Here is a 144,179-nt window from a genome sequence, read left to right on the forward strand (position 1 = left end):
TATGGTTCATTGAACAAGCATGGGAAACGGTGTATAAACCCTTTACAATGAAGATCTGTTAAGTTATTTGGATTTTTACAAACTTTCTTTGAAAGACAGGGTCCTAAAAAGGGACGCTTCTTTTTTGCTGAGTTTAAAATATCTTCACAAGGAATTTCCCAGGAACTACACAGAATGGTAGTATGCAATGGGTTATTTCTCAAATAAATACTTTGAAGGGCTTAACAGATTGAAATGTCCTCATGTAAAGCCTTCACTTTCACTGTTTATCCAGTCTTGAATATTGTCATAACTTGCCAATGTGTCCTTCAACATCCATCGGCAGACATTCTGAAAGTAGCTTTGTGATACTTGTCAACTCCTCATTGCACTGGTTCAACACCAATATGGCGTCAGTGAAAGTACCTAAGAGTATGTGTCCATGATGGTCACCTGAGGGGCGTGAGAAAACAGTAAAAGGTTGTGCTTGTCAAAAGCAACCAGAGAACCTGGCAGTTTGATTTGGTGTTCAGTGGAATTAAAGTCAGGGCTCTGTGCAGGCCAGTCAAGTTCTTCCACACCGATCTAGACAAACCATTTCTGTATGGACCTCGCTTTGTGCATGGGGGCATTGTCACACTGAAACAAGGGCAGGCCTTCCCCAAACTGTTGCCGCAAAGTTGGAACATAGTCTAGAAAGTAATTTTATGCTGTAGCATTAATATTTCCCTTCACCGGATCTAAGTGGACTAGCCAGAACCATGATAACAGCGCCAGACTATTATTCCTTCACCAAATTCTGCAGGTAGCGTTCTAATGGCATCTGCCAAACGGTGAAACGTGATTCATCACCCTAGAGAACGCATTTCCACTGCTCCAAAGACTAATGACGGCGAGCTTTACACCACTCCAGCTGATGCTTGGTATTGCACATGGTATCTTAAGCTGCTTTCCCACGGAAACTCATTTCATGAAGCTCCCGACAAACAGTTTGAGCAGATGCTGTTTGGAACTGTCGTGAGTGTTGCAACTGAGGACACGCAACAGCATTCTGTGGTCCCGCTCTGTGAGCTTGTGTGGCCTACCCCTTTATGGCTGAGCAGTTGTTGCTCCTAGAGGTTTCCCTTCACACTAACAGCACTTAGTTGACAGAGGCGGCTCTAGCAGGGCAGAAATGTGACACCGACTTGTTGGAAAGTTGGCATCTTCTGACAGTGCCACGTGGAAAGAGCTCTTCAGTACGGCCATTCTACTGCCAGTGTCGGGTCTATGGAGATTGCATGGCTGTGTGCTCAATTCTACACCTGTCAGCAATAGGTGTGGCTGAAATAACCAAAGACACACATTTGAAGGGGTATACACACACACAATGTTGAAAATATATTCACCGAAAATTGTCCAGTAGCCTACACAACGAGATCCATATCTAACAGACAACATAGGTCATCAACCCAAGTCTACTCTTGCAGAGCAGGTTTTGGGATGTGTACACAGTTCAAACAAAAGACAAATTATTTTTAAAGAATTTTATTTCTTATGTTGCAAGTGCTATACAAGAGTGATTATTCTGTTTCCAACTAAACTGATTCAATTTGATCAAGTTACAACTTAAATATTCAAATAAATATTGAAGAAAGCATATGGCACACGCATAGAGGGTACATTTTGGAAAACCATATACATTTATCTTTTAGAAAGAAACCAAACTTCCAAATATTTTTTTAAGTCAATTTGATTTTACGAAAACACATTTTTCCATGACAAAATGTAACCTACACACGTACTAACAAAGTGCAACTTCACAATCCTCCATGATTCAGACACCAATTTCTTTGGAGAAGACCGTTTAAATCATGAAAATGATAAATGACAGCTTACTCTTCCCGAAATGATATTACACATCAATTGATATTTTCATTTTGACTTGAATGTTAGGCAGGTTAGCTGGAGAGTGAGAGCTGACGTATCAATCGCTCAGCCCCATCTACTGGCTGTGTTACATCATAGGACTAACTGGTGTCCATTACACCACATTGTGGTACTATGGTACTGTAGCAGTTAAAACTATGAACTGGATTATAGAGGTTAAAAAATTAAGATAATTTTGGTGACTAGAGAAAATCTGAGTTGCTGGACTGGAGACTAAGAGGAGGAAAGTAGAAAATAAAAAGGAGCAGATAAAGGAAACAGATCGAGACAATGGAATGGTGCAAAAAAAAGTGAGGGAATGAGGGAAGAAAAAAGGAAGGAATAAGAAGAATGGCATTCATGTGTTCTAAGACAACACATTTTGCATACAAGGAGACAATGTATGGGTAGCATAGGTTGCGTTTAGTCAGGTAGGCCAAATCTGATATTTTTTTCCACTAATTGGTCTTTTGACAGATCACAGATCTTTTCACATCAAATATTTTTCAGGGCTGATCTGATTACTCAAAAGACCAATTATTGAAAAAAAAAATCAGAATTGGGCTGTCTAAACGCAGCCATACTGTGGTACGTCTAGGCCGAGGGAATACCTCAGGGTATGCATGCCCACTCGTTTTCATTTTGGTGCTCATTACACATTCTGTACATTAGCCAAAACACAGTCTCTGCTTCAGATGTCCTTGCCTACTACGACGGAGGAGCCAGGTATCCAGTCGCAGATCTAGATGAGACAATGTTTTTGAATGAATACACCTTGGGATTGGTTACGATTAACTATTGTTTTTTTCAATGCATGCATAGAACATCTCTTAAATAAAATAAAAATAGAATGTGCTGTCAATTCTGACACTCACTCCATATTGCTCTTCAGCTGGTGGATGGTACGCTTGTCCAGGTAGCGGCAGAAGAGTGTGAGAAGGTTCGAGGGTAGGAGAAGGGGCTCCACCAGAGCACTCTGGGATAGCTGCGATGCCACCAGGAAGACTGTGTCTGTCCTGGAGATAAAGATGACAAAAATTGTCAATATGAACAACAAGAGGCAAGGACCATGTACAGACACGCTTAACTGTAGCCTAGGAGTATGTCTATTTACAACTTAGGGACAGTGTTGCATGTGGACACAAAGATATTGCTAGGAATGAAGGCAGTTGTACCAGGTTTCAAAGTCACCAATGCTGGGCTCCAGAGGAACATCAGAGGACAGAAGCCTTTCTCCTTGGGACAGCAGAGCGTAGAGTAAGGAGAGCCCAAACTGAAAGGGAAAACAGGAGAATGACGAACAAAACAGGGCAGCGCAACACACAATAGTAAAATATTGGATAGTCAGATATTGTAGCCAAGCATACCATTCTTTGTATGTGAGAAAGTGAAAAGCGTAACAAACCTTGCTTTGGCAGACAAGTGAGAGGCACACGCTGCCATCGCTGGAGTCGGGAAGTGATGCCGTAAAGTCTTTAAGGACCCCAATAAGCTGACTGAAGGTCATGCCTCCGATCACAATTCGAAGAGACGGGTACAAAACTGGAAGAGACTGCAGGGATGTGTGGAACGCCACGGTTGTGTGGAAGTGAGAGTATGGATTATTCTTCAGTCAAGCAAGCAGCATTTCATACACAAACAGTGCCATGTTCATTAGGCAAAACTAAAATAACTGACTTGATTCCTTACTTTACAAGTCAGAGGCATGTTTGTTCTACATAATATACATTTAAACGTTCCACAACACTAAGTCATACACCGGAACATTACTTTTACATTTTTTAACTGACCTCATCTGCATCTCTGCTCATGAGTACAGGCAGGTGAGATGTCACCATGCTTAAGACTTTCAACGCGGCGTCATGGGAAAGGAAGGGGAGGAGTCGAGCCAGTAGCTGCTTTCCTTTGGACACCAGGAGACATGGCAGAAATTCTTCCCCTGCCTCTCTAGGGTGAAATATTTGTCAAATACTTGACAAGTACTGAATCACTGTATAACAATAATTTCTGAGAAAATCTGAAAGTTAAGAATTTCTAAATGGATGCGGGGATTACTTGTTGAATTTGGTGTTTAAAGTAGACCAGTGCCTTCAGAAAGTGTTCATACCCCTGGACTTACTCCACATTTTGTTGTGCTCCAGCATGAATTCAAAAACAGATGAAACAGATGGGTGTGGGAAAAAAAACTCATAATGGCAAAGTTTTCGGAAGGGGGGCGCAACACAATATTAGTAAGGTGTTCTTAAGGTTTTGTACACTGTGTAGACAGGCATTTCTAAATCATGTCCAAACAATTGCCACAGTTGGACTCCCTGCCATCAGAACAGCCTAAATTCATCAGGGTATGGAGTATACAAGGATGCTGGCTCATGTTGACTCAAGTTGGCTGGATGTCCTTTGGGTGGTGAACTACTCTGTTGAAACTGTTGAGCGTGAAAAACCCACCAGCGTTGCAGTTCTTGACACAAACCAGTGCGCCTGGCACTTGCTACCATACCCCGTTCAAAGGCACTTAAATCTTTTGTCTTGCCCATTCACCCTCTGAATGGCACACATACACAAGACAAGTCAAGGCTTAAAATATCCTTCAACTTGTCTCCTCCCCTTCATCTCCACTGATTGAAGTGGATTTAACAAGTGACATCAGTAAGGGATCATACTGTAGCTTTCACCTGGTCATTCTAGGTCATAAAGAGAGCATGTATTCTAAATGTTTTATACAATCAGTGTATAAGGTTACAGTTGACAGTGCATGTCAGAAACATTACCATAACTATATTGCTGTAGATCTCCGAGAATTATGACGAGGCATATACTACCGTTCTAAAACTTTTGAACACCTACTCATTCAAATGGTTATTTTTTACTCTTTTCTACATTGTAAAATAAAAATCAAAACTACGAAATAACACATGGAACCATGTAGTAACCAAAAAAGAAAAATCTTTAAACAAATCAAAATATATTTTATATTTGAGATTTTTCAAAATAGCCACCCTTTACCTTGATGGCAGCTTTGCACATTTGGCACTCTCAACCAGCTTCATGAGGTCACCTGGAATGCATTTCAATTAACAGGGGTGCCTTGTTAAAAAGTTAATTTGTGGAATTTCTTACCTTCTTAAAGCATTTGAACCAATCAGTTGTGAAGTGATAAGATAGGAGTGGTATACTATTATGGGAAGAACAGCTCAAATAAGCAAAGAAACAGTCCATTACTTTAATGCATGAAGGTCAGTCAATCCAGAAAAATAAACTTAGAGTTTGATGGTTTTTGCGACTGCACTTAACTTCAAGAACTATGATGAAACTGGCTGTCATGCATGAGGACCACCACAGAAATGGAAGACAGTTACCGCTGCTCAGAATTTGCATTCCAAATAAATGCTTCAGAGTTCAAGTAACAGACATCAACATCAACCGTTCAGAGGAAACTGCGTGAAATCAGGCCTTCATAGTCAAATTGCCGCAAAGAAACCACTACTAAAAGGACACCAATAAGAAGACTTGCTTGAGCCAAGAAACACCACCAGCGGTGTGGGTAAACAGATGATCTCTGCATGTGTATTTTCCACCATAAATCATGGAGGCGTTATGGTGTGGGGGTGCTTTGCTGGTGACACTGATGTATTTGGATTTCAAGGCACACTTAACCAGCATGGCTATCACAGCATTCTGCAGCAATACGCCAATCCATCTGGTTTGGGTTTGGTGGGACTGATTTGTTTTTCTTCAAGACAGAGACCCAAAACACACCTCAAGGCTGTGTAAGGAGTATTTGATCAAGTGGAGTGCTGCATCAGATGATCTGGCCTCCACAATCACCCGGCCTCAACCAAATTGAGATGGTTTGGGATGAGTCAGACGCAGAGTGAAGGAAAAGCAGGCAACAAGTGCACAGCACATGTGGGAACTCCTTCAAGATTGTTGGAAAAGTATTCCTGGTTAAGCTGGTTGAGAGAATGCCAAGAGTGTGCAAAGCTATAAAGGCAAAGGGTGGCTATTTGAAGAATCTCAAATATATTTTTATTTGTTTAACACACGATTCCATGTGTTATTTCATAGTTTGTCACTATTATTCTACAATGTAGAAAATATAAAAAATAAAGAAAAACCCTTGAATGAGTAGGTGTTCTAAAACTTCTGACCCATAGTGTATATCTGGGGAAGGGTATAAAACAATTTGAGTGTTGAAAGTTTCCAAAAGCACAGTGGTCTCCACCAAAGGAAAATTTAAAGAAAATATATGGAACTACCCAGACTGCCTAGAGCTGGCTGTCCGACCAAACTAAGCAACCAGGCAAGAAGGACCTTGGTCAAGGAGGTGACCAAGGACACTGACAGAACAGAGTTCCTTGGCTGATATCGTAAAACCTGCCAGAAGGGCAGCAGTCTCTACAGCACTTCAATCTGGGCTTTATGGGAGTGTGGCCAGACTGAAGCCACTCCTGAGAAAAAGGCACATGACAATATGCCTGGAGTTCACAAAAGGTGCATGAAAGACAGATCATAAGGCAAACGACTGGTCTGATGAGACAAAATGAACTCTTTGGCCTGAATGCAAAGCGCCATGTCTGGAGAAAACCAGGCACAGCTCATCTCCCATCTAACACCACCCCTACCGTGAAGCATGGTGACTGCAGCATCATGCTATGGGGATGCTTTTGAGCAACAGGGACTGAGAGCCTGGTAAAGATCGAAGGAACAATGAATGGAACCAAATCCTTGATGGAAACCTGCTTCAGAGTGCAAATGACAGACTAGGGTAAAGATTTACAGTCCAACATCAATGACCAAGAATAAAGCCAACTCAACACTGGAATGGCTTTATAACAAGAACATGATAGTCCTTAAGTGGCCCAGCCAAAGACCCGACTTGAATCCCATTGAAAATCTGTGTTAAGACTTGATTGCTGTTCAAAGAATAATGATAAAATACCCAAATCCAGATGAAACAAAGCTGAAAGAAACATACCCAAGACGACTCAAATCTGTACTCGTCCCAGGGGTTTAAATACTTATGTAAATGAGAGAGCAGATTTATTGAAAATTAAATGCTGAAAACATTTCTAAAAACATGGGTTTTTTTCACTGTCATTATGGGGTATTCTGTATAGATGAATGAGAATTATATTTAATCCATAATTCAGGGTGTAACAAAATGTGGAATAAGTCAAGAGGTATGAATACTTTGAAGGAACTTTAGCTCAAGGTGACTTGATACAACCGGCAGAGAGCAGGACTCACAGGTCGGGATGCTGTAGCTGGGAGTAGATGTACTCCACTTTTATCTCAGTTTTCTCCATCAGCCCCTTCTCCTCACCCTCCCCCAGCACCTGTGCCTTCATCCTCTGCCCCTCTTCTACCTCCAGCAGCACCATGAACAACTACAGGAGACAGTGGCATATTGAAATTACATGAGTGGTTCACTTTTTTTTTTTTACATATATGTACATGGATTTTATAGAAGTTATGGAGAAAATTGCACTGTCATAATACTGTAATTGCATCAAAATCAATGTTTCATGCAAAAAGAATAGAGGGTTCTTCACTATGTGCGGACTGAAAGTGGGCCTCGGAGATATAACAAATAAATTTAGAACCTTTTGTTTGATTAAGGGTGAATTCGTGTGAGATATATTATGTATAACCTACCTAAAAAGAGATCACTATGTGCACAGGTAAGATCAGGGATATTGCGTATTGAAACAGGTGGGTGTTGTGGTGAAACGGAAGAGGAAAGACTACGTAATTATGACTTGGAAGAATGAAACTAATTTATCCTCCATTGCTCTTTCTACCACGATATACTCTTGCTCTAGAAAGCACACCAGATATACCCTGGCATTATGTGGCTGAGAGATGAGGAGAAATTGGACAAAAACATTGTGTATTTTCATTTACGCAATATTTAGATAAACAAAACAAAAAAAATGTATTCCAGGCTTTAAGGGCTACCTATATTTTTTTTAAATAATTGCTTCTGTGGTTAATGGTGTGTATATAAAATTGTGTATAGGCTTGTCTACCATATGAATCTCGTGTCAGACTGGGTTCAAGTGACTTTAAAAAAAATGGATGTATATATGCAGTGTGTATGTAAACTCGGCAAAAAAACATCATTTTCCAGGTAATTCGTAAAAATCCAAATAACTTCAAAGATATTCATTGTAAAGGGTTTAAACACCGTTTCCTAGGCTTGTTCAATGAACCATAAACAATTAATGAGCATGCACCTGTGGAACGGTCTCTGGAACTTTGACATAGCAGTCTATGGCTAGATCCGTAATGGTTCATAGCGATAACGGTCTTCATGTGAATGGAGAAGTAGACGACCACGTTTTACACAACTTTTTAATAGATGCCAAGGATCAAATATCAGATTCCTTATGAGAAATTGGCTAAATTTGCCACAGGAAAAAGTATTTTGGCTTGGAGAATCTATGCAAAATGCCAGCGGAATGGATTCTAAAGAGGTAACAAATTAGAATTATTTGGCCAAACACTCCTCGCAAAATCAGAAAACCTTGGGGGGTTTTTAATCGTGAGACATTTTACGTCATTTTATTGTGAAATAGATTTATATAAATGGACGAAAGTGAGGGGTCACGAGGAATTAGCATTGGTTACCAAAACTAAAATTAATTTAACATTTATTCGTTCATGAACATTGAGGTGCAGTGGTTATGGAGAATCATGGGGAAGAGAGACCAGTAGATAATTAAAATTCGGTGACAAGATAGTTGCCATGTCTAAGGGTAGTCCATGCTAAATAAAGGGGTGAATTAAAACAATTATTTAATGAATGGAGTAATCCATTCTCATGGATTGCTGATTAAGATGTAGCATAGTGAATGCTAACAAAATGTACACTTTATTTTCCAGAATAGGTTTCATTATCTCTTTGGAATGTTTCCCAAGACTGGTCTTGGAGAGAGCAGTGGGTGAGATTGAGGCAGTAAACTACCAAATTAAATAAAGTTTGGCCATTTCGGTTTTTACCATAAGGTTTGCAAATACCCACACACACTTGTTATGACTATTTGTTGGAGTTTTAAAATACTGTTTGATTTATTGTGAGTGTTGTGTTTCATTTGGGCTTAGTGGTTTTTCCATTTGTCCTCATGCAAAGTCATCTTAAAAAGGTGCAGACACATCAAATTTTCTGAAGTTGTTTTGTTCCGAGTTACGTGTAAATTCTTTTGTCAAGACGTAGGATACGAAAATGTATGAAATGTTTGACTTTTTAAAATGAATTTGTCTAATATAGTAAGAAACACTTCTTTGAAGTGTTTGTATGACCTCTGACCTGACATTCCAGTGTGGTTTGATCACCCTCACTGGAAAGCCATTTGGATAATGTAGGTCATTTGTAATATTGATAATTATGAATGAAGTTCATAGTTCTTAGCCATATTTGTGATTTGGACCAACAGGAAGAAGGATAGGGTGTTGCCTTTGACTAAGGGTAGGCTGTATTAAGTCTTTTCCTATGACTATATGGGTATAAATATATACAGTTGAAGTCGGAAGTTTACATACACATTAGCCAAATTCATTTAAAACGCATTTTCACAATTCCTGACATTTAATCTTAGTAAACATTCCGTCTTGGGGCAGTTAGGATCACCACTAAAGTCTAAGAATGTGAAATGTCAGAATAATAGTAGAGAGAATGATTTATTTCAGTTTCTCATTCCCAGTGGGTCAGAAGCTCACATACTACCAAATACTAATTGAGTGTATTGCCTTTAAATTGGGTCAAACGTTTCAGGTAGACTTCCACAAGCTTCCCACAATAAGTTGGGTGAATTTTGGCCCATTCCTCCTGACAGCTGGTGTAACCGAGTCAGGTTTGTAGGCCTCCTTGCTCTCACACGCCTTTTCAGTTCTGCCCACAAATTTTCTATAGGATTGAGGTCAGGGTTTTGTGATGGCCACTCCAATACCTTGACTTAGTTGTCCTTAAGCCATTTTGCCACAACTTTGGAAGTATGCTTGGGGCCATTGTCCATTTGGAAGACCCATTTGCAACCAAGCTTTAACTTCCTGACTAATGTCTTCAGATGTAGGTGGCTAAATTGAAGCAACATTTCCATCCTCAGGATGTCATCCATTTTGTAAAGTGACCCTGTCCCCCATGTAGCAAAGCACCCCCACAACATGCTGCCACCCCCGTGCTTCACGGTTGGGATGGTGTTCCTCAGCTGGCAAGCATCCCCCTTTTTCCTCCAAACATAACGATGGTCATTATGGCCAAACAGTTATTTTTGTTTCATCAGACCAGAAGACACTTCTCCAAAAAGTACGATCTTTGTCCCTGTGTGCAGTTGCAAACCGTGGTCTGGCTTTTTTATGGCGATTTTGGAGCAGCGGCTTCTTCCTTGCTGAGCGGCCTCTCAGGTTATGTCGATATAGGACTTGTTTTACTGTGGATACAGATACTTTTGTACCCATTTCCTCCAGCATCTTCAGAAGGTCCTTTGCTGTTGTTCTGGGATTGATTTGCACTTTTCGCACCAAAGTACGTTCATCTCTAGGAGACAGAACACGTGTCCTTCCTGAGCGGTATGACGACTGCGTGGTCCCATGGTGTTTATACTTGCATACTATTGTTTGTACAGATGAATGTGGTACCTTCAGGCATTTGGAAATAGCTCCCAAGGATCAGCTAGACTTGGGGGGGGGGGGGGGTCTCCAATTTTTTTCCTGAGGTCTTATAAACTTCAGACTTACTGGAGATGTGAAAAAGTGAATGATAAGTGAAATAATCTGTCTGTATACAATTGTTGGAAAAAATTACTTGTGTCATGCAAGGTAAATGCCCTAACTGACTTGCCAAAACTATAGTTTGTTAATTAACAAGAAATTTGTGGAGTAGTTGAAAAATGAGTTAATAACTCCAACCTAAGGGGATGTAAACGTCCAACTGCAACCACACACACACTCATGGAATTATTGAGGGTAGTGTTTGTTCTATTTTGACCATTGTTCCATTTTTTTTTACTCAAATTGGGAGTCGTGTCAAAATGGGGGAGGTACAAGTTTTGGATTGAAGTTCTCACACAGAGTGAAATGTAAGGAATGTATTGAATGATGTGAAGGAGTGTACTGTCGTGTTGCTTATTCTGTTTTTATACAAATCCTACCAGATTAGGACTGCTGGATTGTTGGGATTTCTCCCGATGGGTTAGAGGTCTAACTTCCTGATCCTGGGGCTCTGCGATGAAGTTAAGTGTGATGGGGAGGATAAGCCAATTTGAAAAAAATTGTTTCAATAGAATGTGTTATTCTCTTTGACATATGTTTAGACACTGGTATTAAGAATTGGTTAAAGTAATCATTTAAAGTCAACGCTTGTCTGGATTTCCTGAATCGGAAATGAACTGTTATTCTGATCTTTCCTCTCGAGGTCACAGTTGGTGTCTTAATGCATGGAAGGGATAATTTGACCACGAGGACAAAGGCTTTCAATATGGCCCTGTCCACACCACTTCTACCGAGACCCGAGTCAGATCCAGCAACCGCTTACAGCATCCAATCTAAGCTATCAACAGTTCTCTCATGTCTTCTCTCCCTGTGGACTCCTGTCATACTACTGAGAGAGATGTTGTATACTGAGAAACAGGCGCCTCAAATCCTCAACTGGAAGCTTAATTAAATAGTAGCCGCAAAACACCAGTCTCAACGTCAACACTGAAGTGGCTGAAGGCCAGCATCCCGGAGTCGCCTCTTCACAGTTGACTTTGAGACTGGTGTTTTACGGGTACTATGTAATGAAGCTGCCAGTTGAGGACTTGTGAGGCGTTTAGTTTGAGAAACACACACGCTAATGTTCTTGTCCTCTTGCTCAATTGTGCACTGGGGCCTCACACTCTTTCTATTCTGGTTAGAGCCAGTTTGCACAGTTCTGTGAAGGGAATAGTACATAGCATTGTACAAGATCTTCAGTTTCTTGGCAATTTCTCACATGGAATAGCCTTCAATTCTCAGAACAAGAATAGACTGACGAGTTTCAGAAGAAAGTCATTAATTTCTGGTCAGTTTGAGCCTGTAATCGAACCCACAAATGCTGATGCTCCAGATACTCAACTAGTCTGAAGGAGGCCAGTTTTATTGCTTCTTTAACCAGAACAGTTTTCAGCTGTGCAAACATAATTGCAAAAGGGTTTTCTAATGACCAAGAAGCCTTTTAAAAATGATAAACTTGGATAGCTAACTCAATGTGCCATTGGAACACAGACGTGTTGGTTGCTGAAAATGGGCTTCTGTACGCCTATGTAGATATTCCGTTAAAAACAACCTGCCTTTTCCAGCTACAATAGTCAGTTACAACATTAATGTCTACACTGTATTTCAGGTTATTTTAAAATGGATGGGGGAAAAAAATGCTTTTCTTTCAAAAACAAGGACAATTCTAAGTGGCCGCAAACTTTTGAAAGGTTGTGTATACATACATTTTTGGGATGAAAATAAAGTGGAACACTCCTTTAAGATGCCATTTGCTGTACTTTACCTTTTCTATTTTCTTTAGGACATCCAATCGCTGTTGCCTGATGTCTTTCAGTTCCTGCGGGAAGAGACCATTCAGAGAACGCACACTTGCAGTTTAACTGTACTTTCTTCAAAAAAGGTTTCAAAAAGTGTCCAAAGCATGTCCTCACCTCATGTGGACAGTGGGCTGCAACTGCATTGATCGCTCGTCGAGGAGAGAAACACGTCGACACGGCGACCTGGCCTAGGGAACCCTCGATGTGCACCACTGAAAGAGCAACAGCATCACTCCGGTTGAAAAAAACAAACATTCAGCCGTATACAAACAATGCCCACTTCAGCACCATGCACAGATAAGGACAAGTGCATGTGGGGTATATGGAGAAACCTGGGGTGTAAGAGTCCATCTTGGTGACATAGGGGGTGGTGAGTTTGGGTGGCTCCCTCTTGCCCCGCATGCCCAACTCCTCCTCTGCCAGCTTGGCCTCCATTCGCCGATAGTACTCCTACAGGACAATGTGAGAGGAGAGCCATCATGCATCTGGAAATCATTCCAAAAATAAACTGTGGTTATGGTATAAAAGAAAGAACATGCAGAAAGATAGCTGTGGGGGTTTTAGTAGAGAATTGGGTCCCAAGTTATTGGAGGAGAATGTGGAACTAAAATCCTATTTCAGAGGATTGAAGGTTAAAGACAAAGAATGAGAGGAGTGAGAAGTGCCAGCCATCCTACAGTACCTGGTAGTAGTAGTCGTCCAGGTGGGGATTCTCGCTCTGGAGCTGAATCATCTGTAGTCTAATGATCCACTCTTTCTCTTTAGCCGACATGAGGTTACAGTAGGGGTCCCAGCTGTCTGGTTTTCTAGAGGGCGATCAACAAGTCATTGTAAGCTTCAATTATCAAAGCAAAGCACCTTCAAATTCATTTGGGGCAGGTTTATGGGAGACCGAGCAGGGTTTAGGCCAATTATGAATTAAAGTCGCAAATTGCTCTAATTCTGATTCAATTCTTGAATTTACCACACAAGAAGGAGAATTGGAATTAAATTAGATTGAATTAAATTCTATGAAATTCAAACAGGCGAATTTAGTCAATACATCACTAAAAACATTTATTTTGACATTTGGTGACAAATACTATGTAATTTTATTTATAGACATTCTCCATAAACAAGTTAAATCAAGTTAAGTCTGGAAATATTCTAAGACCTCTATAATGATCAATAATAATAACTCACTTAAATGTTAAATACGAAGGAAAGAACAATTCCCAGAATGTATCAAATCTAATACCATGACAAAAATACAAACACTGACATCGAGTTGCAATCAAGCTAATATATTTGAAGCGCTATCTGTATTTTTTGCATTAATAAGGGACAGATGCTTTTGGTAAAATAATTGTCAAAGGAATGAGACTTTCATGAATCATGTCTCAGTTTAAATTACATTCTACATAATTCTAATTAAATTCCACTTCCTGTGGGGTGTGTCCAATTCGAATTTCAATTCATGCATGGAATTTAATTAAGTTCCTAATTGACCGCAACGCTGACAGACTAAAGCCCCATTTGGACAGGACTAGTATTACTAGACAACAGTGGTTACATAATTGTTACCCCAGCATGCGCGTTATTCCAGAGGACGATTCACACAGGACTTGTTTTTCCAAACTTCCCCTTGTAATTTTTAATTTTGACTCAAGACAGAATCCTGGAGGTTCTTATTCTAGCTGGGTTTAGACGATAATGGGCTACACCGATAACTTGTGCTTGGCTGTCAAATGTAAAAGGTGTCCATAATATTTACATTTTGTGATCATAATCATTAGGGCCATTTTAGCGATCCATGGTAGTAGTCCCTCCATCCTGCTGATGTGCAAATTCACTGTTCAGAAGCACATGAGATGCATTTAAGGATGAGAAAGAGAAATTGAAATTTCCAAAATGTTTCTCAGTGGGGAGTCAGGGATGCTCTGCTTTGTCTATATCAAGTCAGGGTTTCATTAAATAGGCATGGGTACAATAATTTATTGCACATTTAGGCCTTAAACTGACAAATTGGCAATGTTGAATTTCAATACATTGGCACAAAATGTATAATCAAAAGTATTCACTGTGCAAGTTGATAATACATGCCATTCATATGAAATATATGTGCAGCACTTTGTTTTAAGAATTCATCAAATCAGTTCTTATTTTCTTGCTCAAACTGGGACAGCTGGGTAGCCTAGTGGTTAGAGCGTTGGAAGGTTGCAAGTTCAAACCCCCGAGCTGTCGTTCTGCCCCTGTTCCTAGGCCGTCATTGAAAATAAGAATTTGTTCTTAACTGACTTGCCTAGTTAAATAAAGGTAAGAAATTACAATTTAAAAAAAAATGCTAGCAGCACCTGTCAAACTCAAATGTTTCAGAAAACAGAGGGATGTTGATGCGCACAGGCCTAGTATTATTAGAGGACTTGAGGTCACCGAAAAACAGTAGGTTATTCTGGCTGGACTTGCTTCTATTCCAACATGTAAAAATGACTGACATGGCAGATACACACAGGATTGAAATCCAAATGTTGTGTTATGCTCATGCACATAATTACCCGACCTCCCCAGTAAAATGAATACCGTCCGAATAAGGCTCACTCAAGTATATCCTGTCCTAAAAAGCTAGTACAATAGAGAAAAGTGCTTTATTCCAGGAATAGGGTCTGGGAAATAGGTTAGTTTTTAAACTAATGCATCCAAGAAGCAACACATTTGCAGAAATATTAAGCACAACCATGCTGAATATGATAAGAGTTTCTTTGATCTCTGGACATAACTTACTCTAGGACTGGTCAAGCAACCACATTTTAGACATAGGGTAATAATATCAAATATTAGGTCCATTTAAAATAAGTAGAATCACGTGCCAAACCTTTGGGATCTCTGTTGCCTTTGACTCAACAGTCGTCTGTGTTGGGGGTGAAGCTGTGTCACTGGACCAGGGAACCTGGTGGGGAGATGCATATGTGATTATAGGTTAAACCCTATTCATCTCAAAGAAAACGCAGTACAATTATAAGCCATTTGATAGAATAGTGAGATAGTCGCTCATCAGATTGTGGTCAGAGACAAAAGAACGAGAGCAGGTGCCCCCCAACTCTTGTCATTGTAGGTTCTTCACTCAGAAAAGTACGGAACAAAATCTAATTACGACACAGACCTGAATCGCTGCACACGATTTGACGAGGGGCTGTAGAAGGGAGAGGGTCTTGGGGAGTTTGCACCAAAGCGAAGCTGCATCATTTTCGGAGTTAAAGGTTGAGGGGTGGAGGGGCAGGGACGTGGCGAGGGGAAGCCCCCCACCTGAGTGAACAGAACATCTCCATTACAACTCACACCAACATAACTAGAGAATAACATCTCCCTACATGCTTCTGGTATTCAGATACATTAACAAATTCATACAAATTGTGAGAAGATCATTTCTAAATGTACACAACAGGGGAACTATTGATGGGAAGGCAGGAACCTGGTTATATGGCTGTTGTGTGGTGAAAGGTCGCCGGGAGACGATGGGAGAGCTGGGCAACATGGTATTAATCTGCAAAGGAAGTTAAACAAAAACATGTAAACAAATACATGTACATTTGCCATCGGCCGTAGACTGGGCAGTGTGTTCCATAGTCTTTCAACAAATATTTACCAAAGATTCAGGTCAACTAACCAGCGATAAACTATCTTTAGCCATCTCTCCCTTGTGCCCTAGTCTTCAGACAACTACTCTACCAGTCAATTACCTGAGATGGGCATCTTTGCCCAAATGGTCTATTTGAGTATGACCCTCTTAGGCCCCCTCTCCTCCCACTTGAGTTGGAGAACGGGTAGTGAGAGTCCAGGTAGTTCGGTCCTCTGCCAGGGGCATGACTGTCCATCACACACACAATGGCCGGGTCCTGTCGAAAGAGAACACCCAAATGTGCTAAACTAACCATTAGGGTCTAATGCTACTAAACGTGGCATAATCCCCTTCATTGTCATTATCAGATTTCTTTGAAAAAGTGGTATTATCCTGTGTTGGTAGTCTTCCACATGTAACACCCACTACCTGCAATACTGATCCAGAGGCGTGTCTGGTTCTCTCATAAGATGATAACATCCACTGTGAGAGAAAAGGAGGAGCAGAGAAGGTCAAATGACAGTAAATATATTTTGTCATCAGAACGGGGTTGTGACAAATGACTCACAGCATCTGGATCTAGATCATCCCAGTAGGAGACGCTCCCAACGTCCACTATAGCGCTGTCTAAGCTCTGAGGAAATAACAAATGGTAATGTGCAAACTAGAGAACATAGAATAAAATGGTTGAATGAGGACATGTTTTGCAAAAGAAAACGTGTTTTGTTGGACAAGTTCAGGTACTACATCCAGTTTCAAAACATTATCTTCCTACTGGATACAACTAACCTCGTAAGCGTAATAGTCACCTGCAAACTTGGTCGCCCCTCCACAGTCCTCACCACAGCTGGGTCTTCAAACATCTGCGCCATGGCCTGACCTCCCCTCTGTCCCCTTCCTCGTCGGCCCGGAGGGCCCTGGACACGGAGTTGTGGCCGGGCCCTGGGAGAGAAGGAGGGGGAGCTAGGGGAGAGGGATGGCAAGGCAGGTGGGGCAGGTGGCTTCTCTCCAAATTGGAACAGAGGGTTAGTGGGATCCCCTTCCGTGTCCCCGACTTCTGTATCCATATCTAGAGGCCCAATTGTAAAACATTTAAATAGAATAATTTACGTCGTAACTGAACCCATTTAGTTTTATTCTTGGCACTTGCGGTCACCGGGGGACGTGGGGGGAGAATAAGGTTTTGAAGAGTCTAACCTACATCTAGGAGACATAAGAAATATATCAGTTTATTTGGCCACATACTTAACCCATTTGTTTGCACAAAACTAGCTACATACTTCCATTCATTTGTATGGGTTACTTTCAGAGGAGTCCCATTGCACTTGTGGGGTCATAGAGCACAGTGTTCGTGAGAGTCTCCCCTTTGGACGCTACAGGCGTTTTTGTGAAAAGACCGATTTTCAAGATGTCTCATGGTCTGACAAACACAACCACCGCACATGCGGAAGGCCGACATAGCGGATGCGGAGGATTGAGACGCAGCCCATGAAAAATAACATGAATATTTCTAGCTTAAATTGACAGCTTTGATGGGGATTTTTTTATGTTACTTATATTGATGCATGGGTGCATCATTAAAATGTAAAAAATAATAAAAAACAAAAACATACCCATTCCAAACGTCTCATTGTTGTAGATATCTATTTCCTCATCCTCCTCTGCCATCTCTGCCAATCCACACTCGTCCATGCCTGCCCCCCCTTCTTCATCGCTCCATTGGCCTCCGTTCTCTGGCCACTGAGGTTGAGAGACTGCGGTTTCAGTCTCCTGAAAGAAAGTACAGAGGGAGGAAAATACGAGGGTGACATCTGCTGTCGATAGTACCGCCATTGACTAACTTGACATACAATTTAGAATGAACTAGACTCGATGGCTACTACAACTTTGACGTATGAACAGTCGAGTGTATTCGACGCATGTGATGTGATGCAGCACGTGTATGTAGGCTGGTTGTTTTGAGAATGATGAGAGGTTTAGCCAAATGTACTTTAAACAACACATGTGTATCTCAGCTTGGCACACGAAGAAGCGCAACAACGGTCAACTTACTGGTTGTTCTGAGTCACTCATTTGAATAGTTTCTGAAAATATTACACTTCTATTCGTCGGTTTACCTTTCTGCTACCTTTATCTTTTTAGACATCTTTGTATGGCCATTAGCGTTTTAAATGACCACACCTGTCGGGGGCGGGGCCTCTGGAACAAAATACATGCGCATTCCCTCTGAATTAGAACATGCCTGTTTGCACGCAAGATCCATAATTATGGTACAGTCTAAAATATTACTGGTAATAAGGATGTTAACAACAGTCAGAACAAAATGACAATCACGTCCATTGCTTGTTTCTACGTGCAAATTAGAATGGCTGTTTATTTCTTGAAACAGAATAAATTCCCTCAACACCAAAGTCAGGGCAGAACAAAATTGTGTTTATTTTACTCTTTGGTATTCTTTATACATAATTGCATAGCACAATGGTGGAAAAAACATTGTAAAATCTTTGGCACTACAATTGCGATACATGGTAGCCTCAAATTTAAAATAGACAATATATCAGTATAGAAATGCAATAGCAGTGATAATTATACTTTGCAATGTAAAGCAAATATATTAAATGGGTTTTTATTAAAGATCCTTCATCAAAATGTTCATAAAAAGGTTCCATTCGATACCATCAAAAATGTCAATTTCAAATAATTCAGTGGTCAATATTCCATTTGATAGGTCATGGATTTACATACACCATGTGATAACAACTTTCTATTATTTTCTCTTTGGAAAACTTCCTCAAAAGTTTAGCTATGGCTTCTGCATTGGTCATCTATGTGTCCTGGAGATCTATGCTCCCTTCTCACTCAAATATTTTTGTTGGCCTCTGTGTACCCTGCGGACAAAACTAGTTGAAATGTTCATTATGACATCATTTCAAACAGTTTTGCCTGCATGGTACCAGTCTAATAGAGAATTGGATTGTCTTAGACTTTTCTCTCTATCCCTGTCTCTTTCTAGTCGCCAATGTTGTCTTATAACCCAGAAAGAGTCCAGCTCTGATCGCTCTCCCATTCTCTGCGACAAAACGGCTGACAGATATTTGTTCAACTTCGCAACTAGAAAAGAGCTGGGTCGTATTCATTAGGCACCAAACGCATTGAAACAGGGACGGACCTGGACTTGTCCAATAAGAAATGCTCATTTACGTTTTCTGTTGCAAAACATTTTAAATTGTTATGTGCCCTAATGAACACAACCTACACCTGGAATGGGAGTTATGGAAGAAGAAAACATAGGATGGGCAGCGTCCTTCTCGATGCTCAGCCGAAGAGTTTGATGAAGCAGGGATGGCAGTAGGGCTTGTTCTCCTGCTCTTTGAAACAGCCCTTGCTGAGGGGCTTGAGGCAGAAGTGGCACACCAGGTGGTGCGGGTGGAATTTGGCACCCATGGCGGTGACGCAGCGGCCCAGGATGGGCTGTTGGCACGCCTGGCACATGCTGCCGCGCGACTGGTGGTAGTGGGCCTCGCACAGCGGCTGGCCCTCGTGCTCGAAGAAGCTGCCATTGACGAAGGGGCAGTAGCACTCCTGCAGATACGACAAAAGACAAAGGGAGTTGAGTTGGAGATGAACATGTGATACAAAAAATGTGTGGTGCGTGGTTTGTGTGGTGTTCAATTCACATTCGTAACAAGTGTTCATGTTAGGCCAATCTTTGTCCTTATTGACATAAAGACACAGACCCCAACCCCGACACACACACACACTTACCCTGCACACAAAGCACTGCGGGTGCCACAGGGAGTTGAGGGCAGAGATGTAGTTCTCCAGGATTGGCTGGGTGCATCCTTGGCAACGGGAGGCGAAGAGGGACAAGAAGCACTGCTGGCAGTACTGCTGACCCTCGCGGTCATGGAAACCTACAGAGAGGGAAGGAGACACAGGCTGTTAAGTATTATGTAAAACAAATCAAGAAACATATAGAAAATGTATTCCAAATACATGGTTGTACATTCACATTCACTCATTGAAATATATGCCAAAATACATGCCAAATTGGAAGTAATGAAGTAATACGTGTGTAAGCTTCAGTAGTCGGGTCATTCCATGAAGAGGGCCTTTGCGTAGTGTAATTTGTGTAATATTTTTTTTATTTCACATAATTTTAACATTTCGTTATAAAAATTGTCAACTTCATAAAAAACACGAACAAATGCTCTAAAATCACCCAAATACATCATTTTAGAAATGGCAACGCTCTCAGTATAGTGATGCAGGTCTTTAGATGTTGTACACATGAAATTGTGTTCTATCCCATCTATCTATGGGTAAATCAAATTTTATTTGTCACATACACATGGTTAGCAGATGTTAATGCGAGTGTAGCGAAATGCTTGTGCTTCTAGTTCCGACAATGCAGTAATAACCAACAAGTAATCTAACTAACAATTCCTAAACTACTGTCTTATACACAGTGTAAGGGGATAAAGAATATGTACATAAGGATATATGAATGAGTGATGGTACAGAGCAGCATAGGCAAGATACAGTAGATGGTATCGAGTACAGTATATACATATGAGATGAGTATGTAAACAAAGTGGCATAGTTAAAGTGACTAGTGATACATGTATTACATAAGGATGCAGTCGATGATATAGAGTACAGTATATACGTATGCATATGAGATGAATAATGTAGGGTAAGTAACATTATATAAGGTAGCATTGTTTAAAGTGGCTAGTGATATATTTACATCATTTCCCATCAATTCCCATTATTAAAGTGGCTGGAGTTGAGTCAGTGTCAGTGTGTTGGCAGCAGCCACTCAATGTTAGTGGTGGCTGTTTAACAGTCTGATGGCCTTGAGATAGAAGCTGTTTTTCAGTCTCTCGGTCCCAGCTTTGATGCACCTGTACTGACCTCGCCTTCTGGATGATAGCGGGGTGAACAGGCAGTGGCTCGGGTGGTTGATGTCCTTGATGATCTTTATGGCCTTCTTGTAACATCGGGTGGTGTAGGTGTCCTGAAGGGCAGGTAGTTTGCCCCCGGTGATGCGTTGTGCTGACCTCACTACCCTCTGGAGAGCCTTACGGTTGAGGGCGGAGCAGTTGCCGTACCAGGCGGTGATACAGCCCGCCAGGATGCTCTCGATTGTGCATCTGTAGAAGTTTGTGAGTGCTTTTGGTGACAAGCCGAATTTCTTCAGCCTCCTGAGGTTGAAGAGGCGCTGCTGCGCCTTCTTCACGATGCTGTCTGTGTGAGTGGACCAATTCAGTTTGTCTGTGATGTGTATGCCGAGGAACTTAAAACTACCCTCTCCACTACTGTTCCATCGATGTGGATAGGGGGGTGTTCCCTCTGCTGTTTCCTGAAGTCCACAATCATCTCCTTAGTTTTGTTGACGTTGAGTGTGAGGTTATTTTCCTGACACCACACTCGAGGGCCCTCACCTCCTCCCTGTAGGCCGTCTCGTCGTTGTTGGTAATCAAGCCTACCACTGTTGTGTCGTCCGCAAACTTGATGATTGAGTTGGAGGCGTGCGTGGCCACGCAGTCATGGGTGAACAGGGAGTACAGGAGAGTGCTCAGAACGCACCCTTGTGGGGCCCCAGTGTTGAGGATCAGCGGGGAGGAGATGTTGTTACCTACCCTCACCACCTGGGGGCGGCCCGTCAGGAAGTCCAGTACCCAGTTGCACAGTGCGGGGTCGAGACCCAGGGTCTCGAGCTTGATGACGAGCTTGGAGGGTACTATGGTGTTGAATGCTGAGCTGTAGTCGATGAACAGCATTCTCACATAGGTATTCCTCTTGTCCAGATGGGTTAGGGCAGTGTGCAGTGTGGTTGAGATTGCATCGTCTGTGGACCTATTTGGGCGGTAAGCAAATTGGAGTGGGTCTAGGGTGTCAGGTAGGGTGGAGGTGATATGGACCTTGACTAGTCTCTCAAAGCACTTCATGATGACGGAAGTGAGTGCTACGGGGCGGTAGTCGTTTAGTTCAGTTACCTTAGCTTTCTTGGGAACAGGAACAATGGTGGCCCTCTTGAAGCATGTGGGAACAGCAGACTGGTATAGGGATTGATTGAATATGTCCGTAAACACACCAGCCAGCTGGTCTGCGCATGCTCTGAGGGCGCGGCTGGGGATGCCGTCTGGGCCTGCAGCCTTGCGAGGGTTAACACGTTTAAATGTTTTACTCACCTCGGCTGCAGTGAAGGAGAGACCGCATGTTTCCGTTGCAGGCCGTGTCAGTGGCACTGTATTGTCCTCAAAGCGGGCAAAAAAGTTATTTAGTCTGCCTGGGAGCAAGACATCCTGGTCCGTGACTGGGCTGGATTTCTTCCTGTAGTCCGTGATTGACTGTAGACCCTGCCACATGCCTCTTGTGTCTGAGCCGTTGAATTGAGATTCTACTTTGTCTCTGTACTGACGCTTAGCTTGTTTGATAGCCTTGCGGAGGGAATAGCTGCACTGTTTGTATTCGGTCATGTTACCAGACACCTTGCCCTGATTAAAAGCAGTGGTTCGCGCTTTCAGTTTCACGCGAATGCTGCCATCAATCCACGGTCTCTGGTTAGGGAATGTTTTAATCGTTGCTATGGGAACGACATCTTCAACGCCCATTCTAATGAACTCGCACACCAAATCAGCGTATTCGTCGATGTTGTTATCTGACGCAATACGAAACATATCCCAGTCCACGTGATGGAAGCAGTCTTGGAGTGTGGAGTCAGCTTGGTCGGACCAGCGTTGGACAGACCTCAGCGTGGGAGCTTCTTGTTTCAGTTTCTGTCTGTAGGCAGGGATCAGCAAAATGGAGTCGTGGTCAGCTTTTCCAAAAGGGGGGCGGGGCAGGGCCTTATATGCGTCACGGAAGTTAGAGTAACAGTGATCCAAGGTTTTTCCACCCCTGGTTGCGCAATCGATATGCTGATAAAATTTAGGGAGTCTTGTTTTCAGATTAGCCTTGTTAAAATCCCCAGCTACAATGAATGCAGCCTTCGGATAAATGGTTTCCAGTTTGCAAAGAGTTAAATAAAGTTCGTTCAGAGCCATCGATGTGTCTGCTTGGGGGGGATATATACGGCTGTGATTATAATCGAAGAGAATTCTCTTGGTAGATAATGCGGTCTACATTTGATTGTGAGGAATTCTAAATCAGGAGGATTTGGTTGTTAATGCTGTCTACATTTGATTGTGAGGAATTCTAAATCAGAAGGATTTGAGTTCCTGTATGTTTCTTTCATCGCACCATGTCTCGTTAGCCATAAGGCATACGCCCCCACCCCTCTTCTTACCAGAAAGGTGTTTGTTTCTGTCGGCGCGATGCGTGGAGAAACCCGTTGGCTGCACCGCTTCGGATAGTGTCTCTCCAGTGAGCCATGTTTCCGTGAAGCACAGAACGTTACAGTCTCTGATGTCCCTCTGGAATGCTACCCTTGCTCGGATTGACATGTTATGCTCAACGCTTTCTACCACAAAACACCAGCAAATGTCCAAAACGAGTAGAACCAGCTCACCTGCTTTTTACACTATGATTTTATTCTTACCTGTTCAATGTTTCTTTTGAATATTTTTTTTAAAGGAATGGTTTCCCTATATTAACACGAGAGTTCAGTTCACAAAACAGGATTGACCTTAAAATGAGGGACAAATGTAAATGAATCACTTATCATATAAAATAAATAATCATCTTAAAAAATGACTTTGTCAAAGCGACAAAAGAACAAGGGCAAAAAGAAGATGAAAACAAAAGAAGATGGTGAATACTTGGGGAAATGTAGGGGTTAAGTGGGTTAAAATCTTCCTTAAGTCAAGAAAAACGGGAAAATATATTTATATTATTAAAAGACACTTCATTTAATATAACAGGCTTTTAAAATTCAATATTGGTGCACAATTTTTTTTTTCAAATATCAAAGGGCTGCAAAAGGCACTCTATTTGTGGAACAACAAAGTAAGTGTGTTTTCTGGTGTTGTATTGCTGAGGACCATGGAACAAAACAACCTATAGTTCATTATTGTCTACATCCCAGTGTGGCCCTTGGCAGGAAGCGTGGGTTTATTACCTTCCTCTCCGAATGCCCGGCTGCACTTGACGCAACAGAAACACTCCGGGTGCCAATTCTTGTCCAGGGCGGTGACCATTTTCTACACAGGCAGCACAGAAAACAGTTTTTTATGGCTTCAGGTGACATACACACTTTGTAAGGGCTGTACAACTAAGGCTAATATCACTGGACATGTTAATGAAACAGTGTGAAGGAGTGTAATGGAGGAAATTAGTTATATACAGTAGGTAAACACAATGTATTAATTTTGACACCATTTTATGTAAGTACATAGACATTTGTGGTGAAGTAGACAGTATACACACACACATGCACGCACACACACACTCCTGCACACACACAAACAAACACACACACAGTGTCAGGTGGAGGTTTTACATTGAGTATGGGCTTGTTGCAGTGTGCGCAGTGGGGAGAGTAGAGGGTAAAGTAGTCCGACTCGCAGTACGGCTGACCATCCTTTTCGAAGAAGTTCCGGCTGCCCAGTTCTGTCTCACACTCCGAGCACACAAAGTGTTCCGGGTGCCATACCCGCCCCAGAGCAGTCACCACCTGGAGGGTCAAAGGTGAATGGTCAGTCATTTAATGGCTATTCGCCAAGCCAAACTGTACTGAGCTGGCCTGGTTACGCATCCACCATAGTTACTGGAACCATGCTGGACAGGACAGTGTTAAAAGAAAACATTCGAGCCAGCACAGTGGAGTTTGGGTTGGCACAAGTGTGAAAACGGTACTGGCTTGCCCATAGATCAAGCACAAAAGTGATGCATTTCATGTGAAACAGAACAAAGTTATGAACTTTCTTAGCAAAAATTGTTATGTTCTACGAGGTACAGGAAGTATCTCCACAATGGGACAGTGTTGAGCGATCGATCACCTGTCCTACAACCGGTTTCTGACAGGCCGAGCAGCTACCCTTGGAGGATGTGGGGACTCCCTGCCTGGTTAAATCCGATTGGAGGAGCCCCAGCATGCTGTCCAATGAGCCGCCGGAAGAGGCTTGTGGCGGGACCGGATGCTGTGGTACTGTGATCACTGGTGTGACAGCTGGAGTTGGCTAATAAGAGAGAAGGAGAGTTAGATAACATACCAATGATCACCTGTGACAAATGTCAATGTGATTAGGATGCATTAGGACCAGAGAGTGCATGGTGATTCTTGTCATGCTTTTGAATTAGTTGAACTGAACGGGCGTTCCGAGTTGTCTATGTTGCAGTCGCACTGCACTGATTATTAGATCTCACAATACCCGGTGAAGTCATCAGGCATTGTGAGATCTGAACCCATATTCACATAGCATCTCAGAGTATGAGCACTGATCTCTGATTAGTTTTGCCTTTTAAATAGAAATGAATAAGAGGGGGGACCTGATCCTAGATCAACACTCCTACTCTGGGAAGCTTTGTGAATACTGCTCTGAGACCAGTAACATCTCAGGGAACTAAATTAATATGATATGGCAATCGTCTGAGTCATTCCGACTCATCGACTGCAATAGAGACGACCTGGAACACAACCGTTGACACTGGCAAGCAGACAGGGAAGGACAGAGACAGACAAGCATATACTTGTAAACAGAGAGTAAAGCTCAATTCAGAGTGCACAGCCGCAGAGACGCGACAGTCCGCGCGGCCCATTTACGAACCTCATTTAACTGGCTGTTATCAAGTCGCGGGCGACGTACGTCACAATAGACCGCATGGCTCTGCGGCTCCGCAGTTTTGAACTCTGTAGCGTTCTTAATGCATAGAGCATGAGTGGATAACGATAGACAAGCAGAGAGAGAAAGAGGACTATATATAAATGCAATGCATCAAGAACATTGTACTGTATACACAGTATTATAAGATGATCTGCAATATTTTCGTGGTGCAAAAGAGCATAGATCTATGAAAAAAATACAGTAAACATTATAATCTGTCAGCGGGATTTCATTTTTTTACTTTTCTACAACAATGTGTATTCGGCAAACTGAGCGGTAGCCTAGTGGTTAGTGTTGGGAAGTAACCGAAAGGTTGCTGGATCGAATCCCCAAGCGAACAAGGTAAAAATCTGTCGTTCTGCCCCTGAGCAAAGCAGTTATAACCCACTGTCCCCCAGGCGCCAAAGATGTGGCTGTCAATTAAGGCAACCCCCTGCACCTCTCTGATTCAGAGTGGTTGGGTTAAATGCAGAAGACACATTTCAGTTGAAAGCATTCAGTTGTAGAACTGACTAGGTACCTCCCTTTCCCCCCAATGCATAAAGAGATGTCCCCTGATCACACACTTTGTTGAAGGAAAGTTTAAAGTTCCATTACACTGCCAGATTATAATGAGGTTTAAAGTATTTTTGCACAAATCTGTTCTCTTTTGCTTCACAAAAATGTTGCCCATAGTGAACTAAACTGTGCAGTAGCGTACAGGCTGTAGTGTTTAATGTGAAGTATACAGGTTGGCAGTGGGGCTCTTACTGTGCTCTGGACTCTGAAGTCAGACAGAGAGGCCATGAGTTTGTCCAGCTCAAGTGTAGCTGAGGTGGCTGACGGCTTCACCGAACTGAATGAATTAATACATTTATTTTATCATTTAAAACACAGGTTAAGCTTTTCCAGTTGGAGAGACAACATTTCAGACATAAAAAATTATAACGGATGAACACAACTAGAGTACAGGATCGTGTTCATTAGTCAAACGGAAAAAAATGACTGAAACAGGGAGAGACTACCTTGACTTAAGAAAATAATAAACATACATTTTTCATAGCAAAACATTTGCAAAAGCACTCCCTTAATGAACACAACTTTGGAAGGAGTTAAAGGGGCAATCTGCAGTTGCTACATCCATATTTGGACTTATACATTAATTATATATACCCATTGATTCTTGAAGAGAATCTAATTTATAAATGCCTCATGAGCTTATTTCAACTGTTGTACCCCATGAGTACCCAAAATATAAGCTTGTGTTACTCCAATGTTTGAAAACATTGTAAATGTAAACAAATACTATAGAGCTTCAAAACATGCTTAAAACTATCATTTTTATATCTTGGATATAGTGATTGCATCCATAGCTCGGTCTAAGAATTTGAGAGTGATTACATTTCTCCAGGCCCATCCTTCAGGTTTTACCAAAACTTTGTTATTGCTTCAACTGCTGATTGGTCGTTTAACTGAACACATAGCACTATACACACTTCAACTATAGTAGGAGCACTAAAAAGACAGTATCCTGGAACAAAATAGAATGCATTCCAAATGGCATGCTGTTCCCTATATAGTGCACTACTTTTTACAAGAGCCCTTGGGTCCCTGGTCAAAAACAATGTACTATAAAGGGAATAGTGTGCCATTTGGGACGCAAGCCAGTATTTACGCCTTCGGGGCAGGGTTCACCAACTGGCGGCCCAAGGGAGATTTTACTTGGTTCCCCAAGTTTTATGAACACTTTTGTATAAATACAGTGGCGTGCGAAAGTATTCACCCCCTCTGCATTTTTCCTATTTTGTTGCCTTACAACCTGGAATTCATTTTTGGGGGGTTTGTATCATTGGATTTACACAACACTTTGAAGATGCAAAATATTTTTGTCTTGTGAGACAAACAAAAAATAAGACAAAAAAAACAGAAAACTTGAGCGTGCATAACTATTCTAACCTCCAAAGTCAATACTTTGTAGAGCCACCTTTTGCAGCAATTACAGCTGCAAGTCTCTTGTGGTACATCTCTATAAGTTGGCACATCTAGACACTGGGATTTTGCCCATTTTTCAAGGCAAAACTGCTCCAGTTGGATGGGTTCCGCTGGTGTACAGCAATCTTTAAGTCATACCACAGATTCTCAATTGGATTGAGGTCTAGGCTTTGGCCAGGTCATTCCAAAACATTTAAATGTTTCCTCTTAAACCACTCAAGTGTTGCTTTAACAGTATGCTTAGGGTCATTGTCCTGCTGGAAGGTGAACCCTCTGTCCCAGTCTCAAATCTCTGGAGGACTGAAACAGGTATCCCCCAAGAATTTCTCTGTATTTAACACCATCCACCACTCTTTCAATTCTGACCAGTTTCCCAGTCCCTGCCGATGAAAAACATCCCCACGATGCTGCCACAAACCACGCTTCACTGTGGGGATGATATTCTCGGGGTGATGAGAGGTGCTGGGTTTGCGCCAGACATAGTGTTTTCCTTAATGGCCAAAAAGCAACATTTTTGTCTAATCTAACCAGAGTACCTTCTTTCATATGTTTGTGGAGGCTCCCACATGCCTTTTGGCGAACACAAAACGTGCTTGATAATTTTTTTCTTTATGCAATGGCTTTTTCCTGGCCACTCCTATGGACAGATACTCCAATCTCTGCTGTGGAGCTTTCAAGCTCCTTCAGGGTTATCTTTGGTCCCTTTGTTGCCTCTCTGATTAATGCCCTCCTTGCCTCTGATTAATGCCCTCCTTGCACTCTGAAAGTTTTGAAAAAAGTTATTTTTTTAATTTGACTTGGACTATTTTCATTTCACCTATTTTGTGTATGTCCATTACATGAAATCCAAATAAAAATCCATTTAAATTACAGGTTGTAATGCAACAAAATAGAAAAAAACCCAAGGGGGATGAATACTTCTGCAGGGCACTGTATACAGTACCAGTCAAAAGTTTGGACAAACCTACTTATTCAAGGGTATTTCTTTATTTTTACTATTTTCTACATTGTTGGATAATAGTGAAGACATCAAAACTATGAAATAACACATATGGAATCATGTAGTAACCAAATCAAAATATATTTTAGATTCTTCAAAGTAGCCACCCTTTGCCTTGATGACAGAATTCTCTCAACAAGCATCATGAAGAATGCTTTTCCAACAGTCTTGAAGGTGCTCCCACATATGCTGAGCACTTGGCTGCTTTTCCTTCACTTTGAGGTCCAACTTATTCCAAACCATCTCAATTGGGTTGAGGTGAGGTGATTGTGGAGTCCATTTCATCTGATGCAGCACTCCATCACTCATTATTGGTCAAATACCCCCAGGCTGTGTAAGGGCTATGTTGGGTCACTGTTGGGTCACTGTTGAAAAACAAATTATATTCCCACTAAGCACAAACCAGATGGAATGGTGTATCGCTGCAAAATACTGTGGTAGCCATGCTGGTTAAGTGTGCCTTGAATTCTAAATAAATCACAGACATTGTCACCAACAAAGCACCCCCACACCATCATACCTGCCCTTCCATGCTTCACAGTGGGAACCACACATGTGGAGATCATCTGTTCATCTACTGTGCATCTCATAAAGACCAAAAATTTAAAATTTGGACTCATCAGACCAAAGGACAGATTTCCACCGGTCTAATGTCCATTGCTCATGTTACTTGGCCCAAGCAAGTCTCTTTTTCTTATTGGTGTCCTTTAGTAGTGGTTTCAGCAATTCGACCATGAAGACCTGATTCAGTCTCATCTGAACAGTTGATGTTGAGAGCCAGTTTCATCAAAGCACCTGATGGTTTTTGGGACTGCACTTGAAGAAACCGACCTTCATGTCTTAAAGTAATAATGGACTGACATTTCTCTTTTCTTATTTGGGCTGTTCTTGCCATAATATGGACTTGGTATTTAACAAAATAGGGTTATCTTCTGTATACCACACCTACCTTGTCACAACACAACTGATCGGCACAAATGCATTAATAAGGAAAGAAATTCCACAAATGAACTTTTAACAAGGCACACGTGTTAATTGAAATGCATTCCAGGTGACTACCTCATGAAGCTGGTTGAGAGAATGCCAAGAGTGTGCAAAGCTGTCATCAAAACAAAGGGTGGCTACTTTGAAGAATCTCATATAAAATATATTTTGATTTGTTTAACACTTTTTTGGTTACTACATGATTCCATGTGTGTTATTTCATAGTTTTGATGTCTTCACTATTATTCTACATTGTAGAAAATAATAAAAATAAAGAAATACCCTAGAATGAGTAGGTGTGTCCAAACTTTTGACTGGTACTGTATATATTTTTTTATCTCATAAAATAATCTAAAAACACCAGAAAATCAGCTACCAGTAATTTTAATTATGAAAATCTGTTCCCAAGTATTGAATGCATAATAGAGAGACATGATCATATACAAATGTCAGCAAGGTCCGAAATTATCGTTTTAGTCAAATATTATATCTGTTTGAGAATCTTGCGGTCAATTTGCAGTCTACAAATTATGTTCCGGCCCCCCGACCATCTGATCAAGAAAAGAATTGACCCGCGGCTGAATCTAGTTGACGATCCCTGCTTTAGGGTATATGGAGGGTGTATATGGGTACCTGGGGTAGGGTGTTGTGACCTTGTCCTTGGACCCCTGGAACTCTTTTATCTTGTCCCTCTCATCCTTTTTAGTGGTGGGAAACTGGGCCAGAATCTCATCTACCAACAGACAAAGATGAGCACACAAAGCATGAATACCACATGTTGAGAAAATGCTGCTCGCACACAACACACATACACGGTATGAAGATGACCTTGTTTACATCATCAAACATTTAGCAAACACTGTCCAGTGGAGGCTTGTGAGGGCAAGCCTATACTGACCTGTGATGTTGAACTGGGTGGCGTTGAGCTCCTGCAGAAGGTGGTCCAGTTCGCTGAGACCCCCTCCTAACACAGAGGAGGAGGAGAAGGCCGGGGGAGGAGGGTCGGCCGTGCGAGGGGAGCGAGGCTTATTCACTGTGCTGGAGGGGAGATAGTTTGAGAGAAAGAGAGAATGAAAAGGAGAGAGCGGGAGATGGGGAAAGAATGGTATAACTCAAACAAATTAATGGGGGGGGGGGGGGCTGAACCAACATTCATACACTACCATTCAAAAGTTTGTGGTCACTGAGAAATGTCCTTGTTTTGCATCAAAACATACATGAAATGAGTTGCGAAATGAATAGGAAATATAGTCAAGACGTTGACAAGGTTATACATCATGATTTCTAATAATTGTGTCCTTCAAACTTTGCTTTTGTCAAAGAATCCTCCATTTGCAGCAATTACAGCCTTGCAGACCTTTGGCATTCTAGTTGTCAATTTGTTGAGGTAATCTGAAGATATTTCACCCCATGCTTCCTGAAGTACCTCCCACAAATTGGATTGGCTTGATGGGCACTTCTTACGTACCATACAGTCAAGCTGCTCCCACAACAGCACAATAGGGTTGAGATCCGGTGACTGTGCTGGCCACTCCATTATAGACAGAATACCAGCTGGCTGCTTCTACCCTAAATAGCATAGTTTGGAGCTGTGCTTTGGGTCATTGTCCTGTTATAGGAGGAAATTGGCATACAGGGTATGGCATGGCGTTGCAAAATGGAGTGATAGCCTTCCAAGATCTCTTTTACCCTGTACAAATCTCCCACTTTCCCACCCCCAATGCACCCCCAGACCATCACATTGCCTCCACCATGCTTGACAGATCAAATCAAATTAATTTATACAGCCCTTCTTACATCAGCTGATATCTCAAAGTGCTGTACAGAAACCCAGCCTAAAACCCCAAACAGCAAGCAATGCAGGTGTAGAAGCACGACAGATGGCTTCAAGCACTCCTCCATCATCTCTTCATTTCTTCTGCGTCTCACAAATGTTCCTCTTTGTGATCCGAACACCTCAAACTTAGATTTGTCTGTCCATTACACTTTTTTCCAATCTTCCTCTGTCCAGTGTCTGTGTTCTTTTGCCCATCTTAATCTTTTCTTTTTATTGGCCAGTCTGAGATATGGCTTTTTTTTGCAACTCTGCCTAGAAGGCCAGCATCCCGGAGTCGCCTCTTCACTGTTGCCATTGAGACTGGTGTTTTGCGGGTACTATTTAATGAAGCTGTCAGTTGAGGACTTGTGGGGCATCTGTTTCTCAAACTAGACACTCTAATGTACTTGTCCTCTTGCTCAGTTGTGCACCGGGGCCCCCCACTCCTCTTTCTATTCTGGTTAGGGCCAGTTTGCACTGTTCTGTGAAGGGAGTAGTACACAGTGCCGTAAGAGATCTTCAGTTTCTTGGCAATTTCTCGCATGGAATAGCCTTCATTTCTCAGAACAGGAATAGACTGACGAGTTTCAGAAGAAAGTTCTTTGTTTCTGGCCATTTTAAGCCTGTAATCGAACCCACAAATGCTGATGCTCCAGATTCTCAACTAGTCTAAAGAAGGGCAGTTTTAATGCTTCCTTAATCAGAACAAGGTTTTAGCTGTGCTAACATAATTGCAAAATGGTTTTCTAATGATCAATTAGCCTTTTAAAATTATAAACTTGGATTGGCTAACACAAAGTGCCATTGGAACACAGAGGTGATGGTTGCTGATAATGGGCCTCTGTACGCCTATGTAGATAGTCCATAAAGAATCTGCCGTTTCCAGCTACAATAGTCATTTACAACATTAACAATGTCTACACTGTATTTCTGATCAATTCAATGTTATTTTAATGTACCAAAAATTTGCTCTTTTTTTAAAACAAGGAAATGTCTTAGTTACCCCAAACTTCTGAATGGTAGTGTATATTCAACAATATGATTTAACTATTTTATAAACATTCATAAATATAGTGTATATACAAATGTACCTGATGCCCTGCTGGTTTGATACAGGAATGCACATTCTTGGCACCCGAATAATCCGGACCCTGTTTGCAAACCCTCTTAGGGTAAAACTACTGAAAAATAACCTAATCATGTAATAATCATGTATAAAGTGTAAACTCCACAGTGTAGCATTTACATTGGGACGCCGCAAAACCAATATTCGGAAGCCAGTCTTTGGCTGGTTTTTCACATCAACAAAAGACCATGAATCAAAATAATTCAATCAAGTTGGGGGGAAACCATGCAATGCCTATCTAATCTGATATCATACCCATGTGAACCTAAATGGATTATTATAATTTGTGGATAACATGGGTTCATGCAAGGCCTATCGAAGCAAATACATTTTCAAGAGAGATAGGGTTGGCAGGATCCCAAATGATCCAGATTTGAGAATATTAGCAGAATATCCAGAGACCAAAAAACTGAAGGGACATGTTTTATTTGCAAGGGCTATTGAGTTGAGGATTGTGTGGTGGTCGATTAATCGCATGCTTCTATCCAACTGTTGCCAATCGTAGGTTATGTATCCTACCGCGTCAGACAGGGCAGACTATACACCAAAAGGCCAAAGCTTACCAAAAGCAACATTTGAAGAAAGCGGCAATAGCCCAATGATGGTAGTAAAATGATGCTTTGTTACATGTAACCACACAGTTTGGCAATTTTGGACTGACAGTGAAGCAATCACCACACTCAACTCAATACCCCCTGCAAATAAAACATGTGTCCATCTGGTCACGCTTCCACCGACCAACAGCGAGGTGGAGCTCCGGCTGGAGGCCCTTGCACCAGCGAAGAATGAGGTGGACCACCAGCTAGAGGCCCTTCCACCAACAAACAATGAGGTGGAGCTATGTCTGGAGGCCCTTCGACGAGTTAAGAACAAGGTGGAGCTCTTGTACATTACTGTAAAGAAAGCACCTTTTTTACAGTAATATACTGTTAATACAGTAATATACTGTTAAAGTTTCTTTGGGATTTACAGTAACAAACTGCAACGTTTTTACAGTAACTTACAGGTAACGGCTGACAGTAAGTTACAGTAAACACAAGTTATGGTTTAAACAGGGTAATGTACTATTATGATGATGACTATTATGACTTTATTACACATTAAGTTGTAAAGAAATCTGATATTGACAAGATTAGAGATGTATGTCACAAAGGCAACACCATTACAGTAAACATGTATCCAAAATGAAGTTACAAGCATCTTTTTACTGGGGGGGGGGGGGGGGGGGGTTCCACACTGATGTACTAAAATTGCGTTGGGCAACGCAGTACTCAAATAGAATAATATATGCCATTTACGTAACAGGTGCTTTTATCCATTGACAACAGTGAATCCACACATTTTTATATGGACCCCAGTGGCAATCGAAACCACAACTCTGGTGTTGCTAGTGCCATGCTCCTACTAACTGAGCCACACAGGACCACTACAATGCATAAGTACAATACAATACTGTAAAATACAATACAGGTAGAAGGTCCCCATGAGTGTCCCAACCTCCTTCAGGCCATGGATGAGGCATGCAATGACATCAATCCCGACATACTGTGTCAGGCTTGGATTCTCCATGCCAAAAGGTTTTTCTCAAGATGCATGAACAATGAGGACATTTACTGTGATGTCGATGAGAACCTATGCCCAAATCCTCAAGACAGGCTTGAACCAAACTAGTGCCTGCTAATAAAACATGATTTATTTTAAACCTTGTTTCTTTCAATTATTTCATTTGTTTCATTTGATTACAGTACACCTACAGTGCCTTCAGAAAGAACACTGAACAAAAATATAAACAAAACATGTGAAGTGTTGGTCCCATGCTTCATGAGCTGAAATACAAATAACTAGAAATGTTTCTTATGAACAAAAAGCTTATTTCTCTCAAATCTTGTGCACAAATGTTTTATATCCCTGTTAGTGAGCTTTTCTCCTTTGCCAAGATAATCCATCCAACTGACAGGTGTAGCATATCAAGAAACAGCATGATCATTACACAGGTGCACCTTATGCTGGGGACAATAAAGACCACTTTTTGTAACAAAACACAATGCCACAGTGCAATTGTTTTGAGTTTTGATGGAGCGTCCAATTGTCATGCGCACTCCTGGAATGTCTACCACAGATGTTGCCAGAAAATTTAATGTTAATTTCTCAACCATAAGCTGGCTCTAACATTGTTTTATAGAATTTGGCTGTACGTCCAATCAGCCTCACAACCGCAGACCATGTGTAACCATGCCAGCCCAGGACCTCCACATTCGGCTTCTTCACCAGTGGGATTGCCTGAGGGAGTATTTCTGTCTGTAATGAAGCCCTTTTGTGGGGAAAAACTAATTCTGATTGGCTGGGCCTGGCTCACCCATGGCTACACCAGTGCCCAGTCATGTGGAATCCATAGATTAGGGCCTCATTTATTTAATGATTTGCGTATATGAATTGTAACTCAGTAAAATATTTAAGTGTTGAATAAGGGTTGAATCTTGAGTTTATATTTTTTTCTCACCCCTCAACACCCCAGAGATCAACTAGATTCAGCCGCCAGAAGATTTTTTCTTGAGTGGATGGTCGGGGGCTGGAACATAATCAGAAATCATTTGTAGACTGCAAATTGACCGCAAGAAGCTCAAACAGATATAATGTTTGACTAAAACAATCATTTCAAACCTTACTTACATTTGAATACGATCACGTGTCTCTATATTATGATTGGGAATACTTGGTAACAGTTCTTTTAAACTAAAATCACTTGGACCTGATTTCCTGGTGTTTTTACACTCTTTTATGCCCAACAACGAGATTTTACAAAAATACAAAAAATATATACAGTACCAGTCAAAGGTTTGGACATGCCTACTCTTTCAAGGGTTTTTATTTATTTATTGTAGAATAATAGTGAAGACATCAAAACTATGAAACAACACATATGGAATCATGTAATAACCAAAAAAGTGTTAAACAAATCACAATATATTCTTCAAAGTAGCCACCCTTTGCCTTGATAACAGCTTTAAATACTCTTGGCATTCTCTCAACAAGCTTCACCTGGAATGCTTTCCAACAGTCTTGAAGGAGTTCCCACATATGCTGAGCACTTGTGGGCTGCTTTTCCTTCACTCTGCTGTCCAACTCATCCCAAACCATCTCAATTGGGTTGAGGTCGGTGATTGTGGAGGCCAGGTCATCTGATGCAGCACTCCATCACTCTCAGTGTTGATCAAGCCTAGAGGTGTGTTGGGTCATTGTCCTGTTGAAAAACAAATGATAGTCCCACTAAGCGCAAACCAGATGGGTTGGCGTATCGCTGCAGAATGCTGTGGTAGCCAAGCTGGTTAAGTGTACCTTGAATTCTAAATAAATCACTGACAGTCTCACCAGCAAACCATCCCCACACCATCAACTCCTCCTTCTCCATGCTTCCTGGTGGGAACCACGCATGCGGAGCTCATCCGTTCACCTACTCTGCATCTCACAAAGACAAGGCGGTTGGAACCAAAAATCTCAAATTTGGACTCTTCAGACCAAAAGACAGATTTCCACCGGTCTAATGTCCATTGCTTGTGTTTCTTGGCCTAAGCAAGTCTCTTCTTCTCATTGGGGTCCTTTAGTAGTGGTTTCTTCGACCATGAAGGCCTGATTCATGCAGCCTTCTCTGAACAGTTGATGTTGAGATGTGTCTGTTACTTGAACTCTGTGAAGCATTTATTTGGGCTACAATTTCTGAGGCTGGTAACTCTAACCTTTCCTCTGCAGCAGAGGTACCTCTGGGTCTTCCTTTCCTGTGATGGTCCTCATGAGAGCCAGTTTCATCATAGCGCTTGATGTCTTTTGTGACAGCACTTGAGGAAACTTTCAAAGTTATTGAAATTTTCCGGATTGTCTGACCTTCATGTCTTAAAGTAACGATGGGCTTCTCTTTGCTTATTTGAGCTGTTCTTGACATAGCACTATTTTGTAAAAGACCAAGTCCATGTTATCTCTGTATACCAACCCTACCTTGTCACAACACAACTGATTGGCACACCTGTTAATTGAAATGCATTCCAGGTGGCTACCTCATGAAGCTGGTTGAAACAATGCCAAGAGTGTGCAAAGATGTCATTAAGGCAAACTGTAGACACTTTGAAGAATTTTAAATATAAAATATATTTAGATTTGTTTTAACACTTTTTTGGTTTACTACATGATTCCATATGTGTTATTTCTTAGTTGTGATGTCTTCACAAAATAGTAAAAAATAAAGAAAAACCCTGGAATGAGTAGGTGTGTCCAAAACTTTTGACTGGTACTGTATATATATATTAACCACCCGATGTCACGGTCGTCCTCCTCTTCATCTGCAGAGGAGAGGCGAGATGGATCGGAGGACCAAAATGCGGCGTGGTGTGAGTTCATCATTAATTTTAATAAAGAAAACACTGAACACTGAAACCCTATACTAAAACAATAAATGAAATAACAACCGTGAAGCTAATGCGAACTGCGCTGAAACAAGCAATCAACATAGACAATCACCCATAAACAAACAGTGCAACCCAGGCTACCTAAGTATGATTCTCAATCAGAGACAACTAATGACACCTGCCTCTGATTGAGAACCATACTAGGCCGAAACATAGAAATCCCCAAATCATAGAAAAACAAACATCGACTGCCCACCCCAACTCACGCCCTGACCATACTAAATAATGACAAAACAAAGGAAATAGAGGTCAGAACGTGACACCCGAGGGCTGCCAGCTGGGGAACCCTGCCATACCCCATGATGACAAAAGTGAAAACATGTTTTTGATAAATGTTTGCAAAATATTGAAAATTAAATACAGAAACAACTCATTTACATAAGTATTCACACCCCTGAGTCAATACTTTGTTTAAGTATATGGGTTAAATAAATAAAAAATAAACAAAAACTACTTGAAAATCTATGGCAAGACCTGAAAATTATCAGCAACAGAATTTTGAAAAGAATAATGGGCAAATGTTGCAAAATCTAGGTGTGGAAAGCTCTTAGAGACTTACCCAGAAAGACTCACAGCTGTAATCCCTGCCAAAGGTGATTCTAATGTGTATTGACTCACGAGGTTGAATACTTATCTAATCAAGCTATATTCGTGTTTTATTTGGCATATTTTTTAAATATATTTTTTTACAAATGTTAGAATATTTCTTCCACTTTGACATTACAGTATTTTGTGTAGATTGTTGACAATGAAAGAACCAATGGGATGCTCGGGGGGGAGCGGAGGGCGTTCCTGCAGGAATGCCCACACGAAGGAACGCCCCGAAATGCAGGCTGCAGCTGCACACTGTTGGTGAAAATAGCACCAAAGCTAATAAATAAAACTAGAACATAATGGGCTGTTGAGCTAAGGAAAGCTCCCACTTTTTTTAACACATATTTATTGGTAACGTTCAGACTCCCATCAGTGCTTTAGCTGTGGCACACGCTCAGTACGTCACCAAAAGTTTGGCCGCAGCCTTTTTGACAATAATCTACAGAAGTAAATAATTAAGATTTCATCTGTGGTGTAAGACAGATAAGGATGTTTTTAAAAGACAGTAAGGGAGGGATAGTTGGATATTTCTTTACAGTAAAGTAAATTAAATTAATATCGTTCACTCAATTCTTGACTGTTACAACTTCTTCTCTTGACTGTTACAACTTGGACTCTGAGAGAGCAAAAATGTATCATCAATATTGCTGTCTGTCAATCTTTCTTGTAAAATCATCCAGTGTTTCCGCTGCACTCAAGGTGCACCACGGCAAAATCATTGACGCCACGCAACAACAAAAAAATATGGAACATGAACAAATATTTCTGCTGATGCGCATTTTGAATATGCTAGAACATTCCGCATGTATTTTTCCTCTGCAAACAAAACAAGAAATTATAATAGAAAAATCTAACAACCCCATAGTAGAATAGTTTATATATTTACCTAGTAGGCTTGTTGTTGTGTTCTATGCTAGATAAATATTCCTCTCGTGGCGCATTCATGTAATAAGTGCCATAGGTAGGGAAACATGCATTCTGACAAGCAGGACAACGCACAACAATTAGTTTTAATGGCTTTTGTTGAAAAGAGGGGAATCCCAGCTTTCCATTCCTACTTTATTTATTTCTCAACTCCTAAATATGCGCGAACTGCACCATTTTAAACCCAGAATTTTAGCAGAAGCATGTTTTCAAGCACATTACCGCTCCGCATTTCGCAGTGAGTGTATAGGGGAGAGTGAGACAAAAAGTAACACCGGTCACTTGTAGGGTGACTTGGGTTACCACGCCGCTCTACCTCAAAATAATTGATTTGGAATGACTTAAAAAATTGCGTTGAGACAGATAAACAGGGAAAGTGTTGGTGTAAAAATTGTGACAAAGTGGTTTCTGTGAGAACCCGGGTGGCGAGTTACCCCGAGTTACCCTAACAGGTAGGCCTACATTATATTCAGCTTTATGCAAGTGTTTTTGGGACATAAAATTCATTGATATGAAAATATCTAGTTAAAAGATCACATTTGAGATCTGGCTAATGATTAGCCCAATAGGGTAAATGCAGATAGGCAACCCAATGCGTCAGCCTATTTATTTGCACTTTGCTGCATCAGTTGGGCTAAAGGTGATCGTGTTTATTGCTAATAGCATACCTGATAATATGGACCATGCATAGGCATATTGTACATGGCCCAATATGTTGAAATCATTTTAGCAAATAATTTTACCAATGTGTTATTGGGCTAATTTCTGGAGGAGGAAATTCTATTTTAGATGGTGTCAGCATACTTATGTTCATTCATTTTGGAGTAGAATGTCCTTTTTGTCCAGAACTGAGCTCCTTCGTCCTTCTACAAAAGAATTTAGAACCCTGACCATATCCCCCCCACTGCATAAGAATGTAGAATTTGCAAAAAAAAGCCAGGGCCATAAACATTATTTCATATAGGGCTGTAAAATAATAGCCTGGTGGAACCAGCTTAATCGCTGCAGCTTTGACCACTCTGTTTTACTTAGTAAAGTAACTAATAATAAAGTAAAATAGTACCTGTATAGTTGTTTGTCTGGGTTTGGGTTCTGAGAACCATTGGACTTCATTGCAGCAGACACCGTCTAAAAGAAATGTTTGCACATTATAAACATAATTCACTTGTTTTTCAACCAGAAAGTCAATCTTCACTTTTGCTCTGAACTCAACGCTCACCCATCAACACAATACGAGTTACGGTACTTCATAACTATTCTATAAAAACATTTAACTTTGACAAGTTGAGTTTCTAAGCAGAGTCTGATCCCTCCTTACTACCTATCCTCTTTTAGCATGTTTTAAATTATCTACAGTATAAGACACTTCCAACAGCCTGTTCTATGTTTACTTCTCTCTTTTACCTCACCTGGAGTAGGCAGAAGTTGGCCCTCACCACTCATTCAGGCTCAGGTATATTTCCACCCCTCCTAATGGTTAAGATTTGGGGCAAAGGTAATCGGATCCAAGTTGTTAAGTCTACCTCAAAACTGTTAAAATGTTTCCTATCTCAAACCTCTTACCTGCTGGGGTGTGTAAGCTGGAGGCGGTGGCCTGGTCTGGGCGTTTTCCTGAGGGCTGGCAGGCGCGGGGTCAGATGTTGCCGGGGGATCAGAGGTAAGCAGGACTGGGCACCTGGCCAGGGGAGAGCTGGTGCTCTCTAGGTCAGCGAGGAGGGCGTCTACAGAGTCAGAGAGGATGGGAGTGTGCATAGAAATATAATCTATAGATTGTTTGAGATTCTATTTCAATGGGAGTCTTTGTAGAGGAATTCAAGATGCTGTCATTCATACTGTGCAGTCAATCATTTTGCCTCGGAGGGTGGTTAGTACACAGGTATTGGCTGATACCTATGTTAATGGTTAATGCTGGTTAAATACAAGAAATTGGAGAAATGGGAATGGGAATGGAAATTATAGAAGGAAAATAGGAGGCAAAAAAGACAAAATAACAAAGGGACACATGGAGGAGGTGAGGACATCGAAGCAAAGTATTTTTACACACTGAGATACTACAGAAAGAGGGTGAAACACACAAACAAACAAACATACAGACAGTTACGTACCAAACACAACAATACGAGGACTGAGAGGGTAGTTAGGTGAGTCAGGAACTCCTGAGGGTAGACAGACGGACTCAGTGACCAATCAGAGAGATGCAAATCAGACGCAGGCAGCAGAGAGGAAACAGAGAGGCGGGCCAATTAGAGCGAGAATAACACATTCACCAATCAAAGCAAGGGACATCAAATGAGCAAACAAGCTAAAGTCACATGAAAAATATAACATTTCTGTAGACCTTTCTGGACATGCCAAAGTGATAAGGAAGCAGTGGAGGAAGGGTGTTTGTCAACTGATATCGAACTCAAACCTCAATTTCACGAGACGTACAAGCCATTTTAGTATTCCTCCATGGCATACTGTATTTTACAACACGATTGACATCATGGATGTATCCGTTTTATGGCCAAAACCAGGACAATGTGTCTTATTGTATTATTAGACAAGCTTTTCTCCTAACTTACATGTTTTACTTTTGCAAACCATGCAGAATCTGAAACAATACATGAATTATCAAACCATATTTCCAGGAACATCTATTTTGATAATAATATTTGTGGAATATGTACAGAGCATCACCTCATACAACTTTTGAGCAACTTTGAAGCAACTTCAGAGCAAATTAAGGATATTTCGGAAAATGACTGCTTTACATTTTCAAAATTGAATATTTAGTTGAGGTCAGTGTATTTATTTTAGAGCTAATTTTGTGTTTATATGTACGTCACATTCATAATTTCTTGGTAAGAGTTAGACATATTAAACCTACATATGACTGGGGCTGGTGAGACTGCCTTTTATCATCACAGTCTGTGGTCATTTCTCCCACTGATGATTCACACTGGTACAAACATGTGGAGAGAATGTTGTTCGCTCACACACACACTCACACACACACACACACACACACACACACACACACACACACACACACACACACACACACACACACACACACACACACATTCTTTCTTTCTCACTCTCTCCCTCTCTTATACACACACACACTTACAGACTGGACTGCTCATATAAGGAGTTGAAATTCTCTCAATGTGAAATATGACCATATTTAGAGCTCTGCCTGCCGACTGTTTGACTTGGCCATAGCCTCTCTTAACAAGTGGTCTCGCTGAAAACCCCCACAAGTCACACCAACCAAAGACATCAACTTACAACATAACACACAACACTACAGCATAAACACACTGACATAAACACTGTCCCCCTATTTGAGAAACACGTCGCCAGTCACCCGGCAACAACTGAACCTTGAAGTGCAATCCTATCCAGATGTGCTGAACCAGATGCAGACATTCTTCCTCGTGCTTGCTAAGCATAAAATCCCTCCGTTTTGAAATATGTTGCACACACTACTCTTCGAGCGAGTAGGCCACAAGAGCAAATGCTTTGTTCTCTGGTCTGGTGCAGCACACAACCCTCCTATTTTCACTGAACTTCATGAGTCTTGGTGAGCCATCGCGGCCCTAGGCTATTTCAGTGCTAGTTGAAGAGGGCTGGGACATTGCTTTCCATTCTGAAAGTTGCCACCATTTTTAAGAAAAGGGGGATATATGTATTCCTCAACCTCTGTATCAATAGTCATTCGAAAGGGGCTGTTCTAACTATTAAATCCACCCAGTAGTTCACTAACACTAATGATAGTCACACTATTTTCCCCTGATGGCTGAATGAAATACATTGAGATCTTTATTATGTTATGAAGCTAACTAAAGTCCATCTCTGACTCATCGATAGCATTATAGACAGAGTGGGCCTACAGAGGACATCCAAGATCTAATTTGGATTGAATTTGTGGTTAGAGCTAGAAGCACTGCATGTTGACATAGGATACAGTTACATTAGTATATTCCCTGTTTTCCTGGCATAGAGTTAAGAGAGCATGCTGTTTTACATTGCTGGAGTTGTCAAAGAAAAATTTCACAAAATTAAGCTTTTCCTGATCTTCTTTCCTCCCTTGAAAAAGAGGAGCACAATGTAGAGAAAGCTAGATTTGAGTTGGAAGATAATATTTGAGTTGTTCTATGGTTAAAAAGGTTATTCAATTGAGACCAGCGGATTTTCACTCGATAACAATCTCTCGTAAACATGGATTATAAGAGACCACCCATAGAGTAGCTACTAGCTAGGCCTAAATCTAATGTAGTCGATATACTGATCAATTTAAAAGCTGACTCTATAGGCACATTAACAAAGACTTGAGGATAAGGGCTGTTACTTTCAAGTCTAAAATGACCTGCTATAAGTAAAATGTTGCTTGATTAATAGGAATAGGACCCCAGATGCATTTTCAAACCTCGTACTATTTATAGGTAATATCTTATGCCTAATCATGTTCCTATCTATTATCATAGATTATAAGAAAACATTGTTTTCTAAACTATTCCCTTTCAATGTGCATTTACCTTTGCTCCAAATTCCAGCAAAGATGGATCTTTTTCAAGAAAACAAAAATGTTACTTTTTTCATTGCCTCAGTACTCCAACCATCGTTCTTCAATTCCATTGGATAGCGGAGCACGTAGCTACAATGTTTCAAAGAGGGTCAATTATCAATACATACCCAAATCATCCATGGTCAATTCTGAAATTAGCTTTTTTTCCTCTTGATGTGACAAAATATGAATATGATCAGCATCAGCTTGTAGTGGATGGTTTATTCTATTGAACCTTGTTCGTCAAACGTCCATGGTATGGCTGGATATATTATCTAGTAACAGGGCTATTGTCTGCGTTGGCCCCGAATAACTTTTTGGATTCCGTTATCTACTAACTATGCAAGTATAAAAAAAAGGGCGTCCCGTTTCTTTTCCTCCACGACTCTCTTCCTGTATTATGCCTACTGGTACCACAGACTGGAGAAGGCGTAGTTAAATTACTGCGGTTACAACCAATGCGTTATATATACACACTAGATGACAAGCCAAGGGCGATGCTTTGAAGCCACCACGCCTCCATCTTGGCACTCCCCTTAACGGCGTAAAACATATTTTGGAAGCAATAGAAATGCATGAATTAAAATGAACATTTGTTTTTGACACGTTTATTACATTATAGACACCTTAATGCATACTTTCAAAGTATATTCTCTGAGCTAAACATATAAATAAAAAATTAACAAATATAAAAACTATTTCCTTAAAGTGTACTTTAAAAAAAGTTAGGTTATTTATCCCCACTACAATTATTATTATGTTTTACTTAAATACATGTTATTTTGTCCATTTTATTTAAATAATGGAGAATTCCTTCTTCTGGGGAGTGCCAATATGGCCGACCGGTGCCTTCAAAACCTCTCATTGGCAAATACATAGTATTAGCAATCCAGGTTTTATATACACCACTTGTTACAACCCCCCCATTTCCCTGACAAATGAGGTCACTTTTTACATTCCTAGTCCATATTTGGGATAGAAGATTTGAGATTTTTGGCAAGCTCCAAACTAACGGTAATGATGTAGCTGTGAAGTGGTGTTGTTGAGCATCTATTTCCAATTGGTGTCCTTCACATCGTGTCTGCCAGAATAAAAAATTGTGACAGTTACACCCATTTAATCTAATATAGAAAACACACCTGGTTAGAGATGTCAAGCTTCATTCACAAGGAATAAGTACGGGAATTGTTGCTAAGGAACTGAGAATTTCACTCATCTCCTCAATAGTGGATATGACCAAAAACATTGAAAATTGAAACTGAATTGACTAAGCAATGAGCATGACTGACTATGGTTTACAATGACATTCCTCAACTAAATGTTAGTCATGTATTAGGTATGCCACTAGTAAGTTATATAAACATTGAAATACTGTCAATTGAATAGAGCAACCAACATGTTTTAAAAAATAAACAAATGTTTATTTAAGCTTACAGTTACAGTCTATGTTTTTTCATTTGGGGCGGAAACTGATGTCACATGACCTGATGTATGGCAGGCCACCCCAAAGACCAGTGCAATGCTGATAACATCTTTTGCCAAGTTTTGCTTTAAATTTCACAGAAAGATGTCCTCAACCAACCGGTTCTCCTGCTTAGTCCAGGAGTTCCAAGCATTTGGTCTCAGTGCAAACAAACAAGAGTGAAGGGGCTGAAAATGTAAGAATTTCCACATTACATAAAATAAACTATAACGATGCTATAATGAAGTAGAACAGCATTTACCTTACAGTGTAAATGAGTTTTCCTTCCAGGTCTAAGTGTAAAAAGAAATCTATTCAGAAAAGCACACTGGAACTGTGTGTTCAGATAAGAATATATGATGTGGAACAAACATGCTGCTCTTTGTGTAAAATAAGCCATCACGTCAGATCTATCCATGACAATTCTATCTGCAACCGTTCCACAACATCCACAACTATTTTGAATGTGGCACAGAGAAGAGAACTGGGGAACAAGAAGATAATTTATGATGAAAGACTATAAAATGGTGGAGATTTCAGCATTAGTCTTTTTTCTTGTTCTTTACAATGGGATTCTCTCATGCATATTTGCACGTTTTAACGTTTGACTCCTAACCCATGCACATTTTTTTCCAGTACATTGTTTGTTACACACAAATGCTACTTTGCCATTTTAAAGGAACGTTTCACCCATTTTGAATGTTATAATGTTTTTGTGCATCTCTGAGCGATGTTCTATCGATTACCAGGGTCTTTTCATGTTTTCTTGTGTATCTGAACTATTTCCGTTCAAGCAGGCAGGAATTTGGCCGGTAAGACATAGCATTGCAATAAAGCCGCTCTCATTACACTGGAAGTTAATAGGAATATGACTTTCAGATCGCGAAAACATCTATCATACGTCAGATTTCAATACTTCCCGATGTCATAACGCAAGAAGTAGTCTTCTCTTAAATGAACCACTGATCATAATTTAGCAAAAATCCTACCTCGAGAAATGTGTAATTTCAGAGGGTCCAGCACATTTCTCATATTTGTCTGCCTCTTCAGTCCAGGGAGCATTGCATGGTGCCGTTGCGAATTTTAGACCTCTGTGAGGCACATCGACCTGCATGTTGAACATGGTGAAATTGTCGACTCCTAAATTGATAGTGCAGTTTCTTTAGGCAAATTTACAGATAACTAGCTACTTCACATGCTGATATTGACTTTGGTATTATTGTATGTAGCTATGTTTGCTTGCTTGCTTGCTTGCTTGCTTGCTAGCTACCGACCTACCTAGCTACTGTAGCCAGCCCATAGAGACCATTCCATTGGGGGTTTTGTAGTCGACTTGAGCTGCAACAGATTTCCACAACAATTTTCACCTGTTGCTACCAACCTTATTATAACGACAAAATTAAAACTATTGTTCTCACATAGTGCACTTTTAACACTGTAAATTATAAGAATTTGCGGTTTTGGGTAGATTTTTTCTTTAAGAATAGTAATAGTAAGAACAATAATTATCTAACACTTATACAGGGTGGTAAATTAACACCAACCACATGCTGGTAGTTTGGCATTGCCTGGAATAATGTCTATTCTTACCAGACACATTGGGGGGTGGTCATGCAGAGCATTTGAGTGAATTCTTCTTTTCTAAATCCAAAGCCCACATGTAAAAAAAACATTTAAGTGTGAATATGCGTGTCAACTCTGGAAAATAGAATCTCAACGCTACAGTGGTGAAAGCATGATGGGGTACAGTCTTTTCTGTGATTTACATTTTTTCAGGGGGAAATGTGGTTGGTGAAAAATGTGAGTGGCTGGTAAAATTCGGGCATCCACCAACCACTACGTCTGGTGGACCAAAAAGTTAATTTCACACCCTGCACACACACACACAGAGTCACACTCAAAACCAACACAGAGTTATTCATTCAAATGAGAGCATTTGAGCCTGACACTCATGTGTCAGACTCATTCCCAAATTGTTTGAACAGAATGGTACACCTGACAAGAAGGCTGGGGAGCAAGGAAGGGGGGTTCTTATCATAAAGTAACTGCTGTTTGCAAAGCATTCACAGGGATCCAGGAGTGTTCGGTTAAGTTGAAGGTGGTTGGTAGTAACCTGGTTTGGTTACACATGCCCCATCCCATCTTAACCCAAAATTATGGTACATATCCTCTACCCTGCCACCTATATACCTCCTTGGCTGTTTTTTGTAGATAGCCCTCTCCTATCCCCGATCCCTCCATGCCGCCCTCCATCACTGCACAGTCTGTTCGTTGGCAGTGCTGCCAGAGTCTTGGGGCTTCATGACGTCAGGGAGCTCTGGAGGGCTGGAGAATGCCCCCACCTGCAGCTGCTCAAACATCTCATCTGAAGAGGGGAGAAAGAAAGGGGGCTCAATAACACAGCGTACTAACATTACAGCCTACTGAGGACAACAGAGGACAACAGACTGAAACGGTGGTCAGTAGTAGCTGGGCGGCAGGGTAGCCTAGTGGTTAGAGTGTTGGATTAGTAACCGGAAGGTTGTAAGTTCAAAGCCCCGAGCAGACAAGGTACAAATCTGTCCTTCTGCCCCTGAACAAGCCCACTGTTCCTAGGCTGTCATTGAAAATAAGAATTTGTTCTTAACTGACTTGCCTGGTTAAATAAAGGTTTAAAAAAAAGTTCAATCACTGGTCAACTGACTAATCAAACAGTCATAGCACACCTGTCTATATTTAATCTTCGTTTTCAATTGGAAGATCCTGAAGGACAGCACAACAAAATCCTAGGCCCTCCCCAAACGTACTGCTCTCATTGAAAACAATCGAGTTGCTGTTTTTTAAACGCATTTTGTTCAGAAGAACCCTGTAAGCCTGTACCTTGTTAGATAAGAATATTTAAAAATCAGAGGAGCCTGAATCTCTCAAATCTTGCATAACTAATCCAAAAACAACAGAGGGGGACTACACTGGGACTGGTGACAGTAAAGTAGCTGGAGGAGTAGTTAGTGTAAATGAATGTACCACCCATTCGGAAAGCCAGTCCAACAGTGCCTGGGGCCTGAGGTCTTGCAGTCTGGTTGGTGAAGCCGCAATCGCCAAGAGTTTCACTGTCTTCGAGCAATTGGTCATCCTGGGGAAAGAAAGAGATGATTACATTTGCTAATGTTACTGAAAGTCATGAGACACTAAATTATGTTGTAAAGTGACGACTAAATCTGACACTGTTGGTGGTGGACCCAAAAGCAGATTTTTTCTTTTCTTTAACATTTAGTTGACTGTTTAAACTGAGGCTAGCTCACATTTGATATAAGTTAGAGAAGTTAACTTTCTGGTGAGATGGAGATCCCTCTTGAAAAATAATATAGCTAACAAAAACACATTACATGGCCAAAATTAGTGGATTCGACTATTTCAGTCACACCCATTGCTGACGTGTGTATAAAATCAAGCACACAGACATGCAATCTCCATAGACAAACATTGGCAGTAGAATGGACCATACTAAAGAGCTCAGTGACTTTCAATGTAGCACCATCATAGGATGCCACCTTTCCAACAAGTCAGTTTGTCAAATTTCTGCCCTGCTGGAGCTGCCCTTGTCAAATGTAAGTGCTGTTATTGTGAAGTGGAAACGTCTAGGAGCAACAACGGCTCAGCCAAGAAGTGGTAGGCCACACAAGCTCACAGAACGGGACCGCCGAGTGCTGTAACATGTAGAGTCTTTCCTTGGTTGCAACACTGACTACCGTGTTCCAAACTGCCTCTGGAAGCAACGTCAGTACAATCATTTTTTGTCAGGAGCTTCATGAAATGAAAATGCTTTTCATGAAGCTCCCGACAAACAATTTGTGCGCAATGCCAGATCTGAGGCAATAGGGATGACCAGGGATGTTCTCTTGATATGTATATGAATATGACAATTTTCTTGTCCTGCTAGCCATTCAAAATGTAATGAGTACTTTTGGGTGTCAGGGAAAATGTGTGGAATATAAAGTACATTATTTTCTTTCAGAATGTAGTTAAGTAAAAGTAGTCAAAAATATAAATAGTGAAGTAAAGTACAGATACCCAAAAAACAAAGAATTTTTACTGAAATACTTTACACCACTGCCTACAGAGCTCTGACCTAAACCCCATTGAACACCTTTGGGATCAATTGGAATGCCGACTGCGAGCCTGGCCTAATCGCCCAACATCAGTGTCCGACCTCACTAATGTTCAAGAGGCTCAATTGCAAGTCCCTGCAGCAATGTTCCAACATCTAGTGTAAAGCCTTCAAAGAAGAGTGGAGGCTGTTATAGCAGTGAAGGGGGGACTAACTCCATATTAATGTCCATGATTTTGGAATGAGATGTTGGACGAGCAGGTGTAGTGTATTAATAATCGCGTAACTCCACCTCAACCCAACTCACTACTAAGGTAGAACCTGTGATACCTTGAAGAGCCTCTGTTCCTCAGGTTCTCTCTTGAGAATTCCCTCTACAATGCGCTTCAGCTCGTAGACGGTGGTGGACTCTTTGGCGTCTGTGAAAATGGTGGTCTTCTGACGCCGGATCATAAGGAACACATCCTGAGAGAGGGGAAAGAATAGGGGTGTATTAATTAATTATTAATTACATCTTGCAATGCAAACCTTTTACTGTTTACGAGACAAACGGAAGCAAACAGAGCAAACGGAACAAAACTGTGAGGGGACCTACCTGAATTTGTCCAATTAAAAAATAATGTTTGGAGTAAACGTTTTCTGTTGCAAAACGTTTTGCAACAGACAGCATGTTTTGCAACAGACTCTATGTAATGAATACACCACAGGAGAAGGTGTTTGTTAAGTATACACACAAATACAGTGCACATCAACCAGTTAGCATTTAGTAAGCCTGGAGAGAGTTATTTCAGCCTTATGAGTGACCCAATTATGACTCATGATACATGATACAGCCCATAAAATACATTTTAGGCTGACAAACACAATATTGTCTTATGTCTACTGCTATTAACTAACTACACTCAGTAGGGATGTAAAACGTTCAGGCTGCTGCACAGAAACTATGGAGGCTCTAGTCTACTTTGAAGACTCTAAAGGCTATACCTAAACCTCTGTACTTTTTCAATACTACACTGAACAGAAATATGAATGCAACATTTAAAGTGTTTTTCCCATGTTTCATGAGCTGAAATAAAAGATCCCAGAAATGTTCCACATGCACAAAAAAAGTATTTATCTCAAATTTTGTGCACACATTTTTTTACATCCTTGTTAATGAGCATTTCTTCTTTGCCAAGCTAATCCAGCCAGCTGACAGGTGGTATATCAAGAAGCTAATTAAACAGGAGTTGAGCAGATGTTAACAAACCGAGCTCTTCAAAGTTATCCTATACTATATATATATATATATATAGTTGTTTGTTAACATCTGCTCAACTCCGTGGCATAATTTTCTGCTGTTTAATTAGCTTCTTGATATGCCACCTGTCAGCTGGATGGATGATCTATCTATATTATATATACACAGTACCAGTCAAAAGTTTGGACACACCTACTCATTCAAGGGTTTTTATTTATTATTATTATGTATTTATTTTACTATTTTCTACATTGTAAGTCAAATCAAATGTATTTGTCACATGCGCCAAATACAACTGGGGTAGACCTTACAGTGACATGCTCACTTACATGCCCTTAACAAACAATGTATTTTTTTGAAAAATAAGTGTTAAGTAGAAAATAGATAAGTAAAAAAGTGTTAAACAAATCAAAATATATTTTAGCCACCCTTTGCCTTGACAGCTTTGCACACTCTTTGCATTCTCTCAACAAGCTTCACCTGGAATGCGTTTCCAACAGTCTTGAAGGAGTTCCCACATATGCTGAGCACTTGTTGACTGCATTTCCTTCACTTTGAGGACCCTTGAATGAGTAGGTGTGTCCAAACTTTTGAATGGTACTGTATATACACTACGGTTAAAAGGTTTGGGTCAATTAGACATTTCCATGTTTTTGTATTTGTTTTACATTTTTGTCCATTAAAATAACATAAAATTGGTCAGAAATACAGTGTAGGCACTGTTAATGTTGTAAATGACTATTGTAGCTGGGAACTGATACTTTTTTATGGAATATCTACATAGGTGTACAGAGGCCCACTATCAGCAACCATCACTCTTGTGTTCCAATGGCACGTTGTGTTAGCTAATCCAAGGTTATCATTTTAAAAGGCTAATTGATCATTAGAAAAGCCTTTTGCAATTATGTTAGCACAGCTGAGAACTGTTGTCCTGATTAAAGAAGCAATGAAACTGGTCTTCCTTAGACTAGTTGAGTATCTGGAACATTAGCGGGTTCTATTACAGGCTCAAAATGCCCAGAAACAAAGATCAGACAGATCAGACTCTTCATAATTAATTGATCGTCCTCCAATAATCTCAGAAGGTTCTTTGGTATAATTCACCTTGCTAACAAAAACAAAATACCTAGTGTTGCAGTCTCCCTCAACACCGAAAAAGCCTTTGATAGGGTTGAATAGCCATATGTCTTTTGTGTTTTGGAATCGTTCGGTTTAGGCACGGTTTGTAAACTTGCTTTTACAGTGCCTTGCAAAAGTATTAATCTCTCTTGGCGTTTTTCCTATTTTGTTTCATTACAACCTGTATTTTAAATAGATTTTTATTTGGATGTCATGTAATGGAAATACACAAAATAGTCCAAATTGGTGAAGTGAAATTATAAAAATGACTTGTTTCAGAAAATTTCAAATATTGTAAAAGTGGTGCATGCAATTACCTTCAGAAGTCACATAATTAGTTCAATAAAGTCCACCTATGTGCAATCTAAGTGTCACATGACCTCAGTATATATACACCCGTTCCGAAAGGCCCCAGAGTCTGCAACACCACTAAGCAAGGGGCACCATGAATACCAAGAAGCTCTCCAAACAAGTCATGGACAAAGTTGTGGAGAAGTACAGATCAGTGTTGGGTTATAAAAAAAATATCAGAAACTTTGAACATCCCACGGAGCACCATTAAATCCATTATTAAAACATTTAAAGGATATGGCACCACAACACACCTGCCATAAGAGGACGGCCCACCAAAACTCACGGACCCGGCAAGGAGGGCATTAATAATAAAGGCAACAAAGAGACAAAAGATTATCCTGAAGGAGCTGCAAAGTTCCACCGAGGAGATTGGAGTATCTGTCCATAGGACCACTTTAAGCCGTACACTCCACAGAGCTGGGCTTTACGGAAGAGTGGCCAGCAAAAAGCCATTGCTTAAAGACAAAAATAATCAAACATGTTTGGTGTTCGCCAAAAGGCATGTGAGAGACTCCACAAACATATGGAAGAAGGTACTCTGGTCAGATGAGACTAAAATTGAGCTTTTTGGCCATCAAGGAAAACGCTATGTCTGGCACAAACCCAACACCTCTCATCACCCTGAGAATCCCATCCCCACAGTGAAGCATGGTGGTGGCAGCATCATGCTGTGGGGGTGTTTTTCATCGGCAGGGACTGGGAAACTGGTCAGAATTGAAGGAGTGATGTATGGTGTTAAATACAGAGAAAAATTAAATGTAAATGTAAATGTAAATTATTGAGGGAAACCTGTTTCAGTCTTCCAGAGATTTGAGACTTTGACAGAGGTTCACCTTCCAACAGGACAATGATCCTCAGCATACTGCTAAAGCAACACTCGAGTGGTTTAAGGGGAAACATTTAAATGTCTTGGAATGGCCTAGTCAAAGCCCAGACCTTAATCCAATTGAGAATCTGTGGTATGACTTAAAGATTGCTGTTACACAAGTGGAACCCATCCAACTTGAAGGAGCTGGAGCAGTTTTGCCTTGAAGAATGGGCATAAATTCCAGTGGTTAGATGTGCCAAGCTTATAGAGACATACCCCAAGAGACTTGCAGCTGTAATTGCTGAAAAAGGTGGCTCTACAAAGTATTGACTTTTTTTGGGGGGGGGGTGAATAGTTTATGCATGCTTCAAGTTTTCTTCTTTCTTGTCTGTTTCACAAAAAAATATTTTGCTTCATCAAAGTGGTAGGCATGTTGTGTTAATGAAATCATACAAACCCCGCCCAAAAACATCTATTTTAATTACAGGTTGTAAGGCAACAAAATAGGAAAAATGCCAAGGGGGTGAATACTTTCGCAAAGTCGCTGTAGATCATGTTAATGACCAATAATTGAGAACTGTGTTTTATATAAGCGAAATCTTACCGTTGTCTGTCTTTGACCATCAAGCATAACATTTATTTTAGATGGTCGCCTATGGGCTTCACATAATAACCTGAAGAACTTCTATAAACTCAATCTGTCCGGCTTGTTGCAAAAGGTGGCGGGTGACATGTGTAAATGGATTGACTTGCCTCTCACTCCACTGGGTAGAATTCATGTAATGAAAACGAATGTTCTGCCCAGATTTCAATCTCTCCCCAATCCCTGTGCTTGCAGCAATTATTTACTCTCTCGACAAGCTGACCAGATGGTTTATCTGGCACGGCAAAATTAGATTAGCTGTTCAGCAGTCTTATGGCTTGGGGGTAGAAGCTGTTAAGGAGCCTTTTGGACCTATACTTGGTGCTCTGGTACCGCTTGCCATGTGGTAGCAGAGAGAACAGTTTATGACTTGGGTGACTGGAGTCTTTGACAATTTTTTGGGCCTTCCTGACACTGCCTAATAAATAGGTCCTGGATGGCAGGAAGCTTGGCCCCAGTGATGTACAGGGCTGTACGCACTTCCCTCTGTTGCGCCTTACGGTTGGATGCTGAGCAGTTGCCATTTCCCTTGTTTACGATGCTCTCATGTCAAGATTACCACTGGCTGAGCTAGATAAACATCTTAGATGGGAAATGATATGGGTCTTAATCTTGAAGAGGGACTATGGAGTGACCTATGCAGGGATGGTGTTCCATCCACATTGAACTCCAGATACAGACAGATCCAGTTTAATTTCCTCCATCCGCTCTATGTCACCCGATCTAGATTGCACAAGTTCAATACTGGTATCTCCTCCCTATGTTTTAGATGTGGCTCAGATGAAGGAACATTCCTCCATTCCACTTGGCAGTGTTCAAAACTGCACAATTTCTGGCAAGAGTTATGCGATATCATATACTCAATTCATGGGGCTGCATTCCCTTCAGACCCTGAAGTCTGTCTACTGGGTAACTTTACTAATTCCAATCTTAGGCAAAGTCATACTATAAAGCTAATATAAATTTAGCAAACTATTGCTAAGAAATGTATTGCCTTGAAATGGATATCACCCCCCTGCCAGTTGCAATGTGCTATCTGAAGTTAATAGTTGTTAATAGTTGTATCCCACTGGAGAAATGTACTTACTGCTTGAAGAATAAGTCAGAGACATTTTACAGAATTTGGCAACGACCTTTATGGATTTTATGGAGTCTCCCCCCACATCACATTGATTGCATCTCTGTATAATCCTCATGTAATGTTTCACACTTAATATATAACATGTAGCCTACTAAAGGTGACCATGTCTCTTCTTTTAATATATATTTTTTGTATTTACATTTGTGTTTGTTGTCTTTAATGCTATTATAACTTTGTTATAATGTTGTCTGTCTTCTCATTTTAGTTTTGAATGTTCTTAATTGGAAAATGAAAAAAATGTAATATTCAAAAACAACAAAAAGAAGCTGATTAAACAGTATGATCATTAAACAGGTGCACCTTGTGCTGGGGACAATAAAAAAGGCTACAATAAAATGTGCAGTTTTGTGACAACACAATACCACAAATGTCTCAAGTTTTGAGGGTGCGTGCAATTGGCATGCTGACTGCAGAAATGTCCACCAGAGCTGTTGCCAGAGAATTGAATGTTCATTTCTCTACCATAAGCCACTTCCAACGTCGTTTTAGAGAATTTGGCAGTACGTCCAACCGGCCTCACAACCGCAAACCACATGTAACCATGCCAGCCCAGGACCTCCAAATCTAGCTTCTTCACCTGCGTGATCGTCTGAGACCAGCCACCCGGACTGCTGATGAAACTGTGTGTTTATTGATGGCAATGGAGCTCTGTTTTTCCCCAGTAATTTAATCCTCCTGTGTATGATAGTTTTTCTTCCTCACTAATGATGCCTTTTCCCTATTCCCTGCCTGTACATTAGTTTATCGGATTTTCTGTTATCAACCTATTGCCTGATCTCCCGGATGACGTTACTAGCCTTTTCCCTGCCTGTACTGACGTCTTTTTTGGACCCCTGTGTATGACCTTCTGCCTGCCCCTGGACCCAACTACCTGCCTCCTACTGTGGTCCTTTACAAATAAACATCTTCTGCGCCCTGCACTTGAAACCAGCTCTCTGTCTACCATCGTGTTCATTACAATCACCAACCTTTTCTGAGTCAAGATCACTTTAGCAGTCAAAAAGCAAGCAGAGATCTACCAATCAGATAATTTTTTTAACTTAAAAATGTATGCCATGCAACATTAACCTAATAAGAACAGTTCTGTAGGAATGAGGTTTGTGCAGTAGGTCTAGGGATGTAATGGATTGCCGAACCCATGGTTCGGTATGTATTGTTGTTTTGGGGTCACGGTTCGGTTTCAGTACAGTGGGAAAAATGAAATGCCAACAGTTACTGTAGTTCATTTTTATTTTGGCAAAATATATAAACTAACCCAGGAACATATAAAATGAGTTTCATTTTTGTCCTAATTCCGTTATTTCATTCTAGGTTTCAGATTTGGATTGTTTTTCAAGTTTCACACTTTTTTTAATAGAGAAACAACAAAATTGGTTCTAAGTCCACAACAATGCTTAAACCACAGGACGTGTGTAATTCCCCTCCATATAATACAGTATGATACAATACAGTACAGTAATACAGTTCACACACAAAAAGATTAGCATACTAAAGCAAGTGTAATTTATTTTCCCAAGAGACCATACAGCTGGCTACATCTATGGGCTTTTATGTTTTTTCTGTCTTGCATAATGTGCAGTAGCAACAAATATTATATATGTAGCCTATTGGATAATGGCACAATAATTTGAGTGTTTTTGGACTTGGGCTCATTAAATGTATTTAATGTATGGCTCATCAGGCTCAGGTAGCATCAGGCTTTAATTTTTGATTAAAGCGCTAATCAAATCCAGACATAGGCCTATTTAGATTGCTTTTGAATGACACTTCCGGGAAGGCCGGAAATACCGGGTTACCAAGGAGAAAAGTGATGTTTTCTACGGATGGAACATTTGTAAAATAGCGGGCACATACTCAACCCTAGTAGGCATAGGATATAGGCCGAGTGTTAGGCTATAGGCCTAGAATATACACTGCTCAAAAAAATAAAGGGAACACTAAAATAACACATCCTAGATCTGAATGAATGAAATATTCTTATTAAATACTTTTTTCTTTACATAGTTGAATGTGCTGACAACAAAATCACACAAAAATTATCAATGGAAATCAAATTTATCAACCCATGGAGATCTGGATTTGGAGTCGCACTCAAAATTAAAGTGGAAAACCACACTACAGGCTGATCTAACTTTGATGTAATGTCCTTAAAACAAGTCAAAATGAGGCTCAGTAGTGTGTGTGGCCTTCACGTGCCTGTATGACCTCCCTACAACGCCTGGGCATGCTCCTGATGAGGTGGCCTGGACTAAAGCATCCGCCAACTCCTGGACAGTCTGTGGTGCGAGACATGATGTCCCAGATGTGCTCAATTGGATTCAGGTCTGGGGAACGGGCGGGACAGTCCATAGCATCAATACCTTCCTCTTGAAGGAACTGCTGACACACTCCAGCCACATGAGGTCTAGCATTGTCTTGCATTAGGAGGAACCCAGGGCCAACCGCACCAGAATATGGTCTCACAAGGGGTCTGAGGATCTCATTATTGGTACCTAATGGCAGTCAGGCTACTTTTGGCGAGCACATGGAGGGCTGTGCGGCCCCCCAAAGAAATGCCACCCCACACCATGACTGACCTACCGCCAAACCGGTCATGCTGGAGGATGTTGCAGGCAGCAGAACGTTCTCCACGGCGTCTCCAGACTCTGTCACGTCTGTCACATGTGCACAGTGTGAACCTGCTTTCATCTGTGAAGAGCACAGGGCGCCAGTGGCGAATTTGCCAATCTTGGTGTTCTCTGGCAAATGCCAAACGTCCTGCACGGTGTTGGGCTGTAAGCACAACCCCCACCTGTGGACGTCGGGCCCTCATACCACCCTCATGGAGTCTGTTTCTGACCGTTTGAGCAGACACATGCACATTTGTGGCCTGCTGGAGGTCATTTTGCAGGGCTCTGGCAGTGCTCCTCCTTGCACAAAGGCGGAGGTAGCGGTCCTGCTACTGGGTTGTTGCCCTCCTACGGCCTCCTCCACGTCTCCTGATGTACTGGCCTGTCTCCTGGTAGCGCCTCCATGCTCTGGACACTACGCTGACAGACACAGCAAACCTTCTTGCCACAGCTCGCATTGATGTGCCATCCTGGATGAGCTGCACTACCTGAGCCACTTGTGTGGGTTGTAGACTCTGTCTCATGCTACCACTAGAGTGGAAGCACCGCCAGCATTCAAAAGTGACCAAAACATCAGCCAGGAAGCATAGGAACTGAGAAGTGGTCTGTGGTCACTACCTGCAGAACCACTCCTTTAATGGGGGTGTCTTGCTAATTGCCTATAATTTCCACCTGTTGTCTATTCCATTTGCACAACAGCATGTGAAATGTATTGTCAATCAGTGTTGCTTCCTAAGTGGACAGTTTGATTTCACAGAAGTGTGATTGACTTGGAGTTACATTGTGTTGATTAAGTGTTCCCTTTATTTTTTTGAGCAGTGTATATACACTACCGTTGAAAGGTTTGGGGTCACTTAGAAATGTCCTTGTTTTTTAAAGAAAAGCACATTTTTTGTCCATTTAAATAACATACAATTGATCAGAAACACAGTGTAGATATTGTCAATGTTGCAAATGACTATTGTAGCTGGAAACAGTTGATTTATGGAATATCTACATAGAACTTACAGTAGCCCATTATCAGCAACCATCACTCGTGAGTTCCAATGGCACTTTGTGTTAGTTAATCCAAGTTCATAATTTTAAAAGGCTAATTGATCATTAGAAAACGCTTTGCAATTATGTTAGAACAGCTGAAACCGGTTCTGATTGAAAAAGCAATAAAACTGTCCTTCTTTAGACTAGTTGAGTATGTGGAGCATCAGCATTTGTGGGTTCGATTACAGGCTCAAAATGGCCAGAAACAAAGAACTTTGTTCTGAAACTTATCAGTCCACTTTTGTTCTGAGAAATGAAGGCTATTCCATGCGGGAAATTACCAAGAAACTGAAGATCTCATACAACGCTGTGTACTACCCCCTTCACAGAACAGCACAAACTGTCTCTAACCAAAATAGAAAGAGGAGTGTAAGGCCCCAGTGCACAACTGAGCAAGAGGACAAGTACATTAGAGTGTCTAGTTTGAGAAACAAACGCCTCACAAGTCCTCAACTGGCAGCTTCATTAAATGGTACCCGCAAAACACCAGTCTCAAAGTTAACAGTGAAGAGGCGACTCCGGGATGCACACACACAGTGCATTCGGAAAGTATTCATACCCCTTGACTTTTTCCATATTTTGTTACGTTACAACCGTATTCTAAAATGGATTTAATAAAAAACTCAATCTACACACAATGCCCCATAATGACAAAGAGAAAACAGGGTTTTAGATTTTTTTTGCTAATGTATTAAAAATAAAAACATATATACAAAAGTATTTAGAGCCTTTGCTTTGAGACTCGAAATTTAGTTCAAGTGCATCCTGTTTTCATTGATCATCCTAGAGTTATTTCTACAACCTGATTGTAGTCCACCTGTGGTAAATTCAATTGATTGGACATGATACAGAAAGGCACACACCTGTCTTTCTAATTGTCTGTAGAGCTCCGAAGGTCCCCCACTGTTGTGTTGGGTACCTTCAATGCTGCAGAAATGTTTTGGTACCCTTCCCCAGATCTGTGCCTCGAAACACAATCCTGTCTCAGAGCTCTACAGACAATTCCTTTGATCTCATGGCTTGGTTTTTGCTCTGATATGCACTGTCAGCTGTGGGACCTTACAAAGTGGGACCTGTTTTCATTGATCATCCTAGAGTTATTTCTACAAGTCAGCTGTGGGACCTTACAGAAAAAGTGGGACCAATCCTTTATATTCCTTTGACATGGCTTGGTTTTTGTGTGCATTTCCAAATACCTTTTATTTTTAAATTTTTTAAATAGGGCTGTAACGTAACAAAATGTAGAAAAGGTCAAGGGGTCTGAATACTTTCCGAATGTACTATCTGTGTAGATACATATTAGTTAATGATTTGGACACTTTAAAACGGTGTTTTGACATTTGGGCTATTTTTCAAAATGTCTTGTCAACAGGAAGTAGAAACTGCATAATTTTCAACCTAAGTTTTTGAAATATAAATTGAACTTTCAACATTAATTTCCAATGGTATAGTACTTAATCAGGTGAAAACAGCTGTATCAGTCCAAAAACATGCTGTGATTGATATATTTGAATGATATACCAGAAATCACCAAAACTAGTTTGCCCTGGCTACACTGAAGATGTTTGATCATTCTTTAATAATTGGCAATACTAGCCAAGTGTCAAGTCTATCATGCTGGCTAGCTTGCCACTTAACTCTGTAAAAAATATGGAGGAAGCCATTGATGTCATTTACATTTACATTTAAGTTATTTAGCAGACGCTCTTATCCAGAGCGACTTACAAATTGGTGAATCCACCTTCTGTCATCCATCACCCCATTGTTTCCTATGATAATTCTCAGTGGGGCGTTTGAAGATCAGGAAGTGTCATTTCAGCGTGTCACCATCTTGCTACATGGCAGAGCTTTCAAGTATGGGTAGCTGTAGCCCAATATGGCAACCAGAGTATCGGCGTGTCGAACGGAGTGAGTGTCTGGAAAGCTTATCAGCTAACTGGGCAGATTTGTTGCCACTCAATGTTTTGCGTGTCTGATTGGTTGCACGACGAGTAGATACGCCGGTGACTTGAAGTGCTTCCTTACCTGTCGGGAAGTCTGCGGCATTTTCCGTATGATCGGTGAGAATTTACATATGGCAAATGGACGGTCCTTTACTACTTGGTATCACGGTCGTATCCCCGGCAGTAGCTAATGTGGCGATTTTGTTCTCTCACGCGATTTTATTTCAAGTAGGATAGCAACCTACACAAGAAATAACATATTGATTACTATCTAGATGTCACCTTGATAAATAGCCAACATACAGTGGACTACTCAATGGGGAGGTCATGAATACCAACACCGGGACACAGTGCCCTTCACAAGCACTACTGTCCTGCAATGGTGTGATCCCAAGTAACCAATATCAGGGTTACAGTCACAGTAAGCACACACAGCGCATGAAACAAGAGTACACCAAACATAAATAAAAAATGAACAATCTTCAGTTTTATAACTATTTACAAATTAGTGTAAAACAGTGAAATATGACTCGACATCCTCTAGTTTAAAAGGCCAAACTCTCGTGGAAGAATTAGAAACTTTCAATGAAAACCGTCCTAACCTATTGCAGCAAAGTGCTTCGACACACCCACACGCCAAATACTTTCCTTGACACCCATTCGCCCATACTCCGGTTGCAATATAGTCCAACACACACATAAAACCCGGTAATGGTTCCAATCGTTTATGCGTTTGGGATTTTAGAACTACTTCATAATTTTTTTTAAAGTCTGTATTTCGTGTAGGCTTACCCAAGTGGGACATTGATAACCATAAAAATCTCTCAGACAAGGTGAGTTGTATCAATATATTCGCCTTTAAAAATTTTAATATGTGAAACGCTAATTACCAAAAGAGAAGACCTGAGCAAGACCACAAATTCCGGCACGTCATCTCTAGCCGACACGGTCAGCTACCGTTCACCAGCAAGATCAGAGATCTGTGTCAAATCCATTAATTTGTCCCCTTTCCGTTTTAGCTAGCCACGGACGACACTTTAGCTAGCTAGTTAGCACAGCAGTAGATTCAACGATTGTTCGACTTGTCCATTTCAGCCCTTATAGCATTTTTAAGGATGAGCATAAGCGCATTAACAGGGGAGAAGACCAATAAAGGTTTGCCATGTGGAGAAGTGCATCTTAGCAATACAATGTGTTCTATACAGCTGTTAACATTCAAGGAAAGAGCCATTTAATTATATCATCATTAACCAGATTACCCCAGATACCAGACTAAGTAATAACTCAATATACATATCTAAAAATCCTATTGACATTCAAAATGGGCTGTTTAGACATCTAGCCTCTATTTTCATGACCAAAGACAAATCTACAAACGGGCACACTATTGATTTATTAGTAGTGGTACATGCATTAACAATCTTGATTTATAGGATCCTTCCCACTATATGACATGTCAAGTGATAAAATCCCAAGTTATCAATTTAAAAAATTAGCGATAAACTTAACTTGTCCTCATGTGAAAGTTAGTTTATTAAATATTTTACAGCTGTAATGTCAATCAAATCATACTTTATTTATAAAGCACATTCCTTACAACAAATGCATTTCAAGGTGTTCACAGTCATTGGATGGGGTGTCGTCTACAGTGGGCCACAGATAACAAAGAGCACATCAATGCATTAAAAATGGCCACAGGGATGGATGTGCAGGAGTCAGGGCTATGGGTCACAGGGTCTGGGATCCTCACCGGATGGTCTGGTGGGCACCACAGTACTGGTGTTGGTAAAGTGTCCCAATGGTGCAAGGGACCTTACCATCGAGGCAGTGAAGTCAAAGGATTTCTATATCAAGGGGGATCTTTCAGCCTCTGAACACCATCCTCACTAGCATCAGGTCCAAGGTCAACATCACTGGAAGGGAAACCTGCTTCATTGTGTGGCCCACCAAAGCCTCCATAACATGACAAACTCTGGCAGACTCGTATTGCTCCTCTTGCCAGTACCTGTTTTCAGCAAAAATATTTCACATAGTTCATACACACGGCTCACAAAACAAGGTCCATTACAAGTTTTGCTCAAAGCAGCCAATGAAAGTAGTGTAAAATAAAATGTTACTGGTCACATACACATGGTTAGCAGATGTTATTGCGAGTGTAGAGAAAAGCTTATGCTTCTTGAGCCGACAGTACAGCAGTATCTAACAGGTTATATCTAAATTCCACAACAAAACCTAATACACACAATCTAGTAAAAGAATGGGATGACAATATGTAAGTATAAAATATGGATGAGCAGTGAGAGCAGCCAATATGCTGAAAGATACAGTATATACATTCGAGATGAGTAATGCGAGATCTGTAAACATTTATTTATTTTTAACCTTTATTTATCTAGGCAGGTCAGTTAAGAACAAATTCTTACTTTCAATGGCGGCCTAGGAACAGTGGGTTAACTGCCTTGTTCAGGGGCAGAACGACAGATTTGTACCTTGTCAGCTCGGGGATTTGAACTTGCAACCTTCCGGTTACTAGTCCAACACTAACCACTAGGCTACCCTGCCACATGCTTAAAGTAGCATTATTAAAGTGACTAATGTTCCATTTATTAAAGCCAATGATATCAAGTCTGTAGAGAGGCAGCCGACCCTTTCTGTGATAGTGGTGGCTGTTGAACAATCTGATGGCCTTGAAATTGAAAAACAGCTTCTATCGCTCTGTCCCAGCTCTGATGCGCCTGTACTGACCTCGCCTTCTTGATGGAAGCAGGGTGAACAGGTCATGGGCCCATTTTTTGCCTTCCTGTGACATCAGGTGTTGTAGGTGTCTTGGAGGGCAAGTAGTGGTTAACTTTATCATGAGCACAGTGGGAATTTATATCTATGATATTTAAATTATGTCTTTATGTTTCTGTGATGTTCAAATGATTTCTTACCCCGTGTCTTACTTGCTGAAGGCCCCGGTCATCCCTGACTATCTGATATTGTTGAAAAAGAAGTGAACAATGAATAAAGATCATTCACAAACAACTAGAAAAGTTTATATTACATTCAAGTTTTCCTCAAAGCAGCCAACTAAAGTAATGTAGTTATCATAAGTTCAAATCACAACGGATGGTCTGAATGCATCTCCACAGTTTCACAACACAACTCGCATTACATTTTATCATGGGCACAGTCAGAATTTATATCTATGATGTTTAAATTATGTCTTACACCCAGAGTGAGAGTACATCACTCCCAGCAGATCCCCTTACAGAGGGTGGCGTTGATCATGCACTTCTTCTCGTGGGGTGAGTCTGACGTTCTGCATGCCCCGCTTTATGTGTAAAAATTGGTACAAAATCAACATTCTGATGTATCTACAAATTCAATGTTTCACACAATATTGTATCATATTTGATGCGTTACGGACCTGTCCGGCCACAGGCTCGATTTACTTGAGTCTCCACAACCGGATCACACTGGCACAGGCTGTCCATGCACCGGATGGCCTGAGGGATGCACTCCTGTTGGACTGAAAAACAAAGACATTTGTTCAGTGGTAGGTCTTTTTCAATGCTGTATCACCATCTTTATCGGGACAGAAAACATATTTTATAATACTCATTCATCATCCTTTGTTCTTGTTTCCCAATCAACAGTCTGAATCTTCCTCTTCTGCCATGGTAGATGTGCTACCTTTTCTGGTAATTACAGGGCCATTTCTTTTTCCCACCAGAAAATGACAGCTACATACCGGAGTGTTGTCACTGGGTTTCCAGTCCATCCATCTGAAAGACAAAAACAATACAGGTTAAGTTACTTTTACTAGCTAGGTTGATTACTAAAATCATATCTACACTATATATACACAAAAGTATGTGGACACCCCTTCAAATGAGTGGATTCCACTGTTTCAGCCAAACCTGTTGCTGACAGGTGTATAAAATCAAGCACACAGCCATGCAATCACCATAGACAACATTGACAGTAGAATGGCCTTACTGAAGAGCTCAGTGATGTTCAACGTGGCACCGTCATAGGATGCCATTTCTCCAACAGGTCAGTTCACCACATTTCTGCCATGCTAGAGCAGTTTCGGTCAACTGCAAGTGCTGTTATTTTGAAGTGGAAACCCCTAGGAGCAACAGCTAAGCAGCAAAATGGTATGCCACACAAGCTCACAGAACGGGACTGCCGAGTGCTGAAGTGCGTAACAATCTGTCCTTGGTTGCAACACTCACTACCAAGTTCCAAACTGCCTCTGAAAGCAACCTTGAGAGCTTCATGAAATGTGTTTCCATGGCCGAACAGCAGCCCCAAGCCTAAGATCACCATGTGCAATGCCAAGTATCAGCTGGGGTGCTGTAAAGCCTTCTCTGAAGTGATGAATCACGCTTCTCCATCTGGCAGTCTGACGGACAAATCTGGAGAACACTACCTGCCCGAATAAATAATTCCAACTGTAAAGTTTAGTGGAGGGAGAATAAAGGCCTGGGACTGTTTATCATGGTTCGGGCTTGGCCCCTTAGTTCCAGTGAAGGGAAATATTAACGCTAGAGCATACAATGACATTCTATACGATTCTGTGCTTCCAACTTTATGGCAACAGTTTAAAAAAGGATCTGACCGTGATTTCTACATTCACATACTAAATCTGTGGCATGTGATGTTTATAAAGGAAAAATGTCACTGCTGTGTCAGGCTAGTTTGGCACATTGTCTACTGCCCAGTCTGAAAAGTAATAGCATCGGGCTAGCTTAAATTCCATCCCTGCTGACATTTCTGACTTCACAGGTACTATGATTAGTCATGTGCAGGAGATGCACTCCTTGAACAAAACCATGTGCGTTTCCTATGGGGAAAACATTGTCACAAGTAATTTGTGAGCCAGCCAGCCAACGTTAGCTAATGGAGTTCTTTAAATTGCACAAAATTCTAAATCCCACCTCGCGCAGAAACATGGGGCGGTGTAGCCTAGTGGTTAGAGCATTGGACAAGTAACCGAAAGGTTGCATGTTCAAATCCCCGAGCTGACAAGGTACAAAAATCTGTCGTTCTGCCCCTGAACAGGCAGTTAACCCACTGTTCCTAGGCCGTCATTGAAAATAAGAATTTGTTCTTAACTGACTTGCCTTGTAAAATAAAAAGTAAAAAAATTATAATAAAAAAAAAATTCCATTTGGAGGCGCTGCACACTGGGAAAAAAAGTCTAATTTACTCAAAAATCGACAGTGAGACCTTGTCCTCGTGTTTCTTGGTTAATTACATTATTTTGTTCACAAGCCTGGTTGTTTTCAACATTAGTTTGAATCTGCTGCTTCAACAGAGTGAAAAACCCAAAACTCACACATGACAGGTTGAGTGGCCTCGTTACCACGGTGACCTCCCGCCCGGGTAGCATAACATTGTGTGCCATTTTGATTCGTGACAAAAAAAATGCTATTGAGCAATATACCACATTACTTTTTATTAATATATGTTTTTTGAAATATTAAATAGCATGGTCATCCTTAAAAAAAAATGTAATTATGGCAACAAAAAACATCTTTAATCTACCTGCCACAGTGGCTGATAGACTCAAAAGTTACCTGTAGCCAACCAATGTGCCTAACTAGCTAGCCCATCAGGCGATATTTAGCTAGATAGCTAACAGTTTACTGTTCATGTAATCAGTGTTTTAAGTGGTGACATGCTAGCTAAGCAACTATTCTTGCCACGGTGCCGGCCTAACATTAACTAGAAAGTCTGACTCCATGAGCGGTGAGTTAGCTCAGCTAGCTGTCGCCACATGAAAAAAAGTAGCTGGCTATCTCACTAAAGACATGTCAATAAAAAGTTCTCAACAGTCATTATGCTAGCTTTATTTGAACTTGTAATGAAGGTAACGTGCATTGTACAAGTAACTAACGCTAGCTAAACAGATCTTTGATCTAACCAAAATTGCTTGTTAGCAGCTAGCAAACAGGGCTTACCTTGTCACATGGCTCCAGCGACGCCTTTCACTTAGAGGTCGGAAAACGATTTTAAAAATGCACGTATGCTTATTGGAGTTGTGGTTACAATCCCGTACATAGCACAGATGCTTCTGATCGACCGAGAGACCAACAAAGAGAGGTTAATTAATAAATTATAGTCATTTTAAAATGCTGCGGTAGTTCGCTAGATATTAAAAAAAAAATACGCACAATGTCAATTATTTACACGAGAAACTATAAATGCTACGATATGTACGTTATTTGTTAGGTTACTTGCTACTTAATGAGTATGTATGGAGAAATGTTCCTTGGGGTTGATGTCAAAGTTTGCGACAAGATTGTGTAGTATGATAACGAAATGCATGTGGCTTTTTTTGGGGGGGGGGGTTAATTACAGGGGAATATGTTTTTTATTGACCTTGTCTGAGAGATTTGCACGGTTATCAGAGTCACGCCAGGGTAGGTTTACACGAAACACACCGTTTATTAAGTATTTCTAAAAACACTTAACGAAAAAAACTATTGGAACCATTTCCAGGTTTTACCGCTAGGTTTTATGACTCATACTGTGATATTCAATTAGGATGCACCCTCTTCTCAGTTCTTGGTCACATCATATGCAATTTTTTGAACTATTATATGAAGTGATGTTGCAAGCCAGCCCAGTGCTGCCCCCTCATTGAGTCACTTTACCCCTACCTACAATCTACAAATTACCTCGACTAACCTGTTCACCGCACATTGACTCGGTACCCCCTGTATATAAACTATTTTATTTAGTAAATATTTTACTAACTGCATTGTCGGTTAAGGGTTTGTAAGTAAATATTTAACGGTAAGGTATTCGGAGCATGTGACATAACATTGATTTGATCTCGTTGAAGGCCGAAGGTACTACAGGCTGCAATTAGCAACTAAATTACTTACTTTTAAAATCACACAGATAAAGTTAATGAAATACATCTGGTGAAATACAGGTGATTTTTGGAAAAATGATCATGTTAGATGTTTTTGTATATATCCACGAATATTGACCACGAAGATCGTAATTTCTCCATTAACTATAATGGGGATTCTGTTTTAGGAAAGAATGCATGCAGTTCAACCATCGGCCTTCAACTTGAAATCCTCAAGGCGAGGGGGCAGTCGTTCTCTAGTTGATACCCTGCATTGGTTTGTTTGGTCAACAAGCTTGGCAAAAGCCTTGTTTCCCGTCATTTAAAAGCCCGAGCCCGATGCAACTAGCTGGTTAGCATCTCGCCTAGCCACAGACTTGCCATAACCAAGACCACTTAAAGTAGTTAACTACGCATTTGTAATATTATTTTCTGTTTGCCACAATATTGACTTAATTTTGGCTAGCTAGCTTTAACTAAAAGCGTTAGCCTAGCAAAAGCTAGCTATCAAGTTATTCGGTAAACTAAACCAAAAATTAGGCTGCTGATTCAATACCACATTCCCAAAAATGTTCCTAGAAACTACATGCAAGCTTTCTTGAAAACTCACCATTTCAAGTAGATTGTTGCGACAGTCGCCTCACGGTCAGTTCTATGCAGAATGCTTGAGTCGTCCTTAGCCTTACATTAACCATTTGAAATATCAACATCAATTAGGTAGGGACGTCCCGAGGATCCCTGATAACACCGCCCGTAGCCCCAGACTGCACTGCGCGGCCGGGGCGTAATTCAAATATTAAGGTATAAACAAAGATTTTGGATATACTGACAAGATACTTCTCTCTCCGCCCTAACAATGGGAGTCATTGTCCACAAAGAGGCATGTTGGGCTCCGCCCATTTCTCTCTTTGGATTGGTGGTTGTCTAATTATTTTAATAATATTTAATGAGGGTTGTTGACGTCAACCCCCTGTATAAAATGGCGAGAGATGCTATGCTACCTGCTTTCATATGCATAGCCATCTCTTGACAACTCCGATATTAACCCATTTAATCCCGATTTTTCCCATACATGAAAATATCCAAATCCTGTGTCATTAGTAATCCTTTGAAATAATCTATCATATATTTATTTTTTTACATTTTCATGGAAAAGTAGGTGAAAAAGTGTGTTTTATGGTCGGTCATGGGATAATGTAATGTATAATGAATTAACATATTTCTCCTATGCAGTCATCAAAATTCTTAAATAACCCAGCCCAGTTATTAACACATGGAAAACTCTCTCACTGGCAGTCCCCAGCATTGCTACTAGAATGCCCCATCACATTCTCCTGTGACTATTTTACATATCAAAAACCCTTATGCAACACCGATAGGAATACTGGGAGCAAAGACAAAAAACAACCATCAACATATTTCAACATTGTTACTTTATTGTAACATTGTTACTTTATTGTAACATTGTTACTTTAGTACAACATGTACTGAAACATTAATATTGTAACTTTATTGTTTGAACATTTGAACTTGTACTTTAGTGCAATATTCATTATAACATTGTCATTGTGACATTTTAGTGCAACATTCACTAACAACTGTATAGCAGTCGTGTGATTCATTCACATTGAACATACAGGTAACATTTAGGATTGAGGTAGCCTGTAGAATATGCATTCATGTAGAGGCCTACACTGAACAAAATAAAATAATATATCAGAGGTAGGCTTCAGAACCAAGTGTATGATTAGTTTGTGCATCACTATTTTGAACTACGATCATTCAGACCTACTGTCATACAGTACGTCTTGAATCAATTGACCTTTTTTTTCAAAAACATTTCAGTCATTCTGATTTTTTTTTGTGACTTTTCTTGTCTTCCTAGAGTCCGTTGTACTGCTTATCCTCACCCTTTATTGACTTTTCCATTCTTCTTTTATTGGCTTTTTCATTCACTCTTATCTTCTTTTCCACTGTCCGTGGTATATCTTGAAACACTCAATGTGCAGTGGCACTTTGCATTTCTGACATGCATAGGTAGTGCGTTTGTCACCATTTGTCACATCTCTGGAACCGGTGCATCATGTTGATTTGCCAATGAGAAGCTTTGTCATATCTTGCCTTATCTTCAACACTATAGCAGCCAGTAGAGATCTCCTTCCGTGACTAAGTGGTTTCGGGCACTGTTACATTTACATTTACATTTAAGTCATTTAGCAGACGCTCTTATCCAGAGCGACTTACAAATTGGTGAATTCACCTTCTGACATCCAGTGGAACAGCCACTTTACAATAGTGCATCTAAATCATTTAAGGGGGGGGTGAGAAGGATTACTTTATCCTATCCTAGGTATTCCTTGAAGAGGTGGGGTTTCAGGTGTCTCCGGAAGGTGGTGATTGACTCCGCTGTCCTGGCGTCGTGAGGGAGTTTGTTCCACCATTGGGGGCCAGAGCAGCGAACAGTTTTGACTGGGCTGAGCGGGAACTGTACTTCCTCAGTGGTAGGGAGGCGAGCAGGCCAGAGGTGGATGAACGCAGTGCCCTTGTTTGGGTGTAGGGCCTGATCAGAGCCTGGAGGTACTGCGGTGCCGTTCCCCTCACAGCTCCGTAGGCAAGCACCATGGTCTTGTAGCGGATGCGAGCTTCAACTGGAAGCCAGTGGAGAGAGCGGAGGAGCGGGGTGACGTGAGAGAACTTGGGAAGGTTGAACAACAGACGGGCTGCGGCGTTCTGGATGAGTTGTAGGGGTTTAATGGCACAGGCAGGGAGCCCAGCCAACAGCGAGTTGCAGTAATCCAGACGGGAGATGACAAGTGCCTGGATTAGGACCTGCGCCGCTTCCTGTGTGAGGCAGGGTCGTACTCTGCGGATGTTGTAGAGCATGAACCTACAGGAACGGGCCACCGCCTTGATGTTAGTTGAGAACGACAGGGTGTTGTCCAGGATCACGCCAAGGTTCTTAGCGCTCTGGGAGGAGGACACAATGGAGTTGTCAACCGTGATGGCGAGATCATGGAACGGGCAGTCCTTCCCCGGGAGGAAGAGCAGCTCCGTCTTGCCGAGGTTCAGCTTGAGGTGGTGATCCGTCATCCACACTGATATGTCTGCCAGACATGCAGAGATGCGATTCGCCACCTGGTCATCAGAAGGGGGAAAGGAGAAGATCAATTGTGTGTCGTCTGCATAGCAATGATAGGAGAGACCATGTGAGGTTATGACAGAGCCAATTGACTTGGTGTATAGCGAGAATAGGAGAGGGCCTAGGACAGAGCCCTGGGGGACACCAGTGGTGAGAGCGCGTGGCGAGGAGACAGATTCTCGCCATGCCACCTGGTAGGAGCGACCTGTCAGGTAGGACGCAATCCAAGCGTGGGCCGCGCCGGAGATGCCCAACTCGGAGAGGGTGGAGAGGAGGATCTGATGGTTCACAGTATCGAAGGCAGCCGATAGGTCTAGAAGGATGAGAGCAGAGGAGAGAGAGTTAGCTTTAGCAGTGCGGAGCGCCTCCGTGATACAGAGAAGAGCAGTCTCAGTTGAATGACTAGTCTTGAAACCTGACTGATTTGGATCAAGAAGGTCATTCTGAGAGAGATAGCGGGAGAGCTGGCCAAGGACGGCACGTTCAAGAGTTTTGGAGAGAAAAGAAAGAAGGGATACTGGTCTGTAGTTGCTAACATCGGAGGGATCGAGTGTAGGTTTTTTCCGAAGGGGTGCAACTCTCGCTCTCTTAAAGACGGAAGGGACGTAGCCAGCGGTCAGGGATGAGTTGATGAGCGAGGTGAGGTAAGGGAGAAGGTCTCCGGAAATGGTCTGGAGAAGAGAGGAGGGGATAGGGTCAAGCGGGCAGGTTGTTGGGCGGCCGGCCGTCACAAGAAGCGAGATTTCATCTGGAGAGAGAGGGGAGAAAGAGGTCAGAGCACAGGGTAGGGCAGTGTGAGCAGAACCAGCGGTGTCGTTTGACTTAGCAAACGAGGATCGGATGTCGTCGACCTTCTTTTCAAAATGGTTGACGAAGTCATCTGCGGAGAGGGAGGAGGGGGGAGGGGGAGGAGGATTCAGGAGGGAGGAGAAGGTGGCAAAGAGCTTCCTAGGGTTAGAGGCAGATGCTTGGAATTTAGAGTGGAAGAAAGTGGCTTTAGCAGCAGAGACAGAGGAGGAAAATGTAGAGAGGAGGGAGTGAAAGGATGCCAGGTCCGCAGGGAGGCGAGTTTTCCTCCATTTCCGCTCGGCTGCCCGGAGCACTGTTCTGTGAGCTCGCAATGAGTCGTCGAGCCACGGAGCGGGAGGGGAGGACCGAGCCGGCCTGGAGGATAGGGGACATAGAGAGTCAAAGGATGCAGAAAGGGAAGAGAGGAGGGTTGAGGAGGCAGAATCAGGAGATAGGTTGGAGAAGGTATGAGCAGAGGGAAGAGATGATAGGATGGAAGAGGAGAGAGTAGCGGGGGAGAGAGAGCAAAGGTTGGGACGGCGCGATACCATCCGAGTAGGGGCAGTGTGGGAAGTGTTGGATGAGAGCGAGAGGGAAAAGGATACAAGGTAGTGGTCAGAGACTTGGAGGGGAGTTGCAATGAGGTTAGTGGAAGAACAGCATCTAGTAAAGATGAGGTCGAGCGTATTGCCTGCCTTGTGAGTAGGGGGGGAAGGTGAGAGGGTGAGGTCAAAAGAGGAGAGGAGTGGAAAGAAGGAGGCAGAGAGGAATGAGTCAAAGGTAGACGTGGGGAGGTTAAAGTCGCCCAGGACTGTGAGAGGTGAGCCGTCCTCAGGAAAGGAGCTTATCAAGGCATCAAGCTCATTGATGAACTCTCCGAGGGAACCTGGAGGGCGATAAATGATAAGGATGTTAAGCTTGAAAGGGCTGGTAACTGTGACAGCATGGAATTCAAAGGAGGCGATAGACAGATGGGTAAGGGGAGAAAGAGAGAATGACCACTTGGGAGAGATGAGGATCCCGGTGCCACCACCCCGCTGACCAGAAGCTCTCGGGGTGTGCGAGAACACGTGGGCGGACGAAGAGATAGCAGTAGGAGTAGCAGTGTTATCTGTGGTGATCCATGTTTCCGTCAGTGCCAAGAAGTCGAGGGACTGGAGGGAGGCATAGGCTGAGATGAACTCTGCCTTGTTGGCCGCAGATCGGCAGTTCCAGAGGCTACCGGAGACCTGGAACTCCACGTGGGTCGTGCGTGCTGGGACCACCAGATTAGGGTGGCCGCGGCCACGCGGTGTGGAGCGTTTGTATGGTCTGTGCAGAGAGGAGAGAACAGGGATAGATAGACACATAGTTGACAGGCTACAGAAGAGGCTACGCTAATGCAAAGGAGATTGGAATGACAAGTGGACTACACGTCTCGAATGTTCAGAAAGTTAAGCTTACGTAGCAAGAATCTTATTGACTAAAAAGATTGAAATGATACAGTACTGCTGGAGTAGGCTAGCTGGCAGTGGGTGCGTTGTTGACTTTGTAGGCTAGCTGGCAGTGGCTGCGTTGTTGACACTACACTAATCAAGTCGTTCCGTCGAGTGTAATAGTTTCTACAGTGCTGCTATTGTTGAGAGACCATGCAAAGATGGGCCACCACCACTTCTTAGACCTGATGGAGATATGGTATCTTGAAACCTATAGGCCGTGAAGGTCAACACCACCCATGTGCTGATTGTATCAGTTAATGCATTTTGGTTGTGGGACTTTGTCAAAGTCACGTCGCTCTTTGTTCCATCTCTTGACAGAGGTCTCACTGTATTTCTCCTCCATGTTTGTTGCCACTGTGTGACGATCCTCCCACTCTGTCTGCCGTATTCTTTCTCTTTGCTCTTGTATTCCTTATTAAGATGCCGGTGGGCGGAACTGGGAGGGTCATCAGCGACATGGGACACACCTGGGCCTGGGTGTGTCCCAGGATAAGTACACCACTTCCCCATTCATGGAGGAGACTCTCTCCATGCAGACACCTTTATAGATTTTGTTGTGGTGTTTATGTGGCTGTTTGCACCTTTCAACACCCTGTATTATCACATTTATGCATGCAAACACTGACTTACACTACTGATTATACACAACATTGTTAATTGTATTTAGTTTTCTTTATTTAATAAATATATTTTGTTATTCCTTGTCTCCCTTTTGTTACAAACTTTGAGCCGTTTCATGACAACTGTGACAATGTTATTGTCTTTCCAACGGACCAGCAACTTGTCTCTTTGGGATAGAACCTCAGGTTCCCTGGGGTAACTTCATGAATTCCTTCTGTGGTTTGAATGGGACATCAAACAGATAATTTTGCCTCATCGATCCAGAGCTTCCATATCCTCTTTTTGTCATTTCATCGAGGAGTGCAAGCGAAGTGAAGAGGTTGTCATGAAGGAACTGGGCAGTCACCTAGATCCAAAATATCCAGAACTTGACTCAAAGTAAAACTAAAAGAAAGAACAGAGTACAAGAACAAGAGCTATGTATGTGTATGAGTATGTGTTTACCTAGATGCACTGTTGTCTCGCCGGTCACTATTGTTGCCATCAACATGTTTACTCATTCTATGACCACACCGAACAAAGTCGAGTAATTTCAAATGCATATATCAATACTAGACACCTTAAAGATTATGTGTACCAAACATCTTTGTCCTATCTTTATGTTAACATACTAACCTTTTGTTTGGGAGCTTTGATGCAGCCATCCTCTTCTCATGGTGCAACCAGGAAGTAAACAGCTCTGGTTATGTGACAATTTACACTAAACATGTGACATTGCACATATTTCATTGAGACCCTCTTTTATTTCAATATTTGCTGGAAATGCATTGATATATCATTCAGTAACATTTTTAGAGCCTTATAACTGAAAACGTTTTTTACGGTCACTATTGTGACTGATGGGATTAAATAGGTTGTGTTCTTTCAAAGTTGCCGGAATGTCACGTGTCCTACTTAAGTATTACGAAACTTCTATTATATCAAATAAGCCTCACTAGCAAATAAGCAATTACATTTTTTGTGAACCAAATTCGACACTCTCTCAATGACCTCCATACAAAAACTCCTCCTTTAGTGAGTCAAAAAACAACGCTACCAGCTGGAGGGCCTCTCTCTTTGCCTCTTCCTCTCTGGGTATAATAAGAACTGGAGACTGTGTCCAACATCTCCGCCTGTTGTTTTAAAGGTATTCTACTCGCGTTCGCATACGCCAATTATGAACCGTCTAAAAGCCAATTTATGCTTCATCCAAAAATGTGGTCTGAGGCGCCATATGGATGGTGTGATGCAATTGCGGTGCCTCCAGAGGCCAAATTGAGCTCTGTACCGCATCGCCGTACCCAGAGGGCTCCATATAGCTCCTCATTGACATGATTGGTTAACGGTAGGTGAGGGCGGGAGGTTCTGTATACAGCTCTGCACTGCTCCACGAAGCGCAAGAAGTATGAATGCCCTGATTTGTGCTGAGGCCATTCTTGCCCCGACTTCTACTGAGGCCATACCACCGTAAATGCTGCATGGCCAATGCAGACTTCTGATTGACCATGCGCCCAGATGCACATCTCACTTCCTTCACAACAGTTCTGCACTGCACCGTTTGCTCAGACTTCTGCGGAGGCCGCAAGGCAGTAAATGCTGTATGGCCAATGCAGCTACCAGATTGACCATGTAGCGCCTTTAAGGGGCAAGGGTTCTAGTCTAGAACACGGTTTCAACTGCTCCTACAGTTTTGCTCCGGTATTGCAGTTTAACTGACGCTTGGCCCAGAAAGACAACTTCCAAAGTCACATTGAGAAGTCAAATTTGAAAATTCCTAATAAGACACTTTATTAATCACCTTTGTGCACACAACATCCATTGAATTCTTAAAATAATTGTCGCTGAGGACGATTTCTTTTTCATCACTCACAGCCGAAGATACTAACATTTTATATTCAGCCAATGTTTTTGGATGATATGATGAGTGCTAGTGCGCATGTGATGTTGGTCGGTATAAACCAGATGCAACTTGGATATAGACGGTCCATGAATCGGCGTATATGAACATTCGTTTTTTTGTTTGTTAATTTTGGTTGCTGTTATTGTATTTTTTATTTTTATTAAACTTTTGAAATTGCACAAACACATACGAAACTTGAATTATACATTCAAAATGCATATTTAGCAAAGAACATAACCAAGCACACAGGTTTTCTGAAAAAGGAAAGGGAAAAAAACAAAGACAAATAATTATAAAACATAAATATATGTGTATTTTTTAATAGAACACTTAAATGTCACACAGGTCTTATACTGTAAATTCAATTATACATATCATATCAGCTTGTATGTATCAAAGGCAATGAGTTTCGGAGCACATTTGTTTTTAACAAATCTAAATGATTGCACAAAAATATCAAGCAGTCTTTCAAAAATTTGTAATAAAGAGGTAGTTTTCAAAAAAACTACATTTGTATATAAAGATTTTGGCTAATACAATTACATTATTGACCATGAAATTGAAATTATTATCAATCTTGGAATAAACCAAATTTGATGACATTGTATGTGAACTTGGCAATATTAATATTCTTTGAAAGTAATAAATCATGTAACTCCACCCAGGAAGTGGTAATATAATCACAGCAAAATAGAATATGTTCAGTAGTGTCAATGTCATTCTGACAATATGTACAATAATTACGCTCTACACTGAATTTCAATCTTTGTCACGTATTATCAAGGTGGGTGGAATCAGGCGCAGAGAGCAGATTAGTGATGACAGTTTATTCTCCGGAGCACAAAAAACACGGTCAACCCAACACACAGGTTGAACAATCCAACACAGGATCAAAGACAGACCGGAGAATAAAACACAAGCACTACACCAACTGACATGAATACAAATAACAATCCCGCACAAAACAAGGGCGGGACAACCTACTACATATAAGGACGTTAATTAAACTAAAATACACACAGGTGAAACTAATAAGACAAAACCAACAGACAAACGAAAAAGGGATCGGTAGTGGCTAGTAGGACGGTGACGACGACCACCGAGCACCGCTCGAACAGGCAGGAGAGCCAACATCGGCGGAAGTCGTGACAATCTTAAAAATTAATTTGATGAATAAATATTATTTATAATTTTTAAATGGTTGTCTTTGGCCTTGGGTGGTATAGGGAAAGACAAATATTTTTTTCTTATTTTCTTGGTTACAGATACATAATCATTTTTTAACTGTTCTGGGAAAATTTCTTTTCAAAATAACTTGTCTGACATGTTTATTGTTACACATCTTATACCGCAAACAACAGCCATTGATGTATAAAGATGGTAGGCAAGGAGACACATCTGAATATAATAGGGCTGGCCCCAACTAATTAAAATCTTGGTCAACCGAAAGTTGTATGTTCTTTCGACCACTCGATTACTCTACATTTTTAAATGTGTATTTTTCCATATATAGACACAACCTATGCGTTTTAGTAAAATCAACTATATGCATTGAGCTTGTCTGATGCTTTAAGCTTACAGTTTGATGCCAGAGATCTAGATAACCAGAAGAAAAAAACCTTAACCTGACCCAACTGTTCTCCCCCTGCTCCTGCTTGCTTTCAGAAATTCTGCAATTACTCTCCTGAAGTTGCCGGTAAAAGGCTACACGAGCAGTCGGCAACCTTTCTCATGTGGAATGTCAATTTATCTTACAATTTCTACCGATCTGTGTGCCAGTTATGGTTTTCAAATACACATTTTTGTGAAACAGTTTCATTTAATTTATAATAACGTCTTCATATCTCAAAATCATTGTCATGACGTATTTTTCCAAATCTACATGAAAATGATACAACCCTAAAAAGTAACTTCTATTGCCAACTATGTAAAGCCAACGCATTTAAACATTGCAGCCTGCAGGTAGAAAATATCCTGATAAAAATAAATATCCTATAAATCACATTGGCTACACATGGCCTGTCTGCAACGAACTTGAAACATTGTATCAACTATTAACTTGGGTCTAGCTTGCTCTAGTGAACTTGCAACATTGCATAAAATATTCTGTGCTCTCAGAGTTTCCATGCCAGTGAGCTCGGACAGACACAGCTGTAGGCTATTTGCACAAGGGATAAAAAGCAATGCTTGACTTGGGCAGGAGCTTACCATACCTCCTTACAGAGCTGAGTACCGGTACCTCAAATTTTCCACTGCTTGAGCTCCTGTTCCTCTTATAGAATATTAGCTCAAAAGTATTGTGGAGCTCCTGCACCTAAATATAAACAGTACCAGCACCCAAAATGAGTAGCGGAACCTATTTCAGTCCAAGTCTAGCACTGATAAGCCTATTTCATGAAGTTTCCACTGGATCAGAGCATGGCATTTTTCCCTTTCACGCTGAGTGGTTATCAAAAGGAAACATTACTTTGAGAAGTTCCACATGTGCATTAAGCAAATCAGAAATTTTATCAGATCCCCAACTGGGCACATTTACAATGGCTTTGGAAATGATTCAGACCCCATAACTTTTTTCACATTTTGTTATGTTACAGCCTTATTCTAAAATGTAATCAATAGTTTTTCCCCCCTCATCAATCTACACACGATAATGACAAAGCAAAAACAGGTTTTTAGATTTTTTTTGTTGCTGATTTTATAATAAAATAATAATAATAAAATATTACATTTACATAAATATTCAGACCCTTCACTCAAAGAGGGACTTTGCAATTAATTGCAATTCATCTGATCACTCTTCATAACATTCTGGAGTATATGCAAATTGCCATCATACAAACTGAGGCAGCAGACTTTGTGAAAATTTATATTTGTGTCATTCTCAAAACTTTTGGCCACGAGTGTACTACTGGTGATATATGTAATGGGAAATTGATATACACTAACGAACACAAATCATTTACTCAATAAAGTTATGAAACAATGAATGTGCACGAATTGGGGGGAGAGAGCACATTCTGGAGAGAGATGTGCATTGTGCATCTGGGTGCATGGCCAATCAGAAGTCTGCATTGGCCATGCAGCATTTATGGTGGTATGGCCTCAATAGAAGTCAGGACAAGAATGGCCTCAGCATAAGTCAGGGCATTCATACTTCTTGCGCTTTACGGAGCAGTGGAGAGCAGTATACAGGATGTACCGCCCCCACCTACCATCAACCAATCATGTCAATGCGGAGCTATACAGAGCTCTACGCATTGTTGCAAAATTTGGGAGGCGCATTGGCGATGCGGTATAGAGCTGGATTTGGCCTCTGCATGCCTCTGGAAGCTCCGCAATTGTGTCACACCCTCCATATGGAGCCTCCCACCACATTTTAGAATCAAGCATTAATTGGCTTTTAGCCTAGGCTTCTGCAATGGATTAGTTCACTGAGATGGGCGTAAATAGTGCAAATGTATATACAGTTGAAGTCGGTAGTTTACATACACTTAGGTTGGAGTCATTAAAACTCATTTTTCAACCACTCTACAAATTTCTTGTTAACAAACAATAGTTTTGGCAAGTCGATTAGGACATCTACTTTGCGCATGACAAGTAATTTGTCCAACATTTGTTTACAGACATATTATTTCACTTATAATTCACTGTATCACAATTCCAGTGGGTCACAAGTTTACATGCACTAAGTTGACTGTGCCTTTAAGCAGCTTGGAAAATTCCAGAAAATGATGTCATGGCTTGAGAAGCTTCTGATAGGCTAAATTACATAATTTGAGTCAATTGGAGGTGTACCTGTGGATGTATTTCAAGGCCGACCTTCAAACTCAGTGCCTCTCAGAGACGCGTTCTGTCTCCTAGAGATGAACTTACTTTGGTGCGAAAAGTGCAAATCAATCCCAGAACAACATCAAAGGACCTTGTGAAGATGCTCTAGGAAACAGGTACAAAAGTATTTATATCCACAGTAAAACGGGTCCTAGAACCTGAAAGGCCGCTCAGCAAATAAGATGCCACTGCTCCAAAACCGCCATAAAAAAGCCAGACTACGGTTTGCAACTGCACATGGGGACAAAGATCGTACTTTTTCGAAAAATGTCCTCTGGTCTGATGAAACAAAAATAGAACTGTTTGGCCATAATGACCATCATTATGTTTGGAGGAAAAAGGGGGAGGCTTGTAAGCCAAAGAACACCATCCCAACTGTGAAGCACGGGGGTGGCAGCATCATGTTGTGAGGGTGCTTTGCTGCAGGAGGGACTGGTGCACTTCGCAAAATAGATGGCATCATGAGGTAGGAAAATTATGTGGTTATATTGAGGCAACATCTCACGACATCAGTCAGGAAGTTAAAGATTGGTCGCAAATGGGTCTTCCAAATGGACAATGACCCCAAGCATACTTCTAAAGTTGTGGCAAAATGCCTTAAGGACAACTAAGTCAAGGTATTGGAGTGGCCATCACAAAGCCCCGAACTCAATCCCATAGAACATTTGTGGGCAGAACTGAAAAAGCGTGTGCAAGCAAGGAGGCCTACAAACCTGACTCAGTTACTCCAGCTCTGTCAGGAGGAATGGGCCAAAATTCACCCAACTTATTGTGGGAAGCTTGTGGAAGGCTACCCAAAACATTTGACCCAAGTTAAACAATTTAAAGGCAATGCTACCAAATACTAATTGAGTATATGTAAACTTCTGACCCACTGGGAATGTGATGAAAGAAATAAAAGCTGAAATAAATCGTTCTCTCTACTATTATTCTGACATTTGACATTAAAATAAAGTAGTGATCCTAACTGACCCAAGACAGGGAATTGTTACGAGGATTAAATGTCAGTGTCACGACTTCCACCGAAGTCGCATCCCCTCCTTAATCGGGCGGCGTTCGGAGGTCGACGTCACCGGCCTTCGAGCCATCGCCGCTCCACTTTTCATTGTTCCATTTGTTTTGTCTTGTTCCCCGCACACCTGGTTTACATTCCCTAATCACACTGCATATATATATTCCTCTGTTCCCCCCATGTCAATTGTTTTGTTTTGTGTTTGTTGTATCGCGCCAGTCTGGTTTTCACCCTGGGCATTGCCTGTACCCTATTTGGGGAATTATTGGTGAACCTTATTCTTATATTATTGACAGTATTTTGCGATTGTCACTTTTGCCGGTTGGCTTGAGTTATAGCTGTTTGCGCCTGTCTGTTTGTTGCTCTTGGCTAATAAAGTCGCCTGATCACCTATTCTCTGCTTTCCTGCACTTGACTCGAATGACCAGCAGCGAAAACCCTGACAGTCAGGAATTGTGAGAAACTGAGTTTAGATGTATATGGCTAAGGTGTATGTAATCTTCTGACTTCAATTGTGTATATATTTATTTATTATTATATAAAAAAATATGAAAGCACACCTCAAGGCTACCTACCAAGAGGTAAATGACAAAATAGCAGACGCTGTCAAACATGCACCAGCTCAGCTCAAGAGTAAGAGAAAGGTATGATTAAAAAGAGCACTTTAATATTTATTTTTTTTACTTCACTTTAATCCAGTCGGTCAGTATAGCTAAATTGTCGTGCTTGTACATAAGGAATGTAGTAGGGAGACGACGTTAAATCGGCATTTAGATCCTTTGTTTTCTGAAAATAATGACCAATTTGTTTTGTTGTGACTTCCAGGAGCAGGTTGAGGAAGCGACAGTGGATGATGATGGAGCAGCAGCACCTGAATAAACGTAACATAGTTATTCACTTTTAGCTTAAAGCAGTTTTACAGTTCTTGATTGGAGTGCAGTGTTCATGTTTTTACTGACTTGTTATTTTGTGACCTGATTGCTGTGATTTTGTTTCCGAATCTATTGTGATACAGTTTAAGTTTAAAAAAAATATATGAGAACTTCTTATTTTCTGGATTTTTGCATATTTCGTCAGTGGACACCTACCGACAGGATACTGTGAATATGTTCAGGGTAGATTAAATGACGTGTCTTATGTCATTAGATATTCAGGGGCCACCTCATTTCAACGTCCTGAAGTGACTTGGGACGTAACTTGTGTCAACTGACACCACAGGTACATCTAGGAGACGTTATATGAAAACATTATTTTTAGGTCAACCTCATAATGTTCCTAAATGTCAGAAAGTACATTGAAAGCCCCCACAAAATACAGTTTCTGGTAACTACTGGGAACGTAACTTTCGTCAGTGGGTACCTACAGTACCAACAAGGCACGTTAGTGTGCACGTTCAAGGAAGATTCAGGGACGTCTCTTATGTTACTGAATAACGTTATTTAGCTGTTTAAAATCCCCCACATTTCTACGTCCTGAAAAGACTTAAGTCGGACGTAAGTTTTGTCAGTGGACAACAAAGCTACGTAGAAGGCACATTTCACAATAACGTTATTATGACTTATGTGGGGAATAAAATAACTTTATGGTCACGTCCTGGAACGTAATTTTGTTAGCTGGGCTATTAGGCAATTTCTTCACATATAAGTGGAGCAATGTGCACACAGCAGTAGAATATAAGCGCAAATGTTCCATTAGCAGCATAACACCATTCTCAAAAGTGACCACAAATGTGATTATGTATGTAATGCTTTTATTATAAAGGTGCATTTTTAAGGTGAAAATGATCTTCCCCAAACATGAAACTCAAATTTGATTTGTCACATCTGCCAAATATAACCTTAGAGTGAAATGCTTACGTACAAGCCCTTAACCAACAATGCAGTTTTAAGAAAATCCCTAAGAAAAGTAAGAGATAAGAATAACAAATAATTAAAGAGAAGCAGTAAATAACAATATCAGGGCTATATACAGAGTACAGAGTCAATGTGTCAATGTGAGAGGGCATCGGTGTTGAGGTAATTATGTTCATGTAGGTAGAGTTATTAAAGTGGTAATGCATAGATAATAACAGAGAGTAGCAGCAGCGTGGGGGGGGGGGGCAATGCAAATTGTCTGGGTAGCCTGTAACAGTTTTCTTGAGGTGAAGGAGAGGCGGACCAAAATGCAGCGTGGTTTCTATTCATGGTTCTTTAATAAGGCAAAACTATATATGTATAGACTAACAAAAACAATAAACGTGAGAAAACCTAAACAGCCCTATCTGGTGCAAACACAGAGACAGGAACAATCACCCACAAACACACAGTGAAACCCAGGCTACCTAAGTATGATTCTCAGTCAGAGACAACTAATGACACCTGCCTCTGATTGAGAACCATACTAGGCCGAAACATAGAAATACCCAAATCATAGAAAAACAAACATAGACTGCCCACCCCAACTCACGCCCTGACCATACTAAATAATGACAAAACAAAGGAAATAAAGGTCAGAACGTGACATAGCCATTTGATTAGCTGTTCAGGAGTATAGTGGCTTGGGGGCAGAAGCTGTTTTAGAAGCCTCTTGGACCTAGTCTTGGTGCTCTGGTACTGCTTGCCATGCGGTTGCAGAGAGAACAGTCTATGACTAGGGTGGCTGGAGTCTTTGACAATTTTTAGGGCCTTCCTCTGACAATGCCTAATATAGAGGTCTTGGATGGCAGGATGCTTGGCCCCGGTGATGTACTGAGCCGTGTGAGGTTCTATGTTATGCACTATAGCCCTTACCATATCATATGTGATGGAATATTATTTGCTGTTGGCTTGTGTGGGTATATGTGTTATGCAACATAGCTGACTTGAGACATTGTTAACAGTTTCAGGGCCATGGGCCTTTCTCGTGATGGAAAAATACAGAATAACATGAAGACAGGAACAGTGCAATGAGTTGGGGGACACATTCTGAACGTAGTGTTGCGAGAACAAACAGTCTTTTGTTAGATAACAGGAGCCAGGTGCCTAATAACTGTATATTCTACACAACTACAATGACTGACCGCTGGAGCGCCCGGGGGCTGGGACCAGCTCTGCGCCAACAATCAACGATAAGCTGGGTGAGTCTAAACCACGCCCAGTCTCTACTCTGACAGGCCGGCTCGGAAGCAGGAACTACTTCTGTCAAGAGTATATTATAATATATTTGTCAGGAACAAGTCATTTCTCTGTTTTCCCTGTGAGGTGGGACAGAGAGCCCGTATATACGAAAATTGCATTTACCACTTAAGGCATAGCTAATAAAAAATACATAGCATACAATCGGTGACTCAGTGTCATACTTATCCTGATAACAGATTCGAATTGACGCAACCCTAACAGCCGTACGCACCAACCTCACTAGTGCCTTGCGGTCGAAGGCCGGGCAGTAGCCATACCAGGCAGTGATGCAACCCCTCGGCTGCTCTCGATGGTGCAGCTGTAAAACCTTTTGAGGATCTGAGGACCCATGCCAAATCTTTTTAGTCTACTGAGGGGGAATAGGTTTTGTCATGCCTTCTTCACGACTGTCTTGATGTGCTTGGACCATGTTAGTTTGTTGATGATGTGGACGCCAAGGGCTTGAAGCTCTCAACCTGCTCCACTACAGCCCCGTCGATGAGAATGGGGGGTGCTCGGTAGTCCACACATTTGTCTTGATCACAATGAGGGAGAGGTTGTTGTCCTTGCACCACATGGTCAGGTCTCCTCCCTATAGGCTGTCTCATTGTTGTTGGTGATCATTGTTGTGTCATCAGTGAACTTAATGATGGTGTTGGAGTCATGTCTGGCTGTGCAGTAATGAGTGAACAGGGAGTACAGGAGGGGATTGCGCACGCACCCCTGAGGGGCCCTTGTGTTGAGGATCAGCGTGGCGGATGTGTTGTTACCTACCCTTACCACCTAGGAGTGGCCCGTCAGGAAGTCCAGGATCCAGTTGCAGAGGGAGGTGTTTAGTCCCAGGGTCCTTAGCTTAGTGATGAGCTTAGAGGGCACTATGGTGTTGAACGCTGAGCTTTAGTCAATGAATAGCATTTTTACATAAGTGTTCCTTTTGTCCAGGTGGGAAAGGGCAGTGTGGAGAGCAATAGTGATTGCATCATCTGTGGATCTGTTGGTGCGGTACGCAAATTGGAGTGGGTCTAGGGTTTCTGGGATAATGGTGTTGATGTCAGCCATGACCAGCCTTTCAAAGCATTTCATGGCTACAGATGTAGGTGCTACTGGTCGGTAGTCATTTAGGCAGGTTACCTTAGTGTTCTTGGGCACAGGGACTATGGTGGTCTGCTTGAAACATGTTGGTATTACAGACTCCAACAGGGAGATGTTGAAAATGTCAGTGAAGACACATGCCAGTTGGTTAGCGCATGCTCGGAGTACAAGTCCTGGTAATCCGTCTGGCCCAGCGGCCTTGTGAATGTTGGCCTGTTTAAAGGTCTTACACACATATGCTGCGGAGAGCGTGATCACGCAGTCGTCCGGAACAGCTGATGCTCTCATGCATGTTTCAGTGTTACTTGCCTCGAAGCGAGCTTAGTAGGTATTTAGCTCGTCTGGTAGGCTCGTGTCACTGGGCAACTCTCGGCTGTGCTTCCCTTTGTTGTCTGTAATAGTTTGCAAGCCCTGACACATCCAACGAGCTTTGGAGCCGGTGTAGTACGATTCCATATTTATGCTTTGTCTGTTTGATGGTTCGTCGGAGGGCATAGCGGGATTTCTTATAAGCTTCCGGGTTAGAGTCCCACTCCTTGAAAGCGGCAGATCTACCCTCTAGCTCAGTGCGAATGTTGCCTGTAATCCATGGCTTCTGGTTGGGGTTTGTATGTACAGTCACTGTGGGGATGACAATCTCGATGCACTTATTGATAAAGCCAGTGACTGATGTGGTGTACTCCTCAATGACCACTTTTTTTATAGACCGAGTCACTGGTGCTTCCTGCTTTAATTTTTGCTTGTAAGCAGGAATCGGGAGGATAGAGTTATGGTCAAATTTGTTAAATGGAGGGCGAGGGAGAGCTTTGTAAGCATCTCTGTGTGTGGAAGGAAAGGTAGTCTAGAATTTTTTTCTCCCTCTGGTTGCACATTTAACATGCTGATAGACATTAGGTAAAACTGATTTCAGTTTCGCTGCATTAAACTCCCCAGCCACTAGGAGCGCCACCTCTGGATGAGCATTTTCCTGTTTGCTTATGGCGGAATACAGCTCATTGAGTGCGGTTTTAGTGCCAGCCTCGGTCTGTGGTGGTATGTAAGACAGCTACGAAAAATACATATGAAACTCTCTAGGTAGATAGTGTGGTCTACAGCTTCTCATGACATACTCTAACTCAGGCGAGCAAAACCTTGAGACTTCCTTAGATATCGTGCACCAGCTATTGTTAACAAATATGCATAAGCCCCCACACCGTGAATTACCAGAGGCAGCTGTCCTACCGATAGTGTATAACCTGCCAGCTGTATGTTCTTCATGTCATCGTTCAGCCACGACTCTGTGAAACATAAGATTTTACAGTTTGTAATGTCCTGTTGGTAGGATATACATGCTTTCAGTTTGTCACGAAAAAACAAACAAAATTGCATGGTTGGTTAAGAGCCGATAAGTTAGGCTCTACACCGGATTATAGTGCTTCATTTCAATAATTTCTTTGGCCACTTTAGTTGTGATATAAACCTTATCAAAACATGTAGGCCTATGCGCTAGGCTACATAAGGTGTGTGTCTATGATTTGAAAAAGTCGCAAAAAAGCATGGGCTATTCATTTCCTTAAACTGGGCATTATTCAGAAGTGATAATATATAAAGTGATAGGCTAATATTGTCACACATCACATTATTCTTGATTTAATCTTGTCTTTACATATACTAAATCATATGTGTGAAATTTGTTTTGATTTAGATTGGACCATTATCATGCACCTGTCTCTAAACAGAGGCAGCGGGAAAGAAATACATGTCATCTATGCACTTAAATAGCGAATGGAGGGTGCTTTTCCCATGGTTCATTTTCATGTCAGTCAGGTAGGCTCCTGTTGTAAAGATCAGCAATGTGCTTAATATTAGGAAAGTTGAGAAATAAATATAGTAGGCATAGCCTATAGAAAGCTGATGGGATCCTCCTCTTTTTAATAGAGGCCATCATCTCTGTTTTCTCACGCAATTGCATAGCCTATAGAAATGTTGAACAACATGAGCTCATGGGCTCTAAGGAAGTGTTTGACTAGATTTTTGATTACATTTGCATTGATGTCAGAGTGATTAGAGGGACAAGGGAGTGCTGAGTACCAGTGAGTTAGCAAATTTGGTTGGCAGCTAATGACCAGCAGCAGCATCAGAGCTTGGAGATGCCTAATTACCATGACTAAACGATCATGTGGAATTTGACTGCCATCATGAGTCGTGACCGCTGGTGTGACAGTAATATGGCCACGGTAACAGCCCTACCTAAGACCCTCACAAAGTTCTATAGATACACCATCCTGTCAGGCTGCATCACCACCTGGTATGGCAACTGCACCATCTTCAACTCAATATTAGGAATATGTTCTTCATATTTCCTACACTCAGTGTGTGTATATATGTATATAGCTCGCTACCATTGCCACCTCCTCCCCTTCTGTGGGGTTTATCGGCAGCAGGCATCCAACGTTAATGTGAATTAACACCACCTACTGTACTGGAGCGATCCCGTCTCCCGCCTGTACTAGCTTAAAAATGAACCAACAGTAGTATAAAAAGGGCTTTCTGCAGATGCAGGAATGCCCACATGCAGAACTCCCTGAATTGCAGGCCGCAATTGCACCCTTCTCACCTAAACAGGAAACTGCATCATCACATAGCCGAAATCAACAAAGCTAGCTTTGATGCTTGCTAGCTACGTCATTGTACTCAATGTAGCAGCATCATCAACTAGTGCTAGCAATTCAGTGAACAACTATCCCAGAATGTGAATATTTAACACGAATAATAAACAAGTAAATAAGTAACAGAATTGATCAGAATTGATTTTCTCAGTACCTGTTAGTGAATTAAGCTGACACCGACAGAATAATTTTATGTGGGGTCCTCTCGCAAATTGCTTGTCTGCTGCTTCATCGTTGTGGACGCATGACAGGTAAGCTTTCATGCATTGTACAGAGGCTGAAGCAAAAACGAATAATGAAAATACAAAATGATTTTGCTTATTGCTGAAGAATGATAAATAGCCAAAATAGTGGTGTTTCAATGTGAAGCTAATATTGCATTGCAATAGGACTGCTAGTGTTTCATTTCCAATGAGCAGGCTTGCATTGTGATAAATTCAGACAACTATAACACCCATGCATATTATTAAATGACACTGATGTTCCAGATAGCTTGGTTTTATATTCACCTTATGCATTGATAACTAATATTGATTGACAAAATTATGCAATACAACTAGATTAGAAGAATACTTCATCCTAATGTAAGCTAAATGCATTGGATACAAAACAGACACTGGCATATTATAAAAGAGAACATGTCCTATTTAATTATTGTATATTCATGCATATCAAACAGGAATATTCACTGAACAAAAACATAAATGCAACATTTAAAGTGTTGGTCCCATGTTTCATGAGCTGAAATAAAAGATCCCAAAAATGTTCCATATGCACAAAAAGCTTATTTTTGTACAATTTTGTGCAGAAATGTTTTTACAGCCCTGTTGGTGAGCTTTCCTCCTTTGCCAAGCTATTGCACCCACCTGACAGGTGTGCCATGTAAAGAAGCTAATTAAACAGCATGATCATTACACAGGTGCACCTTGTACTGTGGGCAATAAAAGGCCACTCTAAAATGTGTTGTTTTGTCACACAACACAATGTCACAGATGTCTCAAGTTGAGGGAGTGTGCAATTCTCTGTTGCCAGTGAATTGAAAGTCAATTACACTACCATAAGCTGCCTCTAACGTTGTTTTAGGGAATTTGGCAGTACGTCCAACCGGCCTTAGAACCCCAGATCACATGTAACCACGCAAGCCCAGGACCTCCACATCTAGTTTCTTCACCAGCTGGATCGTCTGAGACCATCCACCGGACAGCTGATGAAACTCTATGTCAGGATTTGGCCAGGGTTGTTCCAGTTGTTTGTCAGTAGATGTCCCCATTGTGCTTTTTGTCCCTGTGTTTTTCCCTTGACCCCCATTATTGTTTGCACCTGTGTCTCGTTTCCCCTGATTGTATTTAAACCCTTTGTTTCCCTCAGTTCTGTGCTCTGTGTTTGTATGTTAGCACCCTGCCCTAGTGTTCTGTGTGCTCTTGTCGATTCCGGGTAACGTTCTTGTGGTATTCTGTTTTTTTGTTTTTGTTTAGTTTTGGTGAGTTTCTTTTTAGGTCTTTTTGTGTTTTACCTTCCACCTTTTGGATTTGCCATTTTTTATTTTAGGATTTTTTCTTTATTAAATACACCGTCTTAAGTACTGCTGTGTCTGCCTCATCTTCTGGGTTCTGCTGTCTATTCGTGGCTCAGTTGGTTAAGTGACTGTTTCTCACTCCGGAGACCCAGGTTTGAAACCGGGTCCTTACACTCTAGCTTTGCACTAACTGTCAGAAACAGTCTCTGGGAAGCTCATCTGCATGCTCGTTGTCCTCACCAGGTCTCGACCTGACTTGACGTAACTGACTTCAGTGGGCATATGCTCACCGTCAATGGCCACTGGCACGCTGGAGAAATGTGCTCTTCATGGATGAATCCTGGTTTCAACTGTACCGGGCAGATTGCAGACAATGTGTATGGCGTCGTGTAGGCGAGCGGTTTGCTGAGATCAACATTGTGAACAGAGTGCCCCATGGTGACGGTGAGGTTATGGTATGGGCAGGCATAAGCTACGGACAACGAATACAATTGCATTTTATCAAGATCCTGAGGCAGGCCCATTGTCGCGACATTCATCTACCGCCATCACCTCATGTTTCAGCATGATAATGCACGGCCCCATGTACACAATTTCTGGAAGCTGTCCCAGTTCTTCCATGGCCTGCATATTTACCAGACATGTCACCAATTGAGCATATTTGAGATGCTCTGAATCGACAGCGTGTTCCAGTTCCTGCCAATATCCAGCAGGAGATGTCGTGCTGCATGAGGCAAATGGTGGTCACAACAGATACTGATACGATTTTCTGATCCACGGCCCTACCTTTTTATTTTTAAGGTATTTCCAATTATGTGAAATCCATAGATTAGGGCCTAATGAATTAATTTAAATTGACCGATTTCCTTTATATGAACTCTAACTCAGTAAAATCTTTTAAATGTTCCTTTTCTATTTGTGTTCAGTGTGTATTCAATTAAATGAATACACCATTGTTATATTATTAATGCCTTTCTCTCTCCTTACAGGGGATAAGACAGATGAACTGCAGCCCCCAGATGCCCAAGCCTCAAAACCAGAACCTTGGGGAGACATCAACACTTGTTTTTTTTCATACATATTAACCCTTTAATTGGTTTTCCTGTATCTGAGCATGAATCCTTATAACCAGTCATTGTACAAAATAAGTAACGTTTCAAGTTCTTTTTGTAGTATGTACAAGATACACATGGTGCAGCAAAATTTGTACTTGCAGGTTCCTTCTCGACAATGCAACAACAATAATAAATATTCAAAGATGAGAATACAATTAAAAAGTAAATGGAATTACAATAGAATAAACATTTTAGCATCCTCAAGTGAGGGACATCAAGGAGATTAACATTCAAAAGCTTGTTCAGTACATGAGGGCAAATTTGGTCATGATCGCCACAGATGTTTTATTCACAGGACAGGAGTTTACAGGTTCTTGTTCCAGCCTTTAACTAACACCCCATTCAAATAATTGTGGTCTAAATTGTAGACAAGGAATAGTTGAACATGGTGTTAGTGCAGGGCAGGAATAAACACTTGCGCACCGTGCAGTGCCTGGGGAAGAAATCACCCACGTCTATTTTAAAATGAGCTTCATATGTTACAATGAGCTGCCAATTCTGCATGATAGAGAATAACATGTGTGGATCTACTTCCAACATAGTGATGTGGCACACTGCTAAAGAAACTCCTGACTAAACTCCCAAGTTCTTTACATGTCTGGGTGATTAGGTGGGATGTGCTTCAACCTGAGGAGAACAGAGCATAAACATAAGGCCAAGGGAGGAGAAGTTATCTTCACTGTTCACATTTCAGTGCTGGTTTAAGTTGCTGAGAACCACAACTACCTTTATTAACGTGCAATGGTTTTGTTAACAGTTTCATATGCATAAGCTTGATCAAGTTGTCACTGATTTATTGATACTTTTATTATTCAAAACATTTTATTTATATGCAATGGTGAAACACAAGGGGAGGGGAAAGTGACAAGAATTAAGTTAGCTAACATTAGGTAAACAGACACTACATGCATGTATTGACTGATCATGTAAGAATGCACAAATAATGTAGCTGGCTAGCCAATTACGTGTTGTTCAAATGTCTTACATCCAAACCGGTCGGGCACAACTGTTTTGTCTTGCCAAGCCAATGCCATGGAGTGAAATGGACACATCAGTTGCTATCTCTCCCTGAATACAAATATATAAAAAAAATATGTATAAAAAAAACATTTTAAATAGCTGGCTAGCAAGATCACAAATTCAGGATAAAAAAAATGTCTGCGTCTTCACAATTGACACAGTTGATTTTAGTTTGTTTAGTTGTTCATCCCTAAACAGCTGATAACCAGGACGAGTTTGCCTAATAGCTAGCCATCTCGTCTGACGATAGCTTGGCAAGCGGGCTGATAAACAGCAGTGACTCAACATTTGAATTAAGATATCATATGAAAGTCATTTGTTGAATATTTTAACATAATTTGGTGAATAAATCAATGTAATACTTACATCTGACAAAGTTATTCCTTATTCCTCTTCCTTATTTTCAGTGTCATGGTGAGTGGAGATCAGGCTGCTGGGATCAAGCTAGTTAGATACATGGTATATTTATTCTCAAAGCATTCAAGTACACCGTTTGGGCGCTAAAAGACCCAGTCCAAAACAAACAGGACGAAACGGTTTGGGATTAAAGCCCAAAATCACACACCAATAACGAAAGATCGCCCGCACAAATCCGGTGGGCCTACCGGGTTTAAATAGCCCAAAACCAAAACAAGAAACAGGTGTCAACTAATCAGACAACACAAAATTAAACAGAAAACATCTGTGGCAGCTGCAAAGGTCCGGCGAGAGACGTCCGCTCAACCCGAACAGGAAGGGGCACAGGGCGCGGAGAGGTCAGCTACTTCGGACATCTTCTTCAGGACTGGAAGGATCACAGAAATGTCCCCCACCGGTACCCAGCACCTCAGTCCTCAGGACCGTACCCCTCCCAGTCCACGAGGTACTGCAGACCCCTCACCCAGCGTCTCAAGTCCAGAATAGCTGTAAACCATGTGAGTTTTTCTGGGGGACCCCTCAATGTCCAGATCACAAGAGAACCAGGACTCACCTTCTTGTAGGGGACAAGCTAGCTCAGACTCCTGAGGAGAGACACATGGACTAGGGTTAATGCGATAGTAAGAGAAGTTCCAAATCTCTCAGACTGTTTATCAACTCCTCAAATTTAAATGACCCTACACACTGCGGCCCCAGCTTCCATCAGTACATATATGGAGGGGGCAGGTCATTGTGGAATCCGACCCCTGTCCCCTTGGTGCCAACACAGGGGCCTCACTGCGGTGGCGGTCAGCGCTCTACTTCTGCCGTCCACCGGCCTGCTTGAGACGTCCAGGACTGCCCTCCAGGTCTCCCTAGAGCGCTGTACCCACTCCTCCACCACAGGAGCTTCGGTCTGACTCTGATGCCATGGAGCCAGGACCGGCTGGTAGCCCAGCGCGCATTTCATCACTCCACGAACATGTCGCCATTCCAATGCGTTGCGGGCTTCTCTGGCTGGCTATTCACAATCCCCTCATTTCCTGGAGACTGGAGGCTCTTCAGGGGTGGTCAGAGGAGTGTTCAGGTAGGTGTATAGGAGTTTCCATCAGTGCCACGACGGTGGAGAGTCCAGAGCCAGGGGACTGATAACTCATACAGCTGAGAAAGTTATGCAGGATTGGTGGCCTTTTTGAGGAGAGGTGAAAATACCACCCCATCGTCGGGGGAATTCTGGAACCTCAGTGATGAACTATCATGAGTCAACAGAATAATTTTCAAAGGAGGAAATCATTCCTGGAGACATATGTCAGAGGAATTTCAAAGATCCATGGGACACATGGGCATCCATGTCACCCGTCTCCACAAGACATTTTTTTTGTGCAAAAAAAGGAGGGAGGACAGCGTCCGTGCATTGATTATTGAGGTCTAAATCGATCACAGTGGGATTTAGTTATCCGCTACCTCTCATCACTACAGCCGGTGGAATCATTCCACCCTGGCAGGTCGTGGCAACCGTTTTTCACCTGAAAAACTGGACTCATCGTAACAGTGGACTACTACAGCAGATTCGGGATGGAGACAACCTTAAAACCACATCTTAGCTGTGATACAGCCACTAAAGCAGCCTTTGCCAGGCATGGCATGTATGGACTTTAATATCTGACAATAGGCCCTTTCAAATCAAATGAGTTTGAGGGATCCTTCACAAAAGCATGGGAGTTCACACATGTCATACAATGGATGACATTAGCCTCAAAGTAATGGCCTGGCTGAAACATCGGTGCAGATTGCTAAATGACTCATGGACAAAGCTGCAGAAATGTGTGTTCTCAGTCTCATTGAATACCGTTTCCTTTGGGTTTCAAATTTCCACCCAGCTAGTGATGGAGCCACAGACCGTGCGTCAATTGGCCGACTCAGCGACCACGGTGTCAGAGGTGCAGCGGTTTTTGGTGTTTGCCAAAAACATGCACGGAGGTTTATCCAGGGTTTTACGACAGGTCAGGCAGCTCCATTACCTCACTGATCGACGGAGGGTCCGGAGCATGGCCTCTGGAAGCCCGAGTCATCATCCAGCCAGGTTGACACTGTTTACTCAAGCCCGTCATCACCTACTCGGACACAAAAGAACAACACACTGATGGATGAACTGTCCGAAAGAGAATGGGGATGGACTGCTGTCACATCATAACATAGACCATACTTACCTGCAACCCACAAGAACTGTTGATTGACAGAAGCATGCTCAGCATCATATCGCACAAGGTCAGGAAGAGATGTCAAGCACAGAGCTGTCCTAGACCTGTGAAATGTCAAAGTTGTGGTGACGGATGGCTTGAGGGGCCCTAAAAGAGTTCTCAGACTGTAAATCTGTTATTGAAAGGTCACTTGAGGAGACTGAATTCGTTTGTTTTAAATGTTACGATGTTATTTTACCTCCAATCATACTGTGCTGAGAATCCCTGTTTCAAATGGTTAGGTCATGGGCAGTTTGATCCTGGTTGGCGATACATGAACATGCCTGTTATAGCTAGCTAATAAAGAGCTACGTTAAGAAATATCCTGTATTACTGCATTTGATTATTTTGTACAAAGTGTGCAAAACAAGACATGGTGTCAGAGTAAAAGGTCTTAAAATATAAATTTTTCTGGAGTTCCTTTACCTCGAATGGACTGGGAGTCCACAAACTTACCCGATGCATGGCGTAAGTACAAACAACATGTGGAGCTAATGTTCACTGGTCCTCTGAAGGACAGAGAAGAGGAAAAATGCAGCTACCTGCTCCTCTGGATCGGTGAAAAAGGGAGAAATATTTACAACACATGGACACTTACCGAGGCTGAATCAAAGTTACTGAAAACATACTACGATCGTTTTGAAGAATATGTTGTGCCGAAGACCAATACGATTTTCGCTAGGTACAAATTCCATGAGAAAGTACAGGGAGCTAGCGAGTCTTTTGAACAGTTTGTGACAGAGCTGAGTCTGCTTGTGAAAAACTATGATTATGCAAACAAGGATGAGATCGTCAGGGACCATATTGTATTTGGAATACACTCACTGCGAGTGAGAGAGAAACCTTTGAATGTTGGGTCTGAGATAACGCTGGACAAAGCTATCGACATTGCCAGATCTCACGAGCGAGCACAGGCTCAGATGAAAACCATTTCGCGCGGCAGCACGAGCGCATCACGTGAACAAGCAGTGCACGCAGTCAGGCAGTCATCAAAGCACACCTCCGGCGCACAGAGAGCGCATTTTAGAATGGAGAGAGGCATAACTCCAAATCAAGAGCGACACAGAATCAAAACGCCCCAAAACATGTGGATATTGTGGATATAACATGTGGATATGGAAACAAAGTGCATGGCGAACAAGGAAACTTCCCAGCTAAAGGCAAACAGTGTACTAAATGTGGAAAATGGAATCACTTTGCAAAAGTGTGCAGAGTTTACCGTGGAAAAACAGTACACACAGTGAGTGAAGATGAAATGTCAATCAAAGAGTCAAACGCTGATGAACTGTTTGATTCAGTGACACAGAAAATTCTAATTTCAGAGACAGAGCAAGCCTTTGCTGACATTGAGATAGGAACACAAGGCACAGAGCTAAAGTTCAAACTAGACATTGGTGTGCAAGTAAACATTATTCCTCTGAATAAGTACCACAGCTTGACATCTGAGTGTGAGCTATAGCCCACCACGCACAGACTGACTAGTTATGGTGGTGAACAGCTCCCAGTAAAAGGCACATGCACTTTCAAATGCAAATACAAGGAAAGTGACATGATGTTGGACTTTTATGTTGTTGACACTAGAGCACCTGCAGTGCTAGGTCTTAAAGTATGTTTAGACATGGACCTCATCAAGCTAGTTTGATCAGTGACAGCACCAGTAGAGACAGACAATTTACTGGAGGAGTTTGCTGATGTTTTTACAGGAATAGGATTATTCCCAGGAGAATGTACCATTCACCTTGACCCAGACGCAACCCCTGTGGTCTACCCACCGAGAAAGATTCCCCTTGCTCTCCGTGCCAGTCTGAAGAAAGAGTTGGAGAGCATGGAGCAATCTGACATAGTCACCAAGGTTACAGAACCGACTGACTGGCGTCGTGTTCGTGGAGAAACCATGCACAGGCAAGCTCCGAGTATGTCTTGACCCAAGCGGCTTGAACAAGGCTATCAAACGCCCCCATTACCCTTTACCGACGCTAGATGGCATCACACACAAGCTAGCGGGAGCACACTACTTCAGTGTCATGGATGCTAGATCAGGCTACTGGGCTATCAAGCTCACAGAAGAGTCATCTAAGCTCACAGCACTCAACACACCGTTTGGACGCTACAGCTTCCGTCGCCTGCCTTTTGGGATTAGCCCAAGACGAGTTTCAGCGAAAGATTGACGAAGTGTACGAAGGCCTCGACGGAGTTGTGGCAATTGTGGACAACATCCTTGTCTATGGTCGAACCAAAGAGGAGCAGGACCGAAACATCTGCGCGAGGCTGCAAAGGTCCCGCGAGAGAGGAGTCCGGCTCAACCCCGAGAAGAGCACAGTCGGCGCTACAGAGGTCAGCTACTTCGGACATCTTCTCACAGCGACTGGAATCAAGCCAGATCCACAGAAGATCTTAGCCATAAAAGAAATGGAGCCACCAAAGAACCGTACAGAGTTGGAAACAGTGCTTGGCATGGTCAACAACTTAGCCAAGTTTGCACCCAGCCTCTCCAATGCTAATGCACCCCTGCGTCAACTGCTAAAGCAGTCTAGTGAGTTTTTCTGGGATTAAGCAACACAACATTGCTTTCCAGAATGCGAAAGACTTGATCACAAGAGAACCAGGACCAATCCTTGCCTACTACGACCCAGACAAAGAGCTCAGACTCCAAGTGGACGCGTCGAAGTATGGACTAGGTGCAGTGGTACTGCAAGAAGCTTCCAAATCTCTCAGACTGTGAAATCAACTATGCTCAAATCGAAAAGGAGCTCTACTCCATTCTGTTCGGATGTAAACGTTTCCATCAGTACATATATGGACGACAAGTCATTGTGGAATCCGACCCCAAACCCCTTGAGTCAATTATGAGGAAACCACTAGCAGCAGCCCCGCCAAGGCTACAGAGAATGATCCTTCAACTACAAAACTACGACTTCACAATCACTCACCGTCCAGGCAAAGATATCCCTGTCGCAGACACACTCTCCAGGAAGTTTCTTACCTACAAGGACAGCAGCCTCAGTGAAGGCATGGACATGCAAGTGCACACTGTGTACAGCAACTTACCAGTTAGTGACACAAAACTGAAGGAGATCCAAGCAGCAACAGAAAGGGACTGATATCTCATACAGCTGAGTAAAGTTATACAGGATGGGTGGCCTGAGGAGAGGAGAAAATGCCTTCACAGCGTCTCAGAATTCTGGAACCATCGTGAACTATCACAGATCAACAGAATAATTTTCAAAGGAGAGAAAATCATTCCTACCAGTCTCAGAGAAGAGATTTTGACAAAGATCCATGCTGGACACATGGGCATGGAAAAGTGAAAACGGAAAGCACAAGACATTTTGTTTTGGCCCGGAATGTGCAAACAAATAGAGGACATTGTTGGTAAATGCGGCATATGTTTTGAACTACGCCCCTCAAACACCAAAGAGCCAATGTTACCTCACTGTATCTCAGACCAACCCTGGCAGGTCGTGGCAACCGATCTGTTCACCTGGAACAACGAGGACTACATCGTAACAGTGGACTACTACAGCAGATACTTCGAACTCAACAACCTTAACAGCACCACATCTGCAGCTGTAATATAGAAGCTGAAAGCAGCCTTTGCCAGGCATGGCATGGTAGAGACTTTAATATCTGACAATAGGCCCTGTTACAAATCAAATGAGTTTGAATCCTTCACAAAAGCATGGGAGTTCACACGTCACCACAAGCCCACATTAGCCTCAAAGTAATGGCCTGGCTGAAACATCGGTGCAGATTGCTAAATCACTCACGGACAAAGCAAAAGCAGACAAGAGAGACCCCTACCTCAGTCTCATTGAATACCGCACACTCCAGTTGACAACTTCAAATCCCCAGCCCAGCTATTGATGAGCCACAGACCTCGCTCAATCCTACCCAGCACCAACCAGCAGGTGAAACCTGAGGTTGTCAGCTACAAGGAAAAACGTGCACAGAAACAACAACAAAAGCAATACTACGACAGGTCAGGTAGACCACTGCCACCACTGATCGACGGAGAGTCCAGGAGCATGGCCTCTGGAAGCCAGCAGTCATCATCCAGCCAGCTGACACTGAACCCGCAACAATCGTCATCACCTACTGAACACAAAAGAACAACACACTGATGAGATGAACTGTTCCCCTGAAAGAGAATGTGATGTACTAAACACACACAGCACAACATAGACCATACTTACCTGCAACACCACAAGAACTGTTGATTGACACAGAAGCATGCTCAGCATCATATCGCACAAGGTCAGGAAGAGAAGTCAAGCACAGAGCTGTCCTAGACCTGTGAAATGTCAAAGGGTGTAGGCGGATCGATGCCCTAAAAGAGTTCCAGACTGTAAACCTGTTATTGAAAGGTCACTTGAAATGCTTTGGTATTGTATTTGTTTTAAATGTTACGATGTAATTTCTACAGTGAAAGCTGAGTTGCTGAGAATCCCTGTTTCTTTTTTTATGGGTAGGTCATGGGCAGTTTGATCCTGGTTGGCGATACATGAACATGCCTGTTATAGCTAGCTAATAAAGAGCTACTTTAAGAAATATCCTGTTGTACTGCATTTTATTATGTTGTACAAAGTGTGCAAAACAAGACACTCTGGAACATTTTCTTCCATGTAGGTACTTCAGTTAATAAATAAATTCATTAAAAATCTTACAATGTGATTTTCGCACATGTGACGCGAGCGGTGTGGTCAGCCTGTTAGATAGAGCATCATACTGTGCCATTTGAATGTTAACAAATCTTTTAGTTTTTTTGTTTTGTTTTCAGGCACAGATGGCAACTGAATTGTTCATTTCACTGCATGGCATTGGGTTGGCAAGACAAAACTGTCGTGCCCGACTGGTTTGGAGGCAAGACATTTTAATAACATCAAAGTCATTTAAAACGTAGGAAATGCCGATAGCTGTGTTCTGGTCAATATAGGCTTGCTAAAATACTTATAATAGCCTACAAAAAAGTAAAAGTAAATTTGACGTCAGTTATTAGTCTACCAGTTTTTCAACTCATTATGACGTCTGTTCGGCTATCATCTGATGATGACAATAAAATTGTGTTTTATGAATAAGGCTAATTATAATTACTCTTAAGTTCATAATGGAGGAGCAAACAGCCTACCGGTCATTCATTTAACAATACATCTATGTTTGATTATTATAACGGAAATTGTGTTTGCCTCTATATAATTACTTTTGTATAATTGGGAAGCAAACCAGCTTAGAGAGAAGAGTATTCAAGGAGAAGGGTTAACAATAAAATCCATCATTGGACCATCCACAATGGCAAGTGAACTTAATGACTTCTACATACAGTTTGACTGACATTACTTCTCTCCCAAGTGTGTTAACATAGTCAACCCCATTGGTTATTGATGGCTGTGACCCCAAGTTAGAATTTAACCCTAGAGGGGCCACGAGTCTTTAAGCAAACTGGCAACAGGCCTCGAAGGCATCTCTGCTTTGTGCATCAGAACTTACACCAGCCTTGGTCCCTGTCTTTCAGAGGTCTGTACATTCCCACACGGTTCCACCTTGGTGGAAGAAGGCAATCATCACCCCTCTTCCCCGAAAACCTTCTCCCAAAGAAAACAAAGATTTTAGATCTGTTGCTCTGAAGTGCCTATCAAATCAAAGTTTATTTGTCACGTGTGCCGAATACAGTGAAATGCTTACTTACAGGCTCTAACCAATAGTGCAAAAAAGGTATTAGGTGAACAATAGGTAAGTAAAGAAATAAAACAACAATGGGTCATGAAACAACAGTAAAAAGACAGGCCATATACAGTAGCGAGGCTATAAAAGTAGCGAGGCGACATACAGACACCGATTAGTCAGGCTGATTGAGGTAGTATGTACATGTAGATATGGTTAAAGTGACTATGCATATATGATGAACAGAGAGTAGCAGTAGCGTAAAAGAGGGGTTGGCCGGTGGTAGGTGGTGGGACACAATGCATGTAGCCCGGTTAGCCAATGTGCTGGAGCACTGGTTGGTCGGCAGAATTGAGGTATTATGTACATGAATGTAGCAAGAAATTAGCTATAACTGATTTTAGCTAGCTATGGCAAGTTTAGTGTGCATTTTTAGCATGCTAGCTACCTCCGATGAGAGCCAGAGCAGCATGGATACACAAGATGCCACGAGCTCAAGCAAGATAAAGAACAAGATGGACCAGGATGAGATCCGTGCAACCTCTCTACCTCAGACCCGATAAAAAATCAGCTGGGAAAAAAGTGAAAAGGTGAAAGAGGACATTTCCATGTCTGGACTTCTCTCTGCAATCCAGACCCTGACTACTAAACAAGATGCCACGTTCTCCAAAGTTTTCATCAAAGAAGATTGATAATTTATCAAATCAAATTTTATTTGCCACATACACATGGTTAGCAGATGTTAATGCGAGTGTAGCGAAATGCTTGTGCTTCTAGTTCCGACAATGCAGTAATAACCAACAAGTAATCTAACTAACAATTCCAAAACTACTGTCTTATACACACAAGTGTAAAGGGATAAAGAATATGTACATAAAGATATATGAATGAGTGATGGTACAGAGCAGCATAGGCAAGATACAGTAGATGGTATCGAGTACAGTATATACATATGAGATGAGTATGTAAACAAAGTGGCATAGTTAAAGTGGCTAGTGATACATGTATTACACAAAGATGCAGTAGATGATATAGAGTACAGTATATACGTATACATATGAGGTGAATAATGTAGGGTATGTAAACATTATATTAGGTAGCATTGTTTAAAGTGGCTAGTGATATATTTTACATCATTTCCCATCAATTCCCATTATTAAAGTGGCTGGAGTTGAGTCAGTGTGTTGGCAGCAGCCACTCAATGTTAGTGGTTGCTGTTTAACAGTCTGATGGCCTTGAGATAGAAGCTGTTCTTCAGTCTCTCGGTCCCAGCTTTGATGCACCTGTACTGACCTCGCCTTCTGGATGATAGCGGGGTGAACAGGCAGTGGCTCGGTGGTTGTCCTTGATGATCTTTATGGCCTTCCGGTAACATCGGGTGGTGAAGAGTGTCCTGGAGGGCAGGTAGTTTGCCCCCGGTGATGCGTTGTGCAGACCTCACTACCCTCTGGAGAGCCTTACGGTTGTGGGCGGAGCAGTTGCCGTACCAGGCGGTGATACAGCCCGCCAGCCCGCCAGGCGCTGCTGCGCCTTCTTCACGATGTTGTCTGTGTGGGTGGACCAATTCAGTTTGTCTGTGATGTGTATGCCAAGGAACTTAAAACTTACTACCCTCTCCACTACTGTTCCATCGATGTGGATAGGGGGGTGTTCCATCTGCTGTTTCCTGAAGTCCACAATCATCTCCTTAGTTTTGTTGACGTTGAGTGTGAGGTTATTTTCCTGACACCACACTCCGAGGGCCCTCACCTCCTCCCTGTAGGCCGTCTCGTCGTTGTTGGTAATCAAGCCTACCACTGTTGTGTCGTCCGCAAACTTGATGATTGAGTTGGAGGCGTGCGTGGCCACGCAGTCGTGGGTGAACATGGAGTACAGGAGAGGGCTCAGAACGCACCCTTGTGGGGCCCCAGTGTTGAGGATCAGCGGGGTGGAGATGTTGTTGCCTACCCTCCACCTGGGGGCGGTCAGGAAGTCCAGTACCCAGTTGCACAGGGCGGGGTCGAGACCCAGGGTCTCGAGCTTGATGACGAGCTTGGAGGGTACTATGGTGTTAAATGCCGAGCTGTAGTCGATGAACAGCATTCTCATAGGTATTCCTCTTGTCCAGATGGGTTAGGGCAGTGTTCAGTGTGGTTGAGATTGCATCGTCTGTGGACCTATTTGGGTGGTAAGCAAATTGGAGTGGGTCTAAGGTGTCAGGTAGGGTGGAGGTGATATGGTCCTTGACTAGTCTCTCAAAGCACTTCATGATGACGGAACTGAGTGCTACGGTGCGGTAGTCATTTAGCTCAGTTACCTTAGCTTTCTTGGGAACAGGAACAATGGTGGCCCTCTTGAAGCATGTGGGAACAGCAGACTGAGATAGGGATTGATTGAATATGTCCGTAAACACACCAGCCAGCTGGTCTGCGCATGCTCTGAGGACTCGGCTGGGGATGCCGTCTGGGCCTGCAGCCTTGCGAGGGTTAACACGTTTAAATGTTTTACTCACCTCGGCTGCAGTGAAGGAGAGTCCGCATGTTTTCTTTGCAGGCCGTGTCAGTGGCACAGTATTGTCCTCAAAGCGGGCAAAAAGGTTACTTAGTCTGCCTGGGAGCAAGACATCCTGGTCCGTGACTGGGCTGGTTTTCTCTTTGTAGTCCGTGATTGACTGTAGACCCTGCCACATACCTCTTGTGTCTGAGCCGTTGAATTGAGATTCTACTTTGTCTCTATACTGACGCTTAGCTTGTTTGATTGCCTTGCGGAGGGAATAGCTGCACTGTTTGTATTCGGTCATGTTTCCAGTCACCTTGCCCTGATTAAAAGCAGTGGTTCGCGTTTTCAGTTTCACGCGAATGCTGCCATCAATCCACGGTTTCTGGTTTGGGAATGTTTTAGTCGTTGCTACGGGAACGACATCTTCAACGCACGTTCTAATGAACTCGCACACCGAATCAGCGTATTCGTCAAAGTTGTTGTCTGACGCAATACGAAACATATCCCAGTCCACGTGATGGAAGCAGTCTTGGAGTGTGGAATCAGCTTGGTCGGACCAGCGTTGGACAGACCTCAGCGTGGGAGCTTCTTGTTTTAGTTTTGTCTGTAGGCAGGGATCAACAAAATGGAGTCGTGGTCAGCTTTTCCGAAAGGAGGGCGGGGCAGGGCCTTATATGCGTTGCGGAAGTTAGAATAACAATGATCCAAGGTTTTGACAGCCCTGGTTGTGCAATCGATATGCTGATACAATTTAGGGAGTCTTGTTTTCAGATTAGCCTTGTTAAAATCCCCAGCTACAATGAATGCAGCCTCAGGATGTATGGATTCCAGTTTGCAAAGAGTCAAATAAAGTTCGTTCAGAGCCATCGATTTGTCTGCTTGGGGGGGAATATATACGGCTGTGATTATAATCGAAGAGAATTCTCTTGGTAGATAATGCGGTCGACATTTGATTGTGAGGAATTTTAAATCAGGTGAACAGAAGAATTTCAGTTCCTCTATGTTTCTGTGACCACATCACGTCTCGTTAGCCATAAGGCATACTCCCACTGTCCGTCAGCTTCACACAGTTGTGAGCAAGAACAAGGAAAATAATGTTTCTAGAGAATGAGCTGAAGAAATTGCAATCCCAAAATAATGAGCTGTGTGAGAATGTAGCTGAACTGCAACAGCACTCTTGTAGGTGGAATCTGAAAATCTAAGATGTAAGAGAGGTAGAGGGAGAGGACATTAGGGAAGCGGTCATCAATATCCTGGGAAAGTTGGCTCTGTGCATCAAAGACAAGTTGAGAGATGTGATCGAAGTGGTACATCGACTTGGGAAACGAAGATCTGATGGACCCCTCGCAAATTCGTCCTGCACTTAACTATGCACCACTACAGGGACATCATCTGTAAAATGGCCAAAGGGAACAAGTTTCTGAACCAGAAGAAGCTCTGCATAATAGAGGCTCTGATTCCACAGGATCAGACTGCCAGGGAGAAACTGTAGTCGCTTATACAGAAGGCTCGACAAGAGGGAAAGATGGCTATGTTCAAGGGCCCACACGTTCATCGAAGGAAGAAAGATTACTGGTTAACTCTGGTGACATGACATGAACCACACTTGAACTGTGAGTATTGCCAAGAGTAAATTTACCGTTCGAACTATAACTTGCTAACCACAACAACAACACAAAGGGTTTGTTGTACTGTTGCGCGTAGTTTTCCGTCGGAGTAACCCTCTCTTCAGAACTCATTTGTGTGAAAATGACTTGACATTTTGGAAGTCACAATGGGGAGACATGGCCTACCTCAGTCATGGATCAAACCATTCTGCTGGTGTTTTGATGTTTATCCATAAGTTTAAAGGCGACATTCTAGAATCCACATCTTCACAGGATGGGAGATGGGTCATAGTAACTGTTAAACTTGACAATGCTATTTTCATCATCTGTAATGTGTATGGACATAACTCACTTGCTCCAAAAAATACCCTTTTTGCCCAATTTACCAGAAAATTACAGGATTTACACAAACAAATACTCAAGACGCTTTTCTAATTCTCTTAGGGGATTTTAACGAAACACCTGTATGGGATCAATTTCATGCCAAATGTATTCGCAAATATAAATCACTAATCTACAAATGTAAATCACTTTCCACAAATGTAAATCACCAATCCACAAATGTAAATAATTCTTGGATTGGTGATTTACATTTGTGGATTGGTGATTTACATTTGCGACTACATTTGGCATGATATTGATCCCATACACCTGGTGACTGCTGATCGTTTTCCTCCTCGAATGAGTCAAAGCTCTCAAAATAGCAATATAATCACAACATGATGCAAGGGTCTCTCTGTTGATGAAGGCGGCATTATTTCAGTCCAGATGCAAAGAGTTATACCTGGACCAACAAAACTATGTCACGGAAATCTAGAATAGATTTATTCCTAATTTCCCCCTTTTTGTTACAATTTGTTGTCGATGTAGATCATCAGTTGGCTCCCTTTTCTGATCATCATTTGATTTCCCTGAATTTACAAGCTGCTAAATAAAATCTTAGGGTATTCGAGGATATTGGAAATTAAACAACACACTTCTTAAAGATCCTATTTTCATTGCAAACATCCAATTGTTAGCCAAATATATTTTTGCAAGAAAATACTTGGGTCATGGGAATTCTTCCAATATAAAGTCAGAGCTGTAGCCATTAAACGTACCAAAGAGCTGAAGCACATGAAGAACCTTAGAGAAAAAGATTTGATGAACAACCTTGACAGATTAGCTTTTTTTTTTTTAACTATCTCTTAAATCTTATAACTAGATTTAGAACCGTTTTACACAGATCTGGCACAGGGTGCCTTTGTCAGATAAAGAGCAAAATGGTTTGAAGAGGGGGAAAGCAACACCAGTTATTTCTTTGCACTTGAAAAGAGAAACTACAAAAGAAAATCTAGAACTTGTACTCAAAGTTAATGATGTATTATGCAAAGATCCAATTACAATATCGGCATTTGTTAATTCATTTTCCGAAAACCTTTACAACTCACAATTTCAGGAAGATGGTTGTGAGAGCTACATTTGCCACATTCAGAATTATGTCCCTGTAATTGCGGATAATTTCCACTCAGTTTGCAAATAACCTGTGTCAGGATTTTGCCAGGGTTGTTCCGGGTTTTGGTCACTAGATGCCCCCATTGTGCTTTTTGACCTTATGTTTTTTCCCTTGTTCCCCATTATTATTTGCACCTGTGCCTCGTTTTCCCTGATTGTATTTAAACCCTTAGTTTCCCTCAGTTCTGTGCTCTGTGTTTGTATGTTAGCACCCAGCCCTAGTGTTCTGTGTATTCTTGTCGATTCCGGTGGATGCTCTTGTGGAATTCTGTTTTTGTTTTTGAGTATCTCTTGAGGCTTTTTTGTGCTATTCCTACCACCTTTTGGATTTGCCATTTTTGTATTTAAGGACTTCTCCTTTTTACTTTATTAAATACACCGTCTTAAGTACTGCTGTGTCTGCCTCATCTTCTGGGTTCTGCTGACTATTCATGGCTCAGTTGGTTAAGTGACTGTTTCTCACTCCGGAGACCCAGGTTCGTAACCGGGTCCTGACAGAAACACAGAGCCAGTAATGAACCCAGAGGCAGCCAGTTCCCAGGACCTTTTTGCCATGCTGTCCCACCACCAGGAGACTGTCCAACGCCACGAAGCCGCCCTGGTTCAGCAAGAGGCCTTAATGGCTAGACATTGTCATCTTCTGTCGGAGATGCTGACTTCCATTAAGCAAATATCTGATCGTCTTACCCCGGCAACAGTTCCCGTCCCAGTACCTCAGATTCACGTACCCATGGCAGTTAACCCCCTGGCTGAACCTCGTCTTCCACCTCCCCAACGGTTCTCAGGTGATCCAAGTGCTTGTAAAGGGTTTCTCACCCAATGTTCTCTCTCCTTTGAGCTACAACCCTCGTCGTTTCCCACCGACCGGTCTAAGATCGCTTATATCATCACCCTGCTGTCGGAAAAAGCCCTGGCCTGGGCTACTGCTGTGTGGGATGCCCATAGTTCCTGCTGTGCCAGCTACTCTGCCTTTGCTGAGGAATTCAAACGAGTGTTTCAAGGCCCAAGCAGTGGTTCTGACTCAGCCAAATAGCTCCTGACTCTCCACCAAGGATGGCGCAGCGTGACAGACTATGCCATCCAGTTCCGCACGGTGGCAGCAGCAAGTGGCTGGAACAACGAGGCGCTCACGGTGTGCTTTCTGAAAGGCCTTTCCGACACTATCCAAGATGAACTGGCCACTCGGGAACCACCGGACAATCTCGAGTCCCTGATCAAGTTGGCCTCACGCATTGACCAGCGTCTGAGAGAGAGAGAACTCAACCGTAGACCTCTAGCCCCTATCAGTCCCAGCTCCGAGTCCCCACCTTTATCCTCGCTGGCTCCATCGGAACCCATGCTGATTGGACGCATCTCCCAGGCTGAGAGAGACCGCCGGATGAGGGAGCGACGCTGTCTATATTGCGGCAAACCGGGCCATTTCCGTTCCACGTGTCCCGGGCTCCAGGGAAACGCTCTGTCCCGTACAGACCGGGGGAACTGTAACGGGAAACATAACCTCCTCCCATCCGTCCAACTCCCGTCTGCTCATTCCAGTCACCCTCTCCTGGGACAACCACAAGCTTCACCTTCAAGCCTTGGTAGACTCTGGAGCCGCAGGTAACTTCATGGATGGTGTCTGGGCGAAGGAGAATGGCGTTCCCTCTGAACCTCTAAGTGAACCCATGAGGGTCACTACATTGGATGGAAGCCCTTTGGGATCTGGACTTGTCACTCATGTCACTACCTCCTTGCGACTTTCAGTTTCACAACACCAGGAATTGATGAACTTTCATTTGATCTCCTGTTCCGAGTTCCCTCTCGTCCTTGGATACCCCTGGCTTCACAGCCATAACCCTCACATCGACTGGTCTGTGGGCACTATCAAGCAGTGGGGTCCTACGTGCCAAGCTACTTGTATTTTCCAGAATTCCCCGAGTTCTACTCCCGAGTCTTTAGAATCCATCGACCTGACCCGAGTTCCCGAGTGTTACCATGACCTCAAACTGGTGTTTAGCAAACAGAGGGCCACCATGCTACCACCCCATAGACCTTACGATTGCCCCATCGACCTGTTTCCGGGCACTTGCCCCCCCAGGGGTCGGATCTTTTCCCTATCTCCACCCGAATGAGCTGCTATGGATACCTACATCAAGGACGCTCTGGAAGCAGGCCTCATGCGTCCATCCACCTCCCCGGCGGGAGCAGGGTTTTTCTTTGTGGCCAAGAAAGACGGTGGATTACGTCCTTGCATCGACTACCGGGGACTCAATGCCATAACCGTCCGTAACCGTTACCCGCTACCCCTTATGGCCACAGCCTTCGAGCTGCTCCAGGAAGCAGTTGTTTTCACTAAGCTTGACCTGCGGAACGCATACCATCTTGTGCGGATCAGACCTGGTGACGAGTGGAAGACCGCTTTCAACACGCCTACTGGTCACTATGAATACTTGGTGATGCCCTTCGGCCTGACCAACGCCCCAGCGGTGTTCCAAGCGCTCATAAACGATGTGCTTAGGGATATGCTTAACATATTTGTGTTCGTTTACTTGGATGACATCCTCATCTTTTCGAGCTCCCTTCAAGAACACACTAAGCATGTCAGACAAGTACTCAAACGCCTCCTGGACAGCCATCTGTACGTTAAGCCGGAAAAATGTGAATTCCATTCATCCCGAGTACAATTCCTGGGATTTGTAGTGGAACCCGGTCGAGTCCAAATGGACCCCAGGAAGGTAGGGGCGGTAGCGGATTGGCCCACCCCAAATCCGTTAAGGAAGTTCAGCGTTTCCTGGGCTTCACAAACTTCTACCGCAAGTTCATCAAGAACTTCAGCTTGGTGGCAGCCCCTCTCTCAGCTTTAACCAAGGGTGGCAATGCAAGGTTTTTGTGGGGAAGAGAAGCTGAGACGGCCTTCCAAGGACTCAAGCAGCGCGTTCTCTCTGCTCCCATCCTGATACTACCGACTACGGATGAACCATTTGTGGTGGAGGTAGACGCATCAGAGGTTGGTGTTGGAGCTGTCCTGTCTCAGAGGGGTGAAGACAAGAAGCTTCATCCGTGCGCTTTCTTCTCACACCGGCTTACCCCGACTGAGAGGAACTACGATGTGGGGGATCGTGAACTCCTAGCGGTTAAGATGGCATTGAAGGAATGGAGACACTGGCTCGAGGGGGCTTCTCACCCGTTTCAAGTGCTTACGGACCACAAAAATCTGGAGTATATCCAGCAGGCGAAGCGGTTGAACTCTAGACAAGCTAGATGGTCTCTCTTCTTCAGTCAATTCCAGTTTATCCTCACCTATCGGCCCGGGTCGAAGAATCTCAAACCGGATGCCCTGTCCCGAGTCTACGCTCCTGCCATTCGAGATGACACGGACATGCCTGTCCTTCCTGCTGCTAAGATTGTGGCTCCGATCTCGTGGCAAGTTGAGGATACCGTGAGACGTGCTCAAGCTAGCGAACCGGACCGGAAAGGAGGTCCTGCCAATCGGTTGTTTGTCCCCAAGGCAGTGAGGACTCAGGTCCTTCTGTGGGGGCACTCCTCTCGCCTCACCTGTCATCCGGGCGTAGGTCGCACCTTGGAGTTCATCCAGCGTAAGTTCTGGTGGCCTACCATAAGAGAAGACGTTGCCACTTTCGTCAATGCCTGTCCCGTGTGCTGCCAGGGCAAATCTTCTCACCTCCGCCCTCAAGGACTCCTTCACCCTTTACCTGTTCCCCACAGACCCTGGTCCCATATCTCATTGGACTTTATTACTGGACTTCCTCCATCCCATGGCAATACTACTATCCTAGTCATAATCGACAGGTTTTCAAAGGCGGCCAGGTTCGTCCCTCTGACTACGTTACCTTCTGCCAAGGAAACGGCTGAGTTGGTAATTAATCATGTGTTCCGAGTCTTCGGCATTCCTCAAGATATGGTTTCTGACAGAGGTCCCCAGTTCGCCTCAAGGTTTTGGAAGGCCTTCTGCCAACTCATGGGGGCTTCTGCCAGTCTATCTTCAGGGTACCATCCGGAGTCCAACGGCCAAACAGAGGATGAATCAAGAGCTGGAAACCACCCTCCGATGTATGACTCGTGACAACCCGTCCACATGGTCATCCTTTATTGTTTGGGCCGAATACGCGCACAACACCTTGCGTTCCTCCTCCACTGGTATGTCCCCGCACGAGTGTCAGTTTGGCTATGCTCCTCCATTGTTCCCGGACCAGGAGGCAGAAGTCAGAGTGCCTTCAGCCTTGAAGTTCGTCAGACGCTGTCGGCTTATGTGGAGGAAGACCCGTCTTAATCTTATGCGTTCCTCACAGAGGTACCAACAACAAGCCAACAGACGTCGCCGTCCCGGGCCTACCCTGCGCCCCGGCCAGAGAGTCTGGCTCTCCACAAGAGACTTACCTCTACGGGTGGAGTCTCGCAAGCTGTCCCAAAAATACATTGGTCCCTTCAAGGTTGCCAGGAGAGTTAACCCAGTTTCTTATCGCCTACACTTACCCAGATCCCTTAAGATTAATCCCACATTTCACATTTCATTGTTAAAACCTGTTGTTTTTTCTCCCCTTGTCCCTGCAGACAGACCTCCCCCTCCGCCTCGTGTCATTGGAGGCCAGCCGGCTTATACCGTCCATCGGATACTGGATTCCCGCCGGGTGCAGCGGTCCTGGCAGTATCTGGTGGACTGGGAAGGCTACGGTCCCGAGGAGCGCTCCTGGGTTCCTGCCAAAGACATCCTGGACCCTGACCTCATTCGTCAGTTCAGGGCCCTCCACCCTGAGAGAGCTGGTAGGAACGTCAGGAGCCGTTCCTAGGGGGGGGATTCTGTCAGGATTTGGCCAGGGTTGTTCCGGGTTTTGGTCACTAGATGCCCCCATTGTGCTTTTTGACCTTGTGTTTTTTCCCTTGTTCCCCATTATTATTTGCACCTGTGCCTCGTTTCCCCTGATTGTATTTAAACCCTTAGTTTCCCTCAGTTCTGTGCTCTGTGTTTGTATGTTAGCACCCAGCCCTAGTGTTCTGTGTATTCTTGTCGATTCCGGTGGATGCTCTTGTGGAATTCTGTTTTTGTTTTTGAGTATCTCTTGAGGCTTTTTTGTGCTATTCCTACCACCTTTTGGATTTGCCATTTTTGTATTTAAGGACTTCTCCTTTTTACTTTATTAAATACACCGTCTTAAGTACTGCTGTGTCTGCCTCATCTTCTGGGTTCTGCTGACTATTCGTGGCTCAGTTGGTTAAGTGACTGTTTCTCACTCCGGAGACCCAGGTTCGTAACCGGGTCCTGACAACCTGTGTCAATTGAAGAAATTAGAGAGGCTCTGAATTCAATTAAAAAGGGAAGTCATCTGTCCCTGATGGCCTGTAAGTTGAATTCTATGGAGAGTTTAAGGAGTTGCTAGAAGACCCTTTTTTATGTTTCGAGTTTAAATAGATTGTGAAATGGTCTCCGCTATGAAACAGGGCATTATTTCACTGATTCCGAAGCCTGATAAAGACCCTTCTCTCATTGACAATTGGAGACCAATTACTTTGTTAAATATTGATTACAAATCGATTGCTCTGGTTTATGCCAAAAGATTAAAGAAAGGAATGGATACCATTATCAATGAGACTCAAACAGGATATATGAAGGGCCGTCACATAAGTTCCAACATTTGTTTGGTCTTGGACCTTTTAGATTATTCAGATGCAATTGACTCAGATGCTGTTATTGTACAGGCAGGGAAATGGCTAATAACATAGTCCGGGAGATCAGGCAAGAGGTTGATGACAGGAGATCTGATAGGCAAAAGGTTTGGCAGGGAATAGGCAAAAAGGCGTCGTTAGTGAGGATGGCCAACAACTACGATACACGGGAGGACTAATACGGAAATAAACAGGGCTCCAAATAGAATGTGTATCAAAACAAACAATACCTCGCAAAGAGCTGAACTAAATAGTGTGTGTAAATGACATACAGGTGTGTGAACAGGTGATTGGGATCTGGAGAGACAGCTGGGTTCAGGGGATCAATGTGTTTTATAGTGTGAGTTGGAAGCAGATGTTACATGTACGACAGGGATGCCCTTTTTTATTCATTCTGGTAGTGGAACCTCTATCTCTATATATTCTGAATAATGCAATTATTTCTCTCCTAAAATGAAGAAAACCAAGAATATATTTAATAATTGGCTAAAAGGGGTCATTCTATACTTGGGAGAGTGTTCAAGGCAGAGGGACTGTCTCGCTTTTTGTACCCCTCATTATCTTTATTTGTAAATCCCTCTACCTGTAAAGAGATCAACAAGACCCTTCTTGACTTTAAAAGATGTTTGATCAATACAGAATCAATTTAGTATTTAATTTCTTACAATGTGTAATAAGTTGGGATGTCTTCAATTTTCACTGAAATATAATTATATTCCTGAAATATTACCTGCTAAATTGGCTAGGTTTCACATAGAAGCTTTAATGTCCTGGAAAATGTGTTTCCTGCACAACTTTTCCTCACATAAAGCTATTTTATGGAATATTTCAGACATAACTGTAAGGAATAAGTCATTGTTCTACCCTACCTGGCATGAGACTTTGACTTTGTTATTGATGTTTTTGGCAACGGGTAATATTCTTTCATATGAACAATTTCTAACAATGAATGAGTTTCCAATACCTTTCAGAGAGTTTATTTCTGTGATCAAAGCCATTCCCAAGGGTCTAACTACACTAATGAAAACTCATCTTAGCTTTGGTGATGATCACAGAACTTATCCAGAACTCAGCTTGGAAAGCGTGGGCTTACTTGAGAATTCTTGTAACAAATACATAAGACACATTTTCCATTCACAGAACCAACTAACGCCTAGAGGAAAATGTTTCTGGAACATGCTTATCCTGACAATGTCTGGAAAATCTTGGTTGTGTCTGGAAAAAAGCTTGGTTGATGCCTTACAAATATTGTATACCAAACAAATGTAAGGTAGTCTACTTTAAGATTTTAAATACGATATATCCATGTAATTCAATGTTGTCCAAATTTGTTGATATTGATGATATCTGTGTTTTTGGCGAAAAAAGTGAAAATCTTGCACACTTGTTCTATGTATTTAAATATGTGATAGATTTTGGGGAAAACCTTGCAGAATACTTAATTATCTTTTTGAACACTACCCATGTTTTTGACATTAAGGATATATGCTACTATTGCAAAGATAACAAGACCATTGAAATGATTGTACTTTAAAAAAAAATATTGTTGCCAAATACTTTATACACAAACAAAAATTCCAGAATTCTCTACCAAAATTAAACATTTTTTAGATTGAATTTAATCATCTTGTTAAGACATTATCCATAGTGAATTCCATAGTGAATTACCGCATATTACCGCATTGATGTGATTGGTTGATGGAAGGTGGGGGCGGGAGGTACTGTGTAAACACAAACTCACTTCATTGACAACTTCTCTCCAAAGGAATGTGTAGCATTGGGCAAAGTAGTGGTATGTGTTAATTGGAGGGATGCCCATGGAGCTGGGGATAAGAAATATCCCATGTGAGAGAGGCAGGTTGAGGTTTCCAGGGTTAGAGTAGTGCAGAATTTGTCATATGCTGAGGCAGTGAAGAAAGTAGAGGAAGATGGATCAAGGGGAGGGATCCTGAGAGGAGGGGTGTGAGTAGTAGATCTGTACCAGTACAGAGGGATAGGCCAACAAGTGATACATGTTTCAGTAAGATTTAATTTTTAGCATTTTATAGCAATGGTTATCAACTTTAGTGCAGGGATGGAACATCAGTCCAAGAAAATTGAGGTTGTGGTGGCAGCTGTGGAGAGGTACTTGGGTGTGCAGACTTGACATCAGAAGAGTTCCAGATGTGTTATGTGGTGGTGTCCCATCCTTTCAGGTTGTTGGTCTAAATAGATAGTTTAAATAGTGGAGTAGGGTGGTGTTATTATATATTTTCTTTAATTGTGAGGGTAGGGTTAGATGGTAGGGTGTTTGTTTATTTTTATTTTTATTTTCAAGCAAAGTATAAGGGAGTTGTACTCCCAGTCTAGTAAGTTTAACTATACATTCATGTACATACTACCTCAATTGGGCCGACCAACTAGTGCTCCCGCACATTGGCTAACCGGACTTTCTGCATTGTGTCCCGCCACCCACCACCCGCCAACCCGTCTTTTACGCTACTGCTACTCTCTGTTTATCATATGCATAGTCACTTTAACCATATCTACATGTACATACTACCTCAATCAGCCTGACTAACCGGTGTCTGTATGTGGCCTCGCTACCTTTATAGCCTCACTACTGAATATAGCCTGTCTTTTAACTGCTGTTTTATTTCTTTACTTACCTATTGTTCACCCAATACCTTTTTGCACTATTGGTTAGAGCCTGTAAGTAAGCATTTCACTGTGAGGTCTACACCTGTTGTATTCGGCGCATGTGACAAATAAACTTTGATTTGATTTAAGTGGCGGTCATGCAACAGTTATTGGATGCCAACTGCCGTTAAACCTCATCGTAGAAGACAACTTCTCTCACAACAGCTTTCCACGAAGCGCAAGTAAGATGAATGCCCTGACTTCTGTAGAGGCTGTATCACCGTAAATACTGCATGGCCAATTCAGACATCAGATTGCCCATGCAATACCTTTATCGCCATTCTGCACCTATACTCCGGTCGCCGATCCCGAGGGGTTTGTGCTGATTGTACGGAGATTGTGACATCCGGTTAAATGGCGTCTCTTGAGAAAGCAAGAACAAGATGTATGTCAGGAGAAGTGCAGTATTATCATAAGGAGACATATACTGGAATACGGAGGAGGAATGGAGGGGGGGGCAGAGGAGGTCTAAGAGAGAGAGGGAGGAAGCCCGTGAGCTTGAGTAGGTTAAAAATGGTGTAAAAAAAGAGTTGGTTTGTTCAAGAAGAATGGTAGAAAGTGTAAGCAGAGTGAGCTGGAGACAGGAGGAGAAATGGAAGTGAATGAGGTCAAATTATTGGAGGTGGTAGGTGTGGTGAACTTCTCGGAGCCTAAGGTTTACACCGACGTTCAGGACAAAGATGAGTCTGCGATAGTAGGAGTGAAGTTTTTGGAGACAGTGGGACCCTTGCCTTTTGGCTGATCCATTTGCGATTTCACGGTGGGTGAAAACAGTCGGGTATTGTGTAATCAGTGAGGGTAAGCAGAAGTGGTCTTGTGATAATTGTTTGTTTCTGCTGGTCAAAGGGAAAAGGCGTTCCGCGTTAAACAAAATGGGGCAAGAAATGTTAATTGTTTTGCTCTCTAGAGCGCCATTGAAAGGAGTGATTACTGGGGTAGCAGTAAATGTAAAAGTTCACCAACTGAAGGTGAAGATTCCCAGTGTTTGTGATGCTCGTTGTGCGACGCATACAGGGTAGCATGAGTGGTGAAACAGAAGAGTCATTGTCTATTCTTTTGAGTTTTGAAATTGAGTCTTTGCCCGACAAAGTGATGTTAGTGTAACAGTATAGTTTCCGTCCCTCTCCTCGCCCCAACCTGGGCTTGAACCAGGGACCCTCTGCACACAACAACTGACACCCATGAAGCATCGTTACCCATCGCTCCACAAAAGCCACGACTCTTGCAGAGCAAGGGGAACCACTACTTCAAGGTCTCAGAGCAAGTGATGTCACCGATTGAAACGCTATTAGCGCGCACCACCGCTAACTAGCTAGCCATTTCACATCGGTTACATTGGGATATATAAGTAATCCTCTACAAGCTTTTGTGCCGAACACATTACGTTGCTACAGGTGTCAAGCTTCTGAACATGTCGCAGCAGTCTGTAGGAGGGAGATTCCTAGGTGTGAGAAGTGTGCAGAAGGGCATGAGACTAAGGAATGTGTAGCATTGGAAAAAGTAGGGGATTGTGTTAAATGTAGGGGTGCCCGTGAGGCTGGGGATCAGAAATGTCCCGTGCGAGAGATGCAGCTTGGGGTTTCCAAGGTTAGAGTAATGCAGAAGTTGTCATATGCTGAGGCAATGAAGAAAGTAGAGGAAGATGGGTCAAGGGGGAGGAATCCTGAGAGGAGTGTGAGTAGTAGATCTGTACCAGTACAGAGGGATAGGCCGGCAAGTGACATGTTTCAGTCAAATTTGATTTTTAGCATTTTATAGCAATGGTTGTCAACATTACTGCAGGGATGGAATGTGAGTCGCAGAAAATTGAGGTTGTGGTGGCAGCTGCATATTCTACAGAGTATGGGTGCAGCATTGCTTTAAAGGCGTTGCATGGTCAATCTGATGTCTGAATTGGCCGTGCTGTATTTACAGTGCGAGAGTTGACATCAGAAGAGTTACAGGGTGTGTTACGTGACGGTGTCACATCCTTTCAAGTTGTTGGCATGAGGTAGGACTAAATAGTGGAGTAGGGTGTGTTTTTAATATTTTTTTAAACGTGTGAGTGTAGTGTTCGATGGTAGGGTATATATATATATATTTTTTTCAAGCAAAGCATAAGGGAGTTGTACTCCAGTCTCGTAGGTGGCGGTAATGCAACATATATTGGATGCCAACCGCCGTTAAACCTCATCAAAGAAGAAGTCCTCCGGTCGCCATATTGGGCTGCAGCTAACCGTACTTGGTTGAGGCGGGCAAAGTCGTTCTCTCGTTTAGAAACATATATTTTCCATGAAATACAATGTGCTTGACTTGGATAGGAGCTAGCCAGCTCTATTTGCTAACTATCGAACGTTAACCAGTATATTTTAATCTAACGATGACTTTCGTGTTTCTCTGGTCATTAGAATGCTACGTTGATGACTGTCACTTGGAATTAAGCTGTTCATTTTGATAGAATTCGTCTAGTCTGGTAAGTAAACCTCTTGGAGAGCTGGCTAGCTATTGCTTACATTGAATAATGCAATTTCCATGTAATGTTAACGGTAAGATTACCCAAATAGATGGCAAGGCTTCAGTTATTAGCTGACAACGTTAATTTATTTACCAGAAACAAAATCAATGACATTTGTGCCAGCTTAGTTGGTCAATGGGTATTTGACTGACACGTCACCCATGTGGTTCAGGCTATTATTGTTAGCTACCTAAAGTGGCTTTGATTAGGTTGTCTTTTACAGATTTGTTATCCGTTTTGCACCCAATGTCAACATCGCCTTGTCTTGACTATGTTGAAAGCACACTGTTGACCTTTCTATTTTCTCAGCTCTGAATCTCAGAACTTGTGCTCAGAAACTCAGGATCCTACGGTCACCATACCTTCCCTGTCACTTCCCAGGCCATTGCTCCTTTATTGATCCCTCAAATTCTCCAAGCCATGTCTGTGTACTTGGAAACCAAAGTGGCCACCACACCTCTCCCCCTTCCCACCCACTTCTCCAAGGCTGAGCAGTCCTTCTCCCTTAAGAAACGCCGCCTCCCCTTCTCTTCATCCTCCACCTCATCTCTCTCGACTCCCGCCCATATCTCGCACTCACTACCCCCGCGCCCCCCGTCCAAGGGTTGCCCCCCTCTGAGCCGGGTCTTCCCCCAGCGCCCCCCGTCCCCCTGGTCTCCCCTCTCCCACTCCCTCATCAAATCTCCCCCTCCGCTGTCGCTGTACGACCCCGGCAGACAGCAGTCCTACTTCAACCAGTGCTTCACCAACCTGGGCCTGCTGGGGAGAGGGTCCTTCGGTGAGGTGTACAAGGTGAGTGGGAACTGTCCAAAACGGATGCACAGGAAATTAAAATATCATAGATAAAATGTATCATGTCAATCAACATCTTTAATGTGGAGAGCCTAAATAACACAAGAAAAAGGTCTCAGAGCTCCACTTGACTGCTTCCCAGGTGCTGAGCCTCCAGGACGGGCACCACTACGCTGTCAAGCGTTCAGTCCAGCGCTTCAGGGGCAACAGTGAGCGCAACAGGAGCATGCGGGAGGCCCAGAACCACGAGCGCCTGTGCCCCCACCCACACATCCTGGGCTTTGTGGCAGCCTGGGAGGAGGGGTGCCGCTTGTACATCCAGATGGAGCTGTGCTGCACCAGCTTGCTGCTGCACGCCGAGGCCCAACCTTCCAGCCCAGGTCAGTCAGTAAAAATTGGAAAGGTGCATTGTGTGACACATCATATGTTGCATACTACTGTTCTATGGATGTGATTTGTGAATGGCAGTGAAATTAAATGTAGTTAATGTGAGTTTCTTTGTATTTGTTTATAGTTCTTGTCACCTATTTCTATGACATATTTGGGGTGTGATTTCTGTTGATACACTTTGTCTGACCGCCACTGATACACAATACGGCTGTGCTAACAATACATGAGGAATGTAACCCTGTGTGTCCATAATGACAAATTTTTCTCCCATTACTCTACAGATGAGCCTGCAGCGTGGGCATACCTGTGCGACCTCCTCTCGGCGCTGCACCACCTTCACGCCCGTGGCTTCGCCCACTTGGACCTCAAGCCAGCCAACGTGTTCCTGACGCGCTCTGGCCGCCTCAAATTAGGAGACTTTGGACTGGCACTGGAGCTCCGAGGGGAGGGAGTCGCCGCTAGCCTGCTGGAGGGGAAGGGGAGGGAGAAGGAGGATGTCCAGGAGGGTGATCCCCGATACATGGCCCCAGAGCTGCTGAGGGGCGAGTATGGCCCTGCTGCTGATGTTTTCAGGTGATGATGCCGGTGCTCCCTATACTCCTTAGTAATGGAGGAAGTGATTCCCCTTTATGATGTGAAGTGCTTTGAGCACCTGGTGGGGAAAAAAACATGATTTATATCTAAACAATTAGTAATAATGAGACTTTCCTGTTTCTCTCAGTCTTGGCGTGTCCATCTTGGAGCTGGCTTGCAATATGGAGGTGCCAAAAGGGGGAGAGGGATGGCAGCAGCTCAGACAAGGCCGTCTACCTGCAGAGTTTACCAATGGTAATGGCAAGTTGTTTTTTTGTACAATATATTTGTCATTTAAAAAAAAAAACAATTTAACAATCTTCTAAATATGACACAGATAATGGGTAATGGCAGCTTTTACACATCTGTGACCGTATCCACAAAGCATCTCAGAGAAGTTACTTGGAATCCTGTTAACCTGTTTTTAAGACAAAAAAACTAAACTCTGAGTAGGTTTTAGGATGATGTTCAGACACTGCTCAAACTCTGAGCCAGGAGTAAAACTCCTCATAAAAGTTTCTCAGGTCCTAATCACAACTTTTTGAGGTACCGCAAAGGAAAGATGGTGATGACTCTCATTGATATTCTAACAAATGATGGGAAATACCAAATTGCGGTAAGGCATCGCCAGCTGTGAACATGTTTCAGACAACCACGTTGAATGTAACTGTACATCAAATTGCAATGATAAAACGCTTCATATAGTTTTTGCCTGACACCATCTCTTTGCCTAGTGAAATAGGCCTCGTGAAATCATTGTCAAAAGCCCAAGAGATGCATGTAGTTTTAGATTATTTATGGATTGTTCATGTCCTAGAAATATCCAATTCTTTCAACAAATCCAAAGCAATTGCATGTGACACAGGAACCACTGACTCACTGCCTTTTTTTAATATCAAGACACCTGCTGGTAACTTAACTGGTTAGGGCATCTCATGCACAACTTATTTTTTTAATTATTATTTTTAAACCAAATAGGGTAGAGTAAAATGTCTCTTAGCACTTACAACCAATTTTCTACTCTGAAACGCTTTGTGGCTACGACCCCAGGTCTTAAGAAAATATATATGATACGCATCTTGGATTGACTTTCAATGTTATACAAGATTTGCCCGCTTGATTTGTACTCCTTTTCAGCAGTGAAATTAACCTGCACACTGTCATGTCCTTCCATGTGTTTGTCTAATATTGAAAAGCAATCGGGAGCATCAGTGTAAGGGAATCATTTTGTTCATATGGTTTGCACCTGGCAAATTTGTCTCGAGTCTGGACATTCACATTTTATGCCTATTAGGGTCATCCCTTTTTATCTTAATTTTCTGTTTCCCGTTATTGTCTGTGTACTTCCAGGCCTGTCAGTGGAGCTGCAGACTGTGCTGCGGATGATGCTGGCCCCGGAGCTGTCTGTGAGGGCCACCGTGCCCGAGCTCCTCACCCTGCCAGTGGTCAGGAGACACAGGTGGAGGCGCCATGTCTCCCTCTTCCTCTGCGAAACCCTGCTCACACTAGTCACCTTCTGCCAGGTTGGTAAACCCAGCCGCCATAACTTTCAGCTTCCCTCTAAACTGCGATTTAACTTTTTTAATAATACATTTTGTTCAAACTCAACCGCTAACCATTATAAGAAAATATGTTCTAAAGTAGCTATGATACACATGTTGGATACAGGGATGCAAACTAGTCACCTTTCGGCAAAATTTGCCGTTTTGAATCCAAAATAGGTGACCGACATGATTCGTGTAGATCCATTGAGAAAATTTTGGGTGGGCGGTGGCTTTGGATCATTACTGGCTGTAAGCAAACGAGTGATGTGCTTTTGGAGCAATACTGGCTGTATCCAAGGCTCAGCTAATTGTTCACATAACAACATAATGCAGCATGTGACTGAAGAGAGAAGGGACAACCAATTTGCTAGTTACAGCATCGGCGTGCGCTCTGGAAAGACAGAGTAGAAACTCAGTTTGCCGGTTACAGCAGCATGTTCCCTGAACTATAACGAAGAGGAAGGTGAGAAGCCTGACCACGGGGACAGGTGTGAGAAGATGATGGAGCGTACTTGAAAAACAACTGGCATTTGGAAAGTTTGAGGTGAGGGAGAAAGTGTGGTGGAACAAGTATTGTTAGCATTAAGTATCTTGCTAGCTGGATCGAATTCTCCATTAGCTAGCCAGAGAAATGTTGAGCAACATTAGCCAACTTAACTGATCAAATAATTGAGTTTATGGTGTGAAAATTAGTTGGTTAATGAAGTCAGACAGCTAACGTTATCTAGCTAATGTTACAACATCAGATGAGCTAACGTTAGTAACCTAACCAATTCACTATAGTATTAACTGGTATTTGAGTCCTTTCCGTTCCTCAATTTATAACGCTTTAGTTGCTTACTAGGACCCTGGCAATCTGTGTGAAATTTTAACTAGCTAACTAACTATGTGGTACAGTATGTGGTTAATTTTCAGAATGAGAGAATTAGTTAAGAGGGAGCCTTGTTAAACAAGTGGATTCAGGGATCAAGTGTAGCTGAAGCTGGGCCTGGCTTAAGCTGGATGCCACTATGGAGGTGAAAGGAACACCACACACTTTCCCTCTCTCACTTTTTCAATACAGTGGATTAAAAGGGGTATGCTAGGTGTACTCTCTGCCTAAAAGATATCAATTATGCCAACAAAGGGTATCATGCTCTGCTGGCACATTGTAGAACATGTCCACAGGCAGAAAGTGTATAATGTAGTAATATGCAGTGTAGTCCAAAAATATTGCTTTTGTTGTTGAACTTGACAGTATCACTTGTGTGTGAGTGAGGGGGATTGTTATGTTTATTTTACTCAGTGAACATTATTTTTGCACATTTTGCCTTGTGCACTTGATCGATATCTTCTATAGTGTCCACTATAATAGAGCAAAAAGAGTGCCAGTTAGAATGAAACTTTAAGATGTTTTTCCAAGTACAATATTTTAGATGTGTTGTCACAAACGTTCTATTATAAAGGCTGTCATGGCTAACTGCAATATTGGTGTATTGTTTTTTTTCTTCTCAAGGCTTCAGTGTCGTTTGCTGTAAAGTCTCGGCAACATAGCATTGGATTGCTTTCTTTACGTTTTTTTTTTTAGATGAGTCACATTAACCCCTTTTTTATTTTACACACAGACTGATCATGTAAATCATGTTATTTGTTTAATTAGTTAACCTGCATTTCACGCTAAGTAGGGAATTAATTTTTTTCACAAAATAAGTGTCTCCTTTTTGGACCCTCACCAGTTTGCATCCCTGTGGATAGACTCAATGTTGTTCAAGATGGACCTGTTTGTTTTGTACTTCTATTCAAATAAACTTGTGTATCTTTTACCTTTCTCTTAGTCTATTTTATACTCTGTTTGGGGGCTCTTCTCCTCTCTCAACCTCCCGTTCCTTCCACGCTGGACGCCCCCTTCACCGTGCACCCCTCCAAAGGAGAGTTCGGAGCTGGAGTTCATGCTGCCCCCCAGTGCCATGATGCACACTGACTCAGGCAGCCTCGAGGACGTGGTGTTTCTGCCCAACGCCCTGGGCCCAGAGCACTCCCCCACCTTCTCTCAAAGGTAAATGAAACTCTGAACTGACACGAGACCAGATAACATCCAAATGAGAGTGAGCATTTGAGATATGTATTGGGAGGGAGTTCTCCATTTAATGCAACCTCATTGTACCAGTTTTCTGCATATTCATATACACTGAGTGTACAAAACATTAGGACACCTGCTTTTTCCATGAGACTGACCAAGTGAAAGCTATGATCCCTTATTGTTAAATACTATTCAATTGGTGTAGATGAAGGAGTTAAAAAGTATTTGAGACATTGATGTATGTTTGCCATTCAGAGTGTGAATGGGCAAGACACATTTTTTTACTGTTTTGAACGGGGTATGGTAGTAGGTGCAATGCGCACCGGTTTGAGTCTGTCAAGAACCGCAACACTGCTGGACCTTAGAGTTCCACTTCTTTCAGCAAAGAAACTGAGATTGCAGTGGGCTACGGAATGAAAAAAGTATCCCCTGGAGAATTGGAAAAACATTGCCTGGTCGGAATCTGGGTTCCTGCTGATGGGTGGACTAGGTTATGGAGAAAAGCATTTACTCAAGTGGTTATCAACATTGCAGGCTGGTGATGTGGGATGTTTTCATGGCACACATTGGGCCTCTTGATGAAAGTGGAGCAATGTTTGAGTGCCACAGGATATCTGATCATTGCCAATCAGGTGCATGCATCCCTTCATGACGGTAGTGTATCCATCTGCAACTCCGTTTTTTTTTCAGCAGGATTATGCCACAAGGCTAGGATTGTCCAGGAATGGTTCCATGAACATGTCTGTGAATTCAGCTTACTGCAGTGGCCTGCCCAGTCACATGATCTCAATCCAGTTGAGCATCTGTGGGATGAGATGGAACGAGCTATTTAGAGTAGAGATCCACTACCAGCCAACTTGACACAACTGTGGGATGCATTGGAGTCAACATTGGCTAGCATCCATGGGGAACGCTTTTAACACCATTTAGAATCCATGCCAAATGAAGTGAGGCTGTTCTGAGGCAAAAGTGGGTGCAAGTCAATATTAGGAAGGTGTTCCTAATGTTTTGTACACTCGGACTACTTTACTGTCGCTGGATAATGTACTGTACCAGTCAAAAGTTTGGACACCTATTCATTCAATGTTTTTTCTTTATTTTTTATTATTTATGTTTTAGAATAATAGTGAAGACATCAATAACACACATGGAATCATAGTGACCAAAAAAGTGTTAAACAAATCAACATTTTATTTTTGAGATTATTCAAAGTAGCCACCTTTTGTCTTGACAGCTTTGCACACTTGGCATGCTTTTTTTTTTATAAATAAGCATCAACCAGTGGGTCTTGCAACAGGTATACAGAGATGACCAGTTTACAGAGGAGTATAGAGTGCAGTGATCTGTCCTGTAAGGAGCATTGGTGGCAAATCTGAATGGTAAAGAACATCTAGCCGCTCGAGAGCACCCTTACCTGCCCATCTATAAATTTTGTCTCCGTAGTCTAGCATGGGTAGGATGGTCATCTGAATCAGGGTTAGTTTGTCAGCTGGTGGAAGGGGCCAGAAGAGAGCTTAGGGCATTTAGAGTATAGGCCGGTGTTGGTGGTGGCTGATAACACCCAGACACAGTCAACAAAGAGTTATTTGAAAGTTTTTAATGTGTAAAACCTGCAAATCAAATTGTTTAGGGACAGACTTGGTGGAGACAACCGAGCACTGAAGGTGCGTTTCAATTAACAGGTGTGCCTTAAGTTAAAACCTCTTGTAACTACCCATCCCGGATCCGGAGCGTTGTCATCAACTGACACTAATTAGCATAACGCAACGGACATAAATATTACTAGAAAATATTCATATTCGTGAAATATATTGAAACACAGCTTAGCCTTTTGTTAATCACCCTGTCATCTCAGATTTTGAAAATATGCTTTACAGCCAAAGCAAGACAAGCATTTGTGTAAGTTCATCGATAGCCTAGCATAGCATTATGCCTAGCTAGCAGCAGGCAACCTGGTCACAAATCAGAAAAGCAATCAAATTAAATCTTTACCTTTGACTTTCGGATGTTTTCACTCACAAGACTCAGGTAGATAGCAAATGTTCCTTTTTCCCAAAATATTATTTTTTTAGCCGAAATAACTCTTCACGGAATAGTTCTTCACGTTTGGCTGAGAATTCGACTGGAAATTGCGGTTACGACAACGCCGAAAAATATTCAAAATTAGCTCCATAATATCGACCGAGACATGGCAAACTTTGTTTATAATCAATCCTCAAGGTGTTTTTCAAATATCTATTTGATAATATATCAACCGGGACAGGTGGCTTCTTAGTAGGAAAGAGAGAAACAAGGGCCACCTTTGTCTATTACGCACAAATCACTCAGAGCCCTCAGCTGGCCACTTACGCGATGTTGTCCACGCTCATTTTTCAAAATAAAAGCCTGAAACTATGTCTAGTGGCTGTAGACATATTATGGAAGCCATAGAAAATGGAATCTGGTTGATATCCCTTTCATTGGGCAAAAGGGATGCATAGGAACACAGGGGTTTCAAAATAAGAGTCACTTCCTGATTGGATTTCTCAGGTTTTCGCCTGCAATATCAGTTCTTTTATACTCACAGACAATATTTTTACAGTTTTGGAAACTTTAGAGTGTTTTCTATCCTAAGCTGTCAATATATATTCTAGCATCTGGTCCTGAGAAATAGCCCATTTACTTTGGGAATGTTATTTTTCCAAAAATTAAAATAGTGCCCCCTAGTTTCAAGAGGTTAAGAAAAGTGCAAGGGTGGCAATATATTTGTCCACAACTGTACCTGTTAAGCTAAAAGAGTCAACAATAATAATATATTAAAGGAAAAAGGAAACCGCACACTGCTCTTGATAGTATCACCGATCTTTAATAAGCTTACGTATCGGCCACACGGCCTTCGTCAGAGCTTTTGGGATTTTTTGAAAGTTGCACCATTATGTGGACCATAAGTGCTTCCAAATATAACTATGCATTTCATGACATATATAGGCATTTCATCATTTAAGTCCTTTAGGAAATAATGTCTGGAGGGTGAAAATCCAAAAACATTCTCTTTTACTCAGAGTATTATTAATATCTCCTCCCCTGTCGGATATCTTAACTTTCTCTATTCCACAAAATCTGAAGGTTGAAATGTCATGCTTCAGGTCATTGAAATGTACAGCGACTGGATAATCCCTGTCATTTCTCCTGATTTGAACTTTTATGTTCACTAATTCTCTGCTTGAGAGAGCGGGTGGTTTTACCGACATAACAGAGCCCACATGGACATTTAATAATGTAAATAACATGGGTGGTGTAACACGTAATAATGTTATTTATTTGGAACTGTTTTCCTGTATGTGGGTGGCAGAAATATTCACACTTTATCATGTTGTTGCACTGTGCGCATCCTCTGCATTTATAGCTACCATTTGGTAGAGGGTGTAAAAGAGCTTGGCCAATTTTATTTTGTGGCTGGCAGTTGGCGTGAACCAATTTATTGCGTAAATTGAGACCTCTCCTTTACACAATACGTGGTGGATATTTAAATTCAGCTGGCAAAGCTGGGTCCGATGATAAAATATTCCAGTGTTTCTTGACCACACCTCCCACTTTTCGCGAATTCAAAGTATATGTAGTTGTGAACATTACAGAGTGTTCTTTGGCTTTAGCGGGTCTTTTTTGTAGCAGTTCATCTCGTTTTTTACAAAGCCAAATTATGAGCTTCATCCACACATTGAGGGATAGCCTTTTCTTAGAAACCTCATGTGCATCTCCGCTGCTTTTTCTAGATAATCCTCTGTTGAGTGGCATATACGGCGCAGTCTAAAAAACTGGTTTCTTGGAAGTCCTCTGTTTAATGGCTCAGGGTGGAAGCTGTCATTCTGTAATAAGAGTATTTATTTCCGTTTCTTTTCCATACAGAGTTGTAAATAGGGTTCCATTTGATTTCTCAATCCACATATTGAGATAGTGAATTTGAGATTAGGGTCAGTGTCATTGAGTAGTGCCATAACCTGAAACCCCACCTCTTCAAGGAATACCTAGGATAGGATAAAGTAATCCTTCTCACCCCCCCCCCCCTTAAATGATTTAGATGCACTATTGTAAAGTGGCTGTTCCACTGGATGTCAGAAGGTGAATTCACCAATTTGTAAGTCGCTCTGGATAAGAGCGTCTGCTAAATGACTTAAATGTAAATGATAAAATCTGACAAATCTTCTTCAGTTCCTTCCCATATACACACTTCAGGACTTTATTCAAAAATGGATTCTCGTTTACATTATTAACAAAACGTTCTTCAAAAAGACCCATATAGAGGTTAGCATAACTCGGAGTGAATGTAGAGCCCGTCAATGTTCCATTCGTTTGGAGGTAGTATTCTTCATCAAACCTGAAATAGTTGTACGTCAAAACATATTCAGCCAATTCTAGAATGACGTTTGTTGGTGGATATTCATTGGTATCTCTGTCTCCCAAATAGTGTGCTAGTGCTGCCAGCCCCCCCACATGGGGAATGCTAGTATATAGACCCTCGACATCTAATGTGACCAAAATACAGTCTTCTTTTAAACCGGTTATTGGTGAGATCTTGTTTAGAGTTTTTTTTTTTTTTTACATATGGCAATGATTGCCCATGAGATTTAACAAGAGTCTACAAAGTTCGACAAAGGCTCTAGCATTGAGCCTATTCCTGCAACCACTGGTCTGCCTTGATAGTTGCCTTGTTGTGTTTTAGGTTTGTGTAATTTCGGTAAAATATATATGCATGGACGTATGGCACATTTGCAGCAAAGATATTCATATTCAGGTTTTGAGATCAGGTTGTTTAATAGGGCTTGCTCCAGATTTGAGCATATATCCCTTTGGAACACCTGTGTGGGATCAACACTCAGTTTTCTATAGAAATGTTAATTGCTGAGTTGTCTCTGAATTTCTTTTATATTTTTCATAGTCTAAAACAACCACAGCACGGCCCTTGTCTGCAGGTTTTATAACCAAAGATGAATCTTTCATTAATTCATTGAGTGCCAGTTCTTCTGTTCTCGTGAGATTCTTCTGAATATGGTTTGTTTGTCTCGTGTGTATATACTGACATGGCTTCTTGTTCAACTAACCTACAATAGGTATTAATCAAGGAGTTGTTAACCATGGGACAGAATTTGCTTTTGGGCTTCAAATGGGTACCAGTTCTTTGATCGGTTTCTAGGCCTGAATCAGTGTTTTGTGAAAACGCATGCTTAAGTTTAATCTTGCAAACTAATTTAAACAGATCTACTTTTGTATCGAATGGTTTATCTGTACATGTAGGTACAAAAGAGAGAGACTTGAGCGTCAGTAATGTCTTTTTTGGAGAGGTTAATTACCGTGTCCCGCTGTAACTCCATGTCCACGGTCTGTGTTCCTGGTCTCCTCTTCAACCGCTTGCCTCTCCTGCAACATTTATTTTATTTCGTGGAGTCCTCTGTTGCTTCCGGGCTAACAAAATGGACTGTGTGCCATGGTAGCTGGAGACACTGTCTGTAGGGAATTCGTTCTGTGGATGCCTCTATGTCCAAGTTTCCATGTCCTCCCGCTGCTGCTTATCTGTGTCCCCCGATCAGCGGTGCGTCCCTCCGTCGGCCTCTCCGTGCTCCTGTTCTTGGGCCTTCCCATGCGTACACCAGGCTGAGTTGGTAGTCCTCTGTCTCGCTGGTATTTCCTGATCTTTGTTGCTTGTAGAGAGTCTCTGTATTTCCCAATGGACTGCTTGATCGTATCGTCTATGGCTGTGAAATTAAGGCCTAAAATCTCCTTCATTATAGCCTCGTGCGCTAATCTTAACTTGAACTTCTTTCACTTCCTTTGACACATGTTCCACGATTAATAGCATTAAATCTAATGAGCATTTGTTGAGTATTTCACCCCATTGCTGAACGAAAGTTTTATTGTTTTCCCCAATTGTAGGCTCCTTCTGTATTCTCAGTCCTCTTGGAATGCGCTTGTTGCGCCAATACTCGCTAAGAGTGGTGCCATGCAGGAACAAACGTGTTTCTTTCTCTCGGAGTCTCTGTAGTTGGATTTTGAGTTCGACAGTCGAGCGTGGAACTGGGTTGTCCATGTTGGAGGTAGGAAAAATAATCTTATTGGCGTCTTGTGTGAATGAAAGGGTACTTGCACAATGCGTGGTAAGTGAGTTGATCTCTTGTAGTGGATCCATTGTATACTTGGTACGTCTTTTACTTCTGTGTATACTTACAAGATTTCAGAGTGCAGAGTGAAAAATGGGTATACAAAATTCAAAAGGCACTCGCACATCTGAGCAATCTAATTTGCAGGTGCATGGCAACAATTGAACAAGATGAAGGAAACTGCACACTGCTCTTGATAGTATCACCGATCTTTAACAGTCTTACGTATCGGCCACACGGCCTTCGTCAGCTTTTGGGATTTTTTGAAAGTTGCACCGTTATGTGGACCTGGCCCCACCCACATCCGTTCTACACATCGAAGGGGGTTGGAGGCAAAGGAAAAATAAGTGCTTCCAAATATAACAATATGCAATTCATAAATATTACAAAAGTGTATAAGGCGTGTTAAACACGTCTGTAAAATCTCAATGGGGACATAGAACGTTTTCATTAGTCATAGGGTACATCATGTGAAAAACATCAGAATAATCTACAAGAGACACATATTTCATGTTCAAATTCACAACATAACATACATGGGCATAATAAAATATATTAAAATAAAATGCAATGTTAGCACTGCTGCTGAAAAAGTATAGTGAGATCAATATTTTGTCCATCCTTTCAGCCACAGTTACTCAATAGAAAAAGGCTTAAGTTATATTTCACTTATTATTGCCCTTTGACATTCACACAATTTTCTCATTCAACAGAATCAAATCCCGGCTATCCATGGGAAGCACCTCCACCCCTCTGCCGAACTCACCTCCAGTATTCCATCAACTCAGTCCTGCCCACACCCCTACACACTCTGGTCACATCCACACACCTTCACGTAGCCTCAACCTCGCACACACACCCTCCAGCATCCACTCAGACAGATCCCGCCACACAATGACAGCACTCACAGGGTCCCCCAAAGGCACAGGCTCTCACAGACTCAGCCAGATAGACCGGTCCATGGACGCACACAATCAGCACAACACATCTACACACACTTCCCAATGGCCCGTCCGGAACTGGGTCCGCTCAGAGCCCCTCCCTCGACCCAGCTTTGAACCAAAGAACCTGCTCACTCTGTTCGATGAGACGACTTCTACGTTGGAAGGACAACCCTGAGAACGAGACTGTAAATTGTGTTGAACAACGACGTACAAACTCCGGCTTTACATTGTAATAGATGGAGAACCACTGGACTGAATTGCCATGTGTATTATATAGTTCTCAGTTTCTGTTTTTTAAATGCCTGTTTCAAACAATTGTTTTGCTTGAAATTTGTCCATTTTGTTCCGCTTTTATGAGTTAACAAGTTCTTACTTCAATTTGTAATTGATTGCATTAAAAGAATGGGTCAAGTGATTATATACAGTATTCCGTTATTAACTTTTCATGTCTTTGTATATTCACAATCAACTATTTTGGTTATGTCAAGAAAATGTTTAATAGCTCATATTTACTGCTATAATCCATGACTCAAAGCCAATTAAAGAGATGTTGGAAGCTTATCCTGTCTATTCATACTCAATTGATTACATGCGATCCATAGATGGGGGAGGGGGGGTTATCATCCCAAAGATTGACTGAAAATAATATAATTGCAGTTCACACACATCTAGACATAAGGTTAGTGTTCCCACACGTCCATATCTCCATGTTACAGGACTTGTTTACTGAAGACAAAGGCGACCACCTGTGCTAATTTGCATGCTCTGAACACCTGCGTGTAAGCTTAACCCTTGTGTGGTGTTTTTGTTATTCACCCAATGAACGTGGGTCTGATTGGACCTACGGCATTATTGGGTTTTTAAAACGGTACAGCTGTAACAATTTACGTTAAAATACTTAATGTTGACATATCAATTACAAGAGAGAGACAGCGTACATGGTTAATATTTGCCATTTACCTCTGCTAGAATACATTTATCAATGAAAGCACTTATTTTTTAGAGAATGTGATTTTTGTAAACAAATCTTTAAATTAAGACATGGGTGGAATTATTGTTTATCTTGAACAAATATAAATGAAACAAGGTTTTCATCACTTGATGTTTATTGCTTTGAACTGAACAAATTGGAAGGACAAATTTTACATACAGTATTTAATGGAAACGATAAATGAGCCCTGTTGAACACAAATTAAGGCCGGTCTACAAACCACATGAGGAACTGTATTTCTTGCACTTGATGCATGTGTACTGTGTCTTCCTGTCCTTGGGTCCACACACATCGCAGTGCTTCTTGTTGCTTCCGGCTGCAATCTTGAATGATGAAAACACTTAGTTCAGGAATTTGTCTAACATCTCACTCACTCACGTAAAATAGTTACAGCAGACCCAGGTAGGGGAGTCAGATACACACACATGCGAAAACATCACTCACACTTACTTGTTGGTTCTGTGGGTCGGACGGTTTAATCGATTTGTAACAGGGAACAACAGTCGAGCTTATTATATGACCGATTGACCTTCAGTTAGGCCTGCGCAGTATAGGCCTATGCAATAATAAATGCATCTTCATATGGGATTTTATTATAGGCATAATAGGCTCGGAGTAGCTATAGATTGAAGTTATAGGGCTATGTATACCATGCTATTATGCTTATTACCTTACCTGCATTCTTTCTGTAGGCTACCTATGTATCATTGACATCCAAAATGTTTTGCGCATGGAGACAGCAGGTGTGTTTTTCTGCATGGGTTCTGTTGGCTACTATATATTTTTGGCTGCATATATTTTCAGAAGGTGAATGCCAAATCATGGCACAGCTGCTCTATTTGGATAGGGCGGTGAGAAATTCAGTGCATCGTTGTCTTGCTTATCAGAAACATGCTGTGCTGGACACCATGGCATTCCAGGTGCGGTTATGGCCTTTAGGCCATAATTGGTATAGGGGTTGAATTGCCACCTCAAACGTTTAGAATGTTTAAATAGTATATGATACCAGCTGCCCACTGCACTGAGGCTAGGTAACACGGTCACCACCGATAAATCTATGATTATCGAAAACTTCAACAAGCATTTCTCAACGGCTGGCCATGCCTTCCGCCTGGCTACTCCAACCTCGGCCAACAGCTCCGCTCCCACCGCAGCTTCTCGCCCAAGCCCTTCCAGGTTCTCCTTTACCCAAATCCAGATAGCAGATGTTCTGAAAGAGCTGCAAAACCTGGACCCGTACAAATCAGCTGGGCTTGACAATCTGGACCCTCTATTTCTGAAACTATCCGCCGCCATTGTCGCAACCCCTATTACAAGCCTGTTCAACCTCTCTTTCATATCGTCTGAGATCCCCAAGGATTGGAAAGCTGCCGCAGTCATCCCCCTCTTCAAAGGGAGAGACACCCTGGACCCAAACTGTTACAGACCTATATCCATCCTGCCCTGCCTATCTAAGGTCTTCGAAAGCCAAGTCAACAAACAGGTCACTGACCATCTCAAATCCCACCGTACCTTCTCCGCTGTGCAATCTGGTTTCCGAGCCAGTCACGGGTGCACCTCAGCCACACTCAAGGTACTCAACGATATCATAACTGCCATCGATAAAAGACAGTACTGTGCAGCCGTCTTCATCGACCTTGCCAAGGCTTTTGACTCTGTCAATCACCATATTCTTATCGGCAGACTCAGTAGCCTCGGTTTTTCGGATGACTGCCTTGCCTGGTTCACCAATTACTTTGCAGACAGAGTTCAGTGTGTCAAATCGGAGGGCATGCTGTCCGGTCCTCTGGCAGTCTCTATGGGGGTGCCACAGGGTTCAATTCTCGGGCCGACTCTTTTCTCTGTATATATCAATGATGTTTCTCTTGCTGCGGGCGATTCCCTGATCCACCTCTACGCAGACGACACCATTCTATATACTTCCGGCCCGTCCTTGGACACTGTGCTATCTAACCTCCAAACGAGCTTCAATGCCATACAACACTCCTTCCGTGGCCTCCAACTGCTCTTAAACGCTAGTAAAACCAAATGCATGCTTTTCAACCGATCGCTGCCTGCACCCGCATGCCCGACGAGCATCAACACCCTGGACGGTTCCGACCTTGAATATGTGGACACCTATAAGTACCTAGGTGTCTGGCTAGACTGTAAACTCTCCTTCCAGACTCATATCAAACATCTCCAATCGAAAATCAAATCAAGAGTCGGCTTTCTATTCCGCAACAAAGCCTCCTTCACTCACGCCGCCAAACTTACCCTAGTAAAACTGACTATCCTACCGATCCTCGACTTCGGCGATGTCATCTACAAAATTGCCTCCAACACTCTACTCAGCAAACTGGATGCAGTTTATCACAGTGACATCCTTTTTGTCACTAAAGCACCTTATACCACCCACCACTGCGACTTGTATGCTCTAGTCGGCTGGCCCTCGCTACATATTCGTCGCCAGACCCACTGGCTCCAGGTCATCTACAAGTCCATGCTAGGTAAAGCTCCGCCTTATCTCAGTTCACTGGTCACGATGGCAACACCCATCCGTAGCACGCGCTCCAGCATGTGTATCTCACTGATCATCCCTAAAGCCAACACCTCATTTGGCCGCCTTTCGTTCCAGTACTCTGCTGCCTGTGACTGGAACGAATTGCAAAAATCCCTGAAGTTGGAGACTTTTATCTCCCTCACCAACTTCAAACATGTGCCATCTGAGCAGCTAACCGATCGCTGCAGCTGTACATAGTCTATTGGTAAATAGCCCACCCATTTTCACCTACCTCATCCCCACACTGTTTTTATTTATTTACTTTTCTGCTCTTTTGCACACCAGTATCTCTACCTGTACATGACCATCTGATCATTTATCACTCCAGTGCTAATCTGCAAAATTGTAATTATTCGCCTACCTCCTCATGCCTTTTGCACACAATGCATATAGACTCGCCTTTTTTTGTACTGTGTTATTGACTTGTTAATTGTTTACTCCATGTGTAACTCTGTGTTGTCTGTTCACACTGCTATGCTTTATCTTGGCCAGGTCGCAGTTGCAAATGAGAACTTGTTCTCAACTAGCCTACCTGGTTAAATAAAGGTGAAAAAAAATTTAAAAAAAATTATCAATGCTCCAATATTGATATAACATAGTTTTATAAACATTTATGTACATACACTTGTTTTCACACCATGAAGCTAAATACACCCCTAGAAAACATAGTGTAACAAGCCAAGTCTGGTCATGGAATCCCCCCCCCCCCCCCAATTTTTAGTTTTAGTTTTTTGTCTTTGGGATGAATCAGACATATTTGTTCAATACCCTACCCCTGGTGGCCATGGAGTGCTCAGCAGCGTCCTCCACAGGTGCAATTTCTCCAAACTTTGATGATTTGTAAATCCACAATAGATGAACATATCCAAACATTATTTGACATGAAGTTCCTTAAGGGATCCTTTTAAAATAATGTCGGACCCATATTCCATGCTTGAATATCAAGGACTGAAAAACACATTTCAAAAAGTGCACAACTTCAAACATTGAATTGGCATATGGTGATACAGTACAACTTTATTGAGTTATTAATGAATGTAAATATCATTTTACATGTCAATTAGAATGAAATTGGTGAAGATATAATTGACTTTCCTAACCCTAGGATGAGGTGGAAAACTACAAAATACGCCATATTTGTAGTTTACAACTTCTGGTTTAGGGAACAAATTGTAGTCTTTTTTTGTTTTTAAATAGGCTACATTAATTTATTTTTTAAACTAATATTGCATAAGCAAACGTATGAAAAAGTATAATACAAATTTGACAGGAAACATATGATACCTACAGGAAGTATCAATGTCAGGTCACGCGACATAACCGTTCTGGAAGCACCACTGTGGTCACTAGTTACCACAGCCACAAAGTCATAAACCCAGCCGATTTCTACAATGTATCTTTTTAAAATGTGATTTTTAACATAACCCTACCCTTAACCACACTTCTAACCTCATGCTTAACTGTAATCTTAAATTAGGATCACATTTTTGTTTTCATAAATTTTTACAATGTATATATATACTGAACAAAAATCTAAACATAATATGTAAAGTGTTGGTCCTGGTCCCATGCTTCATGAGCTGAAATAAAAGATGTTGCATACGCACAAAAAGCTAATTTCACTCAAATTTTGGGGGAAAATGTGTTTACCTTCCTGTTCGTGAGCATTTCTCCTTTTTTCCAAGATAATCCATCTAAATGACAGGTGTGGCATATCAAGAAGCTGATTAAACAGCATGATCAATACACAGGTGCACATTGTGCTGTGGACAATAAGTCCACTCTAAAATGTGCAGTTTTGTCACACAACACAATGCCACAGATTCATCAAGTTTTGAGGGAGAGTGTAATTGGTATGCTGACTGCAGGCATGTCCAGAACTGTTGCCAGTGAATTGAATGTTAATTTCTCTACCATAAGTGTTGTTTTAGAGAATTGGGCAGTATGTTCAACTGGCCTCACACCCGCAGACCCCGTGTAACCACGCCAGCCCAGGACCTCCACATTCGGCTTTTTCACCATAGTCCGAGACCAGCCACCTGGACAGCTGATGAAACTGTGGGTCTGCAAAAACTGTCAGAAACCATCTCAGGGAAGCATGGACTGTCGTTTCTCTTTGCTTATTTGAACTGTTCTTGCCATAATATGGACTTGGTCTTTTACCAAATAGGGCTATCTTCTGTATACTACCTGTTAAAAAGAAAATTGCTATTGCAACCTCTTTGATTGCAAAGATTGATTGAGACCAAAAGCTCCAGAGAAGTTTCATGTGTTTATTACCAAGGATGCTGTGAGCTGAGTGCATACATTTAGAAAGTTCACAACACATCTTATACTCTTCCCTCCTTTTGGTCACCACACTCTTGTAGGTGTCACTTCCCCAGCTATACATTTTATGACCCCAATGAGTTTCCCATATCTCCCCTGTGGAATGTCCATGGTCCTCTCTTTGTTTACGTTGATGTTTAAAAAATAAATAAAAAATCACCTTTATTTTATTTAACCAGGTAAGCTAGTTGAGAACAAGTTCTCATTTACAATGTCAGAATCACACCCCATCCATCTTCACTGTCCTGGGCCTGACCCTGCTCTCTGATCCTAGGCAATTTTCTCTTATCTGATTAGGTCAACCTTTCCAAATTAGCATACACACAGTTTCATGGCCTAAACTCCATTAATACTCACAGTAATCATTCACTAATCAGGATACAAACAAACCACAGTGTTACATTTTAACAGAATCCATCACACACTTACCTTGTCACAACACAACTGATTGGCTCAAACGCATTAAGAAATTTCACAAATGAACTTTTAACAGGGCACACCTGTTAATTGAAAAGCATTCCAGGTGACTACCTCATGAAGTTGGTTGAGAGAATGCCAAGTGTGTGCAAAGCTGTCATCAAGGCAAAGGGTGGCTACTTTGAAGGATCTCAAACAAAATATATCTTGATTTGTTTAACATTTTTTTGGTTACTACATGATTCCATATGTGTTATTTAATTAGTTTTGATATCTTCACTATTATTCTACAATGTAGAAAATAGTACAAATAAAGAAATACCCTGGATTGAGTAGGCGTGTCCAAACTTTAGACTGGTTCTGTATATAGCCACATATGACACAGCCACAATGTCAAAATTGGCTATATTGTCAAAGACAGCACAGAGATATCTGTTCGAAGTCCCTGTTTAACATTCTCCCTCTTCTATCATTCTCTCTCTCCCTTTATATGTCAGAGAGTTGGTTGTTGTTTTGATCATAACCTGTAAAATGTATTTCCTCTAATTGAAATTGTAATAATAATACACGCAATTGCAAGCTGTCGTGGAAATTCAGTACTGAGAGAGATTTGGTCATTTCTTCAAGCAATCATCTTTATTTAATATCGATTAATTATTGCAATAATGAGGCTGGTCGAGAACGTAGTAGCACTATGCAAATCAGAAGCCAAATGAACGGCTCTTTCACCGATGCTATTTGGCTCCCGACGTTAGAAAATATCCGTTCAAATAGAGGCGTTCGTTCGCGAACGACCATCACTACAATGTGCGTCCCAGCCTCTGTTGAAGACCATTGTCCAGCCCAAGAACTACATGTACTTTTGTTTTTAAGTGTCTTTGAGCTTATCTGTATAATGAAAGGCGCTATATAAAATAAATATAATATTAATATGCAAGGACGAACACCGAGCGCACAAATAGTTGTGTTCTGTGTGCAACAAAAGTATAGGAAATTACCGAAAATGCACTATGATTTCGATGCAAAAAGTCCTAACTTCTTCTTATTAAAAATAAGAAAATAATGTGCAACTTTTACAAGTTTTGAAAAACACAGAGTTCATATTCATAACATTATATACATAATGTTGTTGAAATTTAGCAGTTTTGTTTCCTGGGTCACGGAACAACACATTTTTGGTGGTTGGCCCTTTGACTACTATTGCGGCCTGCTCTAAATCTCCAACTCAGTAGGTGGCAGTAAAACATTGGCTTTTTGCTACAATGTCGCAGCATAAAGACGATTGGCGTCAAGGTAGCAACATTAGAGTCGCTACAGCAACATTAAGACTTCCAGTTTTCCAATTTAAAAAAAAGTCTGTGGTAATACGATATTTGATCAAAAACGAGGGCTGATGGGCTTACGGTGCGAAGTTATTTTGCTTGGCTAATCATTTGGACCGACGTCCAAGATGGTGACGGGGATTCCCCCAAGGTCATAAGGCGAGGGTAAGTGGAGGAGGGTGTGTCCTTTTTTTTGGAACGCAGACACAAGATGGTATTATTTCTTGGATGACTGTGGTATAAATACCCAGCAGCCCTTTCAACTCCACCCAATGGTGGAACAAACTCCCTCACGACGCCAGGACAGCGGAGTCAATCACCACCTTCCGGAGACACCTGAAACCCCACCTCTTCAAGGAATACCTAGGATAGGATAAGTAATCCTTCTCACCCCCCCCCCCCCCCTAAATGATTTAGATGCACTATTGTAAAGTGGCTGTTCCACTGGATGTCAGAAGGTGAATTCACCAATTTGTAAGTCGCTCTGGATAAGAGCGTCTGCTAAATGACTTAAATGTAAATGTATTACATTTGTCCCAATGCAATACACTTTAGGCCTGTAAATTGCATGGTGGCTTATAGAGAAAAAACTATTCTATGTGCCAATGTAATGTAAAAGTTGGGTTTGGAATACTCAGTAGGGTCTGTAGAATGTATACAGTACCATTAAAATGTTTTGACACACCTACTCATTCAAGGGTTTTTCTTAATTTTTGCTTTTGTCTATATTGTAGAATAATAGTAAAGACATCAAAACTATGAAATAACACTAGGGATGCACGATATATCAGTAAGCATATCGGAATCGGTCCGATATTAGCTAAAAATGCTAACATCGGCATCAGCCCGATGTCTAGTTTAATGCCGATGTGCAAAACCAATGTCAAAGCTGACGTGCATACCTATATAATGTAGGTAGATGACGTAATGACGCCACGAAAAATACAGTACTACAGAGAACAAAAGCAGAAAAATACTAAGCGCACACTTCCAGCAACTAAACAAGTTCAGGTCGAGCATTCATTTGAAAGAGTAAGAAAATTTCAGGCAGACAACTCAAAGGTGAAATCCTTTAATGCCAAGATAATGGAATTCATTGCCCTTGACAGTCAACAGTTCTCTGTCATGGATGATGTTAGCTTTCACCGTTTGGTCGAGCACCCCGAGCACTACCAAGTAGGCACTATTTTTCAGATGTTGCCCTACCGGAGTTACACAGTATTGTTGAAACGCACATCCCTGAGCTACTTGCTATGGGCGTCACTGCTATTAGATTCACGACTGACATTTGGACCAGCGATGTCAGCCCTATGAGCATGCCGAGTCTGACAGCACAGTGGGTCGACGAGGATTTCGTACTGAGGAAAGGCATATTGCATGCTCAAGAATGTGCTGGTTCTCATACCGCTGCTGCCATTTCAATGGCATTTGAGAACATGTTTGAAACTTGGAAACATGAATATACTCCTAGTTCTATTCGAACAACTGACTTTAGAAATAAGATAATCAACTGCGTCTGCAGCAGATGCGATACCTTCTGTCGTAGCATTGAAACGCCTGCACAACAAAACTGCCGACACAGACCGTGGGGTTAAAGCAAAAGTACTCTACAAGGGCAGTGAACAAGTGATTCTGAGGCATTCTTTCTGAGCTTCTTTACAGTGTCACTGTGCTCGGTACAGTGCTCAATGCTAGGTACAAGGACCGCTACTTCGATGCAGACAAACAGGGTTTACGTGAAATGTTACAGACACAGCTGGATAAGATGGAAACGGACACAGTGACAGTGCACACCGAGGAAGAGAGGCCACGGACAAACAGAGCTGAAACTTCACTGCTTGACATATATGATGAAATCCTCGTTGAGACTGAACAAATTAACGAAACAGCAAAGCAAGTATGTGAAAGAAATAGCTTTTGATTATGTTTTACTGTTAATGGGGACATACACTACTGTTCAAAAGTTTGGGGTCACTTAGAAATGTCCTTGTTTTAGAAAGAATGCTAAAGGTTTTGTCCATTAAAATACCATCAAATTGATCAGAAATACAGTGTAGATGTTGTTAATGTTGTAAATGACTATTGTAGCTGGAAACGGCAGATTTTTTTTATGGAGCATGATGAGCGAGTGCCTGTTTTTTTCCCCCAAAAATGTTTTCATGTGTGAGTTTTGTAAATAGTAGATCCTTGTTATGTTAGTCTTTAGGAATACACTGTTTGTACATATTTATAAATATTTCTTCTTTTTACACAGGCGTACAGAGGCCCATTATCAGCAACATCACTCCTGTGTTCCAATGGCATGTTGTGTTAGCTAATCCAAGTTTATAATTTTAAAAGGCTAATTGATCATTAGAAAACCATTTTGTAATTATATTAGCACAGCTAATAACTTTAGTTCTGATTAAATAAGCAATAAAACTGGCCTTCTTTAGACTAGTTGAGAATCTGGGGCATCAGCATTTGTGGGTTCCATTACAGGCCCAAAATGGCCAGAAACAAAGACTTTCTTCTGAAATCTGTCAGTCTATTCTTGTTCTGAGAAATGAAAACTATTCAGTGCGAGATATTGCCAAGAAACTGAAGATGGCGTACAACGACGTGTACTACTCCCTTCACAAAACAGCTTAAACTGTCACTAACCAGAATAGAAAGAGTGGGAGGCCCCGGTGCACAACTGAGCAAGAGGACAAGTACATTAGAGTGTCTTGTTTGAGAAAGACACCTCACAAGTCCTCAACTGGCAGATTCATTAAATAGTACCCACAAAACACCAGTCTCAATGTCAATAGTGAAGAGGCGACTCTGGGATGCTGGCCTTCCAGGCAGAGTTGCAAATAAAATGCCATATCTCAGACTGGCCAATAAAAAGAATAGATTAAGATGGTCAAAAGAACACAGACACTGGACAGCGGACCTCTGCCTAGAGGACAGATTTCCACCGGTCTAATGTCCATTGCTTGTGTTTCTTGGCTCAAGAAAGTCTCTTGTTATTGGTGTCCATTAGTAGTGGTTTCTTTGCAGCAATGCGACCACGAAGGCCTGATTCACGCTGTCTCCTCTGAACAGTTGATGTTGACATGTGTCTGTTACTTGAACACTGTGAAACATTTATTTCGGCTGCAATCGGAGATGCAGTTTAACTCCAATGAACGTATCCTCTGCAGCAGAGGTAACTCTGGGTCTTCCTTAGCTGTGGCGGTCCTCATGAGAGCCAGTTTCATCATAGCGCTTGATGGTTTTTGCGACTGCACTTGAAGAAAATGTAAAAGTTCTTGAAATTTTCCATATGGACTGACCTTCATGTCACTGTCATTTCTCTTTGCTTATTTGAGCTGTTCTTGCCAAAATATGGACTTGGTCCCCTACCCCTACCTTGTCACAACACAATTGTTTGACTCAAACGCATTATGAAGGAAAGAGATTTCACAAATTAACTTTTAACTTTTTCACATGAGTTCCAAATATTTCTAACGGTCGCCCAAGCGTGAGTTGTTTTATACACGTGATGTCAGAATGCCCTCACTTTTCCAAAATGTGATTATTACGCAACAGGAGATTAACACGCACTACCTGCTAATTATCTATAGGCTATGTTTCAACTTGCCAATTTCGAATCATTTTCTATCAAGTTGTATTTTCTAACAACAGTTTGAATTGAGGTGTGTTCCGCCTCCTCATTAATTCATATAGAAGTAGTCCATTTCAGCGCTGCGGACAATTTATGTTTGAAGCTTTACCGAGTCGGGTAAACTTCTCTCTTCCAGGAGAAGCCACCACACTTCACTCATGTTTGCGCAGATCAAGTATGCAAATATTTGCGCAGTCTTGCACGAATTGGAAAATGTTCTTGCTGGTGCTCACTTTGCCTTCCTTGTTGTTTTACTACACATAATAACTTTGGACATGTGTACGTTCCTATCAAAGTAAGTTCCTTATTTTCTGTATATCATGTTGTCGTTTCTACTGTAGGCGCATACAGTATGTATGTATGTATGTATGTATGTATGTATGTATGTATGTATGTATGTATGTATGTATGTATGTATGTATGTATGTATGTATGTATGTATGTATGTATGTATGTATGTATGTATGTATGTATGTATGTATGTATGTATGTATGTATGTATGTATGTATGTATGTATGTATGGAGAATAATGTATTACAGTTTTATTCACATGTTTTCAATTACTGGTGACAAATAATGCATTCCGATTATTGCATATATTGTAATGGACACCTATGATGTGTGTAAAATACTTTTTGGAAGGTTGTACTGATTATATTAAGCTAAGCTATTTGCCAGCTATGTGTGGTGCCATGTTTGTTGATATTATACGATGTATTCTGGGTGTTACGTAATATGCCAGACCAAAGATGTTATAATGAGGTTATGGAATGGTTCACTCATTTTCGGGTAAACTTCAGAAGTGAATGAATGGAAGTGGATGATCGTATATGACACATACCCTTCAACATGCATACTACAACCAGACCAAACTCATCTTGTCTCCTCTTATTATCTTTGGTTGATGCGACAAAAACAAGCATGGCGGTGCGCACAAACTACCCATCACCTGATTACTTCGATTTCTAGAAAGTGTTTTACTCAATTATTTCGATCAATGGTGAGCTCACCCGTGATGTCATTAATTATAAATAGCAATTGCTATTAGATAATTCATATTGTAGTTTCTGTCAGCTGAGAGTTAATATGACCGCTTGTGTTATGTCAATCTTTCCTCAGTTAGTGCTAGGACAAATATAGCCTACATTACTCGGGTTTGGAGGATTGTGTTATGCTGTAGCTACTGCTGTGAATGTGTAAACATTGCATCCAAAAATAAACTGCTCACATTCTGGACATAACTTTGTAAGGACTGTGTTTGTGCAAAATGTTTCTGAAAAAAACAGTGTGGCCAGCGCAAATGCTGATTGTGGCGTCATTCGAAACTAGACGTTCTAAATACGCATTCTAATCACACTGGTTTGGTCATACTCTACAGGGAACACTGTAGAATGAACACACTTCTGTGTTGGTACCTGTGAAAAGGTTAACAAGGCACACCTGTTAATTGAAATGCATTCCAGGTGACTACCTCATGAAGCTGGTTGAGAGAATGCTAAGAGTGTGCAAAGCTGTCATCAAGGCAAAGGGTGGCTCCTTTGAAGAATCTCAAATATTAAATATATTTTGATTTCTTTAACACTTTTTTGGTTACTACATGATTCCATATGTGTTATGTCATAGTTTTGAAGTCTTCACTATTCTACAATGTAGAAATAGGTACAAATAAAGAAAAACCCAGGAAGGAGTAGCTGTGTCCAGTCTTTTGACTGGTACTGTATATTGTATTATTTTATGGGGCTCTGAATAATACAGAGTGTTGTTGGCCTTTTACTCCACCCATTCCATTGGTCACAATGTGAATCACTATATGGAATACATATTGGCTTATAGAGTGAAAACTATTCTGGGTGCCACAGTAAAAGCATTGTAAGGAATACTCAGTAGCAGTGGAGGGTGCTCAGGGGAGGACAGCTCATAATAATGTCTGTAACGGAGCAAATGGAATGTCATCAAACAAATGGAAACCAAGTGTTTGCTGTATTTTATACTATTCCGCTCCAGCCATTACCACGAGCCTGTCCTCTCCAATTAAAGTGCCACCAACCTCCTGTGCTCAGTAGGGTCTGTAGAATGTATATATGGTGTCAATTCATGTGGCTCTGAATAATACAGAGTGTTTCTGGCCTTTTACCCCGCCCATTCCACAATGCAAATCAATCTATATGGAATACATTTTTGCTTATATACCATTTATTTGACCATCAAACATGTTTTAAACCCACATTTAATGCAAATGTCACTTAAATATAAAACTATTATAACCATTTTTTATGTTTAGACTGCCTTTACCATCAGTCCTATTAGCCAACGTACAATCATTGGATATCAAAATAGACGAACTACGATCACGTATATATCTTACCAATGGGACTTTAAAAACGGTAGTATCTTAAGTTTCACCGAGTCGTGACTGAATGATGACATGAATAACATACAGCTGGTGGGTTTTACACTGCATCGACAAGATAGAACAGCTGCCTCCGGTAAGACGAGGTGGCGGTCTGTTTAAATTTGTAAACAACAGCTGGTGCACGACATCTAATAGTAAGAAGGTCTCGAGGTTTTGCTCGCCTGAGGTAGAGTATCTCATGATAAGCTGTAGACCACACTATTTTCCAAGAGAGTTTTCATCTATATTCTTCATTGCTGTCTATTTACCACCACAAACTGATGCTGGTACTAAGACCGCACTCAATGAGCTGAATACGGCCATCAGCAAACAGGAAAACGCTCATCCAGATGCGGCGCTCCTAGTGGCCGGGGACTTTAATGCAGGGAAACTTAAATCCGTTTTACGTCCTTTCTACCAGCATGGTCAATGTGCAACCAGAGGGAAAGACAATCTAGACCATCCTTTACTCCACACACAGAGATGTGTACTAAGCTCTCACTTGCCCTCCATTTGGCAAATCTGTCCATAATTATATCCTCCTCATTCCTGCTAAAGCAGGAAGCACCAGTGACTAGGTCAATAAAGAAGTAATCAGATGACTTAGATGATAAGCTACAGGACTGTTTTTTAGCACAGACTGGAATATGTGACTGAGCTAAAGGGTAGAGCTATCGCTTTCAAGGAGTGGGACTCTAACCCGGAAGCTTATAAGAAATCCTGCTATGCCCTCCAATGAACCATCAAACAGGCAAAGTGTCAATACATGACTAAGATTGAATCGTACTACACCGGCTCCGATGCTCGTCGGATGTGGCAGGGCTTGCAAACTATTATGGACTACAAAGGGAAGCACAGCCGCAAGCTGCCCATTGAAACGAGCCTACCAGACGAGCTAAATTACCTCTATTCTCGCTTCGAGGCAAGCAATACTGAAGCATGCATGAAAGCATCAGCTGTTCCGGACGATTGTGTGATCACACTCTCCGTAGCCGATGTAAGACCTTTAAACAGGTCAACATTCACAAGGCCGCAGGGCCAAACGGATTACCAGGACGTGTACTCCGAGCATGCGCTGACCAACTGGCATGTGTCTTCACTGACATTTTCAATCTGTCCCTGACTGAGTCTGGAATACCAACATGTTTCAAGCAGACCACCATAGTCCCTGTGCCAAAGAACACTAAGGTAACCTGCCTAAATGACTACCAACTCGTGGCACTCACGTCTGTAGCCATGAAGTGCTTTGAAAGGCTGGTCATGGCTTACATCAACACCATAATCCCAGAAACCCTAGAACCACTCCAATTTGTATACTGCCCTAACAGATCCACAGATGATGCATTCTATATTGCACTCCACACTGCCATTTCCCACCTGGACAAAAGGAACACCTAAGTGAGAATGCTACCACTCAGCGTTCAACACCATAGTGCCCTCAAAACTCAAAGCTAAGGACCCTGGGACTAAACACCTCCCTCTGCAACTGGATCCTGGACTTCCTGACGGGCCGCCCCCAGGTGGTAAGGGTAGGTAACAATACATCCGCCATGCTGATCCTTAACATGGGGGCCCCTCGGGTGCGTGCCCTGTCCCCTCCTGTACTCCCTGTGCACTCATGACTGCATGGCCAGGCACGACTCCAACACCATCATTAAGTTTGCAGATGACACAACAGTGGTAGGCCTGATCACTGACAACAATGAGACAGCTTATAGGGAGGAGGTCAGAGACCTGGCCGTGTGGTGCCAGGACAATAACCTCTCCCTCAACGTGATCAAGACAAAGGAGATGATTGTGGACTACAAGAAAAGGAGGACTGAGCACCATTCTCATCGACGGGGCTGTAGTGGAGCAGGTTGAGAGCATTAAGTTCCTGGGTGTCTACATCACCAACAAACTATCATGATCCAAACACACCAAGACAGTCGTGAAGAGTGCAGGAGATTTGGCATGGGTCCTCAGATCCTCAAAATGTTCAATAGCTGCACCATCGAGAGCATCCTAACTCGTTGCATCACTGCCTGGTTTGGCAATTGCTCAGCCTCCAACCACAAGGCACTACAGAGGGTAGTGCGTACGGCCCAGTACATCACTGGGGCCAAGCTTCCTGTCATCCAGGACCTCTATACTAGGCGGTGTCAGAGGAAGGCCCTAAAAATTGTCAAAGACCCCAGCCACCCTAGTCATAGACTGTTCTATCTGCTACCGCACGGCAAGCGGTACCGGAGCACCAAGTCTAGGTCCAAGAGGCTTCTTAACAGTTTCTACCCACAAGCCATAAGTCTCCTGAACATCTAATCAGATGGCTACCCATACTATTTGCATCCCCCCCCCCCTTTTACTCTGCTGCTACTCTCTGTTTATTATCTATGCATACTGTAGTCACTTACTGTAGTCACTAACTCTACCTACATGTACATGTTACCTCAATTACCTCGATTAACCTGTGCCCCCACACATTGACTCTGTGCCGGTACCCCCTGTAAATATCTTCGCTACTGTTATTTTACTGCTGCCCTTTAATTATTTGTTATTTTTTACTTTGTCTTAAAACTGCATTGTTGGTTAAGGGCTTGTAAAGTAAGCATTTCACTGTCAGGTCTACACCTGTTGTATTCGGTGCGTTTGAGAAATACATTTTGATTTGAATATGTCGAAAGAGACTTTTATTTTGAACTTTTTTGAAATTCTATGACCCGGAAGTATTTCATTTGTGGTTCTGATGAGACGATGATCTGACAAATGTTGTTTATGTCCAATCTTTCTCTAATCTGTTGTTAAATGTCCCCGTCTAGAGATATCGAATCAAGAATCTGGCGGACACCCCAGCACAAAAGTCGGTTTGTGATTAACTTGCATTTCAGGCGGATTCCATGCTCGAAGGAGTGAGAGGAGAAGTCAAATGGGTAAGGTTCCATTAATAGTATTTATCCTTGTACGTTATCCGTCATGAAAATGTAATGTAAATATCTGTCATTAACCACGTTTCCATCCACAGTTTTTATGCGAGGAAAGTCCCTTAGTATAAAAAAATCGCGACAGATGTGGAAGTTTTGGTGTAATGTTATAAATACCGACAGACGTTTTTTTGACATTGTATCTTTTTGTGTCGGTAAAATTCATTATGATGGAAATGGCGGTGGAAACGCCTTCATGCGCAAATGTTGATATAACCATCAAATCGAAGTACATTTGGAGGCACGCGATGATATGGTGTGTGGTCATCCCACTAGTACGACTCGGGAAACCATACAGTTTATTAAGATGCAATGAAATACGTTACGATTAACTTCACATGGTGGTGAAAGTGCACGGTGTTGAGCTTGAGGCTGCTTTCCAATTAATATCGAGGGTATTAGTCTAGGGACATGATGCTTGACAAATACAAATATTATCGCTCTTATCCATAACAATCTCATCATGTAGAATAGACAACCCGCACAGCCTACCCGCAATGTGTCTGCGAGCTGTTGGCTATAGAGCGCAGGTGCCAAGACCAGAGTAGGCACATTTGCCATTGTGACAAAACTATCCGTAGAGTTGAAAATGCGATTGAAACACATTGAACTTTAGATTATTATTCGGTACATGAAAATGTAAATGTTGTGTGTAATACGT

General features: G+C 42.0%; 5 protein-coding genes across 20 annotated transcripts in view; 2 read left to right on the forward strand and 3 right to left on the reverse strand.

Moving 5' to 3' along the window:
* Positions 1–1,490: 1,490 nt before the first annotated feature.
* patl2 (PAT1 homolog 2) lies at positions 1,491–17,931 on the reverse strand. Its single transcript, XM_064921862.1, has 18 exons — positions 17,646–17,931; positions 16,842–17,101; positions 16,601–16,666; positions 16,462–16,515; positions 16,154–16,309; positions 15,886–15,957; positions 15,577–15,719; positions 15,289–15,363; positions 13,120–13,243; positions 12,770–12,887; positions 12,552–12,649; positions 12,404–12,457; positions 7,135–7,274; positions 3,678–3,834; positions 3,293–3,439; positions 3,063–3,160; positions 2,763–2,903; positions 1,491–2,629 (listed from the first exon to the last, which is right to left on the reverse strand). Exons 1-18 carry the CDS (start codon positions 17,863–17,865, stop codon positions 2,596–2,598), a joined length of 2,157 nt encoding a protein of 718 aa, XP_064777934.1. The 5' UTR covers positions 17,866–17,931; the 3' UTR covers positions 1,491–2,595.
* A 513-nt stretch (positions 17,932–18,444) lies between these two features.
* LOC135504759 (transforming growth factor beta-1-induced transcript 1 protein-like) lies at positions 18,445–43,652 on the reverse strand. Of its 5 annotated transcripts, XM_064923605.1 has the most exons (13): positions 43,355–43,652; positions 40,780–40,830; positions 40,238–40,395; positions 39,738–39,802; positions 30,656–30,795; positions 30,391–30,490; positions 26,553–26,637; positions 25,746–25,838; positions 24,978–25,157; positions 24,479–24,652; positions 24,098–24,179; positions 19,798–19,946; positions 18,445–19,614 (listed from the first exon to the last, which is right to left on the reverse strand). In XM_064923605.1, exons 1-13 carry the CDS (start codon positions 43,365–43,367, stop codon positions 19,348–19,350), a joined length of 1,557 nt encoding a protein of 518 aa, XP_064779677.1. In that variant the 5' UTR covers positions 43,368–43,652; the 3' UTR covers positions 18,445–19,347. The 5 variants fall into 5 exon arrangements, with proteins under 5 accessions (XP_064779677.1, XP_064779678.1, XP_064779679.1 ...); XM_064923606.1 differs by lacking the exon at positions 40,780–40,830 and having other exon boundaries at positions 43,355–43,651; XM_064923607.1 differs by lacking the exon at positions 25,746–25,838 and having other exon boundaries at positions 43,355–43,651.
* Positions 43,653–44,625: 973 nt separating this feature from the next.
* LOC135504760 (elongin-B-like) lies at positions 44,626–67,377 on the reverse strand. 11 transcript variants are annotated; one of them, XR_010450170.1, is made up of 6 exons: positions 67,134–67,377; positions 65,625–65,737; positions 63,407–63,440; positions 63,083–63,184; positions 62,884–62,986; positions 61,180–62,645 (listed from the first exon to the last, which is right to left on the reverse strand). XR_010450170.1 is itself a non-coding variant. In XM_064923611.1 (4 exons), the coding sequence occupies exons 1-4, from the start codon at positions 67,134–67,136 to the stop codon at positions 46,941–46,943; spliced, it is 360 nt and encodes a 119-aa protein (XP_064779683.1). In that variant the 5' UTR covers positions 67,137–67,371; the 3' UTR covers positions 44,626–46,940. The 11 variants fall into 11 exon arrangements, 1 of the variants encoding a protein (XP_064779683.1); XR_010450165.1 differs by having other exon boundaries at positions 63,083–63,440; XR_010450169.1 differs by lacking the exon at positions 65,625–65,737 and having other exon boundaries at positions 61,180–62,495; positions 62,604–62,641; positions 63,083–63,440; positions 67,134–67,376.
* A 46,820-nt stretch (positions 67,378–114,197) lies between these two features.
* pkmyt1 (protein kinase, membrane associated tyrosine/threonine 1) lies at positions 114,198–127,495 on the forward strand. Its single transcript, XM_064923612.1, has 8 exons — positions 114,198–114,459; positions 114,811–115,293; positions 115,436–115,673; positions 115,965–116,256; positions 116,405–116,511; positions 117,607–117,779; positions 119,615–119,835; positions 126,704–127,495. The coding sequence occupies exons 2-8, from the start codon at positions 114,922–114,924 to the stop codon at positions 127,107–127,109; spliced, it is 1,809 nt and encodes a 602-aa protein (XP_064779684.1). The 5' UTR covers positions 114,198–114,459; positions 114,811–114,921; the 3' UTR covers positions 127,110–127,495.
* A 15,759-nt stretch (positions 127,496–143,254) lies between these two features.
* LOC135504762 (zinc finger and SCAN domain-containing protein 2-like) overlaps positions 143,255–144,179 on the forward strand; it is a 7,412-nt gene continuing 6,487 nt past the window's right edge. For both annotated transcript variants that reach the window (XM_064923613.1, XM_064923614.1), the window contains exon 1: positions 143,255–143,467. In XM_064923613.1, coding sequence (XP_064779685.1) covers positions 143,464–143,467 — 4 coding nt within the window. In that variant the 5' untranslated portion in view covers positions 143,255–143,463. The remainder of the gene's footprint in view (positions 143,468–144,179) is intronic.

This window comes from Oncorhynchus masou, chromosome 18, assembly GCF_036934945.1.
Source record: "Oncorhynchus masou masou isolate Uvic2021 chromosome 18, UVic_Omas_1.1, whole genome shotgun sequence".
NCBI lineage: Eukaryota > Metazoa > Chordata > Actinopteri > Salmoniformes > Salmonidae > Oncorhynchus > Oncorhynchus masou.

Excerpts from the sequence above, each read along its gene's own strand:
- pkmyt1 (XM_064923612.1), top strand. The coding sequence starts at position 114,922 with ATGTCTGTGTACTTGGAAACCAAAGTGGCCACCACACCTCTCCCCCTT. Across the intron at positions 116,257-116,404 it reads CCTGCTGCTGATGTTTTCAG|TCTTGGCGTGTCCATCTTGG; the intron begins GTGATGATGCCG and ends TGTTTCTCTCAG. Across the intron at positions 117,780-119,614 it reads CACTAGTCACCTTCTGCCAG|TCTATTTTATACTCTGTTTG; the intron begins GTTGGTAAACCC and ends CCTTTCTCTTAG.
- patl2 (XM_064921862.1), bottom strand. The coding sequence starts at position 17,865 with ATGGCGGTACTATCGACAGCAGATGTCACCCTCGTATTTTCCTCCCTC. Across the intron at positions 16,667-16,841 it reads AGGGGCGACCAAGTTTGCAG|AGCTTAGACAGCGCTATAGT; the intron begins GTGACTATTACG and ends TTATTTCCTCAG. Across the intron at positions 13,244-15,288 it reads AGGCAACAGAGATCCCAAAG|AAAACCAGACAGCTGGGACC; the intron begins GTTTGGCACGTG and ends ATCGCCCTCTAG.
- LOC135504759 (XM_064923605.1), bottom strand. Across the intron at positions 39,803-40,237 it reads CAGCTTACACACCCCAGCAG|ACGGTGTCTGCTGCAATGAA; the intron begins GTAAGAGGTTTG and ends CATTTCTTTTAG. Across the intron at positions 24,180-24,478 it reads GCAACAAGCCCATACTCAAT|AAAATGGTCACCGCCCTGGA; the intron begins GTAAAACCTCCA and ends CTGCCTGTGTAG.
- LOC135504760 (XM_064923611.1), bottom strand. Across the intron at positions 47,801-49,105 it reads AGGAACAGAGGCTCTTCAAG|GATGACCAATTGCTCGAAGA; the intron begins GTATCACAGGTT and ends TTCTTTCCCCAG. Across the intron at positions 47,054-47,691 it reads ACTGGCTTTCCGAATGGGTG|ATGAGATGTTTGAGCAGCTG; the intron begins GTACATTCATTT and ends TCCCCTCTTCAG.